Here is a 144,179-nt window from a genome sequence, read left to right on the forward strand (position 1 = left end):
ATTTAATTCTCCAAAATGTGTGGTGGAAAGTTTTCTCCAGCACCTCAGTGTCTTTCCTATTGTGACTAATCATGCTGTTACCTACAGCCTTGGGGGGGGGGGGGGGGCGATCACATTCTTGCTGTTACCTACAGCATCCATGGGAACCACATTCTTCCTGAGCAAGCCCATCAGCGTTCTCTATTTCACTGTCATCTGCTCCTTCCTTCCCTGACAGGTGAGTTTAGTTTTTGAGCCTTCAAATGTTCATATCTGCCTTCTGCTACCCATTGTCTCTTCCTTCATGAAAACAAAAATGGGTTTATTTAAAGTATCATAGCTGTGTACACCTTATCTACAAAAGGCTGCACACATCCACTGCCTCTTTACCACGGGGAATTCAGTTCGTGCGTCTGCAGAGTGCTGTCAGCTAAACATCACCGACTCATGCACATTCCACTTATGTGCAGTTTGAGATTTTTATATGATTTCAACAAATGAGTGGTTCCTTATTAAAAGTGGAAAGGATGAACATTCACCTGTTCATTTATTCATTTTTAATCTAATTGTCAGGAAAGACCTGCTGTGTGCCATAGACCACGTTAGATGGGGTGAATATTAAAATGAGTAAGAAAAAAAATCTTTTATTTCATAAATGGCAGAGTCAAAAAGAGAAAAAAAAAACAAGTACTAAATAGAGAGAAAAAGCCATTGTTAAAGCTGCCTTGTGCCTTTTCTTTAGTTAGTTCATTTTTCTCAATTCTACAATGATGTCAGCCCTTGGATTTAACCTAATAAATGTCCCCAAAGGAAATGGGATAAAAATTATCCTGAGAGCGTGGGCAAGTTTAAGTTGGGTTTGAAGATGCAGAGGCCAAGATCAAAGATACTATTTTAAAATCCAACTTCAACAATATCACTTTTATGAACTTTCTTTAAGTATAAAAATCTCTTAAATCAATTAAATTGTGATGAACTCCCTAGATTTAAGAATTTATTTTTATTTACTTCAAAATATTTTAATGCACAGGCTCACCCATGACTTTCCCTATGAAAGAGTCTCTATTTAAGTGAAACGATGACTTGCTAAAACTGTGATGAGCATCTGTGTTTGAAACTGAAATGCACCAGTGAAACTTTCTTCTCTGCTGAGCCACAGGAAAGCACATGGGGTGATATAAGCCCTGACTAATAAGCTCGTCGTTGTATCACTTTGCTGAAATCAAAAGATGTGAAGAAATGGTCTTCCTTCCTTCCTTCTACAGGACCCAGTGGGAAGCTGGCTGCCCCCCTCTGAATTAAGCCATCACTTTTACCACTCTCTCAGAATGGATCAATGTCTCCCTGGCATTCTTACATAAACACATAATGATTGATGCGCTTCTGGAGGGCACAGTCTGATCATTTCAGATCCCAAACGGCCCCCACGACAAAGCTTTACCTGAGGTTGACTGTCCACAGTGGCTTCTTGAATGTGAAAAGATTTGTCCTGGGATCCCCCATGATGCTTTTAATCTCCTTCCCCACTCTCAACAGGACAATAATAGAACTACAAATTGTTCCCCTGTATTTAAGAGATAAAACTCTTCCAGAACATGAAAAAAAGCTGATATTATTCTTTGTCATAATGCACAGTTGTGCAGCAGAGATCTGTTCTCTGCTTTGTTGATAGATATGCTTGGTGCAGCCTATGGGCTTTTATGGATGGCATCTCTTCATTTTAGCATCCTGGTTCTCTCTAACACTCCTGACCCACATTGAGTGCAGCAGAGCTCCATGAACTTGGGCATGGGCCAGAGACATGCCCTTTTAATCCAGCTGGCAGATCAGTCTTGTCCATAGGTTACTAATAAGGCAAGAACAAGACAGTGCCAGCACGGGTCATGACAAATGGATAACTGTGGTTTCATGCAGCTCTGGGCAATTCATGTCCTTTGTTTGGCTAAACTGAGAGTGGGAACCATATTAGGGACCTGAGTGACACTGGTAAGAGGGAGAGAGCCCATGTGGACCCTCACACGCCAGCTGCTACAGTGCCTGTTAAGACCCTCAGAAGATCTCATCCCAGGACACTGAACAGAAGACTGGGGTCCCAGCACTGACTCTGCCTCAGAGAGATCTGTGACCTGGAAAATCACTTTGTCACTTCTGCCTCAGTTTCTTCAAAGGTAGAATAAGAGGGATAAACCTAGCTTAGCTCCAAAGGCAGTGCAAGCTTTTAAAATATTAGGTTAAACAGAGGTAGTGTTGAGAGTCATAGCACTATAAGCACATCCAAGAGTTTCATATAGAGGAAGAAAGTTCACATCTCATGAATATGTAATTCTCCTCCCCGAACTCACACACCTATTTCATCTTGGTACTAGACATGTTAGAACCATATTTGACAGATCTAGATTTTTAAAAAGTATTTGTCAGAATGAGAGTTCACAAGGTGGGGCAAATTAGAATTACAGTTGTAAGTATGCAAAACAGTTTATTCCTCTATTATTATTTAATGATTATTATTATTTTCCATACAAACAACTTTAAACTTACTTTTGCCCCACCCTGTATATGAATATATAAAGGGCTTCAAAATTGTCTACTAAAAGTATTTTTGTATATTGTTAAAATATATTACTTTCTTCAATGCTTTTCTCATCAAATTTTACTGATGTAAGGACCTCTAGGAACTGTTCTAGGTATAGCCCAGGACAGTACACAGTGGTCCAGAAGAACCAAGGAAAGGATAAATGTCTAGTCTGAGCAAATGCCATGTCAAAAGGCAAAAATGTCCAGTTGCTATCTAGCCATATTTCTTCCTGGGTAGGCCAACTGATCTGTGTAACTGCTTGCTACGTTTCTACTCACCCGACAAACAGCAGCACAACCCCTCCATGTCACTAAGGGTGCGGTTTATGTATGTCCACTTCTGGTCCTACAATCACAGTCTTTCTAGAGCATAGGGTGGGGTCATGGGGGCTTCAGCTCCTTTAAGACAAAGGAATTGAAACGAGAGAGGATCTGGTGCCTGGGAATATTCAACCAGAAAAATAATCAGGTATGTGAACCTTAAGGAGCCCAAAGAGGTCTAATAAATATCTACAAATAAGCTTAAAAAATCTTTTCCACATCTCCCAAAAGACCCATAAAAAATTAATCATTAAAGAAATCTTAAATAGATTCCAAATAATTTCCCTTAGAAATGTTACTTCAACAAAATAGTCCATAATTTTAAATATGAATCAATCACTTTACCTCTATTATATTACTTCTGAATATTTAGTAATACAAAATACTGTACTTGGAAGCATGCTTAATTGTCACCATTTTATTTGACTTCACGCATTTCTACTAGTGTTAATTAACCCTTTCCTTCCTTTACTTGGACATTCTACATATTTTGCTACATGCATATTCTTCAAATACATATAAATAAATGTAAGCAAGTAGGTATGTACATAAACCATTAAAAATGATAATCAGACTTAATTGTTCAATATAAATTGTATGTATGAACTTTTCAATACAGCTAAGTTAAATGCTGTGAGTTTGAAATCACTTAGATCAAAGAACCTGTCAAAATTGTAAAGACATTTCAAGTATTGTGAAAACCCCAAATTTGTCTATTTCCATTTTGAGTTCAGCTGATGGCAATACTTCTGTATTAAGTACCAGAAGTTTTTAGTTCTAGTTACTTTGTAACTGAGGATGTGGAGTAAGAACAAATCAGTGATATGTTTGTCTGTAAAATAGGGAAGTTGAAAATATTACCTATTCTAATCCAATCTGAAAGTTATGTTGATGCTAACAGGTAACATTATAAAAGGAATCTTGCTAAAATATAAAGCATTAATCTTATGTGGGTGATGGCTATTATAATTTCTCTTGTTCTTTTCTTCAAATATGCATACTTTATGTCCAACATAAAAATATAAATGATGGGCATGTTTTTGGCTAAAGAAATACAGAAAGAATTTTTAAATTAAAGTTACCAGTTTTATATCTTTAAGAATTACAAAATGTTATGAAAGTCAAATCTTTCATTGCCTTTGACAATGTGCGTGTTTTTTGTTTTGTTTGTGAGAGAGACAGAAAGAAATACAGACAGAAGGACAAATAGGGACAGATAGGCAGGAAGGTAGAGAGATGAGAAGCATCAATTCTTCATTGAGGCACCTTAGTTTTTCATTGATTGCTTTCTCATATGTGCCTTGACTGGCATGGTGGAGGGAGGCTTCAGCAGAGCCAGTGACCTTGCATCACCCCTTGCTCAAGCCAGTGATCTTGGTCTTAAGCCAGAGACCTTGGGCTTCAAGCCAGCAACCTTTGATTCAAGCTAGCAACCATGGGGTCAGGTCTATGATCTCACATTCAAGAGAATGACCTCATGCTCAAGCTGGATGAGCCTCACTCAAGCCGGTGACCTTGGGGTTTTGAACCTGCATCTTCTGCATCCCAGTTCGATGCTCTATCCACTGCACCACCACCTGGTCAGATGACATAATTTTTATTTTCTTAACCAGCTTGATCAGACCATCCCCATTTATCTATCTATCTATCTATCTATCTATCTATCTATCATCTATCTATCTATCTATTTAATGGTACTGTCAGGGTTTCCAGAGACTGGTCAGGAGCAGGAAACTTAGAGAGAATGGGGTCAATTCCAGGACATTAAAAGTGAAATAGGCAAGCCTTCTTCCAGGGTGGGGGGGAAGAATGCAAGAAGAGGGGATGGCCCTGCAGAGAACATGGCTGTCAAAAACACTGCATAATTATAGTATGCCCAGGTGAGGACAGCCTGCCTGAGAATGGAAAGAACAGAGAGGGGAACAGAGTGAGGATAGACACAGCAAGAATGATGACAAAAGCTTCATGCAGGCATGCCTGTGTCTGGGACAGAGACCCCGGCTCTTAACATTTGGAGTTGGACAAATATCTGCTCTCACCAGTCTGAGATAGGCATCTTTGAACTTGCAAAAAAGGTCTCTATTTAACATGCATTTCAAGACACCACCAATTTTCTTAAAGTAAATGTATTCTTTCATAGGAATGACCTCTTATTAGTAAAAATGATAGGGTATTACACTTAAGTGACTAAACTTTAATAGGTTATTTCCTAAATTCATTGTAAAAACTGTAATAAAAAATTTCCCAAATGCCAAATAGAAAGCTACATTCAAGGCCATTTGAAAATGTGATTGGCAAAGTGATGAATTTCAGAGTCATAAAAATCAGGATAATCTCAATGGTCACAAAAGGGAAATTTGCAAATGGAGAACTTGCCCAAAGAAGTTCTCCTCAGGATTCTAACCGTGGTGACATCTTCATTTGTGTTCCCTGAACTGGCGATTTTTAAGATGAAGCCACAAGATTAATATATAGAGTAAAGAGCACCAACCCTTCCTACTTGGTGGGCAAGAAAAACTCAAAGAAATTTCATAGAATTTTTTCCAGGGTTCATGCATTTATTTCCTACAACTAGGTGAATTGTTTTATTCTCATCTGTTGCTTTTAAAAGTGGAAACAAGTTTATGTTTCTGATTACAAAATTAATGGATGATCCCAGAAAAAAAAATCACTGACTTGCTCTCAAATGATTACTCCTCACCCCTGCTCTCTGCATGTTCAGAGCAATGGTAAAGCTGTTTCCCATGAGCAAGGTGTCTTATGATTTTGCCTTGCATCATTTTCTCTCAGTTGGCCATGGCCCATCAATTGTTGAAGACCTGATTTCTGATCTCACTTTCTGCCTTCCTGGAGTCCTGTGGCTCCTGTCTGTCAGGACTTTGACCTCCTGTTGCCTTGGGTCCTTGATAAAACCCACCTTACTCACCTGGCACAGGTTAACAGCCTACAACAGGAAGTGCCACAGCTCCACCTCTGCCTGACTCCCTCACTGGATCCTGGATCCCTCATTCTGTCTTGATGAGAGGCTTCCAAATGGCTTTCTCTTCACAGTAGATCTATATTTCCATCTGGTATCATTTTAGTTCTTCCTGAAGAATTTCCATTAACATTTACTTTTGTGCAGCTCTACTGGTCATGAATTCTCTTAGCTTTTGTCTGATTTATAAAAAGTCTTTATTTTTTCTCTTCATAAAATATATTTTTGCTAAAATTAAAGTTCAACATTGATTACTTTTTTCAGTACTTTAAAAATACTGTTCCATATTTTTTCTGCTTTACATAGTTTCCGACAAGAAATCTGCTGTCATCCGGTCGGGCGCATGTGGGAGTCTGTCTGACTATCTCTCCCCGTTTCTAGCTTCAGAAAAATACAAAAAAAAAAAAAAAGAAGAAAAGAAAAGAAATCTGCTGTCATCGTACCTTTGCTCCCCTGAGGGTAATGTGCGTATTTCTCTTTATCACTGGTTTTCAGATATTTTATTACTAGAAAGCCCGGCAGTCATACAAAATGACTGCTGTTCTAGATATTATAAATTGTAATTAAAATAATTTGTGCAAAGGTGTCTGCTAATTCAAACTGAATTACCCAGGGCAGGCAGTGAGGACGCCCCTTTGCTTACTGCTTCACGGGGTTTCCCCCTTCTACTTGCTTAATTGCTTAGAGTGCAATGAAAGAAACCACTGGCAGTACATTTCTTAAGAGCCACCGCTAGCTCAATAAATAAAGGTGATTTAAATAATAAAATGTTAATTCACATGTCAAAGATCTCTTTGTACACAACATTTCTTGTGTAGATCTTTCCATCATTTTTAAGCTCGCCTTGCAGAGGACCATCAATTATTTTTAACTTTACATCCATTCTTTTACGAACTCTTGAACAGGCAACATAAAGTTGACCATGTCCAAATGCAGGCTCAGGTAAAAAAATGCCAACATGCTTAAGCATTTGGCCCTGAGACTTATTGATGGTCATAGCAAAGGCAAGTTTTACAGGAAATTGTCTACATATCAATTGAAACGGAAACCCTGTTTGAGATGGAGCCAAATCAATTCTTGGAATGACATGTATTTCACCTTTAGAGGAGCCAGTCAAAGACTTAGCTATTATGACATTATTTTTCAATTGGAGAACCTCTAGTCTTGTACCATTGCAAAGACCCTTTCTGGTATTAAGATTTCTTAACAGCATAATAATTGCTCCAATCTTTAACCTCAATTTGTGAGGTGGCATGCCAGAAGGCGGGACTATTTGAATGCGGTGGCAACTTCACCCCATTGGCTAGTACAGTTACGCAAGCAACCAATAAGCTATCGGCGACAAACAGACACTTAAGTCGCATATAATAAAGATAATAGTTTGGGTGTGATTTTTATTCTTTTTTTCTGCTTAGGTTCTGTTGTCTTTCTTGGATTGTGAAATTATTATTTATACTAAATTCGGAAAGAAAATAGCCATCTTTTTTTTCAGCTATTTTGTCTCCTTGTTTTCCTCTCATTTGAGACTGTAATTACATATAACTATTTCATATAAGACATTGGTGTTCTATTCATTTTGTCTTGATTCCTTCTCCTTTTGTTTGATTTTGGATCATTTATATTGATATGTCTTTTATTTCTCAGTGTGCAGTCTGTTGACAAATTTTTAATTTTAGATACTCCATTTTTCATCTCTGGAAGTTCCATTTAGTTCTTTTAAAAATTGTTTACATTTCTTAGCTCACTATATTTATGTTTTATTGTTTTTGAGCATATGGACAGTATTTATAATATCTCTAACATCTTTGTCTGCTAATTCCATAATTTTTCTAATTTATATTTATTTTTTTCTGGTTTGGGTTATATTTTTATGTGTTTATTTTAATGTTTGGTAATTTTGAATGAATCCTTGAGATTATGAGATTTGTATCAGTTGGGTGCTTGGTTTTTATATTTCTTTACAGAGTATTGGATGTTGCTGTGGCATCACTTAAGTTACCTTAAATCAATCTGATTCTCTTGAGGCTTGCTTTTGAGCCTTGTTTTGGTAGGCCCATGGCAGTCTTTAGTCTATATAGAGTAGTATTTAACATTAATTTCAATTCTAAACTCTTCAATTATGTGTAGTATAAATTAAAATCCTAAACCAATGCATATTGGAGGCTAGAAGTTCTGCTTTCTCATGGGTTTCTATTTTCTAAACATAGCTCAGAACTAGAGCTCCACAGAAATATTAGATCCCTGAAGAGTGAGCAGAGGATTCCTAGTCTGTACATTCTGGCCTTCTATAAAATGTTTAATTCCAGTTCCCCCTAGATCCAGGGTCTTGAACCTTTTTGGCTGAATGAGCCATGAATGCCACATATTTTAAAATGTATTCCGTGGGAGCTATACAACATGTTTAACACTAAATACAAGTAAATGTGTGCATTTTATGTACGACTAACACTTTTAAAGTACAATAAGTCTCTGAATTCTTTTTAATAACAATGTTATACTGTTGCTAACCAGTGATAAATAAAGTACAGTGTGTCTGTAAGGTCATGGTGCACTTTTGACCGGTCACAGGAAAGCACCAAAAGACAATAGAAATGTGAAATCTGCACCAAATAAAAGGAAAACTCTCCCAGTTTCATACCTATTCAGTGCATTTCAATGTGGACTCATGCACAGATTTTTTTTAGGGATCCTTAGGTAGCTATCCTGTAGAGCCTCTACAGACTTGTCACTGACTGATGGCCTACCAGAACGGGGTTTCTTCACCAAACTGCCGGTTTCCTTCAACTGCTTATCCCACTGAGTAATGTTATTCCTAGGTGGTGGCGCTTCGTTATAAACACGCCGATATTCATGTTGCACTTTGGTCACGGATTCGAATTTAGTGAGCCACAAAACACACTGAACGTTCCTCTGTACCATCCACATCTCAACTGGCATGGCATTGGGCTGCTCCGCTGTATATATGGTGTTACGTCATCATCTGCACATGTGCACATGCTGCCACATCATCCTACAGAAACCGGGAGGGTTTTCCTTTTATTTGGTGCAGATTTCACATTTCTATCATCTTTTGTTGCTTTCCCGTGACCAGTCAAAAGTGCACCATGACTTTACAGACACACTGTACTTCTTACCATTAATGCGACTTCTGGTGCTGCATGATTTTGCTGATGGCTTTGTAGTCTGGTTGATATGTGGTAAGATTAAGCTTCATGCAGGCATTGAGACTTCCATTCGTTAAACATGATCATAGGTTGGTCTTAATGTTCCTTAGATGTGAGAATGACTGCTCACATGCATATGTAGAGCCAAACATTGTCAGTACAGCAATACTCACATGCTGCTGTGTGTGGTATATGATGGGAAGTGCGTTCCAAGTTTTGACAATCAGCTGGTTGGCGGGTTGAACTTTTTTCATTTCTCCCCACTTGTATTTGCTCGCCAACTCTGCTTGCTATCGTGCAAGTCTTTCCAAATCTTCATTCAGTGACTTGAACTTATTCACCCACATGTCTGAGGCCTTCAGGTCAGCAGCTTGTAGCTCAAAATCTCTGACAGAGACACTGGGGATGTAACTCAGATCAGCGCTGTCCACTGCACATTTATGTGGTTGGGTGATGAACTTAAAAAGACGAATGCGCTCACAAAATTCTCCAAAATGTGCTTTGAATGACTGCAAGAGATTAGATGTGAAACCTGCTAGCTGCTGGAGATCAAGATGTTGAGCAGGGTCACTTGCTGTGCATGCATCTTTAAACTCTCCCAGTTTTTCAAAGTGTAGTAAACAACCTGTTTCAATGTCGGTGATGAAGAGTTCCAGGTTATTTTCAGATGCAAACACTGCTTGTTGAAGGGATAAGACTGTATTTCTACCACCTTACATTTTCACATTGAGCTGGTTCAGATGTTCAGTCATGTCCACGAGATAGTAGTACTTCAGGAGCCACTCAGTGTTAGCTAACTCAGGATGCTTGACATTTTTCAATTCAAGAAAAGTCCGGATTTCACTCAGACAAGCCGAGAAATGGCTAAGCATTTTCCCTCTTGACAACCAATGCACATTGCTGTGCAGAAGCAGACCAGGATAATTATTCACAACTTCATCCTGCAGTGTTTTAAACTGGCAATCATTTAAAGCTCGGGCAACAATAAAGTTGACCACCTGAATGACCAGCGACATCACCTCACCAAGCTGCTCACCACACATCTGAGCACAAAGCTTCTCCTGATGTAGGATGCAGTGAAAACTTAGGATGAGTCTCTTTTCATGTTCACGAAGAAGCTCTATGAATCCTCTGTTTTTCCCCACCATGCACGGAGCACCATCAGTACACACCGAAATAAGTTTATCCATCAGTAGATTTTTTTTCTTTAGTGAACTCAGTGAAAGACTTGAATAAATCCTCCCCTCTTGTTGTCTCTTTCATAGGCAAAACAGCAAGACTTTCCTCACTTAGTGTGTCACCACAACATACCTTTCAATCACGCTAAACTGGGATAAATGGTTTACATCTGTTGACTCATCCAAAGCGAGAGAAAAGAATGGTGCTCCATTTATGTCCTTCACTTGTGTTGCCTCAATTTGATTTGCCATCATGATGGTATGATCGTGAACAGTTTTTGCCGACAGAGGCATGTGTCTTTTATTCATTTGATTATCTTGTCTTTATCTAAAAAGTCTTCAAAAAGTTCATTGGCAACATCACACATGAATGTTTTGGCATACTCCCTATCTGTGAATGGCTTTCTGTTTCTCACAATTGCCAAAGCACCAGCAAAGCTAGCCAAATTCCAGTCACCTTGTTGGATCCAAACACGGAGTTGCTGCTGACTAGCTTGCACTCTGCACAGTAGCTCTTGACATGCTTTCTTCCTGCTGTCCCTCACTTGATATTTTGATGCAAATGTAGTATGGCATGTGTCAAAGTACCGCTTTATATTTGACCGTTTCATTGATGCAATTTTATCATTGCATATTAGACACACTGCAGAATATGCTCTCTCCACAAAGGCAAATTCTTCTGTCCATTCCTGCTGAAAAGTACGATACTCCTCATCATTTTTTCTTTTAGCCATCTTCTTCGTCAAAAGGGTTTCTCCAATTAGCTATTTGACTACTTGAGTAAAAGGAGGGAAGTTTACTTCCTGACCTCACAACGACCCGTGTACATTACGCATTATCCAATAAAAATTTGGTGTTGTCCTGGAGGACAGCTGTGATTGGCTCCAGCCACCTGCAACCATGAACATGAGCGGTAGGAAATAAATGGATTGTAATACATGAGAATGTTTTATATTTTTAACATTATTATTATTTTTATTAAAGATGTGTCTGTGAGCCAGATGCAGCCATCAAAAGAGTCACATTTGGCTCATGAACCATAGGTTCCCAACCCCTACCCTAGATCAATAGAATACTGTCTCTACAATGACACTGGACAATTAGTACTTAGTATCTTTTTCTGATATCCCCATAGAGATGTTCTACTCCCATGTTCAAATTAGTCAATATTCATTCAGGCTCTGGGTTTAAATCCTCTCTTATTAAGGCACCCATGGTTTTATTTTTTTCTTCTTGCAATATCAGCTCTGCATTTTATTTCACTGACTATATTTATTCAGCATTTGTATATTGGTAGGAAGTTGAAGAAAAAGGCATACCAGGTCAATGCACTCTCCCATAGACTGAGATTCTCATGACAATGTCTAAGAGAGAGATGGTACCAGAAACTCATGGCAGCCATGAGTACTGGAAGGTCCATTGACCAAGGAATTTGTGTCCACATATGAGCCTTCATGTGAATCTACTGAAAAATGTCTTGGTTTTCTCAGAGTGTCCAAAATAAATGTAATATCTCTTTACAGTAAAAACTTGTATATGTTGTATTACAAAAAAAAAGAACACATAGGTACCTCAGAAGTTTTATATGCATGAATATTAATTAGTAATATACCTGGCAATCTCTCTCCTGTGAATTTCCTTACTCTTCATCTTAACTATGTAATTCCATGAAATAATACCAATTTCAACATGGAAAGCAAATGCTTTTCTCACCATTATTTCATTAAGCCTGCTTAAATTCTAATTAGCAAACTCTTATTTTTTTTGTTTTGTTTTGTTTTGTATTTTTCTGAAGCTGGAAATGGGGAGAGACAGTCAGACAGACTCCCACATGCGCCCGACCGGGATCCACCCGACACGCCCACCAGGGGGCGATGCTCTGCCCCTCCAGGGCGTCACTCTGCTGCGACCAGAGCCACTCTAGCGCCTGGGGCAGAGGCCAAGGAGCCATCCCCAGCGCCCAGGCCATCTTTGCTCCAATGGAGCCTCGCTGCGGGAGGGGAAGAGAGAGACAGAGAGGAAGGAGAGGGGGAGGGGTGGAGAAGCAGATGGGCGCTTCTCCTGTGTGCCCTGGCCGGGAATCAAACCCCGGACTTCTGCACGCCAGGCCAATGCTCTACTACTGAGCCAACCGGCCAGGGCCAAACTCTTCTGTTTTAATAAATGATTTAAGGGACTTTAGGCAATTTTCATAGAATTTTTGGATGGCAAAGCATATGTATCAGAACATTCTTTGATCTTTTTAAAGCTCTTCTTTGCTTATTAGCAGAACCTGGTGGAGGAAAATACAAGGCTCACTTCTAGGATTCTCTGGTCACAGTACATTGAAGGTGATATAAAAGCTGAACAAACCAGTTTCTCTCCTCAAAACCCATCTTATCACAAAGGAGAAAAGGCAATGTAATTTAACAGATACAATGATCTTCTTCCAAAAGAGACAAAAATTGGCAACTTTTGTTCCAATGTATCCATTTGAGAGTTAGACATATCAACTTGGTTTTCTACTTCAGGCTGTCAAAACTTTGTAAACATTAAGGTCCAATTTTGATAGAATAAATGTAAGATTAAGACATGCCCTAGGTTTTTGCTCTTAATCCCTTCTTTTCCACCATTTCCAAACATCAAATCTTTTATATATGTATATACTAGTGGAATTAAACTTGGACAAAGTGAATAAAATTCTATCTTTTATCTGGGTTAGATAATAGCTCATTGTTGGTTCCAAACGACTTTGGAATTTCTTCACACAGGATGACCTTCACAAGCTCCAACAATTCGTATACAGTCCAAAAAAGGGATTTTCTATTACTCCAAATCCCATTTCAATTTTATTACACTGTTCAAACTTGTTTTCTGAAAAGCTTGCAGAAAATAACCTGACTAAATTGTAAAGTTAACCATAATGGGTTTTGAGACAAACAAGAGTTGGCTATTTTCTAAACACTGAGTCATTCTACATGTTGATCTCCAGGTTTAGCAATCTGACATTTGTAAACTGCCAACAGCAGAGGGCCCATCCCTAACAAAAGCTCTAGTCCTTGCCCACCAGGCCTTTCATTCTCTCAACATACTCATCATCTCTCCTTTTCTTCCTTTCTATAATTACAAAACCTTTTCTCATCTAGTTGTGCTGTATTTATAACCTCTGAGTCTGTGAATGCACTACCACTTCCCAGTGAGGACCTCCAGGGTGCTGCTTCTTCCTAAAGCAGCAGTTTGATCTGGAGGTATAGATTGCTACTAGCAGCCCCTTGCGCATGGGCAATAATTGCACAGGAAAAGCAAATCCCTCACCCATGTGTGCAATACCAGCTCCACTCTGAACTGTTAAACATATTTGTGTTACACATAATTCTTTTTTAAAAGAAAAGGAACTCCACAACTTTAACAATAGCACTTAAAGCTATTTGTCCATGGGTATAAGAGTTGTTTTGTTTTTTGTCAAAGGTACCCAGAACTTTCCAGTGTGAGGCTCCTCCTGATCTTTCTACTTTCTCTGCTTCCCTCTCACTCCCTCCACAGAAATGCAAATGAAGAAAAGACAGAAGGAAACTGTTCCTCATGGAAGTTTTCTGGAAGAGGGTACCCTGAGAGTACCAGGTCTCACTTAGACAGTATATCATGACCCTAAGCAGTCAGAAGATCCTTCCTAAGGAAGTGAGGCAACCTCACTTTTCATCCTGTATCTGATGACCATCTTATACTGTCTTGACTTATTACCCACGCATTTGTTCACTTAAACACAGAACACAAATGTGAGGTGGCATGGCAAGGAGAAGAGAGAAGGAGGAGAGCAAGGCTTGGGAAACCAGTGTGGGAAGCACTGTGAAAAGCTGTGAGGATTAATAGCAAACAAACCCTAAAATGGTCACTGGGGAGCACTGGGGAGCCAAACAGGTTTGCTGAAATCAGGGAGCCCTTGTGTCAGGGAACTCATAGGATATCTCTATTTTATCCCCACCAGCTCTCACCTATTGTGAGCTCCTTCTTTACCCATCTCAGAATCCCTCTCCATCCCTTCTACTACCTACCAGGGTCAGCACTGTCCTGCCTTACTGCCCTTTCCTTCCATCTGGTCAAAACCTCAGAGGCAAATAATTTGATATCAAGAACTCTTAAAATTTATAAAAGACTAACAGAGAAGATAGGAGGAAAGGAAGGAAGGAAGGAAGGAAGGAAGGAAGGAAGGAAGGAAGGAAGGAAGGAAGGAAGGAAGGAAGGAAGGAAGGAGAAGGAGAAGGGAAGGGAAGGAAAGTGAAGGAGGAAGGAAGGGAAGGGAAGAAGGAAGGAAGGGAAGGAGGAAGGAAGGAAAGGGAAGGAGGAAGGAAGGGAAGGGAAGGAGGAAGGAAGGGAAGGGAAGGGAAGGAGGAAGGAAGGAAGGAAGGAAGGAAGGAAGGAAGGAAGGAAGGAAGGAAGGAAAGAAGGAAAGAAGGAAAGAAGGAAAGAAGGAAGGGGAAGGGAAGGAGGAAGGAAGGGAAGGGAAGGGAAGGAGGAAGGAAGGGAAAGGAAGAAGGAAGGAAGGAAGGAAAGAAGGAAGAAAGAAGGAAGGTAGACAGGCTATAAATACTTTAGAACTATATTTACATAATGAGAAAATGCCAACACCTGTTTTGACATCTTTCTAAAATGGCCAACTCAACAGTTTTCTATCAAGAGTTGATAATATTTGAAATGTTAGATGAAAATAGTAAAGCTGCATTTTCCACAGCTTGACTCAATCACTAAAGCAGAAAAAAGATGAGATATTACTTACATTCTGATCAATGAGCTTGATTTTTTCACTAGTACTGAGTAAACAATATCTTATATTTTCTGAAATGAGATTTTTAAATTATACAAGTAATAAAGTTATATAGTAGTGTCTCATGGTTTAAAACATTTATGATAACTCCTAAAGCACCACCACTTCATTTAAAAGCAGAAGTAACTACAAACCCTTAGATATGTCTCATATGTCAACTTAGACCCACATACTATTTTATCTGGAGTTAAATTCGGAAAATTTTTCAATTCTCCATTTTTTTAGTGTGTAAAGCAGACTTAAAATCTCTCAACTTATTTTTTAGCATTTTAGTGAACCAATTTAATACTTAAAAACCTTTAGAAGAAAAATGGTCTAGAAAGCCCCAATCTTGCCTCGGAATCAGAGGAACAATCTCCCATGCTCCCTAACATAGTTCCACCTGCCGCCTTACAGCTGGTGAAGGTTTTGGACCACAAATAAAAACAAAACAATTTCTTGGGTTCTTGAAAGAAGTTTTGAAGTAGGCACTGCATGTTTTTTCAAAAGAAAAACAGAACACTCTGGAAGTCTGTACACAATGAATGGGATTAAAGGACGATCCTGGGGTGTTTACCCTGTTTGTTCCCCACCTGTCTTCCTCAAGACTGGGGACAAAGGAAGCCTGCCTCAGCCAGGAGACTTACAGCTCCCCTTTTCCCTTCTCTCCCCTCTCCAGTCCCTTCTGACACCCCACTGTCTTCTTCAGTCATCACTCCCTTGAAGAGAAGCCTAAAACCTCTCCTGCTCTCTAAACCACTCAGCCCTGCATCTTCACAGAAACGCCAGGCTGGGGGTGGGGAGTGGGGGGCGCTGCTTCCCCCTGCCTGCCAGTGAGCAATTCCAGTGATAGCACCATCTTCCCTCCCACTTCCCTGGGCGGTGCCCCGTGCCATCTGGTGAGCCCCTCCCTGTTCTTGAGCATGGCCGCGGGTCACTCAGTTCACTGCCCCTCGCCTGTCCGGGGACTTTGCCCTGGTTCAGCATTCCACCTCCACTCCACCCCTTACCGCCGCCGGAGTAACTAGAGCTTCCACATTTCTGCCTAATCAGTGACGCTTTCATAATATCAACTCCAGTGATTTCTACTTCCAGTTATTAATTGTCTTCAAATGGCGTGGCCACACCCCGGGTGATGCCTTTACCCAAACAACTCTGCCTTGAGAGGTCCAGGTCTGACAGGTCTAAAACCCTCTGTTCCGGCAGCAACCCCCCTTCCTGTCTCTCTGCCCCGGCGCCGGCGCCATAGTCCACGCTCAACACACGGCCCCCGGTGCCTTACTTTCTCCAGGCTCTCACCCGCTCGGAGTGGTACCTTGTCCATTATTACCAGCCTCTCTGCTCACCTCCTCAGCTTCATTCTCACAAGGACCCTATATATCACTTCCCTGTAGGATCTCCCTCACCTGCCTTATCCAGTCACCTCTGAGGTTGGACCCGGTCAAGGATCCATTCCTGGGATGCTGGAAAGAAGCGACAGCTGCTGACAGCCAGTCCAGATGCAGGTTCTTTCCTCAGCTCCCCTCTCAAGGCAGCTTTGGGATCCCGCCTTTCATCCCTGGCCAGTGTAGTTTCCAATTCTTCAGGCGGCAATTACTTTTCTCCAAGAGTTCACTCCTCCACCCACCACACCTTTTCCCTGTAGATGTGATTCCTGCTCATTTCATTGCAAGTAAGAAACCATTAGTTCTAGTGTTGATGTGTTTTTCATCAAATCCTGACTTCATTCCCCTTTGTCCTTATCTCCAGTCTCCTATGTCAGAAAAAGGCGTCTTCCCACTCTTTCCAGGGCTTTTACCATCGCACTCAGAAGCCAAAGGTTTGGGAAACCTTTGTGCACACAGGGTTTTCTCTCTGGCAAATGGAGATAACAAGAATTCATAAAGATTTTTATAAAGGTGAAATTATTTGATACATATGAAAGCGTGCAGTGCATTCTAGGAGCACATCAGCATTCACTGAATATCAGCTGTTATTATCACAGACAGAATCAAATGTGAAAAGATACATCACAGTGCGAGAGTAATTGTCTTGGGTAGGTAGGATTATGGATACAAATTTGTCATTTTTTACCTCTACATTTTCTGCATATTCCATAATGAATATGCAATAGCTTTGCAATAAAAAGGAAAACAGAACAGAGATCTGTCATTTTTCAAAGACTGTATTTTTCTCTCTATTAAAAATATATTTACTAGACTTAGTGCAGTGATCACATCATAAGGTATATTCATGTCAAATCACTATGTTGTACACCTACAAATAATTATATGCCAACTATACTTCAACAAAATAAAAAACTAAAGCCAATTATAATCTCTCAGCCTATATAGCAATATTTTTATATTTCATTGAGAAGTGCAAGAAATAAGACATAGATCACCTTGAGTGATTTAAACTTCTTTGACAGTTACATTTCCTTTCCAGTATTTATTAAAAGATGTTTGGACAGGAATCAGAAATGTATGCCTTCACTCTGATGAGCAGAAAAGTGCTGCACATCCTTTGGGGTTGGTGCTTGGTTGTGTATGTTTCTTAGGATAACTGACCCAGTTCATGAGACCTTAGTGTCACCAAAGACCCCCACTCTCTATACACAGCTTGTAACATTGAATAAACCATGTGGCTGGCTTCACAGTCTAATGGTGTTTTGGTTATAATTAGCATTATTAGGTGACAAAGCTCCAATGGTATATCCTCCATTCCCTGTTTTCCCAATTCTGCAAACTTGTCTTCTTTAAACCATGAAAGCTTTGCATCATTCGGAACCTGGATGGGGTCAGAGAGGTCCCAGAATAACCAAGGTTGAAGATTGTTTAACTGACTCAAAGATAATGAGAGTGAACTATTTTTAAAAACTCTTTATCTGAGTTTGTGGACTCAGTTGTGAAAATTATGGGGTCTTACAACTCTTATTGTACCATTTAGTTAATGACATGAAGAAATTAAAGACACCTAAAAGTTTTTTTTAATGGCTTTCTTTTGCAATGATAAATATCAGTACTAAGAAAAATATAAATTTGTGACCGGGGGAATATATTTTTGACCTTGTCATTGCTTCAGCCAAACTGTCACATCAAACAACTTGCTGCTAATCAACCTGAGTTTTAAGATGCTGTATATTTAACTAAATCATGTTCCACCTGTTTCTTCTTCTCTCTGTGCTTTTCTCAGTGCCTCCCCTGAGCACTTGGTTTCCCTTTTCCCCTGTTCTCTTGATGTGTCTACTCCTCACTCATCTCTGTATTAAGTCTTAGCTGAAGGATTACCTCATCAGAGCTGTCTCCCTTACTCTTGCCTGAATTATCACAGAGAGAAAGAACTCACATCAGAGCCCGTAGAGAACTTTGGGCCATCATCAGAATCATTGGTCCCATCATAAATTACTGACCAACATAACCAAGCCCATAGACTCAGACATTTTAAAAACCACATTTAAACAAAGTTTCCTCTGTTTTTTTTTCCAGCAATATTATTTAATATTTATATTTGTATAAATAAATCAATAGATGTTTTCCAGGTGTAAAACAGGCTTTATCACTACCGACTCTATTGACATCTATTTAGTCAGGGGACCTCCTGTGCATTGGAGGACACTTTGCCTGTTAGTTGCCAGTAACAACCCACCCTCCTGATGTGACAACCAAAAATGTCTTCAGACATTGCAAAATCACGCCTGGTTTTGAATCACAGATAGAGAGGAGCCCTTACGGTTTCTGTGTATTGAATATGAAACAATTTCACAAAGGATTATCTCTAAATTTTATTTATTCTGTGATTCTTTCAGTAGCTACAATATTGAGAGTTTTGAATCCCCCAAATTAGCTTTATCATGTCCTGGCGTGCTGTAGTCAGCAAGGGGGAGGGGGCCTCAAAAGTTGCCACATGGAAATGTATGCAGAACAAACTGAGAGAAACTCAGTTCAGAGCTTGACTTCAAATCTGTTGTGAAAAACATAATAAATCAAGTGTATTCCAGAAAAATACACCTGGTTTGCATACTGTTATAAAAACAATTTTCTTTTGGAGTAAACATTTACAGTGATGCAGTAAGTGCATTCAATCATTTCTGCCATTTTGCACAAACTGGGCTCAAGGAGACACTTTCAATGCAAAATTCTGTTATATATTTCAATAGGTACAGATGGAAATTTTAAATTGTATTCAAATTTCATGCTACTTAGAACAAATAAAGCAGATTTTAAGAAGAGGACTCAGATATGAGAACATCATGTGAGACTGTCACAATTCCAGAATATGGAGCTCTATAATTGCAAAGGGCATTTCAGGAAAACAAGAACCAAGAAAGCAAGTTGTGTCCAGACACACTTTTATCCAGCTCACCTTCTGACCTGACAGAAAAATGCAAACCATTGTTGGAATTCTTCAAAAGTTCAATATTGGCCTGACCTGTGGTGGCGCAGTGGATAAAGCATTGACCTGGAACACTGAGGTCGCCGGTTCAAAACCCTGGGCTTGCCTGGTCAAGGCACATGTGGGAGTTGATGCTTCCTGCTCCTCCCTCCCCCTTCTCTCTCTCTCTCTCTCTCTCTCTCTCTCCTCTCTAAAAATTAATAAAAAATTAAAAAGAAGTTCAATATTTTATAACTTTCAGTTTTGAGTGGTTTTTGGCCTTACATTAAGAGGGCCCCTTTGTAGTCCCAATCAACTAAAAATTTACACATATACATTTTTATCTGCATACATTACAGTTGACCCTTGAACAACACAAGGATTAGGGGCATCCCCGTCACCATCAAAAATCCATGTATAAAATTTGACTCCACAAAAACATAACTACTGATAGCCTGCTGTTGACCAGAAAACTTACTGATAACACAAACAGTGAAGTAACGCATATTTTGTAGGTTATGTTATATGTTTTATCTTCCCTGTTCTTAACAACAAAGTAAACTAGAGAAAAGAAAATGTTATTAAGATAATTATAAGAAAGAAAAAAATACATTGACAGTATTTACTGAAAGAAACTCACATATAAGTGGACTTGCATAATCAAACCCATGTTGTTCAAGGATCAAAACTCTAATATATACACACACAATATGTAAAATGGGGTCATGAATACTTAATAGAGTGGTTTTCTTAGGTTAGGCATACTCTGACTATGTTCCTGTTGACTAACAGTGGTTCATTCAAGACAAGATTTAGATATGTTTATCACCTGAATTATGGCATTGGGTTCCTAATGTATGCACATGTCCAAACTCATCAGATTGTCTACATTAAATATGTACAGTTTTTTAGTATATAAATTATACCTCAATAAAGCTGTTAAAAAATAAAAGGAAAAGAAAAACCTATTTATGCCAAGAAGAATGGAATATGGTGCACTAGAGAAAGGGTTAGTGTACTATAGTTCAATAACTCAATCAACAAGACTGGATACCAACTCCTGGTACCTTTGGCTTTACTTATCACACATTTCCTTCTGCCTATGGAAGCATTTGTAAAAGTTGTCTGCAATGCCCCAGAATCATTATGAATCTGGCTGGTCTTGTGTGGGCCTCTATACGAGGGGCTGTAAGATCTGAAGTTCACACAGGAATACATTACAGGATTACCAGGAGGTCTTCTGCAGTCTTGTTCTGATGAATGTGCTTTTAAAGGTTAACACAGATCTACAAATGGCAAGCATATCTTAGCACATCTGGGGACACAGAGCACTTTGAGATCATGCAAAGAAAAGAGCCATCAAATAATTTCCTAAATGGTAGAATTTATTTCAATTCTCACACACAATTGAATGAGACACATTACTTACATGAAACATAAGTAAAACACCATAACACAATTTATAATGTACATAATTAAGAGACTCTTTATTTTTGCCCACAAAAAAATATTTGCAGAGAGAGATAGCAGGGGAGTTGCTAAAGAAAGATGGTGGCACTGTTAGCAGCACTTAGGATCATTCTTTATCAATTTTTAAAAGAGGATTTGGTTTTGGATACAGAAATTGGCAATTCCTCAAAAGCAGTGAGTGAGTACATTTTCACATCTGTAATAATAGTTCATTTGATTTTATAAACATATTGCTTCTCTCAGAGTTGAGGTTGGGAACAAGTGTGGATTGGTTTCTGGGGGTTGGTTGGGTAGCCCCCCATCTGCCCCTTCTCTGAACTCCCATAATAGACCCAATGCAACAGGCAATGAGCTTTGCTCCATGCCTGGGCTGCCACCACTCCTGCCTTAGATTGAATTTTAATAGCAATGTATCTGTCAGATGTCATTAAACAACCTTTTTAAATATAGACCTGGACAGTTCTCAAGGGAGCATTTAAGACCAACAAATTAAATTGAAAAATTTTATTGCTCATGTCTAACAACAAGATTTCAAATGGCTATAATAATTAAGATAATAATAACTGAGAAACTGACTGGTGTGCTCAATGACCCAGCAATACCCAGCAAAACATGAGCATTCCAACAGGGAAACCGAAACTCCACTCTCTCATTAGACGAACCAGGGAGAGTCATGCTGTTTCATTCTCTAAAAGCTCCATTGTAATTAATAGAGACTGTATTTTTTAAAGGTAATTTTTTTTAAATGCAACATAAAATCTTTAACAGAAGTAACAGGTAAAGTCAAACAGGCACTTATATCAAGAGAAAATGTAACTCTAGATGAAATTTATTAAACACCTTTCAGTAACCTGCTTGCAGTAACCAACTTAACTGAGCTCTGTTGCCTGGAAAAATACAGCTCATGCTCAGGTATGGATGAATGAATTGTACATTTTTCAAGTATTCACTGAATACTACCTTACATACACATATACATTAAACTGGAAAAAGATTTAATTGATGATCCCTAGATATATTTCATTTTTGTTGCTCTTTTGGAAGAGGTCGTCTAAAGAGAAGAATATGTGGTTCTGGCTCACGCATCATTTCGTGAACCCAGCCTAGACTCTGTTGGACACCAAGTCTCCTCCACTCCTCTTCTGACATCACATGGGTTTGGGGTACTTGTTTGGGAAGTTCTCTGAGTAACATGACATGCCAGTACACATAGGGCTCCTTGAAGTGTTTAAGGACTAGCTCTGCTTGTGGGCCATCTGGCCAGCAGGAGCAGGTAAGTGGTTGGGAGGGGGAGAGAGGCAGGAAGAACGGACACAGTGTACCAACATTTCGCGTCCAGCCATGGCAACGAGACGACTACTAAAGGCAATTTTTGAGAAGTATGAGGTAACTTCATGCATTTTTGCCAAGGTTTGAAGTTGACTTTTCAATGTCCAAAGACAAAATAGAACAATTCCAAATAGGTTTATTTTACATCATAAACTAGGAAACAGGATTTAACACAGAATGAGGTATTTAACATTTCATAATGTTGTCAAAAGTCACAGTCAGTGGTCTAACAGTTATGGTCACACACTTTAGAAGAAATCTACACTGAACCACGTTTATGCAATTTCTCTGCAGATGATGACGGTTTATATTGTCTTTCCTTTAAAGTGCAGAAGTCCAAGTCTAATGTTGGCCAACAGTTATGGTACAGGGAGAAAGCAATCAACTTTAGCAGGAAAAAAACATTAACTTTAGCCAAAGATAAGAATGACAGGGTCCTGGTTGGTGGCTCAGTGCATAGAACATTGGCCCAATGTATGGATGTCCCAGGTTCAATTCCCAGTTCGGGGCACACAGAAGAAGCAGACATCTGCTTCTCTTCCCCCACCCTCTTCCCCTTCTCTCCCTCTACTCTCCTACAGCCAGTGGCGTGATTGGTACGAGCATGGCCCCAGGTGCTGAGGATGATGGATCAGTTCTGAGCGCAGTCAGCCTTAGGTGCTAAAAATAACTCAGAGCATCTACCCCACACAAGGTTGCTCAGTGGATCCTGGTCAGATTGCATGCAGTAGTCTGTCTCACTTATCTCCCCTCCTCTCACTTAAAAAAAATAAATGTAAAAACAAAAGAAAGAATGACAGCTTTTGCAAACTTGTGAAGCAGTTTGAAGTTGACTTCAGAAAAAAAAAATCACCTGATGTTCTAGGTGGTCCTTATTTGGCCAATAACTGTATCCGTGGCAGCTGTCACCAGCTGCCTGATTTTCCTGTACCTGTGGACTTGCCTGAAGAGGAACAGTAACAACTCATCTAACTTCTGCATGTATTGCATTGACATTCCTACTCTAGAATGACACTACCGTGATGTGAGGTTTGTTGGTTTCTTTGTTTGCCTGTTTGTTTTGGGAAGATGTAAAAATTACAGGGCTGTCAGATCCAGGACGACTGAGGCTGGGCTAACCTAAACTCTGAAGCAGCCATCGCCCCTCTTCCAGTGCCATGTCGCCCATAGAGCATGGCAGTGGGCTGTGTTGGTTCTTCTTCTTTTCCTGAGATCAAAGAGCATTATAGGTGCGATTCTGTTTAAAGTATATCCTATTGATCCTCTGCGTATAATTGGAACCAATGAACATCCAAATGAAATGACAAATCATTACCTTAAACAAGGTACAGTACTAGCCAATTTGTATAGAAAATTAAATTACCTACACTTAGAGAGTGGGAAACGAGATTTTCCAGATTCCAGAGCTCCTCCCAGTGTTTGAGTTTTTAACTGTGAGCCGTTTTGAATTTTTTTGTGTTATAGAGCAGTGGTCCCCAATCTTTTTTTGTGCCACTATTTTTTGTGCCCCAATCTATTTTCTGACATTAAACCGGTTTAATGTCAGAAAATATTTTCACGAACCGGCCTTTAGGGTGGGATGGATAAATGCACAAAATAAAATTATGCAACCGGCGTAAAAACTGTGGTATTTTTAAATATAATTGTCAAACTTACGAGACAAGCGTCAAGAGTGAGTCTTAGATGGATGTAACAGAGGGAATCTGGTCATTTTTTTAAAAATAAAACATCGTTCAGACTTAAATATAAGTAAAACGGAAATAATGTAAGTTATTTATTCTTTCTCTGCGGACTGTTACCAAATGGCCCACAGACTAGTACTGGTCCGCAGCCCGGGGGTTGGGGACCACTGAGGTACAGTACTTTATAATAAAAGCAATCAATGAACAGCTAAGGTGCTGCAACTATAATTTAATACTTCTCATCTCTCTACCTTTCTGTCTGTCCCTGTCTGTCCCTCTCTCCCTCCACTTTGCTAGAATGAATGAATGAATGAATGAATAAAAATTTTAAAAGCATAGCCCTCCTAGTGGCCAGGGCAGGTTAGCAAGGCCCGCTGGGGCCCACCTACCCAGCATGGCAGTGAGGTTGAACCCTGTGGCCTGACGGCATGGCTGGCTGCTCTGGGGAGGAGTGGCTTTGTTCTGGGGTCAAGTGGTAGCTACCCGACTTGATGGGAGCTGCCAAGGGCGGTGCTAAAAGGAAGGCTGTGGTTCCCGGAGGGTTGCAATACCTCAGAGACCTCTTTATCACCAGGAGGGCCTCAGGATCCCTGACTAGCTGGCTTCTCACTAGTTTGGTTTATTTCTAGACACCTGTGGTAGGTTGGATTACCTCCAGTCCTGAACATACTCCTGAGCCACCAACAACATTTTCATCAACTCCGGCCATGTCTGCCTCCTCCCCAGACCTGACCAGAAAGCAGACAGCATACAGAGTGCAGTAAAGGGGGTAAGGTCGAAAGTCTAGCTGCCTCTTGGAGGGGGCAGGTCTTGGCCTGTGGTGACTGCCTGCTCCTCATGCTTGATCTGGTCCAATCATTTTCAGCCCCAAATGTACCTAAACAGAGAGGTGCTGTCTCCAGCCCTCTGCCCTCCCAGGCCTGGGTCAAGGCCCCATCATAGCCCTGGGGCCACTGAGAGCAGCTATATCCTCCCCCTCCCCAGCCTTCCTCAGTTCAGACTCCTCCTCCAGCAGGCCTTAGTCATGCAGGTGTCAAAACACAGGTGGCTTGTTGAAATCACCTGATGGCTTGTTAAAAATACAGATACCTGGGCTCCACTTAAAACCCATTAAAATGAGAGTCTATGAGGTGGATCCGGGTGTCTGCATTATGTCAACAAGGTTCCAGGTGATTCTGAGTCACTGGGAACTCTGGAGTCAGTGCCCTCATCAGTCGGGCATTGATCTTCCCTTCCTTGTTGGATTGACAAGGGAGACCCCGGGGCTCAGAGTGGTGCCGTGCACAATTTCTGCTTCTCTGAAAAGTAAGGTGTCTGTTGAACTTATGCAGACAGCAGATCTCCAAAATGAAAAACTTCCTGTTTGCCTTGAATTGGGCTTTCTTGCTTATCAGGCTCTCCTTTTATTTTTTATTTTTTTGATTGATTTTTTTAGAGAGACAGAGAGGAAGAGAGAGAGAGAGAAAAATATTCATCCATTGTCCCACTTAGCCCTGCATTCACTGATCGTGTCCCATATGTGTCCTGACCAGCGATCACACCTGCAACTTTGGTAGTTTGGGATGATGCTCTAGAGCAGTGGTCCCCAGCCATTTTTGAGCCATGGACCAGTTTAATGTCAGAAAATATTTTCACGGACCGGCCTTTAGGGTGGGACGGATAAATGTATCACGTGGCCAAGACAAGTGTCAAGAGTGAGTCTTAGACGGATGTAACAGAGGGAATCTGGTCATTTTTAAAAAATAAAACATCATTCAGACTTAAATATAAATAAAACGGAAATAATGTAAGTTATTTTTTCTTTCTCTGCGGACCGGTACCAAATGGCCCAGGGACTGGTACCGGTCTGCAGCCCAGGGATTAGGGACCACTGTTATAGAGGATTAAATTGTCAGGTAGTTGAAAAAGAAAAGGAGCACATTTAACTCCTGGTCCCTGGTTACTGACTAAATGAGGAGACATGGGATAAAGCTTCTTGCTTGACCTACAGTTTAGTTTAACAAATACTGTAGATGGATTTTCTACCACTAACCATATGTACTGGATTTTATACAACTTTTCTCCTTTCTGACCTGAAATGTTCTTGGCTGGCTAGCTTTATATTGTCAACATAATAAAATATAAAATATGTATTTCTAACTTAGATGTGATAAAAAAAAAAACTTTTATCATGGGTTATAAGCTTTATTCTTTAAATGCCAGAGTTAATACAATCTTTAGAAAAGACTTTACATGAGATGATTTTTTTTTGCTAGAAACAACTCATGTCAGCCTCTGAATTAGATTTTTATGATGCTCTAAGTCACTTTGCTATGGAAATTATATTTGCTGTAGAGAACAGGTCTTCATTCCTGATGCTTCTGATAACCGAACTTCTGATAATAACCTATATTAAAACCAAATAAGACCTTGTTTCATCTGCTCAGAGAAATATATAATTCATTTATAATGTAAGTCCATTTTTAAAAGAGTATAAAATACTGTCATTTAAAAATCATTGCCAATACTTCAGCCTTGCAGACAGGCAGTCAGACAAGGATACTATATCTCATTCATTGTCTTTCAAAATCTAAAAAAAGAAGCAAAGATTAAAGCAATATATTTTCTTTTGTTTTGTGGTTTTAAAACAAAAGCTGAATGCCTTGGCTCACTGTTTACTGAGTTACAAAACATCCTGAAATCAATTGTAAGTCAATTATTATTGGTGCTTTCAGTAGCAAAAGATAGCAGAAATAAATTCCACAATGATGGCTGGTCGGCAAATACTTTATCCCACATGGTAACACACTGTGAGATACTTAGTATAACCTTTGGCACATTTCTCAGGTCAAAGTGAATATGAGTATATGTTCTCTCATTCTACAACCACTGATCAAGTGAGTCAGAATGTCATAGATAATCCACTGGTTGTTGTTGGTCAAATAAGTTCATAAAATGTGCTTTTTATGTTTGTTCTCTTATAGTTTGCATTGGGGGCTGGGCAGCACCAGGTATATGTCTGTGAAATTGCAAATTACCTTCCTGCTTGGATGGGCCATTGTTTTGCTAATGTTTGCTGGAGGAGGGGTCTTTGTGGGCCCAGGCAGTTTTGGGGGGAGAGAGAAGCCATGTTTGCAGAGTGAGAGCAGAGAGCTGAAGAAGAAGCCAGTTTGTGCAGATAGGAGAATAGAGAGAATGAAGGTATACAGATGGGGAACTAGGGATGAGGGGCTTTTGCAAGCTCCGCTGAGACTGGTGGGGCCTTTGATTCTAGAAGAAACCAGGGAAGATTCTCCTGGTTGTGGAACCGAAGAATGCGTCAGTGGCTTTGGGAGCCCTCTCTGTTTGCTCATCAGCTGGTGCTACATTTTAATAAAGGAATGGCCCACCATTTTTTGGCTCTATTGTTTCTTTACCGTCTGCCCAAATCTGATGGGAACCTGCATGGCCATGGCCACAACGGCCACGAATGTTGGCCATACAGTTGGTAAATCAAATGTTGGCTATATCATATCAACAGAAATCACCAGGTATGCCAGTGTGTACAGAATGGACACATTTCTGAACCTGAAACGCTCATGGAAGGCCTGCATGGTGGCCTTGTAGACTCAGAGACCTAAAGTAACCACACAGGATGGTCTGAAATTAAAACTTTCTAGCCAAAAGCAGTTTATGGTGGGTAGTCATGTCCTAGGGAGGTATTTTTTTCTAACAAAGGTCAATGTTTACTTTAATGGAGCTTTCCTGTTGTCTTTTGTATATACAATAACTTACCTGATAACATACCTTTGAAATGTAAGGGTCATCTTCTTTTTCTTGCCGCTCAGAGCAGGCATCCAACCAGAGCTGAAACTACAAATCCCTTCATTGTTAGTGTTATCATATTAATTAACTATGAAATCTTATTCCTGCCTATGTAAAGGATTTTTCAGTATATACCATATTTCCCCATTATAAGATGCTCCCAATGTACAAGACGCACCTTAATTTTGGGGCAGAAAATTTGAAAAAAAATGCATTACATAAAGTATTGAACTCAAGTTTTATTCATCATAAAATTTATACAACTCCTCATCACTGTCAAAACTCCCATCCATTAACTTGTCCTCATTTGTGTCTGATGACAAATCACTGTCTTCAACAATGAGCATAAAAACAAGCCTGAAAAAGTGAGAAATGCAAGTAAAAAAACCCTACAACCACTGTATAAGATGCACCCAGTTTTTAGACCCCAAATTTTTTTTGGGAAAAAATGTATCTTATACATGGGGAAATATGATACATTTTTACTTTTTATCCAATCTTCGAGTTTTCCTTGCTTTACTTTCTTCCACCTCCCTAATCTATCACCAATCAATTTCATGTACCCCACTCCCACCCACATCTTCCCTTTTGACTCTGTTGTATAAAGTAAATGGTAAAACCAAGATTTTTCAGAGCATTTTCTCAATCCATTAAGACTTTGTTTCTTGACAATTGTTGACAGTCTGGCTCAGATAAACTCATAAAAACTCTAACAGGTTGGACCTTTCTTCTGTTGACACCAGGAATGAATGAATATACTGCATGTGACCAAAACAATCCCCTTATAAAGAATAGCAAAGAGGAGAGACAAGATGGTGCTGGAGTAGGCGATGTACCAACATCTACCTCCCAGAACCAAAATGGATTACAAACTAATTTTAAGAACTATCATCTGGAAAAACCAACTTTGAACTAAACTAAGAGGACTCTTCAACCAAGGAACACTGAAGAAGCCACACCGAGACTGCTTAGTGTATCCCAAGGTTCTCTTTACCATGCCACAATCGCAGAGCTCCAGGGAAAAGCAACCTGGTCTCATCTCTCCAGGCAGAGGAGAACAGAAGCTCTATATCCACGCATGCTGCAAATAGCTTTTCCTGTCTACCTGAACCATTACCAGCTAGAAGCAGTGGTCATTGGGACTTGGACATGAGCTGCAAAGTATAGAATGGTGACAACAATTCCAGTGCCATGCGGACTTTTCCTGGATGTGGATTTTTCCTGGACTCCTGCTCCCTGTGACAGCTCCTAACAGACTGAACTGTGGTTGGGTTGCATTTTTCAGGAATTTGGCATGGTGATGGGGCCAACTTGGACTTGGTGAACATGTTAAGGACACTACTCTTTTATGGATTCTTGCTGAATTGGCCAAGAGTTTGCTTAAAGGCTTTTAATCACTGTAAAAAAAAATAGAAGACTGGATAAAAAAGATGGGGCACATATACACCATGGTATACTATTCAGCTAGAAGAAATGATGACATCGGATCACTTACAGTAGAATGGTGGAATCTTTTTTTTTCAAAAAAAAAATTTTTTTTATTCATTTTAGAAAGGAGAGAGGGAGAGAGAGAGAGAGAGGAAAGAGACAGAGAGAGAAGGGGGGAGGAGCAGGAAGCATCAACTCCCATATGTGCCTTGACCAGGCAAGCCCAGGGTTTTGAACTGGCAACCTCAGCATTTCCAGGTCGACGCTTTATCCACTGCGCCACCACAGGTCAGGCGAATGGTGGAATATTGATAACATTATGCAGAGTGAAATAAGTGAATCAGAAAAAAACAAGAACTGCAGGATTCCATACATTGGTGGGACATAAAAAGCGAGACTAAGAGACATGGACCGTAGTGTGGTGATTATGGGGGGTGGGGGGAGGGAAGGAGAGAGAGGGGGAGGGGGAGGGGGAGGGGGAGGGGTACAAAGAAAACTGGATAGAGGGTGACAGAGGACGATCTCTCTTTGGGTGATGGGTATGCAACAGAACTAAATGACAAGATAACCTGGAAATCTTTTCTTTGAATATATGTACCCTGATTTATTGATGTCACCCCATTAAAATAAAAGTTTATTTATTAAAAAAAAAAGAATAGCAAAGATTCTGCATATGAATGATTTAAGGGTGTTATTTGAATACCCTATTTATATAGGAATTTATTGCAGGTGCCTTGAGACAAGCACGAGGGGAGAAAGACTGCTCCAATACAGATGCAGTTGGTTGTTATTTGTTTTGTACCCAGAGCCCTCTACTGAGACAGAAATACTGAATTCAGGAATGAGCAATGGAAATACTTCAAACATGCATGCAAAACAAAACAAAACAAAACAAAACCCCAACGGAGCATGAAAGCCACCCTGCAGCTAAAGAGAGTTGATGGCCTTGGGGCAAAATTGAACATGTTCACCATGTTGCAGATAAACAAGGAAACCAGGACACCCTCACTGCACTCTGAGTAGTTGATCTGGGCAGAGTCCAAGGTTCAGCCCTGTAATAGATCATGGTTCCCCACTGGGACCCTCCATGACATTCAGCTTGAGACTAAGGAGGTCCTCATCTTTTTACAGTCACCTACTTCTCTGACCTTTTTCTACAGTGTCTTCCTCTCTCTTGGGTATTAATCTATGAGTCAATGAGGCCAGACTCCTGGGCTGTCCTGGACCATGTTAACTAACCCTTGCTAAGGACAGAGGCTTCTCAACAGCTGGGACACCCCCAGTCCCACTCACTGCTAATTCCTCTTCAATTTCTTTAGAATCTCCTCCCACCCCTCACACATACAAGAAATCTTTATTTTCTCAGCATTGATGCCAATTCTAGTTAGTGTCTACTTCAGTGGGCTTAGTGCAATATCCCTGATGGGGAAGGGGGAGTTCAGATACTGCAGAGAAGTTTCCAGAAGCTGTAGCATAGAAACAGAGGCGGATTAAGGTCGGTTGAGGCCCCAGGCACAGAAGAAAATATTGGGCCCCTTAAAAAAAAGAGAGAGCCTGACCTGTGGTGGCGCAGTGGATAAAGCGTACCTGGAAATGCTGAGGTTGCCGGTTCAAAACCCTGGGCTTGCCTGGTCAAGGCACATATGGGAGTTGATGCTTCCAGCTCCTCCCCCCTTCTCTCTCTCTGTCTCTCCTCTCTCTCTCTCTCTCTCTCTCTCTCTCTCTCTCTCTCTCAGTCTCTAAAAATGAATAAATAAAAAATAAATAAATAAAAAAGAGAAAGGGAAAATAAAAATACATGTTAACCACATGTTTAAATAAATAAAAAATATTATGAACTATTAATGTTAAAATTGCACATATGAAATCAAACTTGGTGTCATTGGAACTGTTGGAATCCACAGGAGTCTAAAAAGACCGGAGTAACAGGCTTTATTGAGAGGAAGAAAGAAACCCGGCTGGGCACTTCTCCAGGGAGAAGAGCACGGGTTACAAATTATAGTGAATGTTATAGTGTTTGGGGGAGCCTGAGAGGGTACTGAGTCAAAAGTCCTGGTATATCCAGAATGCTCCTCCTTGGGGCAGCTGACCAGCTTCTTGGAATTCCTCTGCCTCAGGGGCAACAGTCCAGTGGGTAAAGGTGAGGTCTGACAGATAAGTGGAACACCAAAAGGGCAGTTGGAATTCCCTGTAAATTCATGTATCTATCAAGAACAAAGTGTAAAGTTGGGGTTTTGAGCGGCCTTTCAGAAGTTGAGGTCCAGGGTGTGTGCGCGATCCCCCCCCCCCATTAAATCCACCTCTGCATGGAAATATGTCTAAAGTGATATGGGCAAATGAGTAAATGACACTGAGTCTAGTGACTGAGTCCCCAGAGCTCCTCAGAGCTCCTTGCATGCATTGGGGTGACAAAGCCCTCAGTGTCATCAAAGCCGCTCATTTGCAGAGCTATTTTGGGAAAACCACATGCTGTGCAGCGTGTGGGAATTTTGTGTTTTTCCCCTTCCTGTAAAATGTCAGTGCACTGTAGAGCTGATAGATAGTGACTAGTCTAGTCTAGAGAAAGGACCCTGGACAACACTGGGTACCACTTCCAAAGAATTTAAATGTGAGACAAAAGCCAACTTCCTAATGAAAACCAGCCAGACTGCAACCGTATCCAGAAATAACCCTAGGAATTATGCTGTGATTAATGTCCTCTGACATCAAGTTCCTATGGCAGGATTAAATTGCTTGGTGCAACTTAAAAATATTAATTTCTAATTGTGCTTTTTGTAGTAAAAGAAAAAACGATTTTAAAAAAAGTCACACGGAAATGAAAAATGCGACACATGTCCCCAGAAGGTTTTAGCGGGAATCCCAAACATCCCAGCCTAAGGAAGGACTGCTGTGTGAAAGAGGTCCCCACAAAGGGGCCGGAACTCCTGGGAAGCCGACACCTGAGGGCTGTGTGATAATGAGTGGTGTGGAGGAGGAAGTACAGACACATGAGCAACAGCTCCATACAGTGATCGAAAATCAGTTATTCCACAGCTGGTTAAAGTACTTAGGTTATAGCTAAAATTATTCTAAACCTATTGTTTCTATGTTAAATAAGAACAACAATGTCATACCCATAAGGATAGCTAAAGTTAAAAAAATTGACAATGTCCATTACTAGCAAGAATGTGGAGCTACAGGAACTCTCATTCGTTGCTGATGGGAATGAAAAGTCAGCCACTTCGGAAGACAATTTAACAGATTTCACATAGCTTTATCATATTATCTAGCAATTAACGTTTATAAGTTTATCTCAGCTGATTTTAAAACTTATCACCCTACGAAAACTGGCATAGAAAAGTTTATAGCAGCTTTTCTTCATAATCACTAAAAACTGGAAGCAATCAAGACAACCATCAGTTGGTGAAGGGATAAACAAACTGTGGTCCATTCAGACAATGGGATATTTTCCAGCAATAAAAAGAAAGAAGCTATCAAGCCACACAAAGATATAGATGGATCTTCAATGCCAATCACAGCAGTTTTTTTGTTTTGTTTTGTTTTGTTTTATCTCCAAAGGCTCCCTGCTCCCCAAGAGAGCATTGTGGACCAAGCAAAGGAAGTCCAGATGCTGAAGTAACAAAGACCATGCAGCCCAGATGCTGGAATCACTTTCAGATGAGCCCTATTCTAATTGTTCTGGAAATTCATTTGGAATGTTCTCAAGATTGCCAGAGTGTATTTTAGGTAGGAGGATATGGGCGCTCCCTGTAAAACGAGTTCATCTCCTCCTCCTCACACTGTGGGAGCTTAGTTCTTAGGGACTGGGAGAGACGTGATTTATAATAGTCCTTCACTCTGCACTCTCTGCCTGACTTGAGAGGGGCTGGTAGATTCTGGATCCTGGTATAATCAGGGGCCCAAGTGGTAAAGGCAACCTGGTTGAAAGGAACTACAGGTACCAGTTTACAAAGGGAAATGACTTGGGTAGAGAGGGGAGGTCATCAAAATATTTCCTAAGGCATTATTATCTCCAATTTATAAATGGAGAAATGGAGGTTCAGAGGGGGTGAGCAACTTTCCCAGGGGGACACAGGTCATTCAGGTCCAAAGTTAGTTCCTCACCCCTTTCTCCTGGGAACTAGAAGGAGACTGACCATCCATTCACACACAGCATCTTGTTTTAAAACTAGTGGCTCAACTTTCCATAAGGAGAAAAGTGGAAAATGCACCACCTCACACCAAAAATGTGCAAAGAACCTTAGCTGTATTTGAAAAAGATTTACAGGTGTGGGTGAAAATAATGCAAACGTTGTCTCCGCGCGCCATCTAGGGGACAGCTTCTGAAGTGACACGCTTCCCCTGCCTGCGGTCTCTCACCCGCAATGCCCGCACCAAGCACACCTCAGCGCAGAAGCCTCCCAGCCTGGGGCTGAGGCAGAGTTGGACATAGGACAACTGCCCAACACCGGGCAGGTCTTCGTTTCTGTATTTCCCTTGTTCCTTTAGAATGTAGGTACTCAGGGCAAAGCAAAGCCAAAAAGCAAAAAAGCAGTTTATATTAAGGGGTGGGGTTTGGTTTCCCAAGCAAAGCAAAGCCAAAAAGCAAAAAAGCAGTTTATATTAAGGGGTGGGGTTTGTTGTTGTTGTTTGTTTTTTTTACCATGTCCCTACACTGTCCCCTGTGCCACCACCACTGCGCTTTGCCAGCCCCAGGGTCCCTCTGCCTTCTTTGCACATCTGGCTGCAGCTGTTGCTGCCAGTCCTTTACTTTGATGGCCTCCACAGAGTCATATTTATCGTTTTCTGATGTGGTTAGTTGTGCCGGCGTTGAGAAGGGCACGCACTATGGGAGGACCTAGTGGGATTGCTGGTGGACCTTCCGGCAGCAGGCGTGGGCAGAGGATGGAGCTACTGAGCCCTCGGCGATCACACAGATGAAAACCATGTCAGTCCCGCTTCCTTCTCCTCTTGCTGTTTGAATCTTTTCCCTCTTTTTCTCTAAACCTCTCTTTCTCTTTCTAGCTATTCAGCCCTCCGGTACGTGAGGAGGCCTGGCGTGGGGTTGGTGCTGTGACCTCCATGCAGAGAGCTGCAAAGAGGGACAGCTCAGCTGGGAAGGTGGGCGCTGCTGGGTACCCCACAGGGGCCCGGCAAGGCCTCAGGGCTCTCTGGGAGAGGACACCTGCAGGTCTGTCTCCGCACCCGGGTCCTGGAGTGTTTGCACCTTAACCACCAGGCCTCCTTCCCGAGGAAGCTGCTTTCCCTTTACCCATGGTCCACAGTAGATCTGTGTACCCCTCACCTCCCCCCGAACCTTGACTCCTCCTTCTAAGCTCTGTCTCTCTGCTGCTCCCTGATACCACATTCTGGGGACCTGGGACCCTGAGAAGTGGGTTCTTTTTGCCAGGTGGGTGGACCGTGTGCTGAGGCAGCCTCCTCGGTTCCCTGTGAGCACAACCAACACACACAACCAATGATCAGAAAAATCAGAAAGTTAGTAGACAGTTGAAGGAAGACTTATCTCTTCTATGGATTGGATCTTGCCACAGGCACGTCAGGAAGAACAAAGTCTGTGGACAGATGATGACGGTAATCCTTCTTTAAAAATACCCGAATATTTTTATTTTTGCATGACTGAAAGTTATAGAAGCTAGTAGTCTATAGGCACTAATGTTTTCCCTGTGTGTTTTATTTGTATGTTTGTTTATATGGTTGTTTTGGGTCGGGAGTACCTTGAGAGGAGGGGGAAGAAGCTGCCCAGCATGGTCCCTCAGGCTAGACCCACAGCCCCAGCCTCAGCCAAACCCGCGGCTTGTGCCACGTTTCTGGTCAAATGCTCCCCTCCAGCTGTGGCACCATGGACAGTGCTTGCCTGTGGTCAGCCCTGTTCCTGCCTCTGCTCTTTCCTTTCATCAAAGCCACTGCTGTCCCCTCCCCTGCAGAGGAAAGCCAACCCAGGAGATCTCAGAGGAAGTTGCCAGAACAAATAAAGCTCCTCCTCTGGAGCTCAGGCGCGCTCTTCGCCACGTCACACGTGGAACCCACAATTAAGATGCCCCTGGAAGACGGAGCTCGTGTTTCCACACTCGGGGATGAAACATCATTTCAGGAGCTCAGACATTTGTTCTCTCCTGAGCTGGTGTTTCACTTACAGAATGAGAATTCAAACCAGTCCATGTTTAAATAGAAAAGAAGCACTCTTACACTCTGTCCCCATAGCTCATGGAGGTGTTGATAGTAATTCTCTCTAGAAGAATATCTTTTTCACCACAAATATAAGGATAAAAATGATCGTGAGTAATCAAGTTAAAACTTGTATTTTTTACAGATCAGCCTTTGCTTTGTTTCACATCAGGGTCCCCACGGCTCCCAGCGGGGTGTCAGGAAATGGCTTAGGTGTTGGGGTGCCCACCTCCAGCTGGCGTGCAGGAGGGTCACGGTTCCCTTGGAAAAGGCTGAGGCCTGAAGATCCTTTGCTTTTCTAAAATAAAAGTAATGAAGGGTTTGATTTTCTTAAATATGTCAGAAAGTAACTCTCCTGTATAAAATCACATAACCACAATACTTAACCCAATATTGTTTAAAAGATTAAAGAAAAGACTAGCATTCCTAAGATTAAGGAAACATAGTTAATAAACTATAGAAACCATCTGACTGTGAGTCAGCAATCAGAATGCAGGCACTTGCCTAGAACTTTATAATTTTAAAAATAATATCCTGCATCTTTTCTGTCGATAAAACGTTTACCAGTAGTTTTTCCCCCCTTTTGTCTGTAATATTAGTGCAAGCTTGCATAACCCTCATGCCCAGGAGCAGAAATATCATAGTATGTAGCAGAGGGGAAAAATTGAATCTAAAGAGGACCAGAGCCTCAGAGGGATTTAATAACTTGCCAAGATGGTGCAATAGCCCACTTGGAACCGGCCCTGCAATTCGTCTCTCCATGATGTCTCTCCAAATAAAAGCTTAAATGAGCACATTCACAATCTTTCCTCAGTCATACACCAGGACGCCAAGGCATACTCTTGCCCCTGTGTCATTTCAAACATTTATCCCGACCCATGTTTCAATGAATACTTACGCCGATTTGTAGGTGATGTCCCCTGAAGGTCCCGCCCTAGATCTGGGCCTCCAGGTTCACAAACAATTCCCCCACGCAAAGGCATTCAGAGTGTGTGGAGAGAATACAGCTGTCAGAAATGTGAGGTTTAGGTGGGCATTTGTAACAGAATCCAGTCCTAAGTCATGTCTACATGTGAGGTTCAAATTCAACGTGACGGGATCCTGCTGTCATTTCCAACGGCATCGCCCTTGGGGCTAAATTCTAAAAGTCGCAGAAATAGCTGCTTCCACTATTAAGGTAAATTGGAGAACGTCAATTGTCTCATCAGTTTTCAGCTTGTTCCTTTTGCTCTGGGTGATGTTCCTATCTCCTCGTCTCTGCCTCCATCTCTCAGCAATTATTTCCCTCTGTCTGGGGGCTGCCTTTTCAATCCCTTGAGATTCAAAACACCTGCGGGGTAATATAACCAGTGACAAGAGCTTCTGTCTTTCTGGACAGGGTCTTGTCTGCTGACGCAGCCCCGCAGCCTCCTCTGTCTTGTCCATGTTCCTCCTGCCCAGCTCTGGGTGGCCCTGTCACCTTCATCACTCCCACCTGACCTTCCCCATGGTCAGAGCCTCCTTCCCCCGGGGCCTCAGGCCGTCCTGGGGACTGGTCGGCTGTGTGCTGCCTCTGACTTGGGTCAGAGAGCAAGCTCCAGGAGTGCAGGGCTGCTGTGAGGGTGTCACCCCGCCCTGCAGTGCCCTCGCTCCCAGCACAGGCCTGGCACACACTGGGAACACCTACCAGGAACTGCTGAATGAAAGGAAAACAAGTAATTTTTACATGGTCTTTCTGCTTTTATTCAGTTTACCAGCTGACATTTCTGGATAGCCTACTGTGCACTATTCATGGGGTAAAGAAAGAGGCAGTGACCTAGTTCAGGGCAGAAGGAACCTGGGGTTCAGTGAGGAGGCATCCTGTGAATAATGCCAGCCCAGTATGGTCACCAGCTATTGGGCTGCTGAGAAGATGCAGTGGTTCCACCAGCCAAGGACCCATTGAGCTGGAATCCACTTCCCTGAGCAGGCTGCTCCTGAGCTGAGTCTTGGGGACAGAGAGGAGTTGGTGAAACAGACAAGCAGAGATAGGGAATAGGGGGGTCACTCCAAACACCAAGTACAGCGTTTACAAAGGCAAAGAAGCTTGAAAGTTAGGGTCTTTTTCAGTAGGTACAAGCAATTTTGCATTGCTGGAGTACAAACTGAGACTTGGGTATGGTGGTAGAAGTGACTTAACAGATATACAGGGGTATACGTGTTCAATTCTTCTAGCAATTAGTAGTATACTGCTTTGTGATTTACCTAGTTAGTTATTTGTCAATTTATTGTTCAATTGTTTATCAATTCATGTATTATCTCTTGCACAAGATTGTATATTCCTTGAGGATGACCCATTAAGGAACAGGTTTGTAGCAGTTACTTAATGAGCATTTGTTGGGTAGATCGATGGATGGGTGATATATACATGGATGATGGATGGATGGATAAATAGACCATAAATGAATGGATGGGTGATGGATGATAAGTGGGTGGATGATGAATGAATGAATGTATAAATATGTACATTAAACCGCAAATACACAGTTCCCAGTTCCGTTAATGAGGCTCCCAGTAATGTCCCTGCTTGAGCAGCTGCTCTGCTCGTCCTAGGCTGTCTCTGCCAGAATTTCTCCAGCCTCCGGAGGCCCCTCTCTCCCGCCATCCTGCTTTCCCAGCCAAATGGTGCTGAGGGGCTGGGAAAGGTCACAGAGCTAGCGCCTTCCCACAGTGGCCCCCGCACTGAGTGCAGGAGTCCTCCCCCGGGCTGGGAGATCGTGAGCAGCATCATTAGATGGGGGTCCATGCTGTAAACTGAGCAGGGAGGGTGACGTGGGGATGTCAGGATCCTTCTGTGTTCTGTCACCTCCCCAGGTTCCAGACACGAGTCCTTGCTACTGTCTGCAGGACATGCAGACCCTCCAGATGCTGGGATGCTGCCCTGTCCTTGAGCAGGCTCAGTGCCCACGTCAGACACCCTTTAGCATGGTCTGCTGGCTCTTTTTACTTTTATTAGCCTTCATATCTTGGTCCCACTGCTGTTCCTTTTCACCCTTTACTGCTAAACTTGAATTGCCCAAACAAAGGCTTATAAACTCCTCTTTCTTCTGAGAACCACCTTTAACCAGCTATCCAGAAACGGGGTAAATGTAGGCTGCCCCACTTGCTAAGGCTTTATAGAAAGTCACTCCTTGCCAGGGCAGAGCACTCGAAGGCTGTAGTCCCAACCTCTGACCTTCTGACTGATGGCTTGTGCTGAACCCCTCAGTGCTCTGGGTCATTGATCCCACTCAAAGATGCCCCTCCCCAGACGGTGCTGGTTCTCGGCTGCACAAGGAAAACTGAGAGACGCTGGGTTCTGATTCTGCTTAAGATGGCTTGGGAATTCAGCTCAGGTCAGCTCTGGCTCATGGAAAGGGGGAGCTGAGCCCCATTTAGGCACTGTTTAAATTCCTTTAAGAGTCTCAGCACATTAATCACTCCTCGGGGCACTGTTTTGAGTTTTGGCTACTAATGCTTCACTTAAACAACGAGTACAACTGCAATCGGATGTTCTAGGGAGAAAGTGGGCAAGAAGCATCTTTCTTCACTTTTCCCTTAATCTTTTAGATTTAATATTCAACAACTTCATCCCATAGGATTGTGACAAGTGCTGGGCAGTGGGTCTAATATTATTAAAGTACACCAGTGCACCCCTAAGGAACCCCCCCTACCCGCCATGGCTACCTACCTAGCAGTGTGCTTCCAAATCTTATTGGGTCAAGTCACATTGAGCCTCTGGACTTCTCTTGTCCAGCTCTCAATGAGCTCCTGCCCACTCAAATCCCTTTTGACCATTAAGAAGGCAAAAATGCAGATGAGTGATGACCTGCCACAACTCCAGTCTATTTATGTGTTGCTGCTATCAAATAAGGGTACAAATGAGAAAACAGTCAGTGTATGTGACAAAGTGCCCTGGGTCTTGTGACGGTAGCTCACTTCTTTCAAAGGAAATACAGTACAACCATCTAACTTCCCCTTGAAAATACTGAAGGGAAAAAAAAAATCAACCTACAGCTATGTTTGAAATAAAGGCAGAATTTAACGGCCCTTGTACACAATGAAGTCATGCTCTTTTGTTCAAGTCATCCATCTGGAAAAATAGAAACATGATTTAGACCTTTTCTGAACCTCTCCCGTTACCTGTTAACCTCTGGAAAGTGAATTAAGGCTGGCGAAAGGTGCTGAGTTAACTGCTATAGAATCAAGGACCGTGGAGACAGATGCCGGGTCCGGAACCACACAGTAGAGTGGGGACTTGCCAGGGGAACTGGAGGCCTGTTGATATGACCTTGCCTGCGTCCTTTGAGATTCAGAGCACACCCACTCACAAAATGCTGTTTCTCCCACAGCAATCATAGAAGTGACAGTCATAGAAGTAACAGTAGCAATAGCGCTACTCATAATAAATGCTAACATATTTTTTATCTTTTTCTTTGTATCAGGCCTAGCTCTAAGCACTTTGTGGGTGTTAATTCATCTAATGGACCACTGTCAAAATTTCTGTCTTTAGGTTAAAACTCCAACCCAGTTTCTCATGTTGATAAAGATTTCATAATTTCCCCCAGAGGTAGACAACAGAACGCGAGCTTTCACCAAGTCCGCCTGTCTGCGTTCTTGTCGTATGAAGGCAAACAGGCCACGGGGTGAGTCTTGAAGCTTCACCTCTGCTGTTGAGCCTCTAACTCAAAATGCTGTCATACATTTTTTCCCCCAGAAAAACAGAATTAGAAGTGTCAATCTGTATATACATTGTTAACTCTAAGATTAACCACTGAAGAAATACTATGCAGTTGAGTCTTGCACCGTGGGAATGCAGGAGTGTGCATGGGATTTTCAGGAAGCAGACCCGAGTGTGGTAGTATTACGAATAGAATTTGAAGCCAAAAAGACCCACAAGGTCTCCAGGCAATTTGAAGCCAGCTGCCTCATACGCTGTAGGAGGGAATAAAAAATGCCTTTTGTGAATAAGTATTACACTTGTCCTTGGCAATATTTTCAATGAAGATCAGTTTTGATTTTATGTGTCTGAAAATTGAAATTTAAAAATGTGAATGCTTGTAAATGAACATGTAATGCATGCACATAGCAGTACTACTACGCAATTTCTCTTCAATTTAAAGTGATTTTAAAGATATTGGGCAGCCTGCTTTGCAATAAATGGAGAGGTGGTGACATGGCTGCCATGGATCTCCATATCTTACAGTCCCCAAACAGGTCCTAGCGCACGCTGCCCACAGCAGGACTTGACAGAGGAGGCAAGATCGTACAGTGGGGTAAGCATAGTCTATTCAATAAATGGTGTTGAGAAAGTTGGACAGATAAATACCCGAGAAAAAATGAAACTAGACCACCACCTTCTTACACCATACACAAGAATAGCCTCAAAACGGATAAAAGACTTAAATTTAAGTCATGAAATTGTAAAAATTCTAGAAGAAAACAGGCAGTAAAATCTCAGACATGTCTCATAGCAATATTTTTTCTGATATACTATCTCAGGCAAGGGAAATAAAAGAAAAAATAAATGAGTGGGACTACATCAAACTGAAGGTTTATTGCACAGCAAAGGAAACAATCAACAAAATGAAAAGACCCCACAGAAAGGGAACATATCCGTGGTAGTGCACTGTATTAGACAGCGCAGGTCCTGGAGAACTATAAAGAAACCCAGTTCTGTACTATCCCCACATCTTATACAAACCCGATATTCCTAAATTCTTCTAGAAAAACAATCCAATTAAGAATGAGCAAAGGACCTTAATAAACACTTCTCCAAAGAAGACATGAAAAGTTGCTCTATATTTCTAATCATCAGAGAAATGCAAATTAAAACCACAATGATATATCACCTAATACCTGTCAGAATGGCTATCATCAATAAATCAATAAACAAGTGTTGGAGAAAAGGTACCCTCATTTACTGTTGGTGGGAATGCAGATTGGTACAGCCATTGAAAAAAGCAGTATGGAGTTATTAAAAAAAAGTTAAAGAATGGAACTGCTTCATGACCCAGCAATTCCACTTCTGGAAATATATTTGAAGATACCCAAAATACTAATTCAAAAGAATACGTGCACCCTTATGTTCACTGCAGTGTTATTTACAATAGCCAAGATTTGGAAGCAGCCCAAATGCCCATCAGTAGTTGACTGGATAAAAAAGCTGTGGTACATTTACGGAATGGACTACTCAGCCGTAAAAAAAGAAGGAAATCTTATCTTTTGTGACAGCATAGGTGGATATGGAGATCATTATGGCAAGTGAAATAATCCAGTCAGAGAAAGACAGGTACCATATGATTTCACTTATATGTGGAATCTAATGAACAAAATGAACTAACAAACAAAAGTAGAAGTGAACTCACAGAATGGAGAACAGACTGAAAGCTCTCAGAGGGGAGGGAGTTGCAGAGATGGGTGAAAAAGGTGAAGGAATTAGGTAAAGGAAAAAAAAAACCAGACCCAGACAACAGAGTAGAGGCTGGGGGGAGGTGGAGGAGGGGAAAGGGGGATAAAAAGTGGTGGGGAGACTTGACTTAAGCTGGTGAACACACAGTGCAATATACAGGAATGTCTTATAAAACTGTACACCTGAAAAAAAGAAGAATAAAGGAAAAGGAAAAACTTAGCATTCAACTCAGAAATCCTACTCCTGGGTATTTATTCAAGTTAATTGAAAATTTATGTTCATGCAGCGATCTAAACACAAATGTTTATAGCAGCTTAACTGCAATTGCCCCAAACTGGAAGAAAACCAAGATTACCTCTGACAGATGGATGAATAAAGTCATTATATCCATACAACAGAATATTACTTGGCAATAAAATGGAACCAGCTAACAATCCACAAAAACCACGTGGATGGATCTTATTAAACACATTTTGCTAAATGAAAGAACACCCTCCCCCAAAGCTACGTCCTGTTGTATCACTCTGGTCATATCACATAGTCTAGAAGCGACAAAGTCCTAGGTGTGGAAAACAGTAGTAAGTGATTGTCTGGGGTTCTCTAATACCGGGGCAGAGAAACTACTGAATGTTGGAGCAACCTGTGATGACAGGAAGGAAGGAAGCACTCAAAACCAGGAGGCACATCCGCGTGCATAGGAGTCACACAGAAAGGCCCCGCAGTAGCCAGAGGCGAACTATTTGAGCAGCAAAAACACACAGAGTTTTATTATAACCCAAAGTATTCAATAAATACCCATGAGTCCACACTGATAAAAATACACAATTGGGAGAAGGGACCAATTTTTCTTACAAAAGCAAACAGATTGTATCTATAGCTACTCCTCCAGGTCTTAGTTACAACTGAGTAAAGCCCTGTGAGTGTAAACTAATCATGTTACCTCTCTGATCAAATAGCTTTCTAGTCAGAGTAAAACCCAAAATCTACTTGGCCTCAAGGCCATGCATCTTTAACTTGTCCAATTCTTTTCTGCTCCCTCAAACATACCAGGCACTGCCCTAGCTCGGGGCCGTCATACTGATTATGTCCACTGCCTGAAGATGCCCACCATGGCCGGGTCCTTTGTTGTTCTCAGGTCTCTCTTCCCAGGGAGACAGTACCTGACCATCTGAAGTTGCCTTGCCCCTGCAACACTGCATACCAAACCCCCGTTAGCCTGCCTTTCTCCGTAGCCGTCATCACCTTCTCAGACACCACATAATTGAATGTCTCCCCTCAACATAAACTCTCCAAGAACGAGGTGTTGTGTTTTGTTCACTGCTGTATGCACAGCACCATGAGAGGTACCTGGCAAACGAGGCACCAAGATTCTGTGAAATGAGATTTCCCTCTGGGTCTCATGTTGGCTGCATCCCATGTGTGCATTTAAATCAGTTCTAAATAGTCTGTAATTCATTTTTATTTCCTCCTTATGCCATGAATCATTTGCATGTAAAATTCTTCATTGTGTACTTTGTGAGTTGCTTTTTATAGATGATTTTTAATTCTGTTAGGGCCAGGGCAAAATGTTGTATTTTATGTTATTTGTTGAGTTTTTATAGTCAACTTTAAAAAAAAGTTTCAAGTATACTAGAAATCAATGTGGGTGCCCAGTACACTGGATGTGACGTATACCTACATCATCTAGTTTGTTGTGAAGTTCAAATTCTCATATTTTATCTGATGGTTTATGGCAAGTAGATGTCCCAGTGTTATGGTGTCTGTAATCAGTTTAGAATCCTTGAGCACAGATACACAGGTGTGTTAGAGAGGGAAGAATCTCCTGGGTGTAGTTAGCATTCTGATGAGGAAAGTCATTTTGTGACAGTGACCACAACTCTTCCGTAGCTCCATTGTTAAGAAAATAATGGGTCCGATAGTGGCTTGTTAAGATGAGATTAGAAAAGTGTCTCTCTGGTAAAACCAGTGGTATTCTAGATGGAGTCTGGGTAGGGGAATTCAGAGGCACTCCATACCCTTACACAAGCCTGTCGGTTTAGCAAGGCCCTGGGGTGGTACCTGAGGCTTAATCCTGCAAAGGCACTGGGTTGCAGGGCAGTTTATGGTAATATGGAACAAAATCCGGTCCCTAAAATATTCTCAACCACTTTGAATCAACTTTCATGCAAGATGTGAAACTTTTCATGCCATAGGTAGCTGGACGATAGAGCTGGAATTTCATTCAACTTACAGAATGGGTTGTAGAACTGTTTTGTGCCTGCTAATAAATTTTTCTGTAACGAACATGCAGAATCTGGACTAAGATCTGTATTCACTATCATCTGCTGGTCAATAATCACCTGAAACTTAAGCTCTAGCAATATCTAAGAGAAACACCCTGAATGTTGTGCATGAACAATTCAGCGCTGGTCAAGTTCCAGTGCCCATGACTGTCAGTTTCTCTTCATGCACTGGTCAGTTTTCAGGTCACATATTTATAGACAATAGGCAGGTGGGCACGAGTTCCTGACTGTTACATCTTGTTATCAAAAAAATAAAAATTGTTCTTTGTCCCTTTTAGTGTTTTAACCTGAGCTATGTTGGCTGATATACACAACAGATGCACTTAATTATGTATATTTGCTTGATGTTTCTTATGCCTTTTTAGATTTGTTTGTTGTAAAAACGTATAAGAGAATAATACAATAAACAGCCATAAAGACTTATCAAACCTTAAGATTATATTTCCTTCAGATCATTATTTTTCAAAAAATCAGAAGCCACTGACATGTAGAGGTTTATTAAATAATGCCAATCTCAAATAAAAACAATATATACTAGAGCCTAGGAGAAAACTTACAACCCTTGTACATTTTGTTTTGACAAACTGTAAGAGCATTTGTCGCTGGGAACTGTCTTAGTTCATGTGGGCTGTTATAACAAAATACCAGACACTGGGTGGCCCACACACAGCAGAAATGCCTTTTACCCAGTTCTGGAGTGGAAGTCCAAGCCCAGCATGCTGCACGGTCGGGCGGCAGCGCAGGCCTCTTCTGGGTTGCAGACTGCCAACTCAGTGTCCTCACACAGGCGAAGCTAGGATCTTAGGGGCAGGAGTCTCTTTTATAAGAGCACTGGTTCCAGTCAGCCAGGCTCCACTCTCACGGCCCAAGCACTTTCCAATATCATTACACTGGAGGTCAGAATTTGAACATGTGTTTTGGTAAAACATAAGTATTCAGACTGTAGTAGGAATTTAAAAATACAAGAATATTAATTTAAGTAGACATTTTAAGCCTAGAATAAAGTTTGAGTAATATCATGGGGGTGAGTTAAATTATGTGAAAAACTGAAGTATATGCCAAAAGGAGCAGGAATGAAAGGATTGAGGGGGGCAGAGCAAGGAGAAAAATGTAGCTTTACTAAAATACATGCTTGCTCACATGTGTAGACTGAATATACTTTTGTCATAAATTCTGGAATTATGATATTAAAAAGTAACTGTAATAAATAAATCATATGCCAGAGTAGAATTTCAAAATATATTTCACATTTCTAGGATCATAGAAAAAAATTCCTTATAAGGATTACTTTAAAATATTTATCAGAAATATAGTTTCGGTAATTAAAATAAACATTTGATAAATATAAACAATCAGATATACTATACGTGTATAATTTTAACATATATTCTTTATGGTACATTTCATTTAAGAATGATACATTATTTTTACATAATTTAAAAAAACTGGCGATAGGAGTTCACATATTTAACAATCTGCCTGGTGGACTCCAGGGCCACACGTCCCATAGTGGGACGCCTCACGTACAGATCCAGACTCCCTGTGACCTGGGCCAGGTCTCTGTGCAGCTCCTAGGGTGAAGTGGGCCTGGAGGTGCTGGTGAGCAGTGAGGGCGCCCGTCAGCTCCGGGGGCCTACAAGCCACAGGGTGGTGTGAGGAGGGGTGGGGGGGAGACGGAAAACTAAACAGGAAGTTTGCTATACTATTTAGTGACCCACTCCCCACCCTACCTTCTCTAGGAAAAGTTAAAAAAAAAATTTAATTTTAAAAATTAGAAGTCTCAAGATTTAATAAAGTTCTAGTTTAGTACTTACAATAAAAAAAAAGAAACCCCTTAATTCTCTTCATTTTCTAATTTTATGACCAAATATCCTGAAGATAGCGTTTTTCTTCTTTTAGGGTAGCCAGAGTTTTCATTGCTTCTAGTTTATCAACTCCAGCCTCTTTGCTTATTATTTCCACAAGGGTATCATTGACATCCTTGGCCATATTCTTAGCATCTCTAGAAAAAAGAAATAGCACCAATGTTGAAGAAACAGGAGTGTTTACCAAATCTTCCTTAACTTACAAATCTAATTCCCACCGACACCCCTATCACTACATTTTAGTCCTCCTTCCATTTCTCTGGAAAGTGTCCCAACAGATCTCTCAGCCCAGTCACCTGTCACTCCCCCGACATCCAGGCCTTCCCTCAGTGACCATTCTCACGTGCACAGCGACCACCTGGTCACAGCCCAAATCTCCGCTAAGGCCCTTCCCACCTGGCTCCTGCTCTGCTCCCCGCTCTCAAGGCACAGTGGGCGGGGCCTGCATTCTGAGGGCAACAAGCTCTCTCTTCCTGTCTAAGGCTTCCTGTGGGCGTGTGCGTACACACACACTCAGACACTCACACCCACTCACTGTGTGCCTGGCCCTTTTCTAGGAGCTCAGATGTGTCTCAGCTCTGTCCATTCCAAGGACGGGTGGAGCGCCCTCCCGGGTGCCCTGCAGGCCCCTGCACAGCACTTGCTCTCTCGTAGGCATCTGGTCATGGCTCCCCACCCAGGGTGCACTGTCTGGAGGCAGGGAATGTACTGCATTATCTTCGTACCTCTCAATGAAGCCCTCACGAGGGACTTGAGTGTTACATGGAGGAAGTGCTGGACAGGACTCCAGCATGTCAGGAACAGAACCTGACCTGCCCCACACAGTAAAATGTACGATGAAGTCATTTCAGAAGTTGTATTTCTCTTCCTGTACTTAAGAATCAAATCTCTCATCCCTAAATGTCTGTATTATAAACTAACTGGGCCCCTGATCCTTTGATAAATACCACTGCCTGCCTTCCCTCCCTGGCACCTGAGAATGACAGCCACTTACCCGCACACATAGATACAGCCGTTCTGGTGAAGCAGGAGCCCGGCCACCTCCTTGCCATGAAGCTGAATGCTGTCCTGCACATACTTCACGGGGGCTCCCTCCTCCCCGACCGGAGCATCTCTTGAGAAGGAAACCTTTAGGTGAGTGAGGACTCCATGCTTTAGGAAATGTCTGAGCTCTTCTCTAAAATACAATATATAATGGGTCACTGGGAGGCTTGTAATCAAAGTTGGAAAGTCTGCAATGAGAACTGCACACCCATGGCCGAGGCTGATATCACCAGAGGTATAGAATACCTGAATAAATAATCCCTGTCCTGATGTCTGCAGCCAAAAAACAACCACGTCACCCCAAAGTCTCCCTCAGGATGCTGTTCTTGGAGCTTCTCTCTAATGAAAAAGAAAACAGATGTTTAACATCAGGAATATGTACAACCAATCTCTCTTTGGCCAGGAAATACCACCAACAAACCCAGAAAGATCTGTGAAACTGATCTCTGCAGCCTGGGAAGGTCTCGCACTGAATTAACAGCCACTGCCCACAGGGCGCCTCGGTCCCTCCAACAGACACTACAATAAGTAAATGTCTCTATGAGCTGTAGACACCCCTCAGCTCTACACATCTTCATAACAAGAAAATTTTAAAATATCACACTGTGAAACCTAGTTTCATTTCTACATTAAATATTAATAGCCACTTTATGAATAAAATGAACTCTCAATTAACAAAACAGAAAAGTAGCACAGGGCTCGGGAAGTCAGAAGGATCTGATGTGGCGTGTTAGAGGGGTGGACACCCCGATGGACACACTGTGTCTGCCATTCCTGTCCTGCTCTCTTAAGGAAAAACCTAAAACAAAATAAAACAAGAAAACTACGTCCAAAGGTTATTACTTTACTATCTGGTGAACTGTACATAAAAACTGTTCACAAAGTGGGGAGTTTCACAAGTGGGGAGAGAAGCACAATTTTATTTATTTTATATCAAATAGTTCTGTCCTGATACAAAGCTACATCTATAAATATTATTCTGTTGAAAATTACTGATATTTGGAGCTTAACTCTGAAACTTTTGATGTAATTGAATCTGTTACTACCAATTCTGTCTACTTAAAAAATGGACAGAACAGCCTGTACATCATCACAGGTTAAAGCTCTGCTGGAAATTTGTCCCCAACCACGCATGCTACAAACTACAGCGCAGCCTGGGAGAGAAGGAAAGAGCTCCAGCAAAAAGGGAAGTTCCAGCACAGAGCTATCTGTAAGGTAGCTTATTCCCTTGGCCCATGGTGATAAATTATGTCGCGCTGTCACACATTTAATAATTTTTTAAAATAAAAAATTTTACAACCAAAGTCCAACATCCTAGAAACCAATGAACAAAAAAGCTCTCTGTTCTCGTCCCACCCAGGATGACAAGGGGTCCACGTGCTCACCAGCCAAAGGCAGCACATACCTATGCTGCAGAAAGCCAATGAAGGGTGCTATGCCAGTGCCTGGGCCCACCATGATGATGGGGACCGAGAGGTCATTTGGTAAGTGGAAAGAATTTGTTGTCCGAGGAGAGATGGATATCTGGAATATTAAATCAATGGTCATAAGTATGAAAGAAAACCTAGACAAAAGCATATAACCAAGATGACCTTTGCTGAGAAATCAGAAAGTGTAAACTCCCGTCAAAGAAACATTGCAAAATTAAATAGCAACATTACATCTTATTGAAACCATGAAAAAATTTGTCCCTAAAAAAACATAAACTGTTGGGGACCAAAAAGCCAACAGGGTTTTTGCAGTTTAGATTTTTGGGGGACACAGGTGTGGGGAACTGGCTGTAAGGTGACAGTCTGCCCAACCCCCCACCTCACTTACCTGATTAAGTTGCAAAAGGCTAAGCCCTTCCCCACACCTCCACGTTAGCTGATACTCATCCTACCCCCCCACATCCCCCGGAAAGATTGGAGGCAAGTTTCTTCTATCTTGTTTTGTGTAAAGTTAAGATGTTAATTATGGTGGGGGTTTTCTGCACTTTGTAAAATTTTTAGGTTGCCTTGGAAATTGTAATCAGAGATCTCATTGATTTGCTAATGGCCCACTTTGCCCTATAAATAAAACAAGATGCAGTTTTTGGGTGCGCTCTCTTCTTGCAAGCAGCAATAGTAGAGCCCTCCTGAACCCATTCTTTAAGCATATCTTCTTAATTCTGTGCTGTTCCCATTTGGGACCTGGAATTATTAGTCGTGCTGGTTCATGACAATAAAACAAGTCTGTCTTTCAAATTGTTATTTTCCACCCAAATGAATGGTGTTATAAATGACAAGTATGATATTTCTAAGGCAGAACACTGACTAGGTATAATCAAACCTTTCCTGTTTCCATGAATAAAATCTGCTTCCTAGTATGCAACCCATTACATGTATTTTGGAGAAATGCAAGAAAAAATGAAGACATGACACTTTATGTTTGCGCGTACAGGGTAATGAGGATTAACATCAAGGTGGAGTGAAAAGTTTTACATGTTTTCATTTGACAATCTAAGGAAAAAGAAACTTAGGTTACTAAACAGGAAATTAAGGGCTTGCTCCAAAGACACCTAGAGAATTGTGCTGTTATCCTGGGCCCCATGTTATTTGTGTTTGTATAAAACTAAGAGTCAGAGATAAAGATAGGTAACATCTTTTCATTAAAATTTCAAGAAATTTTTCTTTTACATCATGTGTTAGGTACTTATAAAGAATCAGTTTGTAAACACACTCCTTTCCAGCTTCGCTCTGCCGCAGGTGCACTTACTCTGCGGGACACGGAGAGTCAGGAATGACAGAAACTTGCTCTCTCTCATGCTAGTGCACCTGTACACATTTCAACCTTTAATTCAAGAACAATCCCGTGAATTCATCAACACAATTTACTTTTTAAGTGAAGAACTGGCAGAACTGTGTCAAATCACTGTTCTCATTTTGGAATGAGAATTTATCAATAGTATCACATTAGCCTATTTCAGTGATTTTCAACCAGTGAGCCACAAGAATTTTTAAAACATGCACTACCTGACTATTTAGTCAGGGGCACTGACCTCTTTTCCTTGTCAAATAAAAAAAAAGTTGTCTGCCTGACCTGTGGTGGCGCAGTAGATAAAGCATCGACCTGGAAATGCTGAGGTTGCCGGTTTGAAACCCTGGGCTTGCCTAGTCAAGGCACATATGGGAGTTGATGCTTCCAGCTCCTCCCCCCTTCTCTCTCTCTGTCTCTCCTCTCTCTCTCTCTCTCTCTCTCTGTCTCTCCCTCTCCTCTCTAAAAAAAATGAATAAATTTTAAAAAATTAAAAAAAAAGATTTATACAAAAAAAGTTGTCTGATGTGAATGAATTATAATTTTACCTATTTTTTTTGTCAGATCAGTGAGAACTAGAGTTTTTGGTGTGTTGCAGCATTTTAGCAATTAGTTTGTGTGTGTCATAGATGAAAAAGATTGAAAATCAGTGGCCTATTTAGTTGATTCATTCATTTAACAATTTTATTGAAGGTACACAGTATGACGAGCACTAGAATAGAGAAAGGAGCAAAACCAAATCCATCTTCATGGGGCTTACATTCTAGTGGGTGGCAAATACAATCAACAAACACACATCCCTAGAATGTGTGGCAGGGAACTGCTAAGGAGAGCCTGCTCTCCATGATCTTGGGGCTGCAGAAGACCAGACAGTAGTGGGCTGTTGTGGCAGGAAATCTCAGACAGCTTACAGCATCACACACTTACTCTGGCTCTGCTCCCTGATCTCCTTCACCTGAAATCTAAACCCAGGAGCCGGCCTGGGCTGGACCACCCTGCCCTTCTATCAGAGGGAACATCGAGGGGGGCAGCCACACTATGCCATGAGGTCCAGAGCTCACCTACCCTGTTTTCTCAGATGTAACTGGCAGGGGCTAAACATTAACGGAAGGGATGTCTACTCCACTGGGGGTAGGGGTGATTAGAAGGTTGGGTAGGTGGGTTGGAGGTAGGGTGGAAATATCTGTGAACAACTGTACTACCTATCAGTTGGGGGAGGGCCTGTGGTGGGTCATGCCCTTAACAGTCTCCATACTTTCTAATAAAATTTGGTACAACCAAGCACCATGAACCTTAGATAGTTTTAAACTATATCCTTTCTATTTGCACCTCTGGCACCTGCATATTGGGTAGCCAAAAAAAATCTGTTCAAGTGAGGAAAGAAAGAGGGAGAAAAAAGAAGAGGAAAGAACAAATATGGGAAAGGCACTCCTGCTTAGCGTTTGTGATCCATTATTTTTTTAACTTTCTGGAGATTATCTGCTATTTTTATAAGATCATGAAGTAATATCATACTTTTATGTCAGTACTGTAATATTCCTTTTCAAAAAAGGAATTTTCTCAGATTCTCAGTATTTTGCTGTGACATAATAAATCTAGGAGTACGGAGGGGAGGAGAGAAATGGGACAAATGAGCACATGCGTGTGCGTACACACACACACACGCACACACACAGAGTGAAGCACCTCTGTTTCAGGCAGCAGACTAGGAAAATACCAAGTCAAAGGGCAAATTCAAGTAGCAGTCTTCACATAAGCCATCTTAATTCCCTGTGACCTTTTCAATTCCAACAACTTGTAGCTACCAAGCCAGTCATAAGATAATACTACAAATGACACATCCATTGCTTCAATACCATGGAGAAAAAGACTTCACAATAAAGCCTGAAGTTCTTTTTAAAATTCAGTCATCTTTATGGGCAGGGAGGAAAAACTTTAAATTGTTGCCTATGGTCTCAAATAAGATTTTGCTGAGTGCTATATCAAAGCATAAAAGATGTCTTTCTCTCTCTCTCAAATCTGTAAAAACAAACAAGCCCCACCCAGGTAGCTCACTCAATGGTTAGAGCATCATCCCAAAACCCCAGGTTGTATGTGAGATCCCCAGTCAGGGAGCATACAAGAATTAACCAATGGGGAAATGTGAAAGAGACTTTGCTTGGGCACAGGGAGCACAATGCGGGGTGTAGAGGGTGTTATATTGAGTGGGATATCTGAAACCATTGTCAACACAATAAATTAAAAATAAAAATTTTTTTAAAAAATGAAACAAATGATCATATGAATAAGTTGGATCGATATTGCTCTCTCCCTTCTTCTCTAAAGTTAATAAAAGATGTCACTAAGTCCAAATATAAATGTGTCCACAGCTTGTTTAAAAAACATCAAACAACATTTTTCTTCTATGTGTTTTAAAAGTAATCCTCTCATAATGTCTTCTCGTTAACAGCTCTCCTTTAGAATCTATACACCACAGCTCTCACAAAAACGGAAGAGACAGGGCAAGTGAAAATCCTACTACCCAAACTGAAGGCCAATAAAATCAGTCTCTAGTTGTCAAACTGACTGCCATCCTACAAGGACTTTTCTGGGACATGAGATATAGCCTAAATAGAACATCAAGCTGTTTTTAATATCCACTTGGTTCTTCCTGTCCTAGTCTACCAAGAATATAAACAGAAAGTCTTCATTTCTGAGTATGACAAACAATAAGAAAAGACTGTATTATATAAAATTCATGCTTCACACATTTACAAAATGTATAAACCACTTAGTAGAGAGTGAGTCATGATTACCTGACTTTCTAACAGGAATTTAAAAATTCAAGTGCAGCACACATTCTCCTTTGAATAACTGGATGCTAACGGACAATGCAGGGAGACTACATGCTTGTGGCCTTTCTAATCAGGCAAGCACAGAATCTCAGTGATGCCAAACCAGACTCTCATACCTCTGGAGCCAGGACTTTCTCATCGTCTGCATGGGATGCACGTGAGTTCAGCTGAAGAACTGACTCAACCAACGTGGCCAGCCAGCCTGTGCACACGCCTCTCCGCAGAACCACCGAGGTGGTGCTGGACAAAAACTCCACAATGTTGAAAACGAAGTGAAGTTTTCCTGGGTGAGATAGGCTTGAGCTGCAGAGACACACACATATTTTTAAACTCTGTTAGGGCTAATATATTCAGGCCAAACTAAGCCTTTTTTGTTGCAATGAGAATACAGGGTGGGGAAACAGTACATTCACAACTGTGAGTTTGCAAAAGTATTTACTAATTATTGTACTGTTTTCCATATGAACAACTGTTAGTCTACTCTGCACCATTCTGTATCTCCTTATAGGCTCTAGTGTACCATCTAACTCCCCGGGGAGAAGAGCGCTATTGCTACGTAAAGGGCCCCCACCCCCACCTCTGCTCTAATTTTGTGATATTGCTCAGGGAAGTTTCTCATGACCTGTTTGTCTTCAAGACTAGATAAGACATATACTTTCCCCTCTCTCCTGCCCTCCTCCACCCACAGTGGCAACAGGAGGAGACTTGGAGACTCACTTCCCAAAAGGGGACCGGGGTTCTGGAGCATAGGAACCACGAAAGATCCCTCACTCAATGAACTCCTGGAGGACGGAATCCTGACACTGGTCTGCTTCCTTTTATCATGCCTGCCATTGTCCCTACACATTAGGTACATTTTCACTGAACTAATGTGGAGCTACTAAGGATTTGGAAGTTGGACTTTTCATAACATTTGGGAGAAAGATGCTGTATATCATATTAATAAATATCAGTACCTTGCACATGAATATGGTCTGGGCTGGAGCTTAGGAAGATGTTCTAGAAAAAAATTAAAATAAGCAATTGTTAATTTACAGCTACTAGGCCCTGGTGGCTCAGTCTATTGAGTGTCAGCCTGACATATGGAAATCCTGGGTTCAATCCCTGGTCAGGGCACACAGGTGAAGTGATCATCTGTTTCTCCCCACTTTCTCTCCCTCTTCCACTCCTCCAGCCAGTGGCTTAAATGGTTTGAGTGTGATCCCAGGCAGTGAGGATAGCTCCACTGGACTGCATCAGCCTCAGGTGCTAAAAATAGCTCAGTACTCAAGCACTGGCCCCAGACGGGGTTGCTGGGTGGATCCCAATTGGGGCGCATGTGGGAGTCTGCCTATCTCCCCTCCTCTCACCTAAAAAAAAAAATTCACAGCTACTGAAAATAAATGATGTATTAAGGGGTAAAAAATTCAAAGTCTCATTTGATTCTTATTTTATTTAAAATATTTGAAATAATTTGTTTTAGTTCTAAATCATATTTTGAATCACATATAAATTAACAATGTAAAATACTACTGAATACTTTTTTCCAATTCTTAAAAACTAGATATACCGCATTTCCTTAAACTGAAATCAGTATTTCTACCTAAAGGCTGGTTTCTAAAACTAAAGGATGTTATAGAATAGGGGCCATGACTGGGCTTCAGGGTCAAAGAACCCATTAAATTTTCTATGTGCTATGTGCAGTTTTCTGGGGAAAATGTCCAGAATTTTCAGATTGAAATAAGATCATGAAACCAAAACGATTGAAGACCACTATTTTAAGAATTATGGGAACTACTGAGGCTTGAACTATTTTCCTTCTATTTATAGGATAGTAACAACAACAATAAAAATAGCAATGTAGTGATGGGCATTTTAAAATCAAGTTATCCAGAAACGCAGTGGTTTCAAGATAGATACATACATGCTGTTTGTTTGTTTTTAGATTTTATAAGTTCATTTTTATTGGACAGAGAGAGAGAGAGAGAGAGAGAGAAGAAAGAGAGAGAATAGGGGTAGGAGGAGGAAGCATCAACTCCCATATGTGTCTTGACCAGGCAAGCCCCAGGTTTCGAACCGGAAACCTCAGCATTCCAGGTCCATGCTTTATCCACTGAGCTACCTCAGGTCAGGCCATACATGCTTTAAAAGCAGGTTAAGGCCCTGGCTGGTTGGCTCAGTGGTAGAGTCGGCCTGGCGTGCAGAAGTCCTGGGTTCGATTCCCAGCCAGGGCACACAGGAGAAGCGCCCATCTGCTTCTCCACCCTTCCCCCTCTCCTTCCTTTCTCTTCCCCTTCCGCAGCCGAGGCTCCATTGGAGCAAAGATGGCCCGGGTGCTGGGGATGGCTCCTTGGCTTCTGCCCCAGGCGCTAGAGTGGCTCTGGTCGCAACAGAGCGACGCCCTGGAGGGGCAGAGCATCGCCCCCTGGAGGGGCAGAGCATCGCCCCTGGTGGGAGTGCCGGGTGGATCCCGGTCGGGCGCATATGGGAGTCTGTCTGACTATCTCTCCCCGTTTCCAGCTTCAGAAAAATACAAAAAAAAAAAAAAAAAAAAAAAGCAGGTTAAGAAATCAATATTTGAATACCAAATTGTCCATTAACAGGCTTTGACGTTTTTCAAAGTCATGTTTGTAATAATATTCAATGTCATATTTATAACAGTTATTTAGCAAAAATTTGGAAAAACCTTTTCAAAGTGAGTTTTAATAAATATAAAAAAATGTTTCATAAATGGCTCAACTTAATACTAAACTTTAGATATAGTAAATTTTGTCACAGAAATTGAAAAATAACTTAAATTTCTATAAGTCTCAACGTCTTCATTGTTTTTTATATAACTATGTAATAAATGACCCATAAAAGTTTTAATGCCTGACCAGGTGACTTCAGAGGATAAAGTATCAACCTACAGCCTAATGATTAGTCTAGCATGCCTCCCCCTAATTAATCAATGCAGTGACAATATCCTTTACCTCTCACTAATATTCTTCTCAGACTCCTTACCCTTCCTCCTTCTAACGACCCTGTGTGCCAGAGGTTGCGGGTTCGATCCCTGATTAGAGTACATACAAAAAGCAATCAATTAGTGCACAACTAAATGGAACTAAGTGAAACAATGAATTGATGCTTCTCTCTCTCCCTTCTCTCGCTCTCTCTCTCTTTCTTTCAAATCAATGGAAAAACAAAATGTTATAAAAGGTAGTAGAAAATCTATGAAAAGAAACATCTTCTATGATTGAGAGCTTCACAAGATTTTGCATCACTTCCCTGCCCGTGTTCTGAATTTTATCCCAAGCCCTCTATTAGCATTAAAGGCTCCAGTAAAAAAGGGCAGGAGTGTTCACATAAATATAGGAAAGCAGGGAAGGGCAGCCTCACTTGGTAACACCTTTTTATCCTTTTGAGGAGCAGGGTGGAGAACAAAACACTAAAAAAAAGGAAAAGGAAAAGAAAAAGAAAAAGAAAGGAGGGCCTGCCTCGGGCAGGAGAGGGCCCTGACCTGCACTGGGCATTAAAAGGGACCTTGCTGGCCTGACAGGAGAATGCACAACCGCATTTTCCTGTCACCAAAGACAACTGCAAATTCTAGGGATTTTACTACTCACCACTACAAGTAAACAGAGGAGATGAAAAATTACCAGCACAGAGAATAAAAGTTTAAACATCACTGAAATTCTTAGTCACTCAGTTTCACTGAAAGCCCCTTCCCTCCCTGAATCAGTTTCTCAGGAAGGATCTCAAACCCTCTTCTGTTGCTGTTGGGAGTTTGAGAACCCTGAGAGACAGTATGAACAAAAATAGGATCAACTTATGTTTGAATATCTTGTGATGGGTCCCTCCCAAGTTTAATGCCCAGAAGCACCTCCTAAGTAAGGCCCCTGTACTGGTACAACCCCTTTGTTGTTGAAAACCCCAAATCTGGACGTGCACACACAGTCTGCTTCCTTCTGTTGCCTGCACACAAAGCATGCACTTTATTAACCTCCATCAACTAAATCTGATGTTCCTTATATTTAAAAAAAGATTATTTTTATTGCCTGACCTGTGGTGGCGCAGATCAAGCATCGACCTGGAATGCTGAGGTCGCCGGTTCAAAACCCTGGGCTTGCCTGGTCAAGGCACATATGGGAGCTGATGCTTCCTGCTCCTCCCCGCCTTCTCTCTCTCTATCTCTATCTCTCTCTGTCTCTAATGAATAAATATAAATTTTAAAAAAAATTTAAAAGGGGGGAAAAGAAAGCTCATTTTTAAATAAAATTTGGGAAAATGCTCTATGAAAAATGGTAAAATTAATAAAAAAGAAGCTGAATGCTGAGCAAAAATAAAGAATTAAGACTGGCCTAACAGAGAAAATAATGACAAAAATAGAAGAAAATAATTAGTAATAAAGCTTGGAAGAGGCATTCTTTCTGACTTCTAAAAGGTAGTTTAGATGTCAAGGCACTTGGAAGACCGACTGTAAGCTCACCTACTTCTCACAGCTCATTTAGCTGTGCCCCAAATGCCTGCATAGATTCAAAGAACGATATGCCGCCTGACCAGGAGGTGGCGCAGTGGATAGAGCATCAGACTGGGATGCAGAGGACCCAGGTTTGAAACCCCAAGGTCGCCAGTTTGAGCGCGGGCTCATCTGATTTGAGCAAGGCTCACCAGCTTGAACCCAAGGTCACTGGCTTGAACAAGGGGTCACTCGATCTGCTGTAGCCTCCTGGTCAAGGCAGATATGAGAAAGCAATCAATGAACTAAGGAGCCACAACAAAGAACTGATGCTTCTTATCTCTCTCCCTTCCCATCTGTCTGTTCCTATCTGTCCCTCTCTCTGTCTCTGTAACAAAAAGGGGGGGGCAATATACCAGCAGCCACTGTTCTCTAGCACAGAGCTGCCCTGCAGCTCAGGGACCGGGACCATGAGCACTCACCGAGCAGGAGGCTGAGCGGAGGCTGGCAGGACGGGAAAGCGAGCAGGAGGTCTAACAAGCAGGCACAGGCATCTCTCACAAAACGGTTATACTCGGCCGCCCCCTGTCTGCTGCACAGCTCCTGCAGCCTTCGCTTTTCCGCACCGTCACTGGTACAGTCCACAAGCGCTCGCAGAAACGCCTGTGGCCAAAGGGAAGGAAGCAGACTTACATTACCACATGCTCTGTGCTTATGGCTGTTAGAATATTTATTAGTATCTGCCTGGGGATGGGCCCAATTAGTCAAGAGAAAGTGACCCTAAAAAAAAAGAAAGTGACCCTAAAGAGAAAGTGACACTAAAGTGTAGTCAGGAAAAGAGAATTTACTTTGCTATTTGCTTGAATGTCAGCCTATTAGAACTTTTATGTTCTACTTTTGTTCACCACTTCTCTATACTAAACTGATTTCTTTAGTCACAAGTATGCTCTTAAATTACATGTCAGGTGTATCTGAATAAAAATGATCAAAAGCTCATCACTCAACATTTTATCCCAGCACACAATCTTGTCTTAGCTAATGATTACAACCTCAACTTCTACACTTATTTGTCAACTGTTAAGTCCTTTTTGATAGGTTCTGGGTGGGTGGGGCACTGGGGACAAAATGACACCTCCCCAGCTCGTAAGGGTTCACAGGCTAGTCAAAGCAGAAGTCAGGAGTAATTAGTGTGCACGAGGCTCGCTCCCCAAATAGGGTAAATGCAGGACGTTGGGGGCTTCCTAGAACACGAACCTGAGCTGGAGGGTGGCCACATGAAACAGGGGGAATGAAGAACAGCTGAAGAGAAGGCATGGCTCCATGACAGCATGGGGACCGTTCAATGTGGGTGCAGGGAAATGTGGACATGGGACTAGAGGCGGAAGTTACATGAAGGGTCAGAACATCAAGAATCTTCAGTATGTGCTTATGTCACTCAGACTCATTTTAGAAAGAGGAGAATATGAACATATAAAGCAAAACAAAGTCCTGAACCCCAAGGCTCAATGACTGGCCCAAGTCCAAACTCTTGGACAAAGGACCCAACATGCTAGTAACAATTTGAGGTTCTAATGCAATTCTAAGCTTATTCATCCTATGACAAATATAGCTCTTATTACTCAAAGTTGTTTGTATCAAATGTTATCTGAAATGTTAATGGGTACTGCTACTTTTTATCCCATGGTTAGACATCATGTGTCCTGGACTTCCTCAGCGGGGCACACTAGACTGATCCTCTTGGCAGGGTCACAGGCTTCGACCACGTAGCTATGAACCCTGCCTAACCAATCCAGAGACTGACACATGCCACAGCTTTCTCAAAGGGCCTGAAACAGGGCCAACACACAGCAAGCATTTGGGAAAGGCTGCAGAATGAATAAACACCTAAGTCTCTGCAGGGATCTATAGTAAAGTAGTCAAGTTTAACAATAACAGTTTGCATCAAATTTCCAAGTCAAGAAAAATTCCTAAATTATAACAAAATAGTGGCGATTATAAATCCTTTATTTTTCACTTTAGAATTACAAATATTTTATGGTACAAAAATAGGATATACTACACTGTTTGCAGAGAACAAGCTGACAAACATTACTAAAATTTAAAGTACAAATATTTTTAAAGTAGCAATTTCACTCCAAGGAATTCGTTAAAAAAACCAAACATTTCAAACAGGAGTGCAAAAATGTACAAGAATGTTCACCTCAGTTGTTTTTAGAGTAAAACGCCAGAAAGAACCAACTGTCCATTATTAAGTCAACAATTTAATTACAGTACATCCATGACATGTTATTTTATCTCTATTATCTTTCCATTTGGGGCATATAAACTATTTATTTTCTTTAAAATAAAAAACATGTTATAGAATGGCATGTATAATATAGAACCTCGTCTTTCTATTACTTTATTTTTTTAGCAAAATCGAATTCAAACATTAATTCTGAGAGTTTGTTTATAAAGGACTTTTGCTTCTTAAGCTTGCTATTTTTGTGTATGGTGTACACAAAAGTACAGTGATTACTTTTGTAGTAAGAAAAGAATATATATCTATATATCTAGATATATAGATATATATTATATATTTCATCAAATTTTAAAAAATGGTACAACTGAGGCCCTGGCCAGTTGGCTCAGCAGTAGAGTGTTGGCCAGGAGTGTGGAAGTCCTGGGTTCAATTCCCAACCAGGGCACACAAAAGAAGCGCCCATCTGTTTCTCCATCCTTCCCCCTCTCCTTTCTCTTTCTCTCTTTCTCTTCTCCTCCTGCAGCCAAAGCTTCACTGGAGCAAAGGTGGCGGGCGCTGAGGATGGCTACATAGCCTCCGCCTCAGGCACTAGAATGGCTCCAGCCACAGCAGAGTAACGCCCCAGAGGGGCCGAGCATCGCCCACTGGCGCATGTGGGGGGAGTGGGAATAAAAAAAAAAGGTACAATTGAACCAAACATTTAAATTTACATATTTAAGAAGCTTCTATCACAGTGAATTCTAAATTTGCTCATATTATATCTAGAAATATATGAGCCTCTCTCTAAAGAAACTTGCTTCCCAAAAGCAACAAATGCAATAATCACAGTAATAAAACAACAAAAACGACATCACTTCGGGTGGCCTAAATAGCACTGTTTATGCTCATTGGCCACATAAGTCTGGCAAAGCACCGGTTGGAAAGTCTTACTGCTTAACATCCATTTGAGTGAGGGACATGGTTAGAAGAAATCAATTATGACTTTTTAAAAAAATATACCTCCAGGCAGAACACTGACATCTAGTGGATAGTTTTATCTCCAAATTTATCTAAACATCAATACACCCAACCAAGACTTTTCAATATTTCCTGAAGAATTCTGACTTAACAATAAATAATTCTGTAGTTTTGCATAAAATGGAACTTAACAACATTAAGCAGGTGAAAACTAAGGGAAGGAAAGCCTACACTCTCATCTGTTTCTTGTCAACCATTAGAGACAAAGTGTCAACCTGCAATTGGTGACACAAGGTCATCTAGCTCACTTTCATCACTAATTAATGTGCTACACTAACAAAAAGCCCTATTTAAGAAACCTTATTTCAATAGAAAACATAAAATTTCAATGTATCACAACATAAAAATATTTGTCTATGACAATTACATAGAGAACATATACCCTTGGGAACTAATTTTGAACACATGTTTTTAAAGATCATATTTGCTAAGCCTTTAAATGGGAGATACCACATTTACTTAATAAACCCAACAGAGCTAAACAGATTTGTAAATAGTTACCCAAAGGACAAAACATACCTTTTTAGGAACTGCTCGTATTTCAAGGCACCAGGTCAGAATGAACTGGAGAGAGCATCTCTGGGGCACATGCTGGGGCAGGGCTGCTCCTTCTCAGGTAGACAGGAAGGCGTTCATGACACAGAAAATAAAGAGTAAAATATTTTGCATTCCTAAAAGCACAAGTAATAGTAATACCTTACAGTCTTGTGTTATAAAACTGCAGCATGATTTATGACAATGTTTATTCACTCAAAAAAATTTCCCCAAAATATAGCAGAAAAACCCACTTACAAAAAAATATGAATTCAATAGCTGTAATAACCAAATCTAGGTATGACAAGTAAAATAAAGAAAAATTACCCAAAACCAAGGAGAAAAAGCCAAATGTGGGGGTGGTTTGTTAACATCATATAAGATTCTCAAAAAAATTTTTAGAAGTGATGAATTCAGGTTCAAGACTCTAAGCAAATAACTACAAAAACAATTTCCTTTAATTATAAAAAAGCAATTATTTACTATGTATTAAAATAAACAATAACATGCTATGATAAACAATACAAAAACAACTTTTTTTAAAAAGTTGGGCAAATAGCTTGGTTTGTTAAAGCATCGTCCCGAAGTGCAGAGGTTGCCAGTTCGAGCACCACATACAAGAACAAATCTATGTTCCTGTCTCTCTCCTTTCCTCTCTTACTAAAATCAATAAATAAAAATTTAAAATAAAATAACGGAAATAAAAAGGTTCCTATAATAAAGTTCTTATATGACATTATAATACATAAACTTAAACAAAAAAATGTTCACTGCAAAATACAAACCAACAAACACATCTGCCCAACTAACTTACCTGCTTCTCTAAGACCAGTTACATTCATTTTAATGTCTGTAAGTACCCAATAAGTATAACAGCCATTATCATCTCACTCAGTTAACTGACATGAAGGTCCAGAACCCTGCAACACCAACCAGAGCCTGTGTTCCTCAACTGACACATGGCCAACCCTATAGTGCTGAATGGGAGTCAAGGCGGAGGGCGCACTCAAACTGTCACCTCTGATTTTTTGGCCCAAGGACTCCTTAAGAAATAGATCTGGGCCATACCTTTCTTCTTGGTGTCTGCTTTAATTTTCAAGAGGACAAGGTGCTCCCTTTGGTCTGTGAGCTGCAGTCTCTTGAGCAGGCTTTGCACCTCAGAGTCACTGTTGGGACAGATGACATTGAAGGCATCTCCAGGCTGATAGGAATAATCTGTTTTCTAGAGAAGAACCAACATGAAAGAAAAAAAAATCCTATATGAACAAAACCATAGGTTTTACTATAATGACAATTTTAATATAAATACTAGAAACAAAATGATTCTAACTGCAAAAAAGCTAACAAGCCCAACAAACTGAATGAATATACTTTATTAGGAGTTATTCTAAAAACAATATTCCACAATTATTCAATGTTTTGCTTTATATCCTTGAGCATTTACAGAATGGATACAATACCTTCCTCATTTTCTAGAACCTTGTAAGGGACCTTAGTAAGTAGTGCTTTAGTAATCCATGTAAAACTCTCTTACAAAAACATACACACACATACATGCAGGCACACACAAATATTATGAGCAAAAGAAACTACTCAAGGCTGTCTGTACTGATTCTTAATTTCCTTTCCTATTTCCCTTGGGGAGAAATAGGGTGGGAGAGGATACTATTTTTCCCTTCATGAGTGGAAAATGTAACATCTGACTTGGTACTGGATGGGAACAAACAAGGGCGAGAGAAGGAGCTACTTCCCACAGTGTCTATTTACACAGTGATGGAGAACACAGCCCAGGGTCCTGGAAAGGGCCGCTGACCACACACGTTCACATTCACAGCCTGTGAGGGAGACAGGTTGGACCCACCAACTGGCCAACCCCTACTCTTTAATAGAGAAGTGTAGAACAGCAGAATAAAAAAAAAATGTTTTAATGCACACAGAATATGGAATATTAAAACTTTCAAAAGAAGTATGAAACTACTCAAAACCATCTAGTTTGATGCCTGTTGTATTTTTTACTGTTAGGAAATTCAATTAAATCTGTGTTGACAGCCTTGATGCATCCTGCTTTTCCTGAAATCGCAACCCACTGAACTTCTCCGGATCCTCATCTAAGTCAGGGGTAGTCAACCTTTTTATACCTACCACCCACTTTTGTATCTGTTAGTCGTAAAACTTTCTAACTGCCCACCAGTTCCACAGTAATGGTGATTTATAAAGTAGAGAAGTAACTTTACTTTATAAAATTTATAAAGCAGAGTAACAGCAAGTTAAAGCATATAATAATAATTACTTATCAAGTACTTCATATTGGATTTTCGCTGTTTGGCAGAATAAATCTTTATAAAACAACTTACTATAGTTAAATCTAACTTTTTATTTATACGTTGGTTGCTCCGCTACTGCCCACCATGAAAGCTGGAATGCCCACTAATGGGCAGTAGGGACCAGGTTGACTGCCACTGGTCTACAGAAAGGGTTGAGCAACATAACTCTGAAGAAGTACTCAACACTGAGGTTTCAGGATTATCCACCCACTTCTTAAGCTGAGATCAATGAATTTGGTGGGAGGAGGGGACTGAGGAGGGGCTCATGGATGGAGTTCAGAGTTCAAATACAAAGTGCCCCCTGAAATTGTAAAATAAAATGTTTATATGTAATTGCAAATAAGGTCAGTGATTTTCCCCCCCAGATTCTCAAAAGAATGAGAAACAGAGCTCTGAAAAATAAACTGTTCTGTTATTGTCTGGTCTGAGCTCTATTCCCCAGGATCTGGCTAACTTCAGATGAACAGCTTCCTCTCAGGGCTCTTCTCTTATGGAAAATGCTGTTGTGATCCCATCATTCTTTTGTGGAAATGTGTAAGGCAGCAGCATTAGTCTCTCAAGCTGAATCTCCCCCAGAGGCACTGCTCACCTCAGGCCCTGCCTGAAGCGAGAAGAAAACAGGTATGCGGTGGGGAGCAGTACGATGGGTTAAGAATGAAAGGCCGATGTCCTGCCCTACTGTCCCTCTTCCTAAGCGTCCAGACTAAAAAACCACACAAGTCTCCCTGCACTTCTTCACAACATAACTGTGCTGAGAAATAAATTTTGTAACTTACTGAAATATCCAATTCTACCAGAAGAGTGGTTTTTATGGCATCATTCGTAGTCAGCTGAACTGCCTTTGAAATTGGAACTTGAAAAATTGGACCCACTGAAGTCATAGGTACTTGGCTTTCCTCCTTCAAAAACAAACGTGACAAAATATTACTAAATGCAATTTTCAATAATACTTACATGAGTGCTTCACTGAGTTCCTAATTAAGATCTATAGGATCCTATAAAATTTCCTGGCTCTTTAGTATTCTTTTCTATGGTAAGCGAATACACACATATGCTTCTCCAACTTTCAGAAAAGGAGCTTGTCCATATTTTAAACTCCTTATCTGTTATTAGAATTTCTGAGATGTTGATACCAGATACTAGCATTTTCATGTAACTAATAGTTTTCCTAATGAGCTATGCAAAATGAAATAGTCTGTGTGTGTTTTAGAAAGATGATTCTAAAGACAATGACAAATGTCAACAGAGCTTTCTCGATAATGAGAATGTTCCATACCTGCACTGGCCAGTATGGGAGCCACTAGCCCCATGTGCCTACTGAGCACCTGAAATATGGCAAGTACGATTAGGTACCTGGATTCTTAAATTTATTTAGTTTTCATGAATTTAAATGTAAGTAGCCACATGTGGTATTGTGCTGTATTAGACAGCACAGGTCCTGGGAAACTGTAAAGAAACCCAATTCTGTAATATCCCTACATCTTACACAAACTTAATATTCCTAAATTGAATTAAAAAAACAAATAATCTAATTAAGAAATGGGCAAAGGACCTGAATTAACACTTCTTTAAAGATATACAGATGGCCAACAGACATGAAAAGATGTTCAACATCACTAATCATCAGAGAAATGCAAATTAAAACCACAATGAGATATCACCTCACACCTATTAGAATGGCTATCATCAATAAATCCACAAAGAAGTGTTGTCCAGGATGTGGAGAAAAGAGAACCCTCCTGCATTGCTGGTGGAAATGCAGATTGGTGCAGTTACTGTGGAAAACAGTATGGAGTTACCTCAAAAATTAAAAATCAAACTGCTTTATGACCCACCACTTCCATTTCTGGGAACATATCCAAAGCAACCAGAAAGAATTTACCTACTCCTATGTTCATTGAAGCATAAATTACAATATGTAGCCAAGATGTGGAAGCAGCCCAAGTGCCCCCATCAGTAGATGAGTGGATAAAAAAGCTGTGGTACATTTACAGTGGAATACTACTTGGCCACAAAAAAGGAAACCTTACCTTTTGCAATGGCATGGATGGACCTGGAGAGTACTATGCTCTGGAGAGAGCAATGCTAAGTGAAATAAGTCAGTCAGAGAAAGACAAGTACCATATGATTACACTTATGTGTGGAATCAAATGAATAATAAACTAGGAAACAAAATAGAATCAGACTTTAAACACAGAGAACAGACTAACAGTTGTCAGAGAAGAGAGGGTTGAGGGGCTGGGTAAAAAAAGGTAAAAGGATTAAGCAAAAAACAAAACAAAACAAGCTCAAAGAAACAGACAACAGTGTGTTGATGACCAGAGGGAAAGGGAGGTGGGGGAGGTAGAAGATAAAGGAGAAAAAATGGTGACAGAAGACTTGACTTAAGCTGGTGAACAACCATACAATATACTGATGATGTATTCTAGAAGTGTACACCCGAAACCTGTATAATATTATTAGCCAATGTCAATCCAATAAATTCAATTAATGTTTTTTTAAATGTAGAAACTTACATTTACCAAAATGCAAGTCAAGTCACCTTGGCTCAGTGGTTGCACAGAAGGCTGGAAGTGGGTAAGTGCTGAGAGCCTACACTGTATATAATAGGTATATATAATGTATGGCAGGTCAGTGCAGAGAGCCTACACTGTATAGAATATGTATATAATACATGGTGGGTCAGTGCTGAGAGCCTGCGCTGTATATAATAGGTGTATATAATACATGGCCGGTCAGTGCTGAGAGCCTGCACTGTACATAATAGGTGTATATAATACATGGCCGGTCAGTGCTGAGAGCCTGCGCTGTATAGAATGTGTATATAATACATGGCAGGTCAATGCTGAGAGCCTGCACTGTATATAATAGGTGTATATAATACATGGCCGGTCAGTGCTGAGAGCCTGCGCTGTATAGAATGTGTATATAATACATGGCCGGTCAGTGCTGAGAGCCTGCACTTTATATAATAGGTGTATATAATACATGGCCGGGCAGTGCTGAGAACCTGCACTGTATAGAATGTGTATATAATACATGGCCGGTCAGTGCTGAGAGCCTGCACTTTATATAATAGGTGTATATAATACATGGCCGGGCAGTGCTGAGAACCTGCACTGTATAGAATGTGTATATAATACATGGCCGGTCAGTGCTGAGAGCCTGCACTGTATATAATAGGTGTATATAATACATGGCCGGTCAGTGCTGAGACCCTGCACTGTATATAATAGGTGTATATAATACATGGCCGGTCAGTGCTGAGAGCCTGCACTGTATAGAATTTGTATATAATACATGGCTGATCAGTGCTGAGAGCCTGCACTGTATATAATAGGTGTATATAATACATGGCCGGTCAATGCTGAGAGCCTGCGCTGTATAAAATGTGTATATAATACATGGCCGGTCAGTGCTGAGAGCCTGCACTGTATATAATAGGTGTATATAATACATGGCCGGTCAGTGCTGAGAGCCTGCGCTGTATAGAATGTGTATATAATACATGGCCGGTCAGTGCTGAGAGCCTGCACTTTATATAATAGGTGTATATAATACATGGCCGGGCAGTGCTGAGAACCTGCACTGTATAGAATGTGTATATAATACATGGCCGGTCAGTGCTGAGAGCCTGCACTTTATATAATAGGTGTATATAATACATGGCCGGGCAGTGCTGAGAACCTGCACTGTATAGAATGTGTATATAATACATGGCCGGTCAGTGCTGAGAGCCTGCACTGTATATAATAGGTGTATATAATACATGGCCGGTCAGTGCTGAGACCCTGCACTGTATATAATAGGTGTATATAATACATGGCCGGTCAGTGCTGAGAGCCTGCACTGTATAGAATTTGTATATAATACATGGCTGGTCAGTGCTGAGAGCCTGCACTGTATATAATAGGTGTATATAATACATGGCCGGTCAATGCTGAGAGCCTGCGCTGTATAAAATGTGTATATAATACATGGCCGGTCAGTGCTGAGAGCCTGCACTGTATATAATAGGTGTATATAATACATGGCGGGTCAGTGCTGAGAGCCTGCACTGTATATAATAAGTGTATATAATACATGGCCGGTCAGTGCTGAGAGCCTGCACTTTATATAATAGGTGTATATAATACATGGCCGGTCAGTGCTGAGAGCCTGCACTGTATATAATAGGTGCATATAATACATGGCCGGGCAGTGCTGAGAGCCTGCACTGTATATAATAGGTGTATATAATACATGGCCGGGCAGTGCTGAGAGCCTGCACTGTACATAATAGGTGTATATAATACATGGCGAGTCAGTGCTGAGAGCCTGCACTGTATATAATAGGTGTATATAATACATGGCCGGTCAGTGCTGAGAGCCTGCACTGTACATAATAGGTGTATATAATACATGGCCGGTCAGTGCTGAGAGCCTGCACTTTATATAATAGGTGTATATAATACATGGCGGGTCAGTGCTGAGAGCCTGCACTGTATATAATAGGTGTATATAATACATGGCAGGTCAGTGCTGAGAGCCTGCACTGTACATAATAGGTGTATATAATACATGGCCGTCAGTGCTGAGAGCCTGCACTGTATATAATAGGTGTATATAATACATGGCCAGTCAGTGCTAAGAGCCTGCACTGTTTAGAATGTGTATATAATACATGGCCAGTCAGTGCTGAGAGCCTGCGCTGTATATAATAGGTGTATATAATACATGGCCGGTCAGTGCTGAGAGCCTGCACTGTATATAATAGGTGCATATAATACATGGCCGGGCAGTGCTGAGAGCCTGCACTGTATATAATAGGTGTATATAATACATGGCCGGGCAGTGCTGAGAGCCTGCACTGTATATAATAGGTGTATATAATACATGGCCAGTCAGTGCTAAGAGCCTGCACTGTATAGAATGTGTATATAATACATGGCCGGTCAGTGCTGAGAGCCTGCGCTGTATATAATAGGTGTATATAATACATGGCCAGTCAGTGCTGAGAGCCTGCACTGTATATAATAGGTGTATATAATACATGGCCGGTCAGTGCTGAGAGCCTGCACTGTATATAATAGGTGTATATAATACATGGCCGGTCAGTGCTGAGAGCCTGCACTGTATAGAATGTGTATATAATACATGGCTGGTCAGTGCTGAGAGCCTGCGCTGTATATAATAGGTTTATATAATACATGGCCAGTCAGTGCTGAGAGCCTGCACTGTATATAATAGGTGTATATAATACATGGGGGGTCAGTGCTGAGAGCCTGCACTGTATATAATAGGTGTATATAATACATGGCCGGTCAATGCTGAGAGCCTGCACTGTATATAATAGGTGTATATAATACACGGCAGGTCAGTGCTGAGAGCCTGCACTGTATATAATAGGTGCATATAATACATGGCAGGTCAGTGCTGAGAGCCTGCACTGTACATAATAGGTGTATATAATACATGGCCGGTCAGTGCTGAGAGCCTGCACTGTATATAATAGGTGTATATAATACATGGCTGGTCAGTGCTGAGAGCCTGCACTGTATATAATAGGTGTATATAATACATGGCCGGTCAGTGCTGAGACCCTGCACTGTATATAATAGGTGTATATAATACATGGCCGGTCAGTGCTGAGAGCCTGCACTGTATAGAATTTGTATATAATACATGGCTGGTCAGTGCTGAGAGCCTGCACTGTATATAATAGGTGTATATAATACATGGCCGGTCAATGCTGAGAGCCTGCGCTGTATAAAATGTGTATATAATACATGGCCGGTCAGTGCTGAGAGCCTGCACTGTATATAATAGGTGTATATAATACATGGCGGGTCAGTGCTGAGAGCCTGCACTGTATATAATAAGTGTATATAATACATGGCCGGTCAGTGCTGAGAGCCTGCACTTTATATAATAGGTGTATATAATACATGGCTGGTCAGTGCTGAGAGCCTGCACTGTATATAATAGGTGCATATAATACATGGCCGGGCAGTGCTGAGAGCCTGCACTGTATATAATAGGTGTATATAATACATGGCCGGGCAGTGCTGAGAGCCTGCACTGTACATAATAGGTGTATATAATACATGGCGAGTCAGTGCTGAGAGCCTGCACTGTATATAATAGGTGTATATAATACATGGCCGGTCAGTGCTGAGAGCCTGCACTGTACATAATAGGTGTATATAATACATGGCCGGTCAGTGCTGAGAGCCTGCACTTTATATAATAGGTGTATATAATACATGGCCGGGCAGTGCTGAGAACCTGCACTGTATAGAATGTGTATATAATACATGGCTGGTCAGTGCTGAGAGCCTGCACTGTATAGAATGTGTATATAATACATGGCCGGTCAGTGCTGAGAGCCTGCACTGTATATAATAGGTGTATATAATACACGGCAGGTCAGTGCTGAGAGCCTGCACTGTATATAATAGGTGTATATAATACATGGCAGGTCAGTGCTGAGAGCCTGCACTGTACATAATAGGTGTATATAATACATGGCCGGTCAGTGCTGAGAGCCTGCACTGTATATAATAGGTGTATATAATACATGGCTGGTCAGTGCTGAGAGCCTGCACTGTATATAATAGGTGTATATAATACATGGCAGGTCAGTGCTGAGAGCCTGCACTGTACATAATAGGTGTATATAATACATGGCCGTCAGTGCTGAGAGCCTGCACTGTATATAATAGGTGTATATAATACATGGCCAGTCAGTGCTAAGAGCCTGCACTGTTTAGAATGTGTATATAATACATGGCCGGTCAGTGCTGAGAGCCTGCGCTGTATATAATAGGTGTATATAATACATGGCCAGTCAGTGCTGAGAGCCTGCACTGTATATAATAGGTGTATATAATACATGGCCGGTCAGTGCTGAGAGCCTGCACTGTATATAATAGGTGCATATAATACATGGCCGGGCAGTGCTGAGAGCCTGCACTGTATATAATAGGTGTATATAATACATGGCCGGGCAGTGCTGAGAGCCTGCACTGTATATAATAGGTGTATATAATACATGGCCAGTCAGTGCTAAGAGCCTGCACTGTATAGAATGTGTATATAATACATGGCCGGTCAGTGCTGAGAGCCTGCGCTGTATATAATAGGTGTATATAATACATGGCCAGTCAGTGCTGAGAGCCTGCACTGTATATAATAGGTGTATATAATACATGGCGGGTCAGTGCTGAGAGCCTGCACTGTATATAATAGGTGTATATAATACATGGCCGGTCAGTGCTGAGAGCCTGCACTGTATATAATAGGTGCATATAATACATGGCTGGTCAGTGCTGAGAGCCTGCACTTTATATAATAGGTGTATATAATACATGGCGGGTCAGTGCTAAGAGCCTGCGCTGTATATAATAGGTGTATATAATACATGGCCGGGCAGTGCTGAGAGCCTGCACTGTATATAATAAGTGTATATAATACATGGCCAGGCAGTGCTGAGAGCCTGCACTGTATATAATAGGTGTATATAATACATGGCCGGTCAGTGCTGAGAGCCTGCACTGTATATAATAGGTGTATATAATACATGGCCGGTCAGTGCTGAGAGCCTGCGCTGTATAGAATGTGTATATAATACATGGCCGGTCAGTGCTGAGACCCTGCACTGTATATAATAGGTGTATATAATACATGGCCGGTTAGTGCTGAGACCCTGCACTGTATATAATAGGTGTATAGAATACATGGCCGGTCAGTGCTGAGAGCCTGCACTGTATGTAATGCGTACATAATACATGGCCAGTCAGTGCTGAGAGCCTGCACTGTATAGAATGTGTATATAATACATGGCAGGTCAATGCTGAGAGCCTGCACTGTATATATATAAATATATAATAAGAGTATATAATATGTGCCGGTCAGTGCTGAGAGCCTGCACTATATATAATGTGTATATAATACATGGCAGGTCAGTGCTGAGAGCCTGCACTGTATATAATACATGTACATTATATGTAGTGGGTATATAATAAGTGTATATAATATAAAATATATAGCTGGTCAGTGCTGAGAGCCTGCACTGTTTATAACATGTGTATAAAATATGTATATAAATTGTTTCTCCAATGTGTAAGACTTCATTAAAAAGAAAATAAAAAGCCACAAACCATGACCATTGCTTTGAGGGTGTGGTTTATGCAAGAAAGCCCACATGGAACTCCAATCAGCCACTCTTAAGGAATTGGTTCTGCATTAACAGACTGGCTGCAATGGAAACTTACCCTGAGCATGCTATAGGAAATTTCAGGGTACCATGTATTGGCAGTCATGGGAAGAAGTTAGCTATTATTTCACTTAGGCTCAAAAATTTACAGACCTCTTTAAACTCATTTACTTGATAGGAAAACTACTCTAAGAAAAAGACTTATTATAGACAAAAACAGGTATATAAGATAGTATAAAGAAAAATCTCCAAAACGGAACATCCATGATATCAAAAATCCACACTGGAAAAGAGATTTTACTTTTAGTGACTCCTTGAAGTTTAGCTGTTGAGATAATATTCTGACTGCCCATAACTTTGTCCTCAGACTGACTCACCTCTAAAAAAGAAACCAAAAAGTTAATTCTCTAAAATATTGAAAAAACTGACCTCTTACAAAGACAAAAGTAATGAATTCAATGCTTCTACAGCACACAAGGTACAAGCCTCGGTGGTGACTACTCCACTCTACCCCCTGCAATGCAGAAGCAGCTCCAGAGGACTTGTGGATGGATGGGCATGACAGTGTTTCAATCAAACTTTATTTACAAAAAAGAGGTGGCGGACCAAATGTGGCCAGCAGGCCATATACAGTATTATTGATGTCTGCTGTAATGTAATTAAAAAACAAACAAACACATCCATGGTAAGATAATTCACAGTACAAAGCAAGAATACTTACCTGGCCAAGAGATTCATGCAACTGCACCTCTAAATATTCTGGTGGTAAAGAAGGAATATTCAGAGATGCCTGGGAAAGTGGAGGTTTTGAATGGGTAAGTGAGGACTCAAAGTCTGCAATCAAAGCACTTGATTGAACTCCATTCATTGCATTTTGTTTCAAAACCTCAAAATCCTTTCCTCCTGAGTCATCTAGTCTGAGAAGTTCAACTTGTGATTCGATGTGCACTAATTCCAGATTCATAGGGTCCATTGCCCGGGAGGCAGCTGATACTGTTGTGTGAGTCCCACTCATCTCTCTTCCTCTACTTGACGTAAAATGCTTCGTGAGGGCAGCCCAGAGCCCGTCAATCCACGGCTCAACCACAAGTTCTAAACTGGATTGTTATAAGAAAAATGGAAAAAATGCCTGAGTTCTCTATTTAAATGATACATAAAAATGGGTAATATGTGCTAGGCAACTGTCAATAACACTAGAAGACTATTCAGAATACAAAAATTACTGGCAGACGCTTAAGAAGCAGTACATTATTCTCAGTTCATTAGCACTGAGTTGTAAAAAATGCCATGTATAAAAGTTAAAGAACAGAAATGAAGATATCTTAGTAGTAGGTAATAGGAATGTTATTCCTCTTAATAAATTTCTTAAAATAGAGTTGGTAATCTCTATTTTAAATAAAGTTTTAATTTTAAACAAGCACGCTAAATTCTGATGAAGCTAACAGAACTTATCCAAGATCCAAGTCTATTCTTACATCACAAATGATATATCAATCGAATGCAGTAACTTCCTTTGCCTAGCCAATTTACTCATCTTTTTTTCCTACATATTAACATATCACCAAGAAATTACTCAAATAAATGCTAACTCTTTGACTAAGTAACTGTCCAAATCTTCTATCACTTCTGAACAATTTCTCTGGTAAAATTTTCAGGGAGGCAGACGACAGGGGGGAAATAGCAATCATCCTTTAGGAAAGCTGAATTAACCATAAATACATTTGAAATGTGTTGCTCTACTTACTCCTAACAAACTATGAATAGTCCATGATAACATTCCCCACACGCCCTGCACAGAGAAACTGAATGAATAGTTGAGAGGCTGTGTCAAGACTCTGAAAATAACACCTTTGTCATCTTTAATCACAATTCAAAGGAGGTACCAATTAAATTACAATTCATAAAACTAAATGACAATTAAGAAAAAGCACATTTTAGAATCTATATTATTATGAGTATAATTTCATTGTCTTCATTAGGTGTTCACATAGTACATAGTCATATACACATAGTATCAATATATAGCAAAATTTGCTTATACAATTGAATGCAACCCCCAGGAACCTTTGGAAAAGCAAGTATATAAAATTATAGGTTCAATAATGACAGCTACATTGAAAAAAAAAGTCTTGCAACACAGAAATATGACAACAGTAATCAACCAGAGAGAGCTAATGTTCACTGAGTGCTCACTATTGTCACTAAGAGGACAACCTATATTAATTCCTTTGATCCTTCTGAGAACCATACATAATACATCCTATTATTATCTATTTCACAGAGGGAGAAACAGAAGCACGAAAAGTTTAAGCAATGTGACCAAGGTTTCAGTCAGTAGGGGAGCGGTCAGTGATTCAAACCCGGGTATTTGGACTCCAGTCTGGATTCTTAACCCCTCCAATGTGGTGGTTCATTAAACCAGAATGTATTTTTGAAAGTACTTTAATTCTAGAGAAGAGAAAATTCAAGTAAGGTAGTTAAACTGAAAATTTAAGACACACAGCTGAAATATACATTCAAAAATTTTAATACCCAATCTAATAAATGAACAGGGAAACTGAAAGCATTTGAAGAGAAAATATGGAGAGTGATAAGCCCAATGGACTCATATAAGGAGTTAGCAATTAAATAGCTAATACAAGATAATCATTTAATGTCAATGAGGTTTTAGAAGAAAAAAGCCAAATAGAAATGGGCAAAACTAAAAGGCAACACGCAAGAAAACGTGGTCGAACTCCGTCTCCATCAAGAACACGTGCCCTGAGTCACAGAGAAGACCCAAAGCATCAGAGCCTCAGGCAATGACGGACCTGAACTGAAAAGGTGTACTGGGACACCTTTTGTAATTGTCCAACAGCACATACAAAAAAATCTTGCTTCCTTTCATCTTGTACTGACAGGGTTCCCGGAAATGACAGAGAAGTACATTGCTCTTACCCCACACAGTCATCCGCATGTCCAGTGTCATAGAAGTGCTGGGCACCAAGCTCCTGAAGTCGTTTATCAATGACTTTCCCCCCATTACAGAAGTACGTGTATTCTGAATCACCCAGACCTAAAAAGCCCAGGAAGGTTATCAGTGCACAATAAGCTTTAAAGAATTATACAAATAAAATATTTAATACCATTTGTGCCCTTTTTGATGTAGCAAGAAATAATGTATAGCTTCACATTTTCTTATTTTTTGAGTAATACTAAGTATGAAATAATTTTATTTTTTATAATGCAAAAGCAGCAAACATACTGAAACAACAAATACTTCTTGGCCACTGTTAAAAGAAATTGTTTTTCACATTCTAGTTTCCATAAATCTATAAAAATATGGGAATCTTAAAATAAGGATTAAGTTTAAAAACATCATTTCTGTATTTTCAGACTTTTCCTATCCAGAGCAGGGTGGGCAAACTATAGACTGTGGGCCAAATACACGTCTTTCTTTCTAAATAAAGCTTCACTGGCGCCCAGTCAAACCCATTTGTTCACACACTGTCTCGGCGGTGTTCTAGCGCCCACAGCAGAGCTGAGCAGCGGTTACAGAGACCACATGGCCGCAAAGCCTAAAACACGCACCCTCTGGTCCTTTGCAGGGTTTACTGACCCTGAACATAAAGCATAGAAAGTACATTTATAACATAAACAATCACTCACTATGTTTCTGTGTTGGATAAATTAAGAATTGCTTCTATGTTTCCTGATAAGCAAACAGGCTAATATATTCATACTTGGTTGAAAATTAAAAATTAGAAGTTTAAATTTCTCAGTTTTTTAATTATTCCCATGCATATTCCCAAAAAAAATAGGGTGAACAAGTAGTGGGTCCATTTATGAGCCCAAGATGAACTATAATGGTTGGATGGGCTTGAGTCTTTCCTTTTTAATGATTTTTTGAGAAAGTTTAAAGTAATACATACATGTTCACTTCTAAAAATAAAGAAATTAGAAAACCCTGAATTTAAAAAAATATAAATACTTCAAAACATTCTTTTGAATATGTAATGTAGGACAGACCTTAGCCAGAGTCATAATCTACAATTTCCAATCAGTGACTAATCAGTATAGTCCGTCCTTACTGGATACACTCCCACCAGAATAATTCTCTAGGATGAACACGGATCACAAGCCAGGAAAATGGACCTGAGTCCCGTCTCCTGTCATACCTTGCTGAGCTGGTCTTTCTGATCCTTTATCTTAACATTTTAATTTACACTTCATAGAAGCCTAGACCAGTGTTTCTTAACCCAGGAGCTTTTAAAAATATTAATACCAGGGCCCTCCCTCAGAATAATTAAATCAGAATCACAGGAGGTGGACCCAAGCAACGGAATTCAATGAAAACTCCAGTTGATCCCAATGAGGCCAGGACTGAACTACCACCCCCACAGAAATCCATGTGCAGGGTACTTGGTCAGCCTCAGGGGAACCAAGGCAGTACCTCTTTTTCACAGGTGCTCTTCTTTGTGCTTTTTCTTTACTTTTCCTCTCCTTTCCTTTCTTTTTTTCTTTTTCATTTTGAAAACAAAAACAGATCCATTTCTTGGTAATCAAAGCATATTTGTGTAGGCTTCTCCCAGCCCATGGCATTTAATTTCTAAGTATTCTTTCATACACCTTCAACGAATGCCAGCAAGTACCCTGTGGGTCCTAACTAAATTTCTCTGAGGCAGCTTCTGTCTGCCCTGCAGGATGAGTGTTTGCAGGTACACAAGATGACTGGACACTCACTCGCACAAGAGCACCGCCCAGGTGATGGTGGGGTCCTGCTCCATGTGCCTCTGTCAAATCTGCACTAGACTCAGAACAATTTACTCGTTTGCATATTGTGATTGCATTAACAAAGAAACTAATAAATCATAAATTATATATCTTAGGACTTGGGAATGGCTTCTACATTGTCCCATGGGGAACATCTTCCTTCCTGATGTGGAACTAGGCATTCCAAACGTGGTCATGACCTTGGACACCCCATCAGCATACACAGTGACAACAGAGTAAGAGGCTGAGGCTGTTTTTCCCATGTGCCCAGATTAATGTACATGGGGTCCTCAGGTTAGGGCAGTCTCAACATACAACGTTTTGCATTTATGACGCTAACTCCCATAAATCTTAAAAAAACTGAGAGGTGAGTGTTCCGGCTTACACTATTAGCGTCATATTTATGGACTATATAAGCAAACTAGTTTGGTTGCGTGTGGAGAAAGAATGAATACAGTACAGTGTACAGTATATTTATGTCATTTTCCTTTTTCTGTGGTTTAGCTGTGTTTTTATGTTCTAGAATATGATTTTACAACTGTGTTAGGTTAGGTAAGTGACTTAGGCTAGGGTGTTTTTCGACTTACACCAAAATCCGGGTTACATCACTGTCATAACCCAAAGATGCCCTGTATATAGTTGACTGGAATGAGGGTTTACGGGTATTTGTGTTTTTCAATTTCTGTCTGCATATTAGCTTTCAATGTGTGGTTTTAAGAGAGTACACTTTGACACCTGTAAAAAATACTGCTCTCTTTAAGACATCTCACAAATAACCACTTACATGACAAGCTAAAGGTATTTTATTCATATGTATATATATATTTACACCAATAAAATAATTTTACAAGTGAAAAAAATAAAAAACAAAACCACCAACCTAGGAGAATGGTTCTTGGAGAAGATATCAGATCCACCTGGGAGCTTTTTTAAAAAAGAAAACAAAAATAAAACAGCATGCAGGGTTGGTTGCTTCTTTGGGAATTCCGTTTTAGCAGGTCTGGGGTGGGACTAGCCACTAATATTCTGCAAATGTTTTATGCCTGCATCTGATGTGCACCTGCAGTTAAGAATGCTACTCAAGGGGCTCTGCAGAGGTGTTGTGGGTGAAGCCTTCATAGAACAAAGTACATTACTTACAATTAAAGATCACATATGTATTTATACAAAAAACAAAGCCCATACAATTATGTATAGGGTGAGGCAAAAATAGGTTTACAGTTGTGAGTCTGCAAAACATAGAATTTATTCTTGTATTGTTTATTAATTATTATATCTTCTTCCATACAAACTATAAATCTACTATTGCCCCACACTGTATTATGGTTTAATGGATACATTCAGCTACCTGAATTAAAGCTAATGAGTGGAAACAGTACAGTAAGAGCAGAAAATATAGGACACACCTAATAATCCATACCGCAGGTGAGCCAAGAAGTCAACTGGCAGCGTCTTGTCCTTTATTTCCTTCACGAATTTGCGGGCTGTGTCAGGTGGGTCTCCTGTGCCCGTGGTAGAAACTACCATAACAAGAGGTGCTGTTTCAGTTTTTAGATCATACTACAAAACAAGAACGTCATGTCAGAGATCAACTGCTATGTGTAGTTTGACAACACAATCAATTTAGTTAGCTTTCAGTCTAAAACGGTCATCAGTACTGCATATGCATAAAGGCAGAGAGGCACGCAGAATACTTTCAACTTGGGAAGGTAAATTGTTACTCCTCAGCTACCAGGAAACCTGGCTACCACCCCCTCAGGGTTTCAGAGACCTGAGAACTTCAGCAGTGATACTTTGAGATCATCAGTGTTTCCAAATATTAAAATCAAGCTTCTTCATTCTAATTTTCACCTAACTTTAAATATCCCAAATAGAGCACTCCCTTGTTTCAATCTGTGATTCCATGCCCTCTACTCTCATGAATATCATCTAGTTTGGTTCAAAGAAATTTCCTTTCCTTTCCATGTGAATATAACAGATGAGGATTTGAACTAACACTTTACCAAGAGATTCAACACTTCTAGGGCACTTCGCAAGTTGCGCATTAAATTCTTTGCAGTTTGTTAAAATAACTTCACCTTACAAAGGACTTACATGATCTAGAAGGTAGAGAGCTATTTAAACTTGAATCAAGAAAAAACAAACTTGGATCAAGAACTGGAGAAAGCACTCAGCTGGGGAGAACAAACACTGTTATTAGCATGGTACTGAGGGACCTTAACTACTTGCCTAACTTTCAGATAGCTGGTGACCCAGGTGGTGAGGAGTCCCAAAGTCCAAATCAGGGTTAAATTAATGATAACCTTGTTTCTGTAACAGTTTCAGGTTATATTTATCATGTGGCACCTGCAATGTAAATTTACTCTGAAGTTACTGTAGAATTACAAAACCTGTGGATTGGCAGTGTCTTCTAGGATGCTCTCTACTGGGTGACTACATTAGGGATCACCTTGGCCCTGATGTATAATGGAGCTAGAAAGTTTTCTTTCTATGTGCTGAGTTTTTAATCTAGACATGTGCAAAAAAATTATTTTAGGACATGGGCAAAAAGCCACACGAGGTGGTGAACTTGAGTGAGAATACGAGATAGGAGAGATTTTGAAGTACCGAACTGAATTATGCTTAGTAGCTGGGACATTAGCTTGTGCTGCTTGTACAAAAGTCCCTACTAGTTGCTATGACCTAATTTATATAAAACAGTAAAATCTGGAAGTCTCAAAAGAACTAACTCTAAGAACACAGAAATGTTAAGCTCTTATATATCCTGCAGTAGAGACGCCCACAGAGCAAGTAGTGCCTGACCTAAGGAAGCTGAGTCTTTTTCAGATCCTTATCTTTTTACTTTAAATTCTGTTTTACAAAATAATTAATTGCCAAGTCACTTGGAGGAACTCTGACACGAATGGCAAGGTCTTTATTTTGGACAAATACAAGTGGGGCCCTGGGGTTCAGGAGGTGGAAAGCACACATGTGCATATGAACACATGCAGCTCAGCTGTTCTCCCAGCCACCCTGTGAAGTAAACAAGGAAAGACTGCTACTTCCATATTGCTTGAGTAATCGTTTCAGTTTCTGAGACAGTTTAGTCTCATTCAAATAGATACAGATACACTTGATAAAATAAATTTCTGAGTATTACAAAAAGGATTGGCCCTAGCCCGGTTGGCTCAGCGGTAGAACGTCAGCCTGGCATGTGGAAGTCCTGGGTTTGATTCCTGGCCAGGGCACACAGGAGAAGCGCCCATCTGCTTCTCCACCCCTCCCCCTCTCCTTCCTCTCTGTCTCTCTCTTCCCCTCCCGCAGCCAAGGCTCCACTGGAGCAAAGTTGGCCCGGGCGCTGAGGATGGCTCCATGCCTCCACCTCAGGTACTAGAATGGATCTGGCCACAACGGAGCAACGCCTCAAATGGGCAGAGCATCGCCTCCTGGTGGGCATGCCGGTGGATCCCTGTCAGGTGACTGCAGAAGTCTGCCTGACTGCCTTCCCATTTCTCACTTCAGAAAAAAATAAAATTAAAAAAAAAAAAGGAATTATGGTGGCATTTAAAGTCCAACTTTGTTATTTAATAGCAGTCCTTCAAAGCATAAAATAGTAAAAAGCACAGGAATAACAGCTTTTACCTTTTTTGATTCACTAATACAGTGAAGATCTGCAGAAAATCCATGTGTAACTGCCTTTTCACATATTTCTTCTGCTATGGCCTTTGCCTGTCCTTTCTGTGTAGCATATAGTAACAAAAACCTACTCATCGCCTCCAGGCATATGTTATACCTAGAACAGTTACACTGGAAAATGAAAAAGAGAGAAAGTGATTTTCTTTGAAAAATTAAAAAAGGAAAAAGGAATCTCTTTTTAAATAAAGTAGTAAACAGCCTGAACAGGCGGTGCTGCAGTGGATAGAGCAGGGGTCCCCAAACTTTTTACACAGGGAGCCAGTTCACTGTCCCTCAGACCGTTGGAGGGCCGGACTATAAAAAAAACTATGAACAAATCCCTATGCACACTGCATATATCTTATTTTAAAGTAAAAAAACAAAACGGAACAAATACAATATTTAAAATAAAGAACAAGTAAATTTAAATCAACAAACTGACCAGTATTTCAATGGGAACTATGGGCCTGCTTTTGGCTAATGAGATGGTCAATGTCCTGCCCCATATTTGTCACTGCTAGCCGTAACAAATGATATGACGCACTTCGGAGCCATGACGTGTGCATCCCGCGTCACCGGAAGTAGTACTGTACGTGAGCGATGCTGCACTTTGCAGCATCACTGACCACCAATGAAAGAGGGGCCCCTTCAGGAAGTGCAGAGGGGGCCGGATAAATGGCCTCAGGGGGCCGCATGCAGCCTGCAGGCTATAGTTTGGGGACCCCTGGGATAGAGCGTCAGAATGGGATGAAGAGGACCCAGGTTCGAGACCCCGAGGTTGCCAGCTTGAATGCGGACTCATCTGTTTTGAGCAAAGCTCACCAACTTGGACACAAGGTCGCTGGCTTAAGGGGTTACTCGATCTGCTGTAGCCCCACGGTCAAGGCGCATATGAGAAACAAATCAATGAACAACTAAAGTGCCACAATGAATAATTGATGTTTCTCATCTCTCTCCCTTCCTGTCTGTCTATCCCTATCTGTCCCTCTCTCTGACTCTCTCTTCTGTCTCTGTCAATAAATAAATAAATAAATAAATAATAAAGTAGTAACAATCTTCAGGTATTAATTCTCCCCCATAATCTTAAAAAAAAAAAGACTCCAACAATATACAAACAAAATTGAAATACACGTCTCTGAATTTGCTTGTTAGCATTAATTCTCAAGGAATTGTAAAAAGAGAATGTATCAGACTAGGGAGAACAGAGGAATGAAGCTCTAACTCCTCTAACTCCATGGCTCAGAAATCATTCTGGGGTCAGACTACCTGGGATTCAATCTAGGGTGGGTCACTCACAACTGCAAAAATGAAAGTATGCCCCCCAGAGGATCTGAGCCTCAGCTCCCCCACCTTAAAGTGGGGGTACTCACAGAAATGTCTGCTGACAAAGACCGACGAAGCAAAGCACCTGAGCAAGGGCTGAGACATGGCACTGTTCAATAAATCTGACAGTTTTTTACTTGCTCTTTTAAAAAAGGTAAAAAAAAAAATCCATTAAAATTGTAGGAGTCTTGGGACAAACTAGATTCTAATGCTAAATAAACTAGCAATAAACTTAAGTACTTTTTATTTCAATACTAAATATATGTAAGTGCATATGTTTGTACTTAAATGTGTATAGATAGAAAGCACATATATCTAATCCACTCAATTGTTTTACCAGTCAGTACACACATTTTTCCTGAAGAGAAACCAGTAATAAAATACAGAACACTTACAGACTTCTCCTCATACTCATTCAGTGTCTATAACCAGGGGGCTGTCAGTTTCTAGGGAAAAACTTAATCAGAAACCCAAATCAAAATCTTGGCTTTCCGTAAATGAACCACAGTAATTTTATGCTCCTCTGGTCAGTTCCGTCTAAGGACAAATTCAGCAGCAAAGAAATTAAAACGTAAAAGAATCGCGTTAGGGAACATGTTAATTAGGGACGCTAAGGGAACAGCACGGCGCCTGGCAGACAGTGGATGCTCGATAAAAGAAACAATCAAGGAATGCGTAAACGAGAATATATGAAGACACTACACATTTAGGGCTCACTGAGAACTGTGAAGAATAGTAACAGAAACGCCACCGCTTATTACTATTATAACTAAGCACCTGCAACACTTCCTGGGCTTCAGAAAAAGAACCGAATCCTTTCATCCTCTAGTCACCTTATAAAATAGGTACTGCTCCCCACGTTTCTCAGAGGCGGTTCCCGGCATGCAGAGCAGGGCAGGCGGAGAAGCGGTGGAGCAAGACACCCTCTCCCCCGGACCGCGCTCGGAACACTCCTGAGCGCCAGCTCCCGACACCGCATCGTGTCCCCGTGTCCCCGCGTCCCCACTGGGCCCTTCACCCCTATCTAGAAGAGTTCAGAAGAAGGATACGGACGGAGGAGGGACCACAGCGACCTGGGTCCAGCTCCGCTAACGCAAACGCCAGGAGGTGCCGAGGAGGTCACCGGGTCGCCGGCGCAGCCCGTCTCCGGCCTTCAGCCCACGGGCGCCAGGTTACTGATCGACCAGCGCGCACAGAGCCCGGCCGGGATAGGAACGACGGGGCGCGGAGGCCAGTGCCCTCACCGACGCGGGGCCGCCTCCCCCTCCGCCCGTGCTGGGCCTGACCGAGATGCAGAGGCTACAGAGTACCCACCCAGGGACGCCGAACCAGGGATGCCTGGAGAGCGTGGGACCGCGGCCTTAGCTCCAGCGCCTGCGCACTCTGTCACAGCGGCCGAGACCAATACCAATAGAAAACTCGGAGGGAGCTGGACCAATCACAGCGCCGGACGTGAGAGCGGCCTCCTGTTCCCGCTCGTGCGTCGGTTTGCTCGCATTCGCTGCGGCGTGCGTGTACGGAGGCTCACGAGGCTCCGGGTCCTCCAGGAGCTGCTCCGGGCTTCGGCGGGCTGAGGTCGGTAGGTGTCCGCGCGGGCATAGAGCTCGGTGTGTTGGGCCCATGGCGTCGTTAAGTGCCCGTGGTGCTCTTGCCCGCCCAGCTCTTCTAAGACCGCCGCTCCCGCCTGGTGCTTGAGCGCAGGTCGTCGGGTCCCTGGTGTCGTTTCATTCTAAGGAGGACGCAGCCCTCAGGGCTCCCAGTCCCCACTGCCGTGCACAGTCGTTTCCCTAAACTCACAGCGGGGTGTTTAGGTCTAGAAGGCCACCCCGCCCCCGTCTTTCCCCTTCATTGACCTGCATTGTTTTAATTTTTTTTTTTTCCTGCCATTTGCCAAGCTAGACTTTTTTTCTTCCTTAATCCTAATTTTCAAGGAAACCAAACCCTCAGGGCCTTTTAAGCATATATTTTTAAAATTTTTGTTTTACATTCACCTACAGGAATTTTGGCCTCTTGACCCTTTGCCTTTTTTCAATTATTATTACAGTTGAGCTTTGAACTATACAGGCAATAGGGACACTGACACCACCACCCCCCCCCCCCAACCCTTGTATAATCCGGTTTGACTTTTGGCTCCACCAAAACTTGACTATCGCCCTGGGGTCTCCCAGCCGCTGATGGAAAATAGTTTTAACCAAACGTAGTGCCTTCCACTGACCAACTTCTAAAACGCGTTTTTATGTCTGCATTGCCTTTTTTCAAACTCCAGGTCTATCTTTGACTCTCACTAGCTGTGTAAAGTGCATAAAATCACTTGCTTGCGTTTCAGTTTCCTCACCTGCGAAATTATAAAAATGCTATTTCTTTGAGCTGTTGGGAGCATTAATTTAGTACGTGTAAAAGCACAACAGCGCTTGGGAAATGGTGGGCATTAGTATTGTTAGATGCTAGCCACTTTTCTAAGCATTAGGATGCAGTGACTCGGCTCTTCTGGTACTTAAGTTTTAGTGGGAAATCACTTATTTGTGGTATTGAACCTTGGTTTCATAACTATTGATGAGTCATTTTCTCAATGTATTTGACCATGTTTTTTACTCCTACATTTAGTTATAAATCAAGAGTGGAGAATCCGATGGCATGGCTTTAATTACCTTGCGGAGGAATCTTTGTCATCTATCCGATTTTCGGATACACGGAGCTCTGTCCGCTATGAAAACGCAACCTGTAAATCATGTTCACAAGGCAGTCAAGGAGCGTCTGTGCCCATGGGTCTTCTGTTCACTACAGCCTGGGCCTTTCAGGGTCAGGTTCCATCATGCCTGTTGTAAAAAGTTTCATTCAGAAAATGGAAATGACCTTCATCCAGTTGATGAGCCAGTGTTCCCTCAAGTACAAGATTGGGACAGTTTTGAACAAAATCTCACAAACATGGACGAGCAAATGTTTTACAGGAGACTGAAAAACTTGACTTCATCAGAAGAAGTGCTAAGTTTTATAAGCTCACTGCAGACTTTGTCTGATACTATGGCAGCAGGAGCCTTACAACGGATTTGTGAAGTGGGGAAAAAAGATGATCAGAAGTTGCCAAAGGAAATACTAGAGAATCACATGTTTCAAGCTTTATGCGTTCAGTTTGAACAGGAACCCTCAACTCTGTCAAACACCAGTTTGGTGACTGCTTTACATGCCCTTATTCTGTTGTGTGTGGATCCCCAAAGTAGCTTGTTACTGAATCTGGTGGTAGAATGCAAACATCGGCTCACAAGGGGTAGCCTGGAAGTTCATAGTCTTTGTGTTTTTGCAGAATGTCTGCTTAAACTACAAGGTCCAGGTTGTGCAACACTAGACCAAATTATGTATCAATTGCAAGGTGAAAGGTTGGAAGAATTTACCCCTGAGGATATTGTGGCCCTGTATAGAATACTACAAACCTGTGCTGAAAAAGTGGACCAACACCAGATGTTTCTAAATAAGATAAACAACTTTTCTCTGTCAATAGTTTCCAACCTAAGTCCTAAATCAATGAGCCAAATGCTCAATGCCCTAGTGGTTCTCGATCAAACTCAGGCACTTCCTCTGGTTATAAAATTGGGTAAATATGTTGTGAGACATATCCCTCGTTTCACTAATGAAGAGCTCGGGAAAGTCTTAGAGGCTTTCATATACTTTGGACACCATGACAGGTTTTTTATAACATCCCTGGAGCAGCATGTAGCATCACTCTCTCTTACTTTGGAGCCCGAGGTTGTCAGCAAAGTCATGGGGTATTGCAGTAGAAAACAGATCCTTTCAAAACCCATCCTGAATGCAGTAGCTGAAACTTTTGTTTGCCATTCAGAAAAGTTTTCACCAAGTCAGATTTCTGAGTTGATTGAACCATTTGGAAAACTCAATTATTTGCCACCAAATGCCTCTGCTTTGTTTAGAAAGCTAGAAGATGTGTTATGTGCTCATTTCAATTCTTTTCCTCCCAAAACATTACTGAAACTTCTCCATTCGTGTTCGCTTATTGAATGCCATCCAGTCAACTTTATGGCAAAAATATTCAGCCCTTATTTTCTTCAACGGCTGCAAGGTGAGTTGGTTGTAACTTCCGAGACTGAAAAAATTAACCCGTGAATGTGTGATGTTTTCTAGTCACATATGTACAATATCTCTTACACTGAGCAATGCTTTGCCTTCTTTCATAATAAACTAAAGAAGGTATCTGAAGTTTCAGGTAGTATAAATGCAGAGTTAAAGAATGCTACACCATTGCATCAAGTGAGAAAAACAGATTCAGGTAAACCGACTACTGCCCTAGCTGAGAAACAGTATTGGGGGGGGGGGGCTGTGGAGTTGGCAGTGGTAACAGACACAGTAACATGTTAGAGAGAGCAACTGTAGAACTCTTTGTTTTTGTTAGTTTTTTTTGAGAGGATGGTATTCATCTTAATTGAAAGCCACCAAATATGTTAAAAATATCAATTTCTAAGAAGTTTCCACTAATTCAATATATACCGCTCACAAAAATTAGGGGATATTTTCAAAATGAATATGAAGCTATAAAATATCCCCTAATTTTTGTGAGCAGTATATTTGGTCCCTTTTAAGTACATATTCTCTCATTAGGAGCATCAGTTCTTGGAAGTTAAAATGACATTGGATTGATGGCAAGTAAGAAGGCATAATTCTAACATGTTCTTTTCATAATGCCATCTAAGAGTATTTTATTAGAGTGAGTAAATGAATGTTATTCTTCTTTCTCATTTCATACATCAAAATTCAGATTTATAACTGGGATGCTTTTTATTTCAGGTGACGAATTGTATTTGGATAGACTGAGCCTAGCACAACTGACCCAGCTTTTCTTAACCTCGATCCTGGAATGCCCTTTCTATAAGGTAAAAATAGGAGGTGTGTTGCTTTGTTTCTCTATGGGGGCAGTTTTCTTTTGTTCCCTTCCCCAAATCCCCCACCCTGACATGTTCTTTTTCTTAAGTTTCTTCTCTTTTGATTTGTCTCAACCTCATTAAAAAACAGAACTATTTACTTGGAGTTAGCGACCACCAGATAGCCTTTTCTTTGAAGAACGGACCCCTCTTCTGTTTTCTTGTCCTTGGAAGGACCCATTTCCTGCTATGTAAGATTTCTTGGAAGGTTTTCTCAAGTGCTGCCGGGTTTGATCCACAGCACTTGGAGAGCCACGCTGAGGGTGTTAGCCCCACAGCTGTTGGGCATGACAGTGACTCTGGACTGAACAGATTCTAAATCATCCCGGGTATGTTTTTAAGCCAAGGCTCTCATGGAGGTAAAGTTTGTGCGTCCCATTAGGTTCTCTGAAGTTTCATTCTCATAATGGTATCATGTACCTGGTTTAAAATCAAGCACAGAATCTCCAGATGTGCTCATCCCTGCCTGACCCTTTGTACTTGGCTGAACCACATTTAAGAGTAACTCATTTGGGAATAAGGTATAAGAATGGAAAGATACCAGTTAGTACTAAGCATATAATTAGTAGTTACTCCCAACCTCCTTCCATCCCTGAAGGAGAACAGTGTTAACAGCAGTTTTTATGTCCTAATGTACACAAACACATAGACACTATCTGCTTTCTTTCTTTTCATGGAATGGGACAAAGTACAATTTGCTTTTATGCCTGTACCTCATGGACAGTCATCAGGACAATACATAAAGATCTAATGCATTCCTTTTAAGAGTGGCATCATAGTTCCTGGTCTTTATCCTACCATTTCACCACTGATGGACTTCCAGGTTTTTTCCAGTATTCATCACTATCAGCAATGCTATAATAAACACTGGTATAGCCTTTCATACTGGAGCCTTTGTGCTTCTTTAATCTGGAGACTGGATTCCTGAAAGTGGAGTTACTGGGTTAATATTCCTTTAATACTGTCAGATTCTTTTTCCTCATAGCTGAGGATGTCATGTCACATTTCCCCAGCAATGAATGGAGGTAGCCATGTCTTCCCGCTTCTATTCCAGTGTGTCATTAGTTCCTTTACTTTTTATTCAACTCTGTAAGAGAGTATTATGTCCTGCTTTTAAATTTATTTTAATGAGCAAAGGTGAAGTTGAGCATATTTTCAAATGTTTATTGGTCATTTACATGTATTGTGAATTGCCTTTTTAGCCTCTCGCTCATTTATTTAATGGGTTGTTTTGCTAATTGTAAAACAGAGATTTAAGCTGTTATGCATGTTGCATGTATTTAGTTTTTAACTTTTTTGGTTTGATTTAATGGTTATGATGCCTCTTTGCTCTACAGAAATTTTTAAGTCTCTGTAGTCAGATATAGGTTTTCTATTTTGCTTAAGAATATTTTACCACTCCTGAGCTAATATCTATAAATGTTTTACTAAATTTTTAAAATATTATTTTCCTTACTACTCACTATATTTAGATCTTTAATCCACCTGGAATTGATTATAGTCTGATGTGTGGAAGAACTTTAACTTAGTTCTTTTCCAGGTGGATAACCAATTGCTAGGACCACTTATCACATAGCTGTCCTTTTCTTTCTAAATTGAAATGTCACCTTTATCATGTTTCAGTGTTAATACTTCAGTTGAGTGTTCTTAAGGCCCTTAAAGCAATTCTGAGAATTCCAAAAATCCCAGGATGTTTCTTGAGATGACATAACATTGTTTTCTCCCGCCCTCTTCCCCTTCCCTCCCTCCCTTCCTCACTCTTGGTGATCACTGACTACTTTTAAAATACATTTAAAATATATTTTGAACTCTTGCACCTGGACTATAACAAGGATATTTTGCATTGTCATTTTCAAAAAAATATTTGTCCTAAATCCCAGAAAAGTATCATTCATGCCTATAAAGTATTTTGGTCAGCCTTTTATACTTAGGTAGCCATCATTTTATTATGTGGTTGGTTTTGTATCTTATTTTTCTGTCTCATATTTGCACTTAACAATTTGTAGGGTCCAAAACTTCTTCCTAAATATCAAGTCAAATCATTTCTTACTCCGTGCCGCTCCCTGGAGACACCTATGGATTTCCAGCTTTTTAAATCTGTGATGATTGGACTGATTGACCTTTTAGGAGCAAGACTATATTTTGCCTCAAAAGTGTTAACACCCTATTATTACACAATAGGTGAGTAATAGGGAATTTTGTTGTTTACTAAACCTCAGCCTGTGTTCTCATTTGGAATATTTGGGACTTAGTAGCCATAGAAAGTCTGGAAATACAGTATGGACTGGCCCTTCCCCCAAAGGTGCATTGGAACGAAGGTGAGCTGTAGGGCTTGGAGTCTAGACTGTCCGGGCTTGAGTCCCCATGGTTTAGCCACATACTAGCAGAATGTCTTTGAGAAGAGTTTTTAACCTTTTCTGCACGCTTCTTTCTGTAAATGAGAGAATAGTGACCTCAAAGACTTGTTAAGGATTATATGGCGTAGTGTGGAGTAATGCCTGGAGTACAGTAAGTGCTCAGTAATTGTTAGCTGCTGTTGTATGATAGGCCAGTGCTGTCCAGTAGGGTAACCACTAGTATGTGTGGCTATTTACACTTGAAATGATTACAGTGTAAAAGAAAATTCAAAGTTTAGTCCCTCAATTGCATTAGCCACACTTCCAAGTGTTCAATAGCCATAGGCGGCGCATAGCTGCCATATTGGACAACAGAAGTATAAACGTTTCCATCATTGTGAAAGTTCTGTTGGACAGCACTGACTAGAGTCCAAGTCGTTTTGCCCTTACAATATTTAAGAATTAATGAGTAAAAGAAAATCAGCTCAAAAAGGACAGTTTTACAGGCTCCAGGAGGTCACATCTCACTCCCCTCTTGTACAGGCTCCTTTTACAGAGAGATGGCAGAACCTCAGGGAAGGAAGGGGCAGTTTCCACCCTCAGGGCCACAGGGAAGGGTGCAGGAGGCTTTCCCTCCCTGGCGGCTCTCAGCTGCAGTGATGAAAGGGTCGGTGTGCTAGGTGTCTAACTTTGCTTAACTTAAAGGATTTCTTCATGTCTGAAGGTTCAGTTGTGTGCATGGTTCTTGTTGTATGCCAGATAACCTGAGAACCCACTCCTTGTTTTTGTGTCATTGAGCCTTAGTTTAAGGCTGACTTGGTTGATCATAGACATGATTGCATTAAAATTCTCACCATTGTCTGGTGTGGTCATTACTTTGCAGCCTTCAGCCAGTTGGTAAATGCAGTGTGGAAGAATTCAAAACAGGACAAGGAGAAAAGGAAGATAGTGTTTGTGAGGGTATCACACGAAGAATTTTTCCTTTCTTCTCTCACCAGATGTTGAAATTAAATTAGATGAAGAAGGATTTGTATTACCGTTTACATTTGATGAAGACATATATAAAAGGTAAAGAAGACCATTGTGGTTAATGTTACAAGACTTAAGGTTAATATACAAGATTGTTTTCTTAAGAAAGTGGAAATAAATGAACTTTCTGGAAATTAAAACACTGCTTTGCAGCATCCAAGTTTTGGAAGCTACTTGTAACATTTTATAAACCTCACTATTAATAAAATTGAGTGCTTCCTCAACAGATTAAAGGATAACACAGTCATTATCCACTTGAAAATTGTATTGGCAAATAGGAATAAGCAAATCCCAAATAGACTCTGTTAACCAAAAATATATCATTATTTGGAGTTGTTTTAAAAATTGACTTTTTCTCTTTGAATTTTCAGGATAGCACTGTGTATTGATGGTCCAAAAAGATTTTGTTTGAATAGCAAACATTTACTGGGAAAGGAAGCTATTAAACAGAGACACCTACACTTACTGGGTTACCAAGTTGTTCAGGTATGATTTCATCTTTTTGTTCCCCCAAAAGCAGTTCCTAATTCAGATTTGCTTTTCCAGGATACTAAGTGGTCGGCCAGCCCAAAGGACCAAACTCTGACATCTAATTTATATGCCAACTTTGTTTCTTAGGCTTCAGTCTCTTTTTAAAATTTAATTTTATTATTTTTTGAAGCCAAGAGCATTTTATTTTAATTTTTACTGAATTTATGGGGGTGATGTTGGTTAATAAAATTATATAGGTTTCAAATGTACAATTTTATAATACATCATCTGTATGTTTTCTTGTGTTCAATTATAGTATTATTAGAATATCTGTTTTAATTTCCCCCTGATAAAAATGGACACTATAGGTGGCACAGTGGATAGAGTGTCGGCCTGGGACACTGAGGACCCAGATTCGAAACCGAGATCGCCAGCTTGAACGTGGGCTCATCTGGCTTGAACGCAGGCTCACCAGGTTGAGCGTTGGGTCGCTGGCTTGAGCCCAAAGGTCTCTGTCTTGAAGCCCAAGGTCACTGGCTTGAGCAAGGGGTCATTGGTTTGGCTGGAGCCCCCCCCCCCCCAGTCAAGGCACATATGAGAAAGCAATCAATGAACAACTAAAAGTGCCGCAACTATAAGTTAATGTTTCTCATCTCTTTCCCTTCCTGTCTGTTCTCCCTGGTACCCTCTAAAGATGGACACTATAGTCCATTAAAACCAGTATCTTTATTACCACTTAATGTATAAGGCCTATTTGTGTTTACATCATAAAGCACATAAGGTCTTAGGTGAGGAACCACAGTGAGTGGACATGGAGCTTCCCCATTTCTCTAAGCTGCCAGCTGGTCTGCCCTCTGCTTTCCTTTCTGGTTATTACATCTCCTGGTTAATTTTCCTAAAACTGATTGTGTCAGTGTGTGTTCAGAAGACTTTATTGTTTATTGCTGACAGGATAAAGTCAGAGCTCCTGGACATCTAGGCACGCCAGGCCCTCTAGTCTGTTGGCAGCCAGGCTCTCTGCGCTCAGTGCTTGCTTCCCTGTCCCCAGCCCCGTCCATCCTCACTCTGTCCGGCTGCCTCCACCACCACACTGGTCCCCACCACTCTGAGTGCCTGATGGTGGTCACTCATCAGCTCCCAGGTCAGGGTCTCCTTTCATTCTCATCTGCAGGGCCAGAGCCCCAGTTCTCTGCACGCTCTGCTCTGTGGCTACTGAGCCCGTGTGTACCAGTGCGGCTGAGGCACTGGGCCTCTGAGATGAATACGCTACTGTGATCTTTGCCCTCCAGGAGCTGACATCTGCCGTGGGGAGGGCACCACAGACAAGTGACCCAAAGACCCAGGGGAATCTCAGACTGTGAAGGGTTATGATGAATTTTTTCCCTCCCATTACAGATCCCCTATTATGAGATTGAAACGCTAAAGTCAAGACTTGAATTGGTGGAGTATTTACAAAGGAAACTATTTTCTCACAACTCTGGTGTTCGTTGGTAACAAGAAGGAATACTGGCGTCAGAACTCGTATCATGAAAAAATGGGTTTTCATGGGACTCAGTATAAGAAAAAGAATATAATTTTGAAATAGCCCTTTCTTCATGGACTGGTGATCTAGAAAGGGTCTGTAGTTTTCCTTATAACCATGTATACAATTATGGGTGATAAATTTAAAATTAATTTTTATTTAATATTAGATTCATATATACTTTTATACAATAAACAGAATTAAGTACAACAAAAGTATGTAATGAGTAAGTTGTTTTAAAATCTTGCATCTTGTAATAGTTATGTACTAAGTGAAAATTTGCTCTTTAGAGACCTTTGTTTCGCTCTTCTAACAAATATAAGAAATTTATCTCCCGTGTCCTTTTATATTTTCTTAGAGGAAGTAATATATGATAAGGAGGAGGAGTGAGGAAAACAGAAAAGTCTTCTGTATATAAACATAATTACAGATTTATGCAGAAATAATTCTTAAGTTAAGAAAATATGTTGGGCCTGACCTGTGGTGGCGCAGTGGATAAAGCGCCAACCTGGAAATGCTGAGGTCGCCGGTTCGAAACCCTGGGCTTGCCTGGTCAAGGCACATATGGGAGTTGATGCTTCCAGCTCCTCCCCCTTCTCTCTCTCGGCCTCTCCTCTCTCTGTCTCTCTGTCTCTCTCTCTCCTCTCTAAAAATAAATAAATTTTAAAAAATAATTAAAAAAAATATGTTGGTATGGAAGCTTTTTCTTTTAATAAAGGTATAAAGACATCAAAAAATATTAGTATGGCCTGACCTGTGGTGGCGCAGTGGATAAAAGCATCGACCTGGAAATGCTGAGGTCGCTGGTTCGAAACCCTGGGCTTGCCTAGTTAAGGCAAAGGCACATATGGTAGTTGATGCTTCCTGCTCCTCCCCCCCCTTCTCTCTCTATCTCTCCCCTCTCTCTCTCTCCCTCTCTCTCTCCTTTCTAAAATAAAAAAAAACAAAAAACATTAGTATGAAGTAGGGTTTGGGGAGGAGGCAGAGCTCTTAAGAGCTCTGGAGTTGGGCACTGGGGTCCTTCCACCAGCCCGGTCCGTGTCCTTGAGCAAGGATACATCCACTCCTGCTCTCACTGTGCTGAGCCTGTGCCGAGCATGTGAGCATAACAGTGTGTGAGTCTCGGCCTTCAGAGGGAGGCATTGTGCCCCTTTCATAGATGGGTGGACCAGCTCAGAGAGGATGAGTGTCCTGCCCAGCATTTCATGCCTCACAAGGGGTGAAAGATTTAAACCTGGTCTTGAGAAACAGACATGAGTGGCTAAGAATCTAGTCTGGTTTGAGCTCCCCCCTCACCACTTGCTGAGTGACCTAGGGCCCATTTGCTCAGGGGCACCCCTAAGTAATATTTGGGTTGTGAATAGCTTCCGGGGACTGCTGCAACAAAGTACCACAAACTGGGTGGTTTAAAACAACATAAGTTTATTTTCTAACAGTTCTGGGGACTAGAAGTGTGTAATCAGTGTCCACAGGGCTGTGCTTCTGAAGCCTGAGAGGAGGATCCTTCCTCACCTCCGATTTGCCTCACCACAGGCGCTCCTTGTTTGTGCCAGCGTCACTCCAGTCTCTGCCGCCATGTTCCCATGGCTGTCTTCCCGGTGTGTGCCGTGTGTGTGTGTGCCGTGTGTGTGTGTGTGTTACCAGCAATATGGGATTAGAACCCACCCTAATTACCTCACCTCGCCTTGATTAAATCTGCATAGGCCCTATGTCCACATAAGGTCACATTCACAGATACTGGGGATTAGGACTTTGATATAGCTTTTTGTTTTGAAGGGGGGACACAATTCAACCTGTAACAGGTTGAAAGGAGAATTGAGTTAGTTAATAAATATAAAGCCCTTAGAATCCTGCCTACCATAGAATCAGTGTCTACGTTAGCTGGTATGCGTTGGTTTGAATGTTCGCCCCATCGTGCCATATACTTCGCTATACCTTTTTGAGTCGATTTCTCTTTAGAATAGCAGATGGAGACTAGATGAGCTGTCAGATCATTCTTTAAAGTTTATGACTCTGCAGAGAAGGAAGGAGCCTGGGAGCAAGTGGAGATCGAGCAGGACAGAGGGGCTGTGGCTGCTGATGGGTCCCAGGTGAGCTTGCCACTCCCTGCGCAGCCTCCAGGCCACCTCATTGTCCTGTGCCGCTCCCAGCACCCAGCTCTCCCCTGGGCACAGCCTGAACTGGGAAGTAAACATCCTACAGTTTAAAGAGGGGGGAGAGCCTGAACTAAATAGCCACACAGAGGTCATGATAATCTGTTACAAGTTATATAAAAAACACTGAAAAGCACAACCTAAGGTTCTTCCTTTACCTTTTTAATTTAAGTCCCCCTCATCCACCATGACCTTTTTTCCTGGTTGCTCTAATTGGAATCAGAGACTCCTCCTCCCTCTGCACTTCTAGTTCCGTCCTCTGTTGAACCTTTGCCCCATTTGGTTCTCTCCCACCCACTTCCTTCTCAGGAAGACTCACTAAAGAGCTCTGACAATGCTGGGTGTGCAGCGCATGCTCGGGTTCCAGAGGGAAGCCGACCAGAGCCCCTGCTTGAGGGGCTAGGAGGGGGGGGAGTAGATGAGATGATGCCACCCCTGAGGCAGGAGCAGGCCTGGCAGTGAGGAGGGCTCGGTGTGATGTGTGAACTGAATTTTAGAAGGAAGGAGGAAGGAAGGAGCCTGTGCCGAGAGAGCACTGCCAGCTCAGTAACCAGAGCACCCGGGGTAGTCACAGGAAAGGGGCAGGACCCCACCGGCACCGTTTGATTTGAAACAAATTTTAATCCTGAAAATGTCCATGTGTATATTATAAATAACAATTTAGGCTAATAAGTAAGATTGCTGATTTCTCCCATTGGAGGAAGTTTGCCAAGGTCTGTTAAATTACAATGCCAAGTCCTCATAAACTGAATTCTCCGGTCACTAAACTTTAATGTGACTGTGCTTGTCCAGTCTGATAGCTCATTTACTATATATTGATGTTTTCAAATAAGGTTTAATCTTTCTGTAGTTTTTCAAAAGTAAAAGCAAGAAAATTAAAGCAGAGAAAGAAAAATTGGTGAAAATAACAGTTTTACTTGAAAGCATAACCCCTGAAGCACAGAAATATGATCTATATTTTTCAGAACTGCCACGAGGGGGCAGCAAAGGTTAAGAAGTGAGTGTGTGTGTGTGTGTGTGTGTGTGTGAGAGAGAGAGAGAGAGAGAGAGAGAGAGAGAGAGAGAGAGAGAGACACGGAGCAGGAGCTGTGGAAGGGTGCAGAGACAGTTCTGTCTGAACCAGGCCTAGACAGGAGGGGTCAGTGGTCAGTGGTGTGCTGACATGAAGTGTGCCTGCAGGAGTAGGAGTTCCTTAACCAGGATCCTAACTCCCAAATCTTTGCATGCCTGAGTGCGTATTGCGTATGGAGACTTGGTAAACATCCACTAGATGGAAGAAAGACTAGGAGGAGCAGAATTCAGCATATCTGATAGACTTCTGGGAAAACAGCCTCCTCTAAAAAGTTACACCCACTGGAAGCTTTTGTGTACAAACGCAAGGAGGGGATATTGTACCTGTGGTGGTGAGGGAAGTGAATTGGCCTCCAAAGGCTGAGATTTCCCCCAAGCTGGAAACATACTCAGATCCATTCAGAGTCTAAACACTCAGTGAAAGAGAGTGAAATGAGACACACCTTGTAAAATGTTGTCCAGTACCTTGGAAACAGTAAATGCTCAGTAAGTCTGTGGGCTATTATTATTGGTACATGTGTTGTTTTGCATTGTCAACAAAGCATCGTTACAACCCTTTGTGAGTGTGCATGTCAGGTAAGCTCTATAAGCAGGAACATGACTGGCTCACTAGTTACAACTCCTAGGGGTTTCATATCAATCTGTGGCAACTGCTTTGTTAATTAGCATCAAGGACATCATTCCGAGAAAACTGCTTCTTGAAATCCTAGAGCCAAACTTCTCAGCCTGTTTATCAAATACTTATATGATTACAGTAGCATAGACCCATTACACCTGAGGGCAACTGAATGATCAAAAACATAAATGTTGTAGACCAGAAACAAAAAGAAGTCCTATCAATAAGAATGGATATCCTTTGATTGCCTACAGCATCTGAGCCACATGGGCCATTTTCACCCAGAGAAGTAGCCTCAACTTCCAACCAGACGCAGTTTCCTAGAAGGGCATTTTGGATATACCATCCCACAGGGTCCAGTGCTGGCTTCTCAGGTCAGGCCTAATGATAACCTTTTACACATAGACTTGCTCTGCTGTGAGTCTCCAACCCAGTTCCTTCCCTTTCACCCCCAATCTGCCAGTCTCTTCCTCTGCTTGGTTGGCTGTCTCTTGGTTTCTGTTGAGTCCTCTCCTTTGCCACAGCAGTCCATATGCCTATCTTGTTGTTGGTGTTCTTTGCCTGTTGAGCTCCATCATAAGAAAATTTTCCTTAATATACTTGTAATCCCACCTTAGAACAAACAACCATCTATCTACCAACCCTTCCCATAGTCTCTGGAATGCACTGCACACTATTTGTGGCTTGAACTGATATTTTGGGTTCTATTGTTTGCAAAAAACAGATGACTCTCTTAGTAACTACTGTCACTATGATTATGGAAAAAATCTGAACATATAAGAGGAGAAGCAATAGGCCCTGGCTGGTTGGCTTAGAGGAAGGAGGTGGGCCCAGCATGTGGACATCCCGGGTTCGATCCCCAATAAGGGCACATATGAGAAGCAATCATCTGCTTCTCTTCCCTTCCCTCCCCCTTCTCACTCTCTTCCCCTCTTGCAGCCAGTGGTTTAATTGGTTCAAGCATGGGCCCCGGTCCTGAGGATAGCCTGGTTGGTCCGAGCATCAGTCTCAGGAGCTGAGGATAGCTCAGTTGACTTGAGCATTAGCCCCAGACGGGGGTTGCTGGGTGTATCCCAGTCGGGCACATGCAGGAGTCTCTCATCTCCTCTCACTTAAAAAAAAAAAAAAAGAGGAGAAACAATAATATAATGAATCCTAATATAATAAATCCATGTGAGTCCCTTTACTTGACATGAATAATTTTCCAATTGTGTTCATTCATTCTTTTCCTTTTTGTTTCCTTTTTTATTGGAATGATTATAGAAAAACCTAAGCTATCACACACTTTTATCTCAAATACTTTAGTGTGTATCTATAACCAATACTTTTTTTTTCTTTTTAAATTTAACTATTCTCCTTGACCTGTGGTGGCACAGTGGATAAGGCATTGACCTGGAATGCTGAAGTCACTGGTAATAAAACCATGGACTTGCCAGATCAAGGCACATATGGCAAGCAGCAACTAATGTGAAGCAACTATAGGTTGATACTTCTTGCTCCCCCAACCTCTCCTCTCTCTGTAAAGTCAGTATATTAAATCTTTTAAAATAAAATAAAGTTGCCAGTATTGGGGAATTTTCATTGTACACATCATATAAAATCATGTTCATTTATATTCCAAAATCAAAAGGTGAAAAAAACAAAATTAACTTACATTTATATGTCTTGATTCATAAGTTTGATTCTTTTTTTTTTTGTATTTTTCTGAAGCTGGAAACGGGGAGAGACAGTCAGACAGACTCCCGCATGCACCTGACCGGGATCCACCCGGCACGCCCACCAGGGGCGCCGCTCTGCCGAGACCAGAGCCACTCTAGTGCCTGGGGCAGAGGCCAAGGAGCCATCCCCAGCGCCCAGGCCATCTTTGCTCCAATGGAGCCTTGGCTGCGGATCCCCAGCGCCCAGGCCATCTTTGCTCCAATGGAGCCTTGGCTGCGGGAGCGGGAGGGGAAGAGAGAGACAGAGAGGAAGGAGGGGGTGGGGGTGGAGAAGTGGAGAAGCAAATGGGCGCTTCTCCTATGTGCCCTGGCCGGGAATCGAACCTGGGTCCCCCGCACGCCAGACCGACGCTCTACCGCTGAGCCAACCGGCCAGGCCCTGTAAGTTTGATTCTTAAAGTGACTAACCATAAGGACTCATCAGTTGAGTGAGGCAGCCTAGGAAAAACCTGATAACCAACAAGACAGGCAGTTCTCTTTCTGCCAGTTATAAATATGTGTTCATACATCCATCCCTCTTAACAGTGGGCTCAATGAATTTCAGCCAAGGGAACAGACCTATTGAACCAGCATTCAGATAAAGAGAACATAACCACGTGCACAGAGGGTTACTATAGCTCACCCTTAGCAGCTGATATTATTACAATTAATTTGACCTGTGTCTTTTTACCTTCTTAGTGTGGTTACCAGAAAGTTTTCAATTACGTGGACGGTTCTCACTATATTCCTGTTGTGCAGCGCTGCTCTAGACTTAAAGCTGCTCTTTAAATTACTCGTCTTTTCACCCCTATTACCTGTGTTCCACCAGACTGCATGCTCCCTCCACTTGGACACGGGCTGCTGCATCTCCAGTGCTGGCACATAGTAGGTGCGCAGTCATTTGCTGCCAAAGAATGAATGAACAAGCCCACCCTGCACGGGAACAGGTAAGCAGGTGGGAAAGTCCTGATCCCGTAGACCTCTCTCACCCAGGACCCGGAGGCAGCCGCTTCCGCAGCTGGGGCTCCTAGACACACAACCGCACCCTGCCCAACCTGGCAGTGCGCGACCGCGGTTGCCAGGCGACAGCCCGACGCCGGCGCGGGGCAGCCTGCGGCTGGCGGCTGGAGACGCGGCTACCAGCTGGCGGGACCAAGCCCAGCCCACGGGCCGCTGGACGCGCGCGGCATGGAGGATGACGAGGAAGAGGAGGAGATCACCGCCGCCACGCTGCGGGGCAGGTCCCGGCCGCCGCCCATCTCGGCGCAGTCCGCCTTCAGCTACATCCCTCCGCGGCGCCTGGACCTCAAGGAGCACAGCTACTTCTACCGCCAGGGCAGGGTGCGCGGCGGGGGCTGGGGCGCCGCCCGCTCACGGCAGGGCGGGGACCCGGAGGGACCGGGAGTGGAGAGGGCAGGGCCAGGCGGGAGGGAATGGGGAACTGGCCACTCTGCTGGGGAGGAGGGCTGGGGGCGGTGCTGCATTTCATGGGTAGGACTCTGGGGGCGTGTCTGCACGGGAAGAGGGGATACTGAGCCGGTGTGGGCGGACTGAGAGTAGAGCCACAGGGCCACCAGAGCAAGGTAGACCGCCGCCACCCTCCCTGCGCCCGTGTGGGTTATCCTTAGCTGGGACCAGAGGTTGGGGAACAAGCGTGCCGAGTAGGAGTAAGAGCGGGGGTGGGAGTGGGGAGGGGGTGAGGTTGTTCTACCGGTGGTTCGCGGCTATTTGAGATGAGTTAGGGCCTATTCCTCATCAGGGAAAGCAGGGAGGGCCTCTGGGCTTCTAATACTACTACCACCACCTCAGGTAACGGCCAGGTGTCTCTCCGCCCAGGATCGGGGTAGGGTCACCTGTCGCCGGGGCTACCCATTGCGCGGAGACACAGCCCTCTCTGGGGTCTGTCTGCTGTAGGCTCCGGGTAGCCAGGGAACAGCTGCTGCCTGATAGTCCTCTCCGCTGGGACTGTCCTTCCAGCCCAGGGCGCGAAACCCGAAACCCTTCTCGAAACCGCCTGCAAACACAAGACTAGGAGGCGGAGCTCAACTGCAGATACAGTGGGGCTGGGAGCCTGGGAGCGCTCAGTAGATTCAGGTCCTCAGCCAGGCACGTGTGTGTTAAAGAAGAGCCTGTGAGTATGCAAAGGCCACCATGCAGGCAAAGGAGGAAGAGAAGCCAAAGAAAATGAAACAAGTCTAAACTTGTCAGGGGTCGTCTCTTTCTTTTAACTATTTTCTGTAAATGTCCAGTGTCCTGCATCTCAGGGTGCAGAGGCGTCATTATTAAAAAGGCACATTGATTGTGGAGGCGCAGCCTGCAGTGATCATGAGTGGCCCAGAGGGGGTGAAGCAGTGCCTGGAAGAAAGGAGGGCTTCCCTGCAGAAGGTACAAGTTGTTCCGAAATGTCCCCCCTTCTGCTTCTTCCCACCCGCAATCCATGGAGCACACAAGAATCGCCATTCGAATCAGATCAGCACACGTTTGAGTGCTTGCGGCATGTGAAGTATAAGAGAACTCACTTTGTGAGGAGCTTAGCTTTACACACAGAAGCCATAGTTTCTAGTTTAGACAATTGTTATGGGTTGAACTGTGTTCCCCTGAATTCTTATTAGAGTCCTCTCCCCAACACTTCAGAATGTGACTTTATTTGGAGACAGGCAATCAAATTAAAGTGGAGTCATTAAGATGGACCTAATCAGTATGACTTGTATCCTTATAAAAAGGGGAAATCTTGACACAGACAGGTGCATAGAGGGAGGATGGCATGAATAGACAGGGAGAAGGCCTTCTAAAGCCAAGGGAAAAATCATGGGACAGATTCACCCTCACAGCCTCGGTAGGAACCAACGCTGCTAACACCTTCAGCTCACAGTTCTCAGAACTGTGACACAATAAACTACTGTTGTTAAGGTGCTCCAGGCTGGGTACTTTGTTTTGGCAGCCTGAGCAAGCCAACACACGAGCTTCAGCCAGGAAGACCCCTTGTATTTGTTAGTTAGCACCTCTCTGTTTGGTGTTGAGCTATGAGGAAGGACAAAAGGACAGGATGAAGAAAGAGGACATGTGCTATGTTTCTGTCTTTGCAGACCGGTTTACTGACTCTCCTAGGCCTGATATCCACCAGGTACTGAGACAAGGAGGGGCGATTAGAGCAATAATTCCCAACTTCGTGGAATTCATATTTTTTCCTCCTACAAGCAATATATCCTGAAAGAATTTTTACATGTAAATAATTTTACTTATTAAATGAATTTTACATTTTAAGATGCAAAACCTATATCATTGCTAATTAATTTTTGATTCGTGCATATCATTAATGCACAGCATTAGAGAACCAGCCCAAAAGCAAGGAATCTTTTTTTTTCTTTTTTTTTGTATTTTTCTGAAGCTGGAAACGGGGAGAGACAGTCAGACAGACTCCCACATGTGCCCGACCGGGATCCACCCGGCACGCCCACCAGGGGCGACGCTGTGCCCACCAGGGGGTGATGCTCTGCCCCTCCGGGGCGTCGCTCTGCCGTGACCAGAGCCACTCTAGCGCCTGGGGCAGAGGCCAAGGAGCCATCCCCAGCGCCCGGGCCATCTTTGCTCCAATGGAGCCTTGGCTGCAGGAGGGGAAGAGAGAGACAGAGAGGAAGGGGGGGGTGGAGAAGCAAATGGGCGCTTCTCCTATGTGCCCTGGCCAGGAATCGAACCCAGGTCCTCCACTCGCCAGGCCGACGCTCTACCGCTGAGCCAACCGGCCAGGGCCAAAGCAAGGAATCTTGATGTTTTAAATTGTCCCATATTGTTTTATTGAAAGAATATAAATTTTGGCTTTTTGACACATGAAAAAATTTACAATATACTACTTTATGTGTATCTTTGAAGGATCTTTTAATTATCTTCTTGAGGCTAATTGGGAAGTGAGATAAAAAACTAAGCAAAGATCAGGACCAGGGTACATATTTATCAGAGATAAAAGCCACATTGCAGGGTATTACTAGGAACTCCGGGCAAATGGGTTTGGGTATGTGAAGCTCAGAATCAGGTGGATCTATCCACCCACCCAGTGCAGCTGTGGACCCAGAAAAAGCCAAGCAGAACCCCCACCCCCTTGGCACCGCCAGGAAAAAAGGGGCAGTGTTAAGTCTGACAGAACCAGTTTATTTTTCCTAACTTCACCAATCTGATACAAGGCTCCACCCTTCTGGGGCAGAATCGACTAACGGGCAGAAAGATACCTGAAGTTTTAGGTGACTGGGTTCCCTACTTGGAAGGAAATTAGGAATTGCCAAGAAGTGAGTCCCTTTACTGCAGAGCTCATCACATGAAGACCTCTGTGCCAAATATGACCTGCCGACTCTTGTAATAAAAAGTTTAATTAGAACAGAGCCACAAGCCCTGTTCTAATTATGTTAGTTCTGTCTATGGCTACCACACAGAGTTGAGTAGTATCAACAGAGACCATCTTACCAGAAAGCACCTAAAATAGTGACTCTCTGTCCCTTTACAGAAAACATTTGCCACCCCCTGCTCTGATCTATTACTGCCTCTGGAAGAGTGGGGTGAGCCTTAGAACAAAATTAGGCAAAGTAGATTTTAAGAAAAAAAATTCAGTGTAGTTTCAAAAGAAGATAGATACCCCCATGTTTATCGCAGCATTATTTACAATAACCAAGATCTAGAAGCAGCCCAAGTGTCCCTCAGTAGACGAGTGGATTAAAAAGCAGTGGTACATATACACAATGGAATACTACGTGGCTGTGAAAAAGAAGGAAATCTTACCTTTTGCCATGGCATGGATAGACCTGGAGATTAGTATGTGAAGTAGATAAGCCAGGCAAAGAAAGACAAATATCATATGATCTTACTTATATGTGGAATCTAATGAACAAAGTGAACTGAGGAACAGAATAGAGGTAGAGGTGGGGTCACAGGGAGCAGAGGGACAGCAGTCAGAGGGAAGGGGGATGTGGGGATGGGATCAGAGAAGGTGAAGGAAATAGTGAAATTATAAATACATAACACTTAGATACAGATAACAGGACAGCAAATCCCAGAGGGAAGGGAGAAGGGAGTTAAGGGGAGAGGGGTAAAGGGGGTGAATGGGGGCACATTGTTGGGGTAAGGGTGTTAATTGAGTAGGACACTTGAATCCATGTTAACAATACATTTTAAAAATTAATTTAAAAAATTTACTTGAAAAAATTTAGTTTTAATAGCTGGGGCACAGGCAAAGTCAAGTCCTGAGAACGTTAGTGTCATGTGAAGAAAATGATGCAACAGAAATATTAACACCTAGATAAAGTCCTCCTTGGGTTATCTGAACTTGCATTTAATCAGCTGCAGGACTCCAGGAGCTGACACTCGGACCTCGAGATCATGTGGACTAAAGAGGGTGAACTGTAACACCGGTAGGCAGGATACTCAGTTATCCCTAAATCTGTTGTAAATAATTCCAGGCCCCGTTCAAAGCTGAGAAAAAACATTGTAGAATGAGCTCTTAAGTCAACTAGCGTGCGACACACTAAGGGATAACTTAGTAGCACGGTCGAGGAGTCCTGGGTAGAAATATTGACTTCATGCTTCTAGCTGCGTGGACTGCCCAAGTCACAAATGCGCATCAATGAAACAGAGATCAAACAGTACTGAGTGCATGGAGTTCTCATGAGGACAAATTTAATCAATGGTATCAAGTGGCATACAGTAAGCTCAGTGTAAGTAGAGCTATGTTAATTACTATTTGTTTTTGTTAGTGATTATTAGAGTGTCTTTTCACTGAGGGTTGGTTCCAGGGGCCAGTATCTTGTCCCCCACCCTCATCTACTCTATGAGATGAACAAAGTGAGTACGGTAATCTGAGTGTCAGTCTTGTGGCATTTGATTCCCTCAGGCATAGAGAGCCCAAAGGTAAAGCTGTATTAACTCAGCACACGTATTGAAAGTCCCAGTGATGCTCTGGTCTTAAGACAAATTTGTCATCTCAAGCTGCCAACTACAATGCCATCAGCCCCTGTCCTGCTCCCTAGGGACCCTAGCTATATGGACCTTTTCTATAAAATGTTGTTTCAGGGGCACCAAAGCAAATTCAGTTCAATGGTGTTTTTAAATTACTTTATTTTTCCTGCCTTGTGTGGCATTTCTGCTCCTGAAATGGAAAAGCTAAGTCAAAAGAGAATGTACTTTTTTATGAAGGGTTTGATTAAATTTCTCAGACTAAAAGCTACATTTAAAAAAATCCTGGGTAGTTTTAGAATATGCTTTCCCTCGTGCTAGATGAATTGTGGATAGCTCTGTTTTCAGTGAAACTTTGCTTAGAAAGCCCCAGTTTAATTTTGGTGGGATTAGCCAACCTTCCTTCTAGGTGTGTGGTGGGGACACAGAGGCTAAGGGCTAGCAGTTTCTTTCCCCTCCTGATGGCTGAATTTCCCTCCCAAATGCAGCCAGGCATTTTGTGAATGTAACAATGCGTGTTGACTGTCCAGAGGTGCAAAGGGAAGCTCGGGAGGGCCTGGGCCAGTGTCTAGTACACAGGAGGTGTGTAGTAAGAGCTCCCCGAGCCCCTCCTGTATACAGCCTCTTCCTCCTTAGGCACCAGGCACGTCTGCCACACACACTCGGCCACTCCTAGGGCTGCAAAGGACGGGTAAGCTCCAGTTCTGATTTACCTGTTACAACCTCGGCAAGTTTCTCTCCGGTATCTTATGGACTCTTGTACCCCTATGGCTTCCAATTAAAAATGTGTGCTAGCAAATGAAATTACAATGCCCTACCACCACCACCGCCGTGTACTGTGGGGGGTGGTATTGTCAATGGAAGAAGGAGGAGTTTGTTGACTTCACCTCAAAAGTAAAGACGACAAGTGTCAGAGCTCTGCTTTGGCAGCCACTGCCAGCAACAGATGTATTTAAAGTAATATAAACAAATGGTGCCTTACTCACACTTCTGATGCCGTGGATCTTATGAAATTGATAAAATATTTAGGTGATCAGAAAAATGATAAAAATTTCCCAAACTTGTGCTCCTAATATAGCAGAGAGGGAACAGAATCTTTGGCACAAACCAAAGAGAAGAGTATTATCTTTTTACAAAAGCCAACATTATGTCCTTTACAAGCTACAGTCTGTAGATATAGAATTTTGAATGATATTAAAATTAATGAAAATATCCTCATCAAGCTTCATGCGCTGCTGGACTCCCAAAAGCGCTGGGCGTATCAGAAGTATAATGAGGTCCTTAAGAATCAAAGGAGACATTTTGGATCACATTCAGAATTTTCATTTTTAAAAATAGGTCACACAGCTCTGGACAGGCAGACAGTAGCTGAAAGGCTCCAGGGGAAAGAGAGGTAACAGTACCAGGCTCATGAAGAAAGGAAACGAACAGAGCCCAGGCTTCAGCTAATTGTTGTATCAGTCAAGGTGGGCTAAGATAGGCCGTGCAAACACATGGACCATGAACCCTGAATCCTAGCCAGTGGTGTGTTGGAGCATGCTCATAGAGACAGGATAGGGCCAGTTTTCAGCATCTCTTCTGAACTCTGTATTTGGTAGGAAACCTAAAATTTGTCATGTTGGGAGTATTTACACCATGGAAATCAGCAAACACTACAAATCAGGTATTTTTTCTTCAGAGAGCAGACTGTTAACACAAGCACACCACCTGTCGTGGCATATAAATGTAACATAATGAACATGTGTTTCTCACATGTAGCCCAGCATTTCTGTGTCTCCTCCTGGCAGTGCTTCTTAATGCAGTAACTTGGCAAACTGGGCTCCTCCTTTTTAGTAGCTCCACTCCGGGAATCTTTGAGATTTTGCAGTCCTTCACTGAATCCTCTGAATTTGCTACCCAATGAGCAAGGAGAGAAAGCATGGAGGACTGCAGGAGAGTTGTTACGGACTAGGCCTAGAAGATGGGGTCGATCAGTTGAACCCACATCCCCTGGCCAGAGCTGGTCACCTGGCCCCAGTCTACTTGTGACAGGAAAAGGGACTTGCAGCCTTCTGTTTGTTCTGGAAGAAGAAATGTAGTATTTGGTGAGTACAACACATTGCCCCTGCCCAGTGACCATGGAACAGTGTATTAATTTCCTCTCTCTTCTTTCCCTCCTCCTCACAAAATTTACCTGGTTTACACTTACAGTAGGAGTTCATTTATAATTAAAATAGTCTGAAGAGGAGGAGAAAATAAAGGAATTGAGTCTTAGTTTGTACAAAATTTTACTCCAGTCATTCCTCTGGGAGGAGGAGAGCTTTCAAAGTTGGAAGGAAGCACTGTGCTTAACAAAAGCTCCGATCCCAGAGAGGCCCCTTTGTGGACTAGAAGTGGTAAGCTAGTACTTCTTCCTCATTGATCCACTTGCGTTAGTCATAAGCTAGGCTAGGTTATGCTGCAGTAACAAACAACCCCCTGAGTCTCAATGTCCTAAAACAGGTTTATTTATCATGCTAAATGTTCAGCAAGAATCAGTATTGGCTTTGCCCAGTGTTCTCACTCAGCAACCACTGTGGAAGCTGCTACCATCTCAGCATGAAGCTTTAGGAAGTCTCCCGGCACTGGGGAGACTTCTATATGGAGAGTAGCGTGTCACCTCCTCTCATAGTGTATTGGTTAGAACTAGTCATATGGCTTCACTAACCTGAAGGACCAGCAGGGAAGATGAATGCTCTGTGTCGTCAGGAGTACAGAATACTTGTGATGTCTACTGACCCAGTTGGTCTACTAATTTTTGTTTACCTGGGCAGAGTGCTCTGATGCTGAGGCCACTGCAATAATCATTGTTATCTCCATTCTCTCTGTTGTTCAAACCACCGCTGCTTCTTCTAACCAAGTGTGCTGGTTACAGCTACCATAACAAGTACTACAGACTGGGGGATGTAAACAATAGAAATTTATTGTCCCACATTTTCTGGAGGCCAGAAGTCTGAAATCAAGGTGTTGGTAGAACTGGTCTCTTTTGAGACTGTGAGGGAGAGTGTTCCAGGCCTTTCCTTGGCTTGCAGGTGGCTTATGTCCCTTAACATCATTGTTTCTCTCTTTATATCTTTGTCTATGTCCACATTTTTTATAAGGACACAAATCTTATTGGATTAGGGGCCCACCTTACTCCAGTATGACTTCATCTTAACTAATTACATTTCAATTTTCAAATAAGGTCACTATCTCAGGTACTAGGGCTTAAAACTTCAACATGTGACTTTTGAGAGGTTGTAATTCAACTCATAACACCCAGGGAGGTTACTTGCCAGTGTCTCTAGCTATAGTGGTGTGATCCCTTGTGCTGACTTTAGTCAGATCATCTTCCTACCCTAGCCCAGACAAGCACCGATCCTTCCTTCTTGGGGTGGCTGTGTTTCTTATTCTAGGTGTGCTTGTTGTTGTGTTTAATTAATGGGTTTATTTCCATTCTCCGCCTATGCTCTCCTCTAGGGCAGGGAGGGACTCCTTATTTCTGTCCTAGAACCTAGCAGAGTGCCTTGCACAGGAGTAGATACAATGTGCATTGAAGGTTGAAACTGAAGGCCTCCACTCCACTCACAGTCTAGACCCAGGGCTATGAACTGGAGTGATTTTTTAGTGTTAGGTGTGAGGTCACCATGGAGACACTGATGTTGATCACTCACCAGGGCCAGAATAAGACAATAGCACAGTTTCACAATACACCAAACACAAAAGACAAAGGCACATCAGGAGAGAAAAAAAAAATGCCCTCTTTTTTTTTTTTTTTAAAGCAATGTCATGTGTTAAAGAGAGAGAATCCCATGAGAGATTTTAACAGCAAAACACTGGCAATCCCAGAAGCTCTGTTTTGTGATAGCATCTAGGTGCAGATTGTTTTTTATTAATATCATTTTGTTTCAAACCACAAAGAAATGAAAGACAAAAGAAAGAAGAAAGATTAATAATTACAATCTAGGAAAGACAGATTTCTGGTTGGATTAGGTTTTGGAAATGGATAGTCACATTGCTGAGAGGCTGCCTACCTGTTAATAATTTATTTTATTTTCTTTACCTCATATTTTTTTCAATTATAGAGAAATTTATTTTACTCTGAAAAGTTCTGAATATGTAAACTCCCCACAAAGGCAAGAGAGAGATTCTGATTACACTGTCAGCAGTGAGATTCCTAATAAAGACTTTACACCGATTTGCAGAAGGCTATTGATCACTAATCCTGGGGTTGTGAGTCAGGAGTTGCTGCTCGTAGATGTTACTTTTACAGAGTATTTTAGGAGACCCTATTCGAACAAAAAGGAAGAGGCAGTATTCTGTAAAGCTGCATATCATAGTAGTTTTCTCCAGCATGGGGAGCAAAATGAGCACTGTTTCCTTTCTCATTTGGATAATAGTGATTGCATTCTCCTTGAGTTTATTCTTTCCGCCTTAGGGTCATCCTCCCAGGACAATGCTCAGTTCAGAAAAGTCAGGCATGGATGGAAACGCCCTGTGTGGCCAGGCAGTCTCTGGAGGCCCTGTTTCCCCTGCTCTCAGTGCTGCCCCCTTCCGACAGGGCTATCTCTCTGACCTGGCTGTGGCTGGTCACCAGCAAGGAGCACTGCAGGAACTGAGGTTTGGCAGGTCACCTCCACTTTGTTCCAAGGTTCTCAGGATGCAGAACAGGGCACCACAGGCCCCGAGTGCGGCTCCCACCCAGGAGTTAGTCTTAGGGACCAGCTCTCTCACCTGCAGAATGCAGCTGTTTTGCTGAAACCCACCTATTTCCTGTGGTCGTCCCGGTCAGCAGGGGTTCCAGCTACAGCGGGATACCCAGACCCTGACCAAGAGCCCAGCTTAAATTACTCTCTGTAAAGTGAGTGTTACAAGGGCGGTGGGGTATCAAGTTACTGTTCAGATCTGCCTTCTAGCCTCAGCCTGGCCTGGCTCCAGAGCTCTGAACCCCAAAGGGAAGGGTCTGCATGGCAGTCCCTCCCTTGAGGAAGGTCAGAGCGCTCCTTTTATTGGATTGTCCCCCTATCCCTACAGAGTGGGTGTTGTGCTTGAGCTCCCACTGTGTCACTGCAGGGCCCTCTGGCCTGGTGGCTTACCCCAAAACAGTTTGCTGCAGGTTTGTGAACCTCTCCAGGCTGGAAGCTGCACCCGGCCAACCCCTTCAGTGTCTGCTTCTGTGAAGGTCCTACACACTCTATGTTACAAATATAGATTTCTCTATTATTTCCTAAAGATTTTTTTTTTAAGTTTGAATTTTATTTGTTAAGCACGTCTGATTTTTATATCATCCAAGTGATTGACCTTTTTGGTGACATTTTCCCCATTGCTTTTATACATAGGGAGTCCTTTATGGGTTTTCTCATTACTTATTTTTCAAATCCATCTAGGCTTTACTTTTATCTGTAATATAAAGACCTAAGTTAATATCCCTCCCCCCCAATGGCTAGCCAGTTTTCCCAGTACTCAAAGCTGAATCATGTGTCACCTCTCTACGGACCTGGGCATTTTGTTTTTAACCCTATGAGTACGTGAGCTATACTGTAAGTTGCCTTCAGTTGGGCTGAAGGTCTGGGCTGGCCAGACTAATGTGTGAACAGACCTAGGAGTAGGTGACAGAGGAGACAGGCCAAAATGAAGCTTCTGTGTGGTGACATTAGATGGCCATCAAGCGCAGAGTTGGAAGCCACTGCTTCTGCCCCCAAGTCATTAGGAGTGACTAAACAGGAAAATCGGAATCCCAGCAATTACTGAATAAGTGTAGTGAGTGTTAACCCTTTGAGTAGCTAGTGTTTTTCATGCTTGTTGAACCCCGGGAGTAAGTTTTTTTTTTCAAATAATGAAATTAGTTCTAGTTCCAGTTTTATTAACTTAAAATCATGTTTGTTTGATAACCAATGTATGGACACAAGAAGAGCATACATTTGCCTTTCTTTAATGTTGCCTTACACATTTTTAAAATTAATCAATCGTACTCTGATGGTCAGGAAGCACAAGGATGTACATGAGGATGTACATGAATGTTCGTACTACTCAAAGGGTTAAGCATCTTGACATTGGAATTCTTAGAAACCTTAAAATAATAATTCTAAAGACCACCTTCCTTACCTTACAAGATGACTAATTGCCATGTCTGAGTTATCTTCAGAAATTCCCCAGCAGGGGCAACGTGTCTTGCAGAGGACATGGGATGACCTGTGAGCGACTGGCAATGTCAGCTGAAGCCCCAGTTTACTGGTCACTGCCATTGCTGTGGGCAGCCCCCCCCCCCCCAGTGCCACCCTCAGGCGGAGCAGGCGGGTGTTTGCCAACAGCATGCACTGTTTCACTGTCTCCCTTCCTCCTCCTGTCCCGCACTAGGAGGGCTCATTCTAGCATTACTGTTGGGGTTTGGGGGGAGGCAAGTAAGCACAGGTTAGAGACCCGTGCTCCCAAATTCCACTGAGATGAAGTGTCTGGTTTCACTGCAGCTGGCGCTTGGCTGGAGGTATATCAATGATTTAGGAGGTGAAGATTAAAGATCAGTTAACACATGGATGTCTTTTTCTTATATTAGGTACCAAGTAAGACAGATTTATTTTTGTATGAAGAAAAAGTTGAGATAAAAAAATAAAGGTATTATAGATAATAGTTCTGTTAACAGGATTATTTTCATGTACATCTGAGCTGTGTGTGTTTTATATATGTGTTAGAGATACATGTGTGTTGTACATATGTACATATATAACATGAGAAATATATATTCATAAATATGTAAATGAGTTACAATTGTCTTAGCTACCACATATGATTGAAGAAAACATTTTCTTCTCTCTAGGGAGGGGTTTACTTGTAGGCAGCTGGCCCTTTGGCTAGCAACTTAAAGAGTAATTTCTGGTTGGTTATATCATCCTAGTCTGCAGGTAATGTTAATTTTTCACAGGAGTACAAGCTAAAATTAGAAGTTTAAAAAACACAAGAAAAGATGAAATTAAGGAGAAAACATATTGAGTGGATTATTATTATTTTAAGGTTTAGCTCTAGTGACAGAGTCAGAGTGAGAGAGAGGAGCACATCTGTGAGGAGCAGTTTATGGAATGTGGAGGGCAGGAGCCTGTGGAAACGGCCCTGTCCTGCAGGGGCCTCTTAGCAGCCTGCAGGGGCCGGCTGGGGCCTGGCCCCCCTGCTCTGGCCACCGGCTCCCCTCAGTGCTGGGGCCGGCTGGGGCCTGGCCCCCCTGCTCTGGCCACCGGCTCCCCTCAGTGCTGGGGCCGGCTGGGGCCTGGCCCCCCTGCTCTGGCCACTGGCTCCCCTCAGTGCAGTGGGGACACTAGGGAGCACCCATGGGAGGGGGGTGCTGGCTTCCGAGCCTCATGACACTTCCATGGCACAGCTCACAAATAGAAACCTAACAGCTTTTTTTTCTCTTTTTATTCCCAGACAGGAATCATTTCCCTCTATGACTGTGTTTTTAAGAAGAACCCAGGATATAATCAGAAATTGCACCGTGATGACAGAGAACATGCTAAAAGCCTGGGACTTCATGTTAATGAGGAGGTAATGCGAAGGCAGGAGGTTGTAGGCGTTGATGGTGCACTGTGTGTGCAGGCTTATTTAATATCGTGTCCAGTCTGTGCCTCTCGTTTGTGCTGCTCTCCTCCGTTTTCCTGTGGCAAGAAGCCAAGAGCATGCTACTCCTACAGTCACTCTCCTCTGTCATGTTGCTGTGTATTGATGTTGATGACTGTTGTTTTGTTCTATAGAACTTAACAATTTAATGGAAGCAAAAATAAGAATTTTTTTCAATAGATAAGAGAAGGTTTTGCTAAACCTGTGAGTCCAGGCTGTTACAGTTCTCCTAGGGACACTGGACTGGCAGGGATGAAACCACGTAGGCAAGGCTGTACCTCCCAGTTGATTGCCAGGCCACAACACGTGGCACAGGTCCTCCTTTGTCTCTCCACGACTTCCTGAAAGGGAGGCTCTGCTTGCAGTCAGCGGCGCAGGCTGACCTGAGTGTTCTGATTCTACCTGGGCAGGAGCAGCAGAGGCCAGTCGGGGTGCTGTCGTCGTCTGCCTACGGGAGGCGCATCCACCAGCCAGTGGAGCCTCTGAACCGGGACCACGGCCACGTTAACCATGTGAAATCCGACTTCTACAGGAAGAATGACATTCCCAGCCTAAAGGAGCCGGGCTTTGGGCACATTGCCCCAGCCTGACTCTCTCCCTGTGGCCTGAAGGGTGTGCTGGCAAGTGAGGTTCACAGAGGAGCACCCACAGGCCTCATTTCCCTTTCATGGACTCTGGGAGCAGCCCTGATGCCTCTTTTGCACCTTGAAAGGGAGAAAGATGGCACAGCAGCCCCCTTCCCCTAGTTTGCCTTTGCCTTGGTGAAGGACCTGGCCAAACACCTGCAATACTTAAGATGAACATCTACTGTGATGGTTTTCACGTGAAGTAATTGCAGATGCAATGATGCTGGAGACTGATCTGCTGCGAGCACTTAAATAAAATGAAAATTGTTCTCACTTGATAGTGGTTGGGTTGATTGTTATTCATGGTGTTCACAGTCTTCCTGGGTGAAGGGCATTCAGGGGAGCTGGATGCAGAAACCACTAATGCTGGATACTCACGTTCCCTTTCTCCAAGAGGAGGGAGAATGACATTGCCTTTCCATACAATTGAACTCTAGCTTGGTCCTGGCCCATTGGCTCAGCCCGGCATATAGATGTCCTGGGTTCAATTCCTGGTCAGGGCACACAGGAGAAGTGACCATCTGCTTCTCTACCCCTCCCCCTCTTCCTTCTCTTTCTCTCTCTTCTTCTGCAGCCATAGCTTGAATAGTTTGAGCAACTTGGCTCCGGGCACTGAGGATGGCTCCATGGCCTCACCTCCAGAGCTAAAACAGCTCAGTTGCTGAGCAATGGAGCAATGCCCCAGATGGGCAGAACTTCGCAGGGTAGGGGGTTTGCCCAGTGGATCCCAGTCGGGGCCATGTGGAAATCTGTCGGCCTTTCTGCTTCTCACTTAAGGAACTCTAGGTCCCACAATACTTCCCACCCCCACCCCCTCCAGAGGTCTGAGCCACCATGAACAGAATTTTGTACAATTGAAGACAAATGTCCTAGTAGGGATGAGTGGCCTCAGTGGCCAGTAATGCCCATGTGACCCCTCAGGGGAAAAATAGAACAGGTCACGGGGAGAGACTGGACTTTAGTGTTCAACAGACTTGGGAAAAATTCTGGCTTTGCATTTTCTAGCTGCATGTAAGGGAGATGATGACTTCACCTATCACGCCCATCTTAGCTCAGCGTCAAAGTGGGAGTTCCAAAGCTTGAATAGCTGGCATGGGAATCAGTGAGCCGCTGCAGTGTGGTCAGAATACAAGCACCACAGGGCTTGTGTTTGTTACTTTGAACAGCTTTCTTTTTAAAAGCAGCTGCTTCTAACCTAAGTTGTATTTGTTTTGCAGGTAATTTGGGATTTATTCAAGTATTAAGCTATTGGCTGTGTTTTAATGAATGGATCCCTTGGAGGAAAACATCTCTTACCTATTGTGGTTAAATTTCCCACATCTTAGCAGTTAGTGGACAGGTGATTTAATTAATTTCAATGTTGATTCCTCTATTGCTAGCTTTATTATTTTGATTCTCTAAGGACACATGACACTAAGTTGCTGGTGATTTCAAGGCTGAGTGACTTCTAAATATTTCTTTATCCTTTTGAAATTTTTTTTCACTATAGGTACCATTTCTTTTTTTCATTTTTCCAAACAGCAGTTTATTTGGAATGTCTTTGAGTGCATTAAACCATATTTATAATAAAAATAGAAAATATATAAAGTTGGGGTTATGAAAGTTTTTAAAAATTACTCTTTCTTCACTTTTGATTACCAAGAATGATAAGGCATCTCTAAGAAATGCCTTCATTTGAAGTAACTGCCATAAATTGGCAAACTAAATTATTTTTAGTTAATTTAAGTTAGATCCTACTCCCTTAACTTTCTACTACTTTTAAAAGCAGAACTTGAATCAGGTACAGTTTCAAAAGATCTCATTTTTGTTAGACATACATGTCTGTTTCTCGGCATTTTGACTTTTACAACTTAAAGCCAATCTGTGAATGCCCATTAGTCATCTTACCAAAGAGAAACATACATATTTTTTAAAAATGTTTTACTTATCACATTTCCATATTTAGTCAATGTTTCTTTGAAAGCAGGGTGGTTGCTGTCTTTGTTTTTGTTTTTTTAGGTGAGAGGAGGGTAGATGGTGAGGTAGACTCCTGCATGTGCCCTGACAGGGATCCACCCAGCAACCCCATTTAAGGCTGATGCTCAAGTACAGAGCTATTTTTAGTGCCTGAGGCTGATGTGTTCCAATGGAGCTATCCTCAGCAGTTGGGGCCATGCTTGAACCAATTGAGCCCCTGGCTACAGGAGAGGAAGAGGGAGAGAAGGGGGAGAGGAATAGGGAGAGAAAGGGGAGAGGAATAGGGAGAGAAGCAGAAGGTTGCTTCTCCCATGAACCCTGACTGGGAATCAAACCTGGGACGCCTATATGCCAGGCCAACACTCTATCCACTGAGCCACCAGCCAGGATCAGTTGCTGTCTTCAGTAAGTGGAATAAGAGGGATGGTTCACAACAACGTGGTCATTTCTAAACAGGTATATTAATACCACTGCAGTTTAAGGGCACTGGACTTAGTGTTTTTAGGAGAGAAGGCTTCCTTCTGGATGAGATTTTAAGGAGGGCTTTGAGGGGTCACCTTCTACTGGTGGTACAAGGCCAATAGGTGGATGGGAGTGAACTGTAAGACCTCTTGTATTCATAATTTGCTCACTGAAGTTTTGTAGTTGCTGGAGACGAAGGTACTTTGACCAGGGTCCACAGTTTCAGATTTGAGGGAACTGGCAGTTTCCTATTCTAATCTGGTCTTAGTTCCCAATCACCTGGGAAAGTCTGAACAAACCCCTGCAACTCTCTGCATCTGTTTGTAAACTTCAGGGGGGGGTCTCAGGCTGGACTGGGGATCAGAACCACCTGGAGAACTTGGTGTTGGAATCATGGGCAGTGTGCAGGGAGCCCCACTGCCAGGATTTCCGACCTGGCAGGTCTGGGTTGGGACCTCAGCATTTGCATTCCTGACAAGTTCACAGGTGCTGCTGGTGCTGCTGACTGGCGACCACACTTTGAGAGGCCTATGTGTGCACAGTCCTTTGCAAGAAGAATTCTGAGAATGACTGATTGTTTTAAATGTACTGTTTGTTAAGACTGGTGATATAGCTTTGGGTAAAAGCAGTTCTCCCTTGAGTTCTTTTCACCAAATTCAGCAAATGGGGGGGGGGGGGGGGAGCACATTGAAGAGTGGTTGAGTCACCCAGCTGTGGGTGTCCAGTAAGGACAGGTGACATAAAGTGCCTTGGGATGGGTGCTGTAGGCTGTAAGGGAGAAGAACCCACAAAGTGCCACACTAGTCACTGTCACAAGTGATTCACAAGGCCAGATGGAAGCCACTGAGACCTTAGGGCATCCTAGGCCAGGTTTTGATTAGAGTGACAAGACATGCTTTTATACTCTTCTTCTTTCAATCACTTTTTTGAGAATTAGCATATCAAGACCAAGACTGAGTTGCAATTATAGTATCAAAAAGTTCTTACTGAGACAGACAATTGAATATAAGTCATGCTGCAGTCCCACTTTGTGACGAAGGCCAGTTATTAGTTTCCATGAGCACTTTTAACTGAGTGGTGAGTCCAGGTCCTCACAGGGCCACCCTGTCTGTGCTGTGAATGCGCCGGCAGGAGTGAGCCCCACACCGGCCAGGAGGCCACCCATTAGCTCATTTAACCAGTCCTCATCCCGTGAACTACCCGCAATGAAATACTCCTCAGAGAAACTGAGCGATGTGTTCAAAGCCACACAGCTAGTGACACATCAGAGTCAGCCGTCAATCCTGTGGCTCATGCTCCAAGTCCCAGCTCCCAGGAATGGGCTGCTTCCTAATAGACCACAGAGTCCTTTACCTCATGGCTTTGTCCAACCAGGCTGCCATGTGCAGGTTGGCTTTTAAATGTTAGACTATACCTGACTATGCTATTTTTCACCCTTTGGCAGAGTACGACTTCTATTTGTGAAGTAAAATACCCCAAAACCTTTACAGTTGGATTTACTACAACCAAATTTGCCAGTCTTCTATTTCCAAGGCTCGGTGCCTTCTCATACCACCTCAGACATCAAAGGCAACTTGTGAGGCTTGGCAGTTTCTTTTGGTTTGTTTGTTCAGGCTGTTTTGATTGCTAACTTACATAGTCAGTTCCAAATTACTCTTCTGCAGCCTGTACCTGATAGCTTAGTGGAGGATTACGGTAGAGGAGACCAGGGTGGGTGGACAGAGTGGAGCAGTGGTTAGTAGAGAATCTTTTTACTATTAAAATATTTTCCCTGACAATGCTCTCTAGAGATGCCAAAATGAAAAGCAGACCCTCCCCCCTCCCCCCAACACAAGGCGCACTCTCCTGTTCTTCCCGGGGTCTTACATAATCAATTTTCTGCATTGCAGACTTTGTCCTGATCTGAATGACTCAAGTGTATCTCAGTCTTGGTTTCTGGAAAGCATTTTCCAAAGCAGCACAATTAAATGGGAAACAAACCTTCTTTCTAGAGCAAACCAGAGAAAGAAGAAGGGTGTGTGTGGCAGGGGCCAAGGGAGATAAGACAGTATAAACCAAAGTACGTAAAATTTTTAATGAGTTAACCTTACAAAAGACAATGGCATCAAAACATCAGACGCATTTGGTACAAAACTGGTCCTAGGTTGTGAGAACTAATTCTGGTGACGGATGACAACGGGCTGCTAGCACGACACAACAGAGCATGGTGACAGAGCCCAAGATCCAAGCTGGGGCCCATGGACAGTCACTGACAATGAGACATATGGGTGAACACAGTCAAATTCCATGTGGGGTGAGAGAATCAACTCAGTCACAAATACTGTGTGTTTTAATATCAGACTAGCGGATGCGGTTTGGCGAGCTACCATATTTTCCAGAAATGAACATGCACCAGAAGATAATATACACCCCCTAGTTTTATTGCCTTAAGAATTTTTGTTTGTTTCACGTCCATCCCATCCGAGTTAGTCCTTTGAATGCTTTCCTTTTCTATACCACATACTCCTCTTCCTCTTCCTTCAGAATAAGCACAGTGCGAGGGCAGAGCAATCCTGGCACACCAAAGGGTATGCCACCGGGTCACAGGAACAAGTCTGCAGAGGCTCCAGAGGACAGAACAGAGCACACACACCAAGAGACAAGGGACAAAAATTGCAGTCAGAAAGTGCATTGTACCTTTTTAAAAACACAGTCTTCTTGCCAAAATGAAGACGACTCTTCAGGAAGCCAAATTGCTCTGGGAAAGGGACCTGGACATTTCTGTGTTCACGAAGTACGTCTTCAGCTCTCCCTTTCCCTTCACGTTGATTATGCCTCGACACGTGCATGTGTACCCTAGGGTCTGCAGAATGAGGCTCGTCTCCTCTGTGACCTAGAAGCACATTGACAAATGAAAAAGTGTTTAGCGAAGATATTAACACAGCCCTTTTGAAAGGTCATTTGGCTACAAGGATAAAGAGCCAAGAAATGTTCATGTTCTTTGATTCATTAATTCCACTCCTGAGAAATCAGAAGAAGAGAGATTAATACAGGGGTCCCCAAACTTTTTACACAGGGGGCCAGCTCACTGTCCCTCAGACCGTTGGAGGGCCGACACATACAGTGCTCCTCTCACTGACCACCAATGAAAGAGGTGCTCCTTCCGAAAGTGCGGTGGAGGCCGATAAATGGCCTCAGGGGGCCACATGTGGCCCATGGGCCGTAGTTTGGGGACGCCTGGTAATCCATGACAAAAAAAGTGTTTAGTGACATGATGTTGAAAAACTGGAAACACCTAAAATTCAAGCAATCTTCAAGGGTAGGCAAACTAGGATGCGATCATGATCAGCATCCTGGGTGACATGATGGAATAATGATGTAACCATTTCACACCCTCAAAAAAATGAAGCGTGGTGCCTGCTATGCTTTCCACCATCTGAAGGTCAACTACGCACACATAAGAGATCTGAAAACAAAAGCAAATTAAAATATGCTAGACTGGTGGGATTTTAGATGATGTTTAAGAGTTGTCATGAATGTTATTTCAGGAAATTATAAAAGTTAAAAATAGGTTTTAACCCTTTGAGTAGTACGAACGTTTATGTACGTCCTTGTGCCTCCTGACCATCCAGAGTATGATCATACATGTACGAAGGCAACATTAAGAAAAGGCAAATGTATGTACTTCTTATTTCCATAAATTGGTTATCAAACAAACATGATTTTAAGTTAATAAAACTGTAACTGGACGGATTTCATTTTATGAAAAAAAACAACCTTACTCTTGGGGGTCATTGAGCATGAAAAAAACTCACTACTCAAAGTGTTAATAAAAATGGGAACAGACACCTTAAGAAGATCCACAGTCAACCCCTGCAAATGGCCATGAGTGTCTGGTTTAACGCACATGAATAAAATGACCTGAAACTACAGACACCAGGAATTTGCACTGGCCGCAGTATGGGCATGACCTGAGTCGGGGCTTGAGAGTTTCCTCGTTTCACTGGTTGACCTGAAATGCCGAAAGGAGTGAGTTCCCCCTTTGCCGTCTGTCAGTGTGACAAGACTAGCTGCTCATTATGTTTAGGTCCTGCTGGGTCAGAGGACAGCGACACCTGCTGGGCAGGACATGCCTTGTCCTGCCTGCGTTGGTCACTGGAGTGTTGTAGAAGCCTCCTCCTGTAGGAGGCATTTTCTCAAGCAGAGAATGTGTGGCATGCACAGGCTTGACCAAGAAAGAGATTTCAGCCTCTGAGGTGAGGGAGACTCCACTGCGGGGAACATGGTTCCCCTACCAGATTTTGAGTAGAGAAGAAGGGAACTTTTTCTCAGAAACCCCTGATCACGCTGCTGCAGCTTGGGAACCATGTCCAGAAGCAGAGGAGAAGTGATTTCCTCCCACTTTATCAGAGGAACAGGACATGACACCTGTGGGACTCTAGCCACCTCAGCATGTGAGTGTCACAGCCCTGTGCTGGGAAGGCTCGTGGAGAACACAGCACTGCTCTCATAGTAGTTGGTTTGCAGTGTGAACACTATCGGGCATGGTGCAGTGGTGGGGACAGTGGTGGCAGCAATGAGCCAAGCCTCCTTGGGATTGATGGCTGGAGAGGCCTCAGAGGCAGGCACTGTCCAGGGGCAGAGGCAGAAGTACATTAAAACCATTGTTAGAGCTGTGCTTACGAGACCTCAGGACAGTGTCAGGCCCTCCCAGAAGTGAGGCTGAAGTGTTTACTGAAAGATCTCAAGGGTGTGCTGTAGGAAAGAGCTAGAAGCACCACCCCGTCCTCTTGCAACGTGACCCAGGGGCAGCCTCTAGTTCAGGAGCCAACAGGTGGGTCCTCGGGACCCTACTGCAGAGCAGGAAGGGAAAGGGGAGCCGATGCTCCTGCCTGATGGGCCCAAGGCCCCGGGGAGGACAGGGGTAGCTTGGGGATGAGGCCAGCAGCACAGAAAGGACTTTAGATTCTGGATAGGAACCAAAAGAACATGTACCTAGTGTCAAGAAACTCAGATGACAGATATCTTTTCATGATCAGAGTTGTCAGGGGCAATTAGAATTAGAGAATCCCATAGGCATCTTACTTCTGACCTTCCCCATAGAGAACGAATTCATGTTCTGGAGCCTTAGAGGTTAATTTTGGAGTTGACATATTTATTGGTGCTGAGTATCAACACCAGCATTCTTGAGCTCTCCTGTTGGTACTGGCAGCACCAACCACACAATTATCGTGACACGGGGAGGAGGAGGCAGCCGTCTACCTGATTAACACAGCTGTGATTCCTTCACGTCCCAGGGAGCGTGGCTGGGTGCCAGTGGGCTTGCTGTGCTGTTTGGGCTTCCAGTCTAGAAAGCATGGTGGAGTTCTTTCAAAAGAAAAACAACCTGTTCCTGAGGCCCAGGAGAAGCTTTTAATGGTCCCTATGTAATTTTTTGTTTTTCCTGGCATCTTACTACTTTTTTTGCACATAGGTGCAACCAAAGAGGCTACTGCAGCTAGAGTGAGCCACACTCTCAGGAGGTTTACCCAGATGCAAACTTGCCAGCTGCTGGGCGGAATGAACACACCTGGGCCTGCAGATGGACTTCACTCTTGACAGGCAGAAGCCTGCCTTCTGTCCTCCGAAGCTCAGAGTGCAGAGACCAACCAGTGGCTGTTCTGCACCAAGTCAATGCCCAGTGTCTTCTCAGAGACACACATGAGCAGAGACTCATTTAAACATTGACCTGCAGGGGATTTATGACCTCCAGGAGGAAGCACTCTCCTTGACCAGCTTCCCTTCAATGGCTTTTTATACTTATCCCAATGCTTGAAGACCACTTGCGGAGTCGTGAAGCATGTTAAAACTACCGTCCATCTTCTGGACATTGCAGGTGTGTGGTGGGGATGCAGGTTAGCCGACAGGTGGGAAAGTACACCCTTGGTAGGAGCATGCCAAATAGAAGACCTCAGTGGTACAGGATTTTGGAGCCTCTCTGGGCATTGAGAGTGGCTAGTGATGAGCATGCAGGAGGCACTAGAAGCTGTGATGCCATCAGCGCACAGTTAGATTAGGCCGCCAAGGTGGCAGATCATTCCTGTCACAGGCAACTGGGCTGTCTCCGCAGTCAGTGACCGCCACTCCAGCCCTGCATCAGAGGAGCCCCATTTGGCAGTTTAGTCTGGGAAGGCTGGGAGACTTTCTCTCCTGCCCCATCACTTTCTTTCATCTCTCTCCCTTCTCTTGTTGGATGCTGCTTACTTTTCAACACCTGTTGACTAATCTGGCTAGAAGAAGGTGGGCACTTAGAGTAATGTCTGTGCTGCTCCATATAAAAATTAGAGACACGCTTTAGAAAAGGCCACAGAAGTAAACTGGTCTTGGGTGAATGAGGTAAAGTAGCATGACAGGCACACGAGTGGGCAGAGGTTTAGTGGAAAACTCATTCGTGGTGATCCTGGAGCTGGTGGTCTTCTACAGACATGTATAAAGTCTCCAAGTCTCTGTCACAATTTTAAGAACCAAGGTTATTTGAGGACATAGGCCAAATTAAGGCACACAGAACAGGGAGGTATGGGATTCTCTGAAGAGGTCTAAAAGCCAATGTAGTCTCTTATTTATGTCCAGTGATTTTTATACAAATTTGCCATTTGGCAGGAATTTATCTAGCAGGATACAACATAGCCGGGGTGAAATGTGGAACCATTGCTTTTTGAGGGCAAGGCCAATAGAAAGCTCAGTGCGCACGCATGCGCGCATACACACACCCTTGTAATTGGAAGAAGTTAGTCCCTCAATGCTTCTAGGTGTCTCACCTGGTCCCCAAACAGGTGCATGTACTCTTGACCACTTTCACATGTCAGGTCTTCCCTTTCTCTCCCTTGAGGGGATTCCAGAGCTTTCCAGTCATTTCTAGATCTCCAAATCCCATTCTAGTCCATTTTAGAACTGCTACGTTGTATCATCCGCAATTCCATCCCTCTCCCCTAGGACCAATTCAGCCCCCAGGATAGGAAGGTGAGGAATTAGGTCTGGTTTTGGTTATACAGCACTTCTCCCTTGCAAAGCCCCTTGTCAAGGTGTTGGGCAGGGAGAAGGAAGAGGAGAGAAGGGCTCTATTCCTGTGTGTCCCACTCAGGCTCTCCTACTGCGTGTTGGTTGCTGTGATCTTGCTTTCACAACTGCCATGAACTTTATAGCATTATAATGATTTATTGTTGTTAACAGTTAATGTAGAAACAAATGAATGTTTCTGCAATAAAAAGATGTAATTTCAAGCTTTTTCCAAGGTTCTCAAGGGTTTTTTTTTTTCCCCAAGCTTGAATTCAATGTCAAGGTTCTATTCTTTGTTTTAATAGAGTAATATAATTATTGTATTATTCATGGTACCCTGGAGGACAGACGTGGCCCACGATGACTGTGCAGACTGAGCTACCTGTATTTTGTCCAGGACTCCAGTGCTGTCCATCCTACTGGCTACGTTCACGGTGTTGCCCCAAATATCATATTGTGGCTTCTGAGCTCCAATGACACCAGCTATTACAGGGCCGTGGTTCATGCCTGTGACACACCAGAACTGGATTAAGAGTCACATCAGAGCAACTGTCTTAAACACAAAAGCTTTACAAGACCATTTTGAATCATCATTATTAAATAAACATACTTGAAAGCAAAGAAAAATAATTCCTCTAATTTGATCATCTCAAAACCATTAAAATGTTCATATTTGTATCCCTCTCCTCAACCATGATTTATGCTTCCATGTCCACTTTTCATTATTCCACAATAACATAAAATGGGTTATGGTTTAGAAAATGAAATATTATGATGTAATTGTTTTCCATGTTGCTTCATAGTCTTAGGCAAGAGATGATGATATTGTTTTCTGATAGTTTTGTACTTATGTTGGAAATACATATATTTTCATTTTAAAGAGCTGTGCTAAGGGCATGTACTACATTTATCAGCCTCTGCCACTGTTGGACTTTTGAGTTCATTCCAGTGTTTTGCTAAAACAACCACCGCTCTGTTGTATTTTCTACTTATCATTAATTATTCTACGTGCTCTTCATGTGTACGCTTCTAATCCCACTGCCTGTGGGGTGGGTTTTGTCTCCCTCATGTCTGATTCTCAGGCGAGGAAGCAGAGGTCTGGTGCCACCAGACGGTAGAGGCCGAGGGCAAACTCAGGCAGCGGGCTCCTTAGCGCCTGTGCACAAGGACTCTGCTCCTCTATCTCTGCCACAAGCTTCTCGTGCCTATGGCTTCTGCCCACCTTTAGGGTGGTTGCTCTTTGATGACACCTGTGGTGAGTTTATCAAATTACAGAGGAACATGTTTGTGCTTTTGATTCTCAAACCATCTTTCAAAGGCAGGATGGTAGAACTGAGAGGACTGAGGCAACTCCCCAAGAGCCTCCTGTTCGGAAGGGATCTTCGGACATATGCTTACTTATAGCGAGCATAGTATCACACAGTCCCCAGACAAGCTCTGGAAGCTCTGTGCAGGTTCTTGGCTCTTGCAAAGCTGGGCTTTGTAGCTCTGCACTCATCAGAGGGAGGGCAACCCAAGCTCTAGGGCCCAAGCCTCCCTGCAAACAGAAATTCCCCAATAGTCGTTGGGAAAATGCATGAGTCACCTTGCCCTCAGTCAAGCTGACCAAACTCTTGTCTTGGCATGATGATGGATTTATTGAATTCCTTGGTTCATGGACATTATGCATTATATATGTAAGTACACACACACATATACATATACATATACATATACATATACATATACGTATACATATACATATACTGTATTTCCCCATGTATAAGATGCCTCCATGTATAAAACACACCTTAATTTTGGGGCCCAAAATTTGAAAAAAAAATGTATTACATAAAGTTATTGAACTCAAGTTTTATTCATCATAAAATTCATACAACTCATCACTGTCAAAACTCCCATCCATTAGCTTGTCCTCATCTGTGTCTGATGGTGAATCACTGTCTTCAACAATGAGTGCAAAAACAAGTGTGAAAAAACGGGAAATGCAAGTAGTAAAACTACAACCACTGAATAAGATGCACCCAGTTTTTAGACCCCAGATTTTTTGGAAAAGGGTGCATCTTCTACATGAGGAAATACATTATATGTGTATATAATTATACATTACTTCCCCAGATAATCATTCACCCTGGATCACCACAAAGGCGATAGTTGCTCTGACTGCATCCTGTTATTAATAGCTATTTTATAAAAACCATGGTTATTATATGTATACACTTGAGGTCAGGATGTGCCTTGACACCAGACGGAATATGGAGATGGCATTTGCCATCAGGAGCTGAAGCTTCAAAGTCAGACCAACTTCTCTAGTGAGAAAGAGACCAAGCTCCTCCCCAACTCCCAATGTACCAGCTGGGATGAGTCCTTTTGTCCCGAGAACTCAGTTCAAACACACAGACACACAGTTGTTATGGGAGGGCTGGGGAGGCGGGACGTGAAAATACAAAAGAGATACTGAGTTGATTGATCATTTCCCCTGTATTTTCTCCTGGACCTAGGACCTTCAGCTTACTGCAGGTACCAAATGTATTAAATGAGGGTGTTCCTGAGAGCCCTCATTTCCCCTGCCGACTGCTTAGTGTGATATATAATAGCCTGTTAGAGGTCTTAGGCAAAGCTTCTTCTTTGGAAAGGTAGGCAGGAAACATAGTATAAACACTGTTCCACTCGATCTTTGAAGGCTCACAGCAGGTGAAAAGGAAATTCTTCTTTGCTTTTGTGAAGTACTCAATAAAACTCACACCTCTGCTTTAGACATCTTAGCAATTCATTCCAGCTCTATTACAAGGGTCAGAATGCCCAGGCATCAGCTGGCCACTGGATGGTGGTTTCAGTTCCCTCCACCATCACCATCAGCTTTTCCTTTGGTTTCTCTGACTCCTGCTGGGTCAGCAGCTCCAGTAGGGGAGGGAGCCTGGCGATTCTTGCTGGCAATGGGGTGATCTTTACTTAACTACAGTGTGGGCTCAATTTCTCATTAACTGTTTGATTCTTCAGCTCAACATACAGAAAAGAATGTTAGGGGTGAATCTGGCTCTGATTATTTGTATCATCATTTTTGTGGGGCGGGGGAGGGAAGAAGGCATTACTCTTCTGATTTCCTACCGTAAACTGCCACTGGATGGTGCCATGCATGAAAGTGGCACTGGAAAGCTGACCTGGGGAGAGGCTGAGGTTGGGGGAAAGGCAGACTCAAAGGCCAAGAGAAACACTGAGCCTAGGTTTCCTTAGAAATCGGATAGAGCCGGCATGTAGGGTGACTGTATTATTAGTTACTCAATAATCAGTGTGAAGTAAGCAGTGAGTAGATTTTTTCTTTTCCTTTTGTAAAGGAGGGTACTATGAAAGTTTGAGGATCCCATTTCCCAAGCTGTCAAAACAATAAAAAAATCCCCAGGGTCAAAGAGCCATCTGGAGTTTGCTGTGGTTAGCAGGGTGCCGGGGCAGCCCCTGTCACTGCTGTGTATGGCAGAGCCTGAATGCAGGTCCACCGTGCGTGGAGGTGAGAAACTATGAAGACAAGTGTGTCCAGGCGCTGACAGTTAATAGGACATACAAAGAGGAGAGTCCCATATGCTCAAGGAATGTACAATATTTTGAGGTTAAAAAAATTAGAATATATCCAGAGCAAAGAAAGAAACAGCTTTAAAATCAGGATTAAAAAAGATAGTCAAAATCTGAGCAAGAGAAGTGAGTCATTCAGATAGACTGTGTTAAAAGGTCTACTCTTATGTGGACTTGCTTTTAGAAGAAGCAAAATGTGTTGCCAAGAAAGACATACAATGGTCAAAGACGCTCTTACAAATCCTGAATGGCTGGAAGTCCCGGCAAGCCTCACCGGGCAGCCGTGTGCTAACCTCAGGGCTGAAACACACAATTTTTTTTTTTGGATAAATATTTGTAAAAGGCAAGTAATCATGGGATATGCTAAACAATCAACTTAAGGTTAGGAAAAAACTTATTAGAATTTTCTTTTTATTTGAAAGTTAAATATTTCTCTTCAATTTGAACATTCAATCTGAAAAGCTATAGCTATTTCAGAACCTAAGACATGCATTTGGCATTCTTGTAGCTTGTGACTCCAGGAGTACATGACTATTTTAACAATTCTAAGCTGCACGTAAAATGTTTTTTTAAAGGTTTTTAAAACTCTGAAGTCTGGATGCTTCTTGCTTATGGCAGTCTTAGTTTTATAGGGAACAGTATATGAAATAATGGAGTGGTTTACAGTCAGTGGCCCGCATGGGCTCCTCAGAGTGGCGAAGGCTGTGCATGTCCTGGCTGGAGGGAAAGGGAGAGTGAGGTTAAAATCCAGCCCACAGTCCAGTTACTAAACCTGGGTTTAACCAAATGGGTATTTTTTTGTTCAAATTTGTGCCAAGGTTTGGCCTTGAGAGGTGCTTCACTCCCCTGAGCCTTTCCACCTGCAATCCAGTCCTGCTGCTCTAAAGACACAGTTGTCATTGTCCCACTCCAATGCAAGGATTATCAACACTTTCTGGGGATTTGCTCCTTTCTCCATGCTTTCTCCACAACTGAAACCCAGGTCTCTGCACAACATACCCACTCGCAACTTGAAGTCATTGAAGGAGTGCTTGTTGATGGCGTCCAGTTTTGCCACCAGTGCGAAAGCAAACTCCACCATGGTGCCGATGTGCATGTACTGCCTCTCAGGCTCCTGAGGGAAAAAAAACACAACACACTTAGGTGGGGTTAAGGCTTTATAAGCTGGGGAGTGTTCCCTCCAGTCACAAACCTGAGCTCCACTCAGAAAGGAACACATGCAGATTATGGCTCCACAATGCACTGCAGATATTTTTGAGTTAAATCTCGACTCAAGGAAGCACTATCTCCCAGTTTATTTTTTTTAATTAAGTGAGAGGAGGGAAGGCAGAGAGATAGAGTCTTACATGCATCCCAATTGGGATTCACCTGGCAAGCCCCCTAAGGGATGATGCTCTGCCTATCTGGGGTATTGCTCCATTAATTGGCAACCAAGCTATTGTTAGTGCCTGAGGCTGAGGCCATGGAGCCATACTCAGCATAGGAGCCATCCTCAGGGCCTGGGCCAACTTGCTCGAGGCAATTGAACCATGGCTGTGGGAGGTGGGTAGAGAGAGAGGGAGAAAGAGAGAGAGAGAAAGAGAGAGAAAGGGGAGGGGGAGGGGTGGAGAAGCAAATGTTCACTTCTCCTGTGTGCCCTGACTGGAAATCAAACCCAAGACATCCACACACAGGGCCAACGATCTACCATTGAGCCAACTGGCCAGGGTCAAATTCATTTTTGTGGCCACAGGGAGATGTGAAACACTAGAAGATGCCAGCGGGGTCTGCATTGCTTTAACCCAACAGAAGGCACCTTGGGGAGTGCCTGGCTCCTGAATTTCTTTTGTCCTTCACACCCAATTATTCCCCTTCTCTGCTGGGCTCTGTCATGGGAATGCTGACCTGCAGTAACTGCCTCTTCCTTGTTCCCTGGTTTTCTGTGGCAATGACCAATGCAAGGGCCATGGGGAGAACAGAGGGTGGGCAGAGAGAAAGATCAAAGGATTCATTTCTCCTCTTCCTCACTCTATACCTGCTGCAGTTCTCCCTAATTCTGCAAGCGCACTCCCTTCTTTTGTCCTTTGGAGGAGTGGGTTTTATGGGCTAAAATACATCTCCCCATAAAACTCATATGTTGAAGTCATAAACGCCTAGTACCTCAGAATGTGACTCTATTTAGAGACAGGTATTTGGAGGTAATTATAATTAAATAAGTCATTAGTAGAATTAATCCAGTATGACAAGTATCCTTATAAGAAGAGGAAATTAGGAGACATACAAACACAGAGAAAAGATCATGTAAGGCACAGAGGATGGCCATCTACAAGCCAAGGAGGGAGGCCTCAGAAGAAAGCAAATCTGCTAACACTTTGATCTTGGACTTCCAGTCTCCAGAACTGCGAGAAAAGAAATGTATACTGTTTAATACTGTTTAAGTCCTCCAGTCTGTGTTACTTTGTCATGGTAGCCCGAGCTGACTAATACAGGGGTAACAATTTTCTGCCTTTACTTGTTCCTGGGAGGCTTATCATCCTTTGATCAGGATAGAACAGAGTTATCATAGTTTATATAAAGCTGAAAGAGAAGGGGAATTCAAGGTTTCCAATGGGAGTAGGTAGAAATTTCAATTTCTCTTTACTCTTAATTATATCATATTTATTATTCCTGTTACTAGTTTATATTTACCATTAATCTTTAACACCTATTATATTTATATTTACTTTGTAAGTTCACTTAAAAATGTTTATTTTGGGTTATATTTTATTTTATTTTACTTTACTATTTTATTTTATTTTTATTGAAGACAGAGACAGAGTCAGAGAGAGGGAGACAGGAAGGAATAGAGACGAGAACCATTAATTCTTCACCGTGGCATCTTAGTTGTTCATCGATTGCTTTCTTATATGTGCCTTGACCAAGGGGCCGCAGTTGAGCCAGTGACACCTTACTCAAGCCAGCGACCTTGGGCTCAAGCCAGCGACCATAGGGTCATATCTATGATCCCACGCTCAAGCCAGTGACACCGCGCTCAAGCCAGGTGAGCCTACGCTTAAGCTGGATGAGCCCATGCTCAAGCTGGTAACCTCGAAGTTTTGAACCTGGGTCCTCTGTGTCCCAGGCTGATGCTCTATACACTGTGCCACCACCTGGTCAGGCTATTTTGGGTTATATTTTAAAACTAGATTATTAATATGTGTATATAATTCATAAAATTTTAGTTTAAAGTTCTTTAGGTCCCCATTCTCACACTATTTAATGGTTGGGTGCACCAAAATAGTTTGGAACACACCTTCCACTCAGCCTGCCCGGGGAAATGCAGGCCCACAGCTGATGGCAGGCTGGTGGGACAGACATCCACCTGAGCCCTGAGGTCAACATGGCCTCTCTCTGAAGTCTGCCTTCTTCACTCGTCTGTGAATCCCGGCAGGCTGGTGGGACAGACATCCACCTGAGCCCTGCGATCAACATGGCCTCTCTCTGAAGTCTGCCTTCTTCACTCGTCTGTGAACCCCGGCAGGCTGGTGGGACAGACATCCACCTGAGCCCTGCGATCAACATGGCCTCTCTCTGAAGTCTGCCTTCTTCACTCGTTTGTGAACCCCGGCAGGCTGGTGGGACAGACATCCACCTGAGCCCTGCGGTCAACATGGCCTCTCTCTGAAGTCTGCCTTCTTCACTCGTCTGTGAACCCCACAAGGGCAGAGATGATGTTCCAGTAATCTGTGCCTGCCCAGAATGATCAAGTGTCTGGTACCCAAGGAGCACTTGGTGCATGCTTACTAACGGTGATACTGAGGTGGACCGTGGGGCAGCAGAGGAAATGACTAGGAGGGTCTGAGTGAATTGTCAAGCTTTGGTGGGAGATCAAAGCCAACTGATGCTCACCTGGCATGACACCCAGGAGGGAGCATTCATGAGTCCACTGAAGTGGGCGAGGGTTCCCAGAAAAGCAAAGGAAATGGCAAATTATTGGAGTAAACTGTGGAATGCCCTCAGTTGGAACAAGCATCAGTAGAGGACACTGGGAAATACTTGAGAGAAGAGCAACAGGAACAGCAACACAAGGCACTGAGCTTGTCACATCATGACCTCTGGGGTGAGTGTTTAATCATCAGGACATTCAAAGAGGTGACCTGGTCACCTGGGAGGAGCATTCTCTATGGGGGTGCACACAAAACCAACTCAGAGAATTCCGATAGGGATGAGTGAAAAAAAAAAAGGGTCGAAGATCATGACACACTTATTCAAGAATACAGATCATGACACACTTATTCAAGAATACAGGGAGATGGAGAAAACCAAGATAATAACTAAGAAAAAAGGAAAATGATGAGAGGGTTATTCATCAAATCCACACAGCATTTTAATAGTGTGAGTGAAGAGGGAGAATGTGAAGGCCGGGTTTCCCAACCTCCGCGGTGCTGGCATACTCGGTTCTGGGGACCGCTCTGTGCCTTGTAGGATGTTGAGCAGCATCCCTGACCTCCAGCCTCTAGACACCAGTAGCATCCACCCTTCCAGCTGTGACAACAAAATGTCTCCAGACATTGCCAACTGTCCCCTGAGGGAGAAGGGGGCAAAATTGCTCTCAGTTGAGACCACGACACTAAATAAAATCAGTATGAACAGAGAAGAGGAACTACATTTCTGGTTTAGAAAAATTCCTTCCATTCCTTTGGTAAATAACGTACATCTACAAGAAGGCAAATGAGATCCTACTGTTGTCATAAATTCACAACTTATAATTGTAGAGGAAAAGTTAAACAATTTTAAAAATTAGAACTACAAAGCAGACTGTCAGCTAACTTTGGTGGAGATGCAGTCATTTCTTAAGAACAGTTTTCCATCAGGGCTTGTTAATATTTCTTGTCTCCACTTCCAGAAAGATGATTTGGAAGTTTCTGCAGCCAATTGGAAAACATTGTGCTCCTTAGCGAAGTACACACTGTTAAACCAACAGGCAGAATCCTGTGCAGTAAAAATCACCACCTTCTTAGCAAGGAGAACTTGAGAGGCCACTGGAGAGAGGGTTTGTTTTTCTCCTGACCAAGAACCAGCAAAACGGCCTCAATCCCTGATAAATTATTGCCCGATCTGTTTTCCTGCAATGAGGCCTAAACTGGAAGTCTTAGTGGTCTCAGTCATAAATGAAGAGATCGAGTTCTGGGAGTGAGGTTTAAATCCAATGTCAATAACTCATTTGGGCTTAGTAAGCCCTAGAGAAAAATTATGCTCAGTGTCTGGAAGAGCTCAGTTCATTTCAAAAAGTCCCCACAACCGAGCTTTTGATAAATATTTGATGGCAGCATGAAGGAACCCTTTCTCCCATGTTCCAGATAATTTGTTAGACATCTCCGAATGTTTTAATGACTTCCATGCACACAGTGAGACAACATATTTGTTTTCATAGAACACATTTTGTGAACTGTGTGTTTTGGAAGTTTCACCAGCAAGGAAAACTGCTTAAAGTAAATGCCCATATACTGAGGCTATTTTCTACTTCAAGGACTGCTTGGTAAAAACTGAGGGAATATATTAGGCTACAATTCACACACGCCTCCTCTCATGTTTGCTTTCCTCTTTCCTTCTCCCCTTCTTCCATCCATCAAATACTCACTGAGCACCACTATGTTGGCATTCGTCTGACTTTGAAGATTTATAACTACTGTTTAAGAAGTTATAAACCCTGTTCTCTCCCTGGGGCTCTTGGGGCTGGTCTAATCAGACCTTTTAGTTTTCCAAAGAACATCAGCCCTCTTCCAGGTGAGCTTGGTGGCTTTGAACACGTGAGATTCAGGCACCTGTCAGAGAACAGGACCAGACTCATAACTTCCCAGTATCTATCAAAACACGGGGGCACAGAATAGCATTTGCAGGAAGCAGCCAGATTGTTATGCCATCAGGGATTCCTAGAGTCACTCAATTTGGATTAAGTTGGACTCTCACTGTTCTCCACCTGACCTGACTCTACCGAGAACGTATTTTATTAAAGTACACACTAAGAGATGTACTAGTAGACATCGCCATCTCCCCTCCACATTTTAAGCTATTTTCCATGAGGAAAGCACTGAGCACACGGCTCACTGCAGACCCGTGGTCATGGTTATGAGGTCCTCTGTTCTTAGCACTTGGGTCAGGGCCCAGTGGAGCCTCCAACTCCAAATTGCCTTGGCCTGGTTTTCAAATATACTAATGAATGAGTGGTTTGATCTCACCTATGAAAATCAAAACACTGTACTTGTGTTGGCTGCAGACATTTCAGAACACTTAATAGGAGCAGCAGATGTATGCATGTGCATGTATGTAGGTATGCATATATGTGTGCAGGTATGTATTTTATCCTCAGCATGACTCCATGAAGGAGTTTTTATCTTTATTGCATTGTGCAGATGGGAAATGAAAATCCAGAGGTCAATAGCTTGTGTAAGTGGTACAGCCAGGCTATACAACCAGATAGTGTGACTCCAGGGCTCTCAGTCAGAACAGCTTGCCTCCCTCCCTGTGCAGGTGTCTAGAACATTGGCCAGGCCTTGCTGTTTGCATTTAGGTAGCAGTCTCATCTTCATTCCCACCTTATCTGTCCTTCGCTTTGGTTTATTAATTTAAAAATCTTTTTGCATGGCATTCCTTTTTGTAAACTTCGTAAGGGAGAGATTTAAATGAAACATGCACAAATGTGTAGACAAACAGGTAAGCAGTTTTTGTTGATAATCTTGCTGGTAAATTGTGATAGGCAGGTTGGATGATGGGTCAGTCTACTAGGTAGGCAGCTGATGGAGAACTAATATGAAGAATTGTTGAGTAACGGTTCTCACATAACCACTACCTATGTGAATGACTGAAATTTCAGTTGATGTCTTAGCACAAACTCAAACTTGTATATCTAGAACTGATATTATTTAATCTCCCACAGGACAGCTCTTATCCTAATGGTATCATTAATTTCAAATCCCTGAATCAGAAACCTGAGATTCAGACAGCCTGGCCTTTCGCTTTGCCCCTTCCATCCTAATCTCTCCGTGTCTCGATTCATCTCCCATGGACATGTTTCTCCCATTCACCTCGTCCCTTATTTTCCTAGGAGCATTGTTTACATTCTGACCACTACTTGTTTGAAAATTCACTAAATAATTGCCAGCACTTTTCTGTGTGTGTGACAGAGACAGAGAGAGGTACAGATAGGGACAGACAGACAGAGAGAGAGATAAGAAGCATCAATTCTTTGTTGTGGCACCTTAGTGGTTCATTGATTGCTTTCTCATATGTGCCTCTTTGGGGCTGCAGCAGACTGAGTGACCCCTTGCTTAAGCCAGCGACTTTGGGCTGAAGCTGGTGAGCCTTGCTCAAACCAGATGAGCCTGCGCTCAAACTGGTGACCTCAGGGTTTTGATCCTGGGTCCTCCGCTTCTCAGTCCGACGCTCTATCCACTGCGCCACCGCCTGGTCAAGCAATTGCCAGCACTGTTGAGTAATGCAAAATTGGGTTCAGTTCCAAGTTCTATACTCATTAGCTGTGTGGCCTTGGCTGAGTCATTGAACTTCTCTGGGCCTCAGTTTCCTAATCCGTGAAAGGGGACAGTAACTATCTATAGCAAAGTGCTATAGTTATGATACTGTGATGATGGTATTAGGAGGTGAGGCCTTTGGAGGTGATTAGATCATGCAGGTGGAACCCTCATCAGTGGGGTTAGTGTCCTTATAGGAATTGAGTTATTATAGGTAACACATTTAGCCTGTATCACAGGGCTCAGGATTTATTCAGTTTCCTTTGTGAGAGTTTAGAAAAGCACATCATTCTGCTTGACATGAAAAGCATCTGTTAGTGAGAAATTATCTTATGTGCTAGGTTACTATGCTTCCCCCTTTCCATACATCAAGCATCCTATACAGATGTGTGGCTTTGACAATGACCTAAGTGTCTTTGAGAGTCTCGGTAGTGAAAAGCAGTGGTTCATTTTCTTTCAGTTTTCAGTTTCTTATTAGTAGCTTGAAAGTAGGAAGAAATTTCTCTCTGCTGATGACACATGATAATAGCTTTGTGTTTGTACAAAAATATGCAGCATTGGGATGCTGCTCTTCATTTCAACAGAGACTAAAACTATTTCCTACTTTTCCCAGTGAAGGGAACTGTGATTACTAGTTTCAATGTATTAGCTATTATGAAACTGGTAGCAGAAGAGATCAGAATGGCTCTTCACTTCTTCCCTGATCAGTTTGGCAGAGTTGCTCTGATATGGTTTGAATGTCTGTGTCCCCCAATATTTGTATACAGAAGCCTAATCCCCAGTGTGCTGATGGTATTAGGAGGTGGGGCCTTTGGTAGGTGATTAGGTCATAGGGTTGGAACTCTCACTGGTGTGATTAGTGTCCTTATAAGAAATAGAGACTGGAGACAGTTTACTTCCTCTCTCTCTACTTTCTACCATGTGAGGACACAGCAAGAAAGTGGCTGTCTGCATACCATAGAGATGTCACCAGCACCAAATCTGCTATTGCCTTCATCTTGGACCTCCCAGCCTCTAGAACTTAGAAAAATAATTGTTTTTCATTTGTAACCCAGTGTAAGGTATTTTTGTTATAGCAGCCTAAACATACTAAGCCATCTCTGACATTCCCAGACCCTCTCCATGCTCACTCAGCATCGGAATTATTGTTTGCTTACATGGCTTTCCCAAATGGAGCATAGTTACAGAGAGGCAGTCAACAGCAAGTACCTGGAGTTAGCCATTGCAGGGGTAAAAATGCCTGTGGATGGCCTACTAGGTAAATAAAGTCCCAAACAGCTGGGCCAGGCAGCTGCTAACTTGGGCAGGGATAGAGCTGTTAACTTGAGTCAGTGAGTGTAAACAGAAAGTGTTTATAGTTCCTTGCTTTGCGGTAGTGCAATTCTGTTGATACACTGGGTGAGGGGGTAAGTGTAGGAATGCCATGGGTGGGTCACGTGGAGCCTGAGATCGGATTTGGGATATGGAAGGAAAAGAATAACGGAAGAAACTAGCACTAGCCATGGTGCTGTCTCTATGGGGAGAATGCAGCAAGAACCAGGTAGAGCAGGAGGTAGTGAGCTCACCCACAGCCCCGGGCCTTCTGCCAAATGTGTTTGGATATAGTAAATCAATAAAATGAACCAATAAATACAGTTAACAGTAATTTTTAAAATAAGATAATTTTTAAAAAGCAATAATACAAATGCTTTGAAAATTTAACAAGCACCCAGGCTCATTCTGTGACGAGAAAGAAAAGCTCCCTGCTACTCTATGCTTCCTTGCGTCTTCTCTCCTTTAATTTTCTGGTACCACAGTTATTTCTTTCCAAAGTATCACTGGCAACGGGCATCACTCTGTTTGAATTCCTGAATAAAGATACGGCTTATTATACCAATAATAAATTCAAAGCACGGGTTTGAATGAAAGTTTTCATCTCTGTACATTACTTTGGTCTTGAATTATTTAAGTACTTAGTGAAATTTGTTTGGAAAAGCTGAAAACCATTTACCTAATTGCTAAGGCCAGAGATAATCATAATATTTGATTAAGTCATGAATGATAGACTTCTCTACAATAGGATTTGCAGAGCCCCTCAGTGGTCGAGTAGATGAGGTTCCAGAGTGCAAAAGAGGAAAGAAAGCAATAGGGACTGGTGAGGAGTGTGGTAAAATGGGGAGAGCATGTCAAGTCTATGACACAGCTGCTTATATGCTCTGGTGGATGACTATTATCATCAGGAATAAAGATCGGGCTGTAATCTACCAATTTTTAAGAGAAGCTGGAAATAATAGTTTTTAAATGAAATATCTTTTTTCTAAAATATATTCAACTCAAGAAAAACATACCTGTAAGCACAAATGTGCTATCATGGCTGGAAGTCAAAAGGCTGTGGCTGGGATCAAGCAGGGGTTGCAAGTGTGGGGCTTGAAGGAGAGGGAGGTCCTGACAGTAAAGTAAAGGGTAGACCAGGGCAAGGTCCCCATTCCTCCCACCACTGATTTCATCATAGAACTTCTACTGACCAGGCATATGATCATGGAATTATGGGAGCAGGCTAAGACTGCAAGCCCATTCTCAACTTAATATTTCATTTCTTGACAAATAAAAACAGTATCAGTCATTACACATAATGCAATAGCTATTTAGTCATATCTTGAAGCTTAAAATTAGAACACATCGTTTCATTTGAAAAACACACAGGAAGCAAAACAAAGTGCAGAAGCCCCACTCTGACTAGGTGCTGAAAGGTTCCTGTGCATTCATTCCCTTAGTGGATGCGCGTGCTGCTACCACAAGAAGAAAATGAGGAGGTGTTATAAACAAAAGAGAAATTTCAAAAGGCTTTACTCCAGACAACTGTGCCTCTTTTAGGATTTAAGGAAAACACATTAATCCTTGAGAAACCCAATGTATTTTGCAAATTAAATGTCATTTGTTGCCAAATGAAATATCTGGTTAAACAATAAATAGAAATCTTTTCACTCACAGAAATTAACTTGAATATTTTTGTTTATAACTAGAGAAACACGTGCGTTACAAAATGGAAAGGTGCTTTCATTTATTATGATAGCCACATTAATACTTCTCAAGCCTGTTATTTCCCCCTTTTAGAAGACTTTCACTGAACTTCAAATCATTTCTAGAATGACCTTATCAAGATCCTAATTAAATGCTCTAAATAAAAATTAGCTTGTATTGAGCAAAACTCCCTGCATGGACATGATGGCATACCATATGTTTCATGCATGTCCAGAAACCCTTATGCCTGGTCTATTGGAGGGGGCGATGGTATCAACATGAGAAAAAGTGCACAAACCACCACTATATTATTACTGCTGTTAGCATTCTTATTACCACTCTGTCCATGGAGTCTACTGAGTGCTTTGCATATTAATGTAGTTTCCTAACAGGCTCATGAAGTGGGTTTGATCCTCATTTTATATACAAGGACACTGAAGTGCAGAAAGCTTGGCTATTATAGTAAGTAATGAGCTTTATCTGAAAGTTAAACTTTTCTACTCTATCATGAAGGTAAATAGTTATGGTCACTGGTAAGAAGTCCGGAATCACCTCAAGGGTGGCTAAGAAGACAAGTGCTGCGGAGGGCAGAAGGGACGGGCACCTGTGAAAGGGCAGGCGTGCTAAGAGGAGGAAGCAGCAACGTCTGTGAGTGGTGTAGGCACATACCTGTGGGTGCACATGTGAGCACGGTGTGGAAGGAGGGTAGGAGTTCAGGTCTCAGAGGTGAGCCCTGTGTGCCCAGAGTGCCCGGGTCTGTGGAGCCTTTGTTACTGCTTGTTTTACAACCTTGGGTAAGTTACTGTGTTGCTGTGCCTTATTTTCTCCATCTGTACAATGGGGCTGCGGTCTCCTAAGCTTGTTTAAAGATTCAGGAAGCAATTAGTAAGAGTTCAAAAAATGTCAGGGTTGGAAAAAGGAGAGGGTTTGAATTGGGAGTAACAGGTCTGAAAGCAGAGTGAAGGAAGTGAAACACTGTTTCACACTCAGTCGTCAATGAATGAACACTGGTAGGCTCTTATGCCCAAGGGCCCCTGCTGGGAATTTGGGGAACAGCACATAAAACCTGGCACCTGCTGTCATCTGGATGGTAAATGAAACACACACACATATATACGACAGCTGAAAATGATAGGTAGCACCTGGGAGACAAGGTACCTAGATAAAAAGCTCCTTAAGTTAAGGATATAGGAAAGGCTTCTGGGAAATTTGGAGCCTTGGCACTGCTGATGGGTGAGACCTACAAGCAGGATGTATTCAGTGCATGGCAGAATCAACTGGGGAAACTAGTGGAAGTGGAGCTTTCCAGCCCCAGCCTCAGAGACACAGCAGGATTGGGGGTTCCCAGGAAAACAGAGCAAACACCACACATGGTTTGATGTAGGTGGGTGCACCCTGTTTGGAGAGGCACCAAGTAGAACTCATTGTGGGTCTGCACAAAAGCACAGTGTATGTTTGAAGGCTGGCGTAGGGAGAGAGGAGTGGTTAGGGCAGGGGGATGAAGCCAGACGGTTGGCCCTGTTCTGGGGGTAGAGAGGACAAGGAGATGAGGGTAGTGCTAAAAAGCTGGGCATTCATGGGAAGCTAATGTGACATCCAAGCTTGGCCCAGTGGTCAGAACAGCAGAGAATGGTGTTGGCAGGGGTCAAGTTCATAGCGGGATGGGGCAAGTCTTAGGTGAGGTCACTGATGGAGAGGACAGGTTGGGGAGAAAACAAGGACTATATGACCACAGGCAGGAGTTGGCTAAGGGAAGGACCCAGAAGTTGAGGAGAGCACTTCTGAGCAAATGCAGCGGCCAGCTCTATCAGAGGCTGTAGACAGCACCTGGCGAGGGAGTGCTCAGAGGCAGAGTCAGCACCAGAAAGACGAGAGGGCACATTAGTTTGTGAATGGCAGTGGAGGACGAGTCAACCCCACATTCTGAATGCTGAATGGGTCTTCATTTGGTGCTGACTCTGAGCATCTCTGCTCTGAAGCCCTGCCAGGGGGTGAGCTATGGTGTTTAGGACAGCTGTGGTCTGGAGTGGGTGTGATCAGGTCAGGAGTCCCAAAGGACCCACAACAGGAGATCACCTGAAGAGACCTCAGAATTAGAGCTGGAATTAGAGCAAGGAGAGTGAGGTACCCACTTTGGGCACAAAACTTATGGGGACACAAAGAAGCTCATTAATCATGAGAAATAATCCCTAGTGCAATGTTTTTAAATATCAAAATTAGTGAACACAAATCCAGAATGAACTAAACTATTAAAATTTTAAATGAAGACAGACAAGGGTATAGACTGAATTGTGTCTTCTCCAAAATCCTATCTTGAGGCCCTAAAACTCCCCGCCAAGACCTCTCTCTCTCTCTCTCTGTCATGCCTGGACAGAGGAAGAAGGTGTCTATCTAAAAGCCAGGAAAAGAGCTCTCACCATGAACTGGGCCCCACAGAAGCCTGACCTGGAAGTTTCAGCCTCCAGACTGGAGAAAAGAAATTTTTGTTCCTTAAGCTGCCCCACCTGTGGTGTTTTGTTACAGTGACCAAGCTGACTAAGACAGACAGGCTCTGACAGCGCTGTGCTGAACATCTTAGAGCCAAGGCAAAAGGGAAAATGTCCATGCCTATGTGAAGATTTTATGTGTTTTTTTTTAATGGCTGATTTTTCCCATATCATTAACGGTATTAAAAAATAAATAAGTTTTCTTCCATTAAAGCCAGGGAAGTAAAACTCTGAGTTAGTTGTATTTTTGGTATAAATAAGATATTTCAAATTAAAACAATGTTGTACATTTTAATAACTCTGTTTGCCAATTTTACAATCATTTTTCAATACTTGAATGTGCTGGAAATAACAACCTACCTATTAAAAATACACAAAACCATGTAGACAAGGGTGAACGTTTTTTCTTTTCTCTCAGACACCAACATAGCTTGGGAGGGTGCTGCTCAGAAACCAATACAAGATCCTTTCTAGTTTTCTATTATTGCTTGTTTCTTTTACTTATTACTAGAGTAAGGCACACCCACTAAAACAATGATCTAAAAGCAAGTACATGAGGAGGAGAGCGAACAGGACACGTTACCTTGTCCACCTGGAAAAATGCTGGTGTTAATCTTGATTTGGACATTTCACATTTTATTCTCTGCCCATGAATACAAAGAGGGAAAAGAAGATCCTGTCCTGATGTTGCTGGAGGAGGGAGCTCTGTTTTATCAAGCTGCTGTCCCTATGTTCTGCTCTCACTCCATCAATGCGAGGTGGGTATGGCGAGGAAGCTAAGCACATGTGGCTCAGCCCTTTGGGGGACCCCCCCTGTCTTCAGCAAGTGTGCTCTGGTAAGGTCTGGACCTCGGTGCTGCACCCAGCACATCTGTCCTACAGCAAACCTATGCTGGTATGCTGGTGCCTGTCAGGGAGCCCACTGTCCCTTGGGGAATGTTTATGAACCCACAAGTTAAATAAGATACACACACACACACACACACACACACACACACACACACCATAACGGAAAACCCCTTAAAAAGCCTAGGTGATTAAAGGTGTTCAATTTTGTCCAAATCATGTTTTCAACCAAATTTCTATGTGGTCAGCTTGGATTTTGACCAATTTTTTTTTTAGCAAGAGTGAGAAAGAGAGAGGGGCAGACAGACAGGAAGGGAGAGAAGTGAGAAACATCCATTCTTTTTTGCACTGCCTTAGTTGTTCATTGATTGCTTTTTCATATGTGCCTTGACAAGGAGACTTCAGTAGAATGAGTGAACCCTTGCTCAAGCTGGTGACCTCAGAGTTTCAAACCTGGGTCCTTAGCATTCCAGGCCAACACTCTATCCAGTGTATCACCACCTGGTCAGGCTTGACCTCATGTTTTTAACCAAAAGATAAGGAGTCATCCAGTAATGAGCCATTTTTAAATAAACAGCTCTAATTGCCTATGTTTTGTATATTTATCCGGTATCAAGCAGCTATTGAATTGGTTGAATTTTTCTTTCCTTATCCACCAGAGAAAGTTCAGTGAACAAAGCCTCAGAAGTCTCTAGAGTTCTCATCTTTTCTCTTAAGATCTTGATTACTGAGATTTAGGAGTGCACACAGAACAATTTATGGTCATTTCATGACCACTTTGGGTCCTCAGATGACCTGTGTGCAGAGTCAAGGCTCCCATGGGCCCTGGTGAGGCTGACATGTCTGTACCTGGGCATGCTCCTGGCTGGGCACGGCACTCAGACCCGTCGCTGCCATGTATGTGCTGCCGATGGTCTTGATCTTTTCAACTCCACTGAATTTTGGCTTCGACAGCAGCTATGAGGCAATGACAATCATTTAGTTATTTAGCCGAGTGCTGACCCAAGGTCAAGCACTTTCTAGAGACATCCTCAATTTCTAGTTCACAGTCATAGTAACATGAGATGTTTCAACCACTGCTTATTCATCCTTCAACCTTGGGCTTTTGGAATTTCACAAAGAGTGTGTCCTTGGTAGGAAATGCAGCATAGTGATTCACCCCCAATGAACACGAATCACCTTTTAAAATTTGCTAGGGAAGGAAGCAGGATAAATTATGAGGCATGTAATTGTGGCCTCAAATACAGGAACAAATGAAGGAAACTCTGGAAGGTCGTGTGTCTGCTCAGGAGGTAAAGGCATCAACCAAAAACTGGGACGTCTTCCTGACCCTTCCTTGGCCTCCCTACTTTCAGAGAAGTTTCCTTCAAGATTCCAAGTCGAAGAATTGAAGACAGGTTAGCAAATCCTCATACCACATATCCAAGAGCCAATCCAGTATGAAAGAGTATTGTCACTCGCTCCACTGGGACTGGGGAACATTTATTTTACTGAGGGAAAGTGGAGGAAATATGCCCCCATTTTCCACTACGAACTTGGCACACCCGTGAAAATCTCTAGTTGTCATCACTTTGCTATGAGTCTGAGTCAACCTCATGTGATAAAGATAGTAGTAGAGAAATGTATAGGTCCCACAAGGCATTTAAGAAGGTTGACCTGAAGCCATTATATTACATAATTTTATTACTGTATTTCAAAGTTCCAGAACCATGAGAACCTTATTATGTTCGTGGATATCAATTTTCTATATATTTTTTGATATTTATAAAAATGATGTAACAACATTTTTAAAACCAAAGGTGGGTTTGTTCTTGCTAGAAAACAAAATCTATTATTCTTTATATAGGCAGCATATTGAAAATTGAAAAATGACATCTCTTTCAAATTCTAAAATGTATACTTTGTCTCTTGTAAAATAAATGATCCTAGGTACACATCGCTTTTTCAACTATAAAGCATGTCATCCATGTACAGTTCAAGTTGATATCTGACAAAGACCTTCAAATATGCATCGACAGGCCAATAATCTACTATGATAAATAGATTCATTATATTCTTTATATAAAAATAGATGGGCAAGTATTTCCTTGGAGCTCAAACCTTTCGAGAAAATTCATGAGCATACTGGATAGGTATTTTATTGAACAGATTTTGGTAGTTGTTCCTAGCAATCATACCATCTCACAAATAAAATACATTTGTCTCTCCAAAATTTTCAGAGGCCTAAACAGAGTGAAAGGCTTTAACTCCAGACATAAGAAATTACACCAAAGGACAAATTTTAAGATATACCATGATGAGCAACTTCAAAGGCACTGGCCATGGAAATGCCCAGGTATGGGACTGGGTCTACTCTTGCCCCAGGGTCAGTCTCAAGTACCTACATCATCAAAGTCAGCAATGATCTCATTTAGGAGCCGCAGGCATTCCAAGCCCTCCTTGTTGACATCCGATTCTGTGTAGAATTCTTTGAAATCAGGAATGGAGGCAAACATAACACAGACGCAGTCATAGGACTGGTGGTATAATTCCTGCCAGGAGAAAAGGAAAAGCTCAGGAACAGAAAACCTTTCAAACATGCACTCTCCCAATACAAGTGTTTCTTTACACTAGGATTGGTAAAGAAGTCACCCGGTGCCCTATACCACCTGTATCACCCAGACGCCAGGCCCATTTCAGACACTGGCCATTGATCACAGCTGAAGGCTTCTAATGAGCCAGATGCAGGCTCAGAATCTTCAAACCGCTGCCCATTCCTGCTAATATGATGTTCCCTTCCGGTTAAAGCGCTTTGCCATCTCTACCTTAGGTCTCTCTTACAAGAGACCACAGACTTCTGGCTTAGGAAAAATATGTTCTTTAAGCAACTGAAGGGAAACAAGATGATTTTCCAAACCACTACATTGTCCTAAAATGATTCATTATGGCTTCATTCTTTGGATTGAGGTCTTTCTGCATTTTCTTTTTTAGTGTCTCCTGAAGAGAACAGATGAAAGTCATTAAGTTACTTCTAAGTTTCACTAAGAAGGAACCAATGAAACTCCTCAGGCTACCTATATCTTATTGCATTAGACACCAACAATATTTAACACAGATACCTATTTTCAAATAGAAATAGGCTCATTGTCCTTTGTCCATGGACATAAATAAAATTACAATGCCTTGTAAGGACAGTTTCAAGATGTTTCTATAATTTTCCCAATGCATAATTAAATCTTCAAGTTCAGTGAGTTTCAGAAAGGAAGGGTTATTAAGTGGGTACAGGGGCTAATTCTAGAAATGAAGATCTGCCCTCTCACTGGTGCTGGGTCATCAGGGCGCTCAGATGGCCCAACAGAGGCAGGATAGTCAGGAGACATGGTGGTGCAGTGCATCATGGGAAGTGCTCCTTCCTCCAGAAAATATAAGGTCAATTCTGAAATACGAGATGGCCACCCTCTGCATGAGGAAAGAATGTTAGCAGCTGGCACTTCCTGTGTGTGAGGAAATCCACTCTGCACAGATTCTATCAGTGAGCTCTGTGCTTTGGGGCACACAGATGAATCCCTTGGCAGAGAGTAAGCACCTCAACAGCACCATAAATTCAGTGTGGCCTCTCAGAACCACCATTCTTCCCCCACAAAGGTCTTATAACAAATACATCAGGTCAATGGTGACCCCTGGAAGGACACAACCACTTCCTGGAAGACCTAGACTTATGTAATCTTCCTGTTCTCAGGGCCAACCTTCATATAATGCCTTTTGCCGCTGCTTCATGATTCTGTAAAAAATACATGAACAATAGAATCAAGGTTTCCCTTTTATACTATGTTTCCAGTATGATTGAGCTGGCTCATTGTGTAGACTTGTACTTTCTCCTTCTGCAAAGTTGTTTTTGGGAATGTTTGTTATGCAAAGATAACCAGTAGTATATGTCACTACCAAGGTTAGGGGATAGTAACGCTGACTAAGCCAAGGAATCAGGGTAATAGGGGAGAGATAACATCCTCGGAACCTGTTCTAGTTAAATATACCAATTTTGTAAACAGTATACATTCCACTGACTTTCTTGCTCTTAAGGAAAAGGTGCACATCTAGTAAGGCAAGGGTATATTTCCTATAGTCTGAATTTCCCCATAGTCTGCTGACATCAGCCAGAGTTACTCTCTGGGGAACAGTGATGATGGCAACAATAAGCACAAAAATCACTAACTGACTGTTTGCTTCATGAAAGGATGGGTGCCTCTCTGAACTCTACAGGCATTAACTTGCCCCTGACAATAATCCTACGAGGCTGGTACTATTATTCTCAATCTACAGATGATGTAACTGAGGCACAGAGCAGTTATATTATTTGCCCAAGGTCACAGCTACCAAGGGTGACTGGGAATGGGAACTAATGAGATGCAATGCTAAGCTGACCGGCAGTTTGTCTATGAAGATCTGTTTTAATGGCACTTGTTTGGAATCTAACAAAACCCCAGGTTGATGCTTTCACATTGCCTTCTCACCTTTCACCCCAGGATACTCCAGTTTGTTCGAGCTGGAAGCGACCTGATATATCATCTCATTTCATGGTTCTCCAATAAGAATGCATGGAGAGTCACCAACAGGGCTTTCATGAAAGCATACGCCTGGGCCCCCCACTGACCAACCAAACCTCATTCATCCCCTGGAGTTGGCCCCAAGCATATGCATCTACTTGAAAAGCTACATGGGTTATCCAGCTGTGCAACTTTGATTACAAACCACAGGCTAAAGGAGGGAATGGAAGGTCAGTGTTGTTTGGTGACCCACCGAGGCTCCCAGCTTGCTCCACTAACCTCTGAAGTCCCGGACTAGCCCTCTGTAGACTGAGCACTGCTGGGGGCTTAGGCTGCAAACTGCTCACCCACTCTCTTTGACAGATTGGTCACTTGGAACCCTAGGGGAAGACACCCAGGGTGAGCATGAATTACTGGTCCCTGGTCCCTGATTCAGGGTTTCCCTAGGACTATACTTGTGATCAGGGAAACTTCACAAATGAAAAGATTCACAAAACCTGTGGAGTCAATGAAACTCACAGAGCTAAGAACCATACCCTAAAATCATGAGAGGTTTTCTCAGGTCTTTGGGTTGAGCTTGGGGACAGACAGAGAGGACCACAAGCTGATTGGTCAGTAATCTGAGTTTGTCTGATATTTCAGAGGATTGGGGTTGGGAGTAGGGCAGATGGGCAGTCTTTGAAGGATTTTGGATTTCAGAATCCAGAATAGGTGACCCCTGTCCATCACATTGCTGCTACAAAGGGGTCAATGTGCTTTAGAATTGGAAGTGAGCTTAGATGGCATTTCAAGATTCATTTGCATGTAACCATTCTGCTCAGATAATGGAAAAATATACACAAGGCAAGTTCATTTTTGTGCTCATTGTCTTTTTCAGTTTATTGAGTGAGATAAATTCTTCCTGAATTCTGCACAAAAAGTTGGGTCAACCCCATGGCTCTACCTGTCACTCAGGTCATGCAGTCCTCTTATCAGTAATTAAAGTGCCCAGTCCAACAAGTAGTCAAAACTCAGAACCCAGTTGAATGTACACCTTTCCCTTTGCCTGGGGTGGCCATGCCTGCTGCCATGGGGGCGGGTCTGCAGATTGGGGGAGAAGGCACAGTTGGCTTTTATCCTCTTTCCCCACTGCTCATGCTTCTCCTTTGACTCTCCAACTCACTAGCCAGGCTTTCCCGACTATCCAGGGTCAGAGAATGAGAAAAAAATGTCTACTGCAGGAGAGTTTTCTATAAACTGCATCCTGCTCCCTGGGTTCCACAGCCCAGAGGACATTTTCATGGGTTATTTGAAGACTTCCTGTCACCTGTCCCATCACCAGATACCCCTCCCAAGGTTCCCTTAATGTAGGCGATGCACTCCCCTTCTGCCTGTTACCATATTTCCTGCCCTGGGCTCTCAGGCTGTTCTTCTAGCATCTCTGCTGGGGTTCCTTCACCCTCCAGGCAGCCTTTCAAATAGCATCTAATTGACTTTCTTTTGCTTGGCCCCTGGCAACATAGCACCCTTTGCCCTCTAGAGCCCTTGATAGTCCCCTTGTATCCCCACCTCAGGCCCCAACTGGATACTTCAATCAGCCCCTGCCCTCTGCATTTCCCACCTGTCGGGAATCCGCCTGACGTCTGTGTCCCCCAGATGGGGATGCTTCTCCAGAATAACTCAGGGGCCCAAGTCGTAGGGGGCAAACCCAAGCTGAGCGGTTCCGGTCAGTTCAAGAGGCTAGAGGTGAAGGAGGAACTCCCCACCATCCTTCAGGAGAGGCTCATTTTCACTACCTCTGCCTCAGAGCCCCCTTTCCACCTCTACACTCCCTGTTGATTGCTATGAAGGGTCAAGAGACATGCAGCTTGTGTATTTGAAAATTCTGTGCACTGTTCAGAACCCGCTTTAGAATAAAGGAACTACTGTCTGTACTCGCAGACTGAAATTCACTTTAGCATCCTGTTTGTCTCTCTCCCTTCCTGTGGGCTCGGCTTCACACCAGGTGTTAGGCACACAGAG

The 144,179-nt window shown here is 42.4% G+C and overlaps 4 protein-coding genes and 1 long non-coding RNA gene across 10 annotated transcripts in view; 2 read left to right on the forward strand and 3 right to left on the reverse strand.

Annotated features, from left to right (window-relative positions):
- Positions 1-44,350: 44,350 nt before the first annotated feature.
- Positions 44,351-82,234, reverse strand: MTRR (5-methyltetrahydrofolate-homocysteine methyltransferase reductase). 2 transcript variants are annotated; one of them, XM_066374638.1, is made up of 15 exons: positions 82,167-82,234; positions 79,497-79,661; positions 77,282-77,435; positions 74,061-74,178; positions 71,845-72,220; positions 63,703-63,825; positions 61,671-61,824; positions 60,588-60,676; positions 57,292-57,472; positions 53,349-53,391; positions 52,509-52,695; positions 48,189-48,307; positions 47,030-47,122; positions 46,734-46,916; positions 44,351-45,876 (listed from the first exon to the last, which is right to left on the reverse strand). In XM_066374638.1, the coding sequence occupies exons 2-15, from the start codon at positions 79,623-79,625 to the stop codon at positions 45,732-45,734; spliced, it is 2,094 nt and encodes a 697-aa protein (XP_066230735.1). In that variant the 5' UTR covers positions 79,626-79,661; positions 82,167-82,234; the 3' UTR covers positions 44,351-45,731. The 2 variants fall into 2 exon arrangements, with proteins under 2 accessions (XP_066230735.1, XP_066230726.1); XM_066374629.1 differs by having other exon boundaries at positions 60,588-60,679.
- A 125-nt stretch (positions 82,235-82,359) lies between these two features.
- Positions 82,360-91,343, forward strand: FASTKD3 (FAST kinase domains 3). Of its 3 annotated transcripts, none has more exons than XM_066374660.1 (7): positions 82,360-82,431; positions 83,457-84,924; positions 85,647-85,732; positions 87,787-87,961; positions 89,115-89,184; positions 89,517-89,631; positions 91,012-91,343. In XM_066374660.1, exons 2-7 carry the CDS (start codon positions 83,487-83,489, stop codon positions 91,108-91,110), a joined length of 1,983 nt encoding a protein of 660 aa, XP_066230757.1. In that variant the 5' UTR covers positions 82,360-82,431; positions 83,457-83,486; the 3' UTR covers positions 91,111-91,343. The 3 variants fall into 3 exon arrangements, 2 of the variants coding, with proteins under 2 accessions (XP_066230757.1, XP_066230748.1); XM_066374651.1 differs by having other exon boundaries at positions 82,370-82,427; XR_010750159.1 differs by lacking the exon at positions 91,012-91,343 and having other exon boundaries at positions 82,370-82,427; positions 89,000-89,184; positions 89,517-89,595.
- A 1,341-nt stretch (positions 91,344-92,684) lies between these two features.
- Positions 92,685-99,322, reverse strand: LOC136399483 (uncharacterized). The gene is made up of 3 exons (XR_010750161.1): positions 98,529-99,322; positions 97,491-97,579; positions 92,685-95,547 (listed from the first exon to the last, which is right to left on the reverse strand). It is a non-coding gene; the product is annotated as an uncharacterized lncRNA (long non-coding RNA).
- Positions 97,746-111,108, forward strand: CFAP90 (cilia and flagella associated protein 90). The gene is made up of 3 exons (XM_066374677.1): positions 97,746-98,016; positions 110,026-110,142; positions 110,625-111,108. The coding sequence occupies exons 1-3, from the start codon at positions 97,864-97,866 to the stop codon at positions 110,802-110,804; spliced, it is 450 nt and encodes a 149-aa protein (XP_066230774.1). The 5' UTR covers positions 97,746-97,863; the 3' UTR covers positions 110,805-111,108.
- Positions 111,109-115,317: 4,209 nt separating this feature from the next.
- ADCY2 (adenylate cyclase 2) overlaps positions 115,318-144,179 on the reverse strand; it is a 412,700-nt gene continuing 383,838 nt past the window's right edge. For all 3 annotated transcript variants that reach the window (XM_066374716.1, XM_066374707.1, XM_066374698.1), the window contains 5 exons: positions 140,040-140,186; positions 138,505-138,612; positions 124,836-124,950; positions 120,655-120,779; positions 115,318-116,130 (listed from right to left, as the gene is read on the reverse strand). In XM_066374716.1, the coding sequence (XP_066230813.1) occupies positions 115,978-116,130; positions 120,655-120,779; positions 124,836-124,950; positions 138,505-138,612; positions 140,040-140,186 (648 nt within the window). In that variant the 3' untranslated portion in view covers positions 115,318-115,977. The remainder of the gene's footprint in view (positions 116,131-120,654; positions 120,780-124,835; positions 124,951-138,504; positions 138,613-140,039; positions 140,187-144,179) is intronic.

This window comes from Saccopteryx leptura, chromosome 1, assembly GCF_036850995.1.
Source record: "Saccopteryx leptura isolate mSacLep1 chromosome 1, mSacLep1_pri_phased_curated, whole genome shotgun sequence".
Taxonomy (NCBI): domain Eukaryota; kingdom Metazoa; phylum Chordata; class Mammalia; order Chiroptera; family Emballonuridae; genus Saccopteryx; species Saccopteryx leptura.

Bases quoted from the DNA above. Each gene is read 5' to 3' on its own strand.
- FASTKD3 (XM_066374660.1), top strand. From the start codon at position 83,487: ATGGCTTTAATTACCTTGCGGAGGAATCTTTGTCATCTATCCGATTTT. The intron at 85,733-87,786 runs GTAAAAATAGGA...AACAATTTGTAG, and splicing joins TGGAATGCCCTTTCTATAAG to GGTCCAAAACTTCTTCCTAA. The intron at 87,962-89,114 runs GTGAGTAATAGG...TTCTCTCACCAG, and splicing joins ACCCTATTATTACACAATAG to ATGTTGAAATTAAATTAGAT.
- CFAP90 (XM_066374677.1), top strand. From the start codon at position 97,864: ATGGAGGATGACGAGGAAGAGGAGGAGATCACCGCCGCCACGCTGCGG. The intron at 98,017-110,025 runs GTGCGCGGCGGG...TTTTATTCCCAG, and splicing joins ACTTCTACCGCCAGGGCAGG to ACAGGAATCATTTCCCTCTA. The intron at 110,143-110,624 runs GTAATGCGAAGG...CTACCTGGGCAG, and splicing joins GACTTCATGTTAATGAGGAG to GAGCAGCAGAGGCCAGTCGG.
- MTRR (XM_066374629.1), bottom strand. From the start codon at position 79,625: ATGAGTAGGTTTTTGTTACTATATGCTACACAGAAAGGACAGGCAAAG. The intron at 77,436-79,496 runs GTAAAAGCTGTT...CTTGTTTTGTAG, and splicing joins GTATTAGTGAATCAAAAAAG to TATGATCTAAAAACTGAAAC. The intron at 60,680-61,670 runs GTATGGCCCAGA...TGTCTACCTGAG, and splicing joins AGCAGACACCAAGAAGAAAG to AAGGAGCAGCCCTGCCCCAG.